The 106,728-nt window shown below is 35.2% G+C and overlaps 10 protein-coding genes and 1 non-coding gene across 16 annotated transcripts; 7 read left to right on the top strand and 4 right to left on the bottom strand.

The window, feature by feature from the left end:
• Positions 1–2,988: 2,988 nt before the first annotated feature.
• LOC110783322 (protein CLT1, chloroplastic) lies at positions 2,989–10,166 on the top strand. The gene is made up of 10 exons (XM_021987648.2): positions 2,989–3,669; positions 5,881–6,026; positions 6,130–6,167; positions 6,637–6,752; positions 7,521–7,620; positions 7,734–7,769; positions 8,216–8,266; positions 8,362–8,485; positions 8,852–8,977; positions 9,749–10,166. The coding sequence occupies exons 1-10, from the start codon at positions 3,260–3,262 to the stop codon at positions 9,910–9,912; spliced, it is 1,311 nt and encodes a 436-aa protein (XP_021843340.1). The 5' UTR covers positions 2,989–3,259; the 3' UTR covers positions 9,913–10,166.
• Positions 10,167–10,786: 620 nt separating this feature from the next.
• Positions 10,787–14,971, top strand: LOC110783320 (putative pentatricopeptide repeat-containing protein At5g06400, mitochondrial). Its single transcript, XM_021987645.2, has one exon. The coding sequence runs from the start codon at positions 10,972–10,974 to the stop codon at positions 14,074–14,076; it is 3,105 nt and encodes a 1,034-aa protein (XP_021843337.2). The 5' UTR covers positions 10,787–10,971; the 3' UTR covers positions 14,077–14,971.
• A 138-nt stretch (positions 14,972–15,109) lies between these two features.
• LOC110783325 (rhodanese-like/PpiC domain-containing protein 12, chloroplastic) lies at positions 15,110–20,262 on the top strand. The gene is made up of 8 exons (XM_021987652.2): positions 15,110–15,543; positions 16,454–16,567; positions 16,658–16,749; positions 17,313–17,413; positions 17,511–17,621; positions 19,032–19,140; positions 19,234–19,284; positions 19,996–20,262. Exons 1-8 carry the CDS (start codon positions 15,228–15,230, stop codon positions 20,074–20,076), a joined length of 975 nt encoding a protein of 324 aa, XP_021843344.1. The 5' UTR covers positions 15,110–15,227; the 3' UTR covers positions 20,077–20,262.
• A 218-nt stretch (positions 20,263–20,480) lies between these two features.
• Positions 20,481–24,578, top strand: LOC110783236 (calcium-dependent protein kinase 17). The gene is made up of 8 exons (XM_021987547.2): positions 20,481–21,422; positions 21,905–22,048; positions 22,591–22,743; positions 22,994–23,109; positions 23,328–23,495; positions 23,702–23,829; positions 23,927–24,026; positions 24,135–24,578. Exons 1-8 carry the CDS (start codon positions 20,735–20,737, stop codon positions 24,228–24,230), a joined length of 1,593 nt encoding a protein of 530 aa, XP_021843239.1. The 5' UTR covers positions 20,481–20,734; the 3' UTR covers positions 24,231–24,578.
• Positions 24,579–24,756: 178 nt separating this feature from the next.
• Positions 24,757–36,979, bottom strand: LOC110783326 (endoglucanase 8). The gene is made up of 7 exons (XM_021987653.2): positions 36,699–36,979; positions 34,905–35,315; positions 33,268–33,360; positions 31,910–32,071; positions 28,107–28,218; positions 27,184–27,347; positions 24,757–25,315 (listed from the first exon to the last, which is right to left on the bottom strand). The coding sequence occupies exons 1-7, from the start codon at positions 36,912–36,914 to the stop codon at positions 24,992–24,994; spliced, it is 1,482 nt and encodes a 493-aa protein (XP_021843345.1). The 5' UTR covers positions 36,915–36,979; the 3' UTR covers positions 24,757–24,991.
• Positions 36,980–40,258: 3,279 nt separating this feature from the next.
• LOC130472283 (uncharacterized) lies at positions 40,259–42,645 on the top strand. The gene is made up of 3 exons (XM_056842859.1): positions 40,259–40,289; positions 41,246–41,503; positions 42,397–42,645. Exons 1-3 carry the CDS (start codon positions 40,272–40,274, stop codon positions 42,439–42,441), a joined length of 321 nt encoding a protein of 106 aa, XP_056698837.1. The 5' UTR covers positions 40,259–40,271; the 3' UTR covers positions 42,442–42,645.
• Positions 42,646–42,656: 11 nt separating this feature from the next.
• LOC110783328 (dihydropyrimidinase) lies at positions 42,657–48,112 on the bottom strand. Its single transcript, XM_021987654.2, has 13 exons — positions 47,829–48,112; positions 47,505–47,681; positions 46,861–46,912; positions 46,244–46,513; positions 45,643–45,854; positions 44,946–45,066; positions 44,737–44,824; positions 44,569–44,647; positions 44,095–44,182; positions 43,964–44,004; positions 43,817–43,869; positions 43,577–43,733; positions 42,657–43,013 (listed from the first exon to the last, which is right to left on the bottom strand). The coding sequence occupies exons 1-13, from the start codon at positions 47,928–47,930 to the stop codon at positions 42,822–42,824; spliced, it is 1,632 nt and encodes a 543-aa protein (XP_021843346.1). The 5' UTR covers positions 47,931–48,112; the 3' UTR covers positions 42,657–42,821.
• Positions 48,113–48,827: 715 nt separating this feature from the next.
• Positions 48,828–58,852, bottom strand: LOC110783329 (uncharacterized). 2 transcript variants are annotated; one of them, XM_021987656.2, is made up of 6 exons: positions 58,502–58,768; positions 56,561–56,719; positions 56,417–56,465; positions 53,377–53,996; positions 50,440–50,615; positions 48,828–49,614 (listed from the first exon to the last, which is right to left on the bottom strand). In XM_021987656.2, exons 4-6 carry the CDS (start codon positions 53,989–53,991, stop codon positions 49,095–49,097), a joined length of 1,311 nt encoding a protein of 436 aa, XP_021843348.2. In that variant the 5' UTR covers positions 53,992–53,996; positions 56,417–56,465; positions 56,561–56,719; positions 58,502–58,768; the 3' UTR covers positions 48,828–49,094. The 2 variants fall into 2 exon arrangements, with proteins under 2 accessions (XP_021843348.2, XP_021843347.2); XM_021987655.2 differs by lacking the exons at positions 56,417–56,465; positions 56,561–56,719 and having other exon boundaries at positions 58,502–58,589; positions 58,764–58,852.
• Positions 58,502–70,060, bottom strand: LOC110783330 (pre-rRNA-processing protein las1). Of its 4 annotated transcripts, none has more exons than XM_056842857.1 (10): positions 69,824–70,060; positions 69,644–69,735; positions 69,480–69,551; positions 68,542–68,648; positions 68,026–68,081; positions 67,342–67,516; positions 65,353–65,451; positions 64,257–64,556; positions 62,518–63,417; positions 58,502–60,680 (listed from the first exon to the last, which is right to left on the bottom strand). In XM_056842857.1, the coding sequence occupies exons 1-9, from the start codon at positions 69,971–69,973 to the stop codon at positions 62,555–62,557; spliced, it is 1,914 nt and encodes a 637-aa protein (XP_056698835.1). In that variant the 5' UTR covers positions 69,974–70,060; the 3' UTR covers positions 58,502–60,680; positions 62,518–62,554. The 4 variants fall into 4 exon arrangements, with proteins under 4 accessions (XP_056698835.1, XP_021843351.1, XP_056698836.1 ...); XM_021987659.2 differs by lacking the exon at positions 58,502–60,680 and adding an exon at positions 61,171–61,307; XM_056842858.1 differs by lacking the exon at positions 58,502–60,680 and adding an exon at positions 61,336–61,848.
• Positions 70,061–73,973: 3,913 nt separating this feature from the next.
• LOC110783237 (heat stress transcription factor B-4b-like) lies at positions 73,974–91,644 on the top strand. 2 transcript variants are annotated; one of them, XM_056826885.1, is made up of 6 exons: positions 73,974–74,173; positions 75,879–76,006; positions 78,874–78,961; positions 83,034–83,183; positions 88,543–88,896; positions 90,819–91,644. In XM_056826885.1, the coding sequence occupies exons 5-6, from the start codon at positions 88,549–88,551 to the stop codon at positions 91,464–91,466; spliced, it is 996 nt and encodes a 331-aa protein (XP_056682863.1). In that variant the 5' UTR covers positions 73,974–74,173; positions 75,879–76,006; positions 78,874–78,961; positions 83,034–83,183; positions 88,543–88,548; the 3' UTR covers positions 91,467–91,644. The 2 variants fall into 2 exon arrangements, with proteins under 2 accessions (XP_056682863.1, XP_056682864.1); XM_056826886.1 differs by lacking the exons at positions 73,974–74,173; positions 75,879–76,006; positions 78,874–78,961; positions 83,034–83,183 and adding an exon at positions 88,152–88,433.
• Positions 77,507–77,578, top strand: TRNAP-UGG (transfer RNA proline (anticodon UGG)). Its single transcript has one exon. It is a non-coding gene; the product is annotated as a tRNA-Pro (tRNA).
• Positions 91,645–106,728: the final 15,084 nt, after the last annotated feature.

The following is a 106,728-nucleotide window of genomic DNA, read 5'->3' on the forward strand; positions in this document are numbered from 1 at the left end:
GGGTAACCAAATGAATGCATAGGGTATTAGTATTGAAAAGTGCTTATTTGAATAAGGCATTTAACTTACCATTGTTGCATATTAAAATAATAAAGGAATAATGTTGTTATAATATGTAGTTAGAATAGACTTATCTCGATGACGTGAACAATCGGATGAACATAGAATGAACAATAGATAAAAGAGATCCATTAATGGAGAGAGAACTTGGGGGTCTCACACATTGCATGATGAGATAAATCCCACCAACATTACTGCACCAAATTCCCGTTCCAAAGCTTAATGAGACCTGGTGAAATTTTTGTTTTTTTGGGGGAAAGTATTGAATATAAATGTTTTCGTTTTGAATTTTGAAGGATTTGTTTGGTTTTTTTTATAAAAAATAAAATAAAAGAGTAACTGTTTTAGCAGAAATTCGCACAGGTAATAGAGATGTGTTCTCCTAAATTTTCTGAATTTGTTGAGAACAAATATTCTCAACTATGCTGAAGGAGTTATCTAATTTAAGTGAAAATGGGCTTGCGCCTAACCATCGCTACGTTTTGAAGCTTGTGAGCATACGAGTAGCAGGCCGCTAGGCCCAATATATGCGTTGCTTGGTTATGTAGTGTGGCCACATGGGCGCTGGCTTCGTGCCACACCCTCGCTTTGCTATCCAAGCAGCAACGTGCGTGCCGTGGAATACCACTTTCCTAAAAGACGACTATGCACTACCTCCTGGTACAGTAGAACAAAAGCGGTCGCCCTCCAGGATTAACACAACTCCGAATTTGTGTGCACTCACAAACCCGAATGGGGTCAGAATATTTGCCAAAATACCGGAAGAGAGTTTTAGAGAGGAAATTTCGAGATTTTGTGTGGTTTTGAGTTTTATGTGTACGTATTTATGTGTGTCTTTGGATGAAAAGAAACTTGATTAATATAATCCTGTTTTGTGAACTCCAACGGTTAAAGAATTTAAGAAAAGAATAATGCATATTAAGGCTTTACTTAAGCCAATATACTAATGCACATTAAAGGCCTTAGTTAATCAAATAGTTAAAAAATCAATAGATTCCTGTAACAATAACTTAGCCAAAACGATTGGGTTCACAAAAGGAATAGGTAGGCCCACAACCCACCCGAGTATCTCAAGGTCCGAATCCAAACCGGTCAGCCTGCACGTGCGTGTGAGTGTGTCCACCAAGTAACTACTACTTCTTAAACAAGAATTATACTCATACCCCAATATTCAAATAATTGAGTTGTTTGATATCCTACCAATGTGGACACTTCTCACTTTACACTTTACACTTTTCACTCTTTTTCTTTTGTTTTCTCAACAAGAATTTCCAACAACCATGACTCCTACGACTCTCGGTCTTTGCGATTAGAGTCATGACAATCACGTTTATCCAAATTCTAACTCCCATCACCTCTAACCTAACTCTCTTAGAAACGCACATTCACCTCGTTATGTATGGCCACATGTCACTAATAGAGCTGACAATCCCTGATCCAACCTGGTAATCTAACTTAAACCTTACCCAAAGTTATTGAGAGAAACATGAACCAAGCCTTAACCTAGCCTAAATGATATGAATTCGACCCGATTTCTGATGTTTTGCTACAACGCCACAACCCGAAATACCATCCCTATCATTAACCCGTATCACTAACTCTACTATTTTCAAAGACTCTAATTATAATACAATGGTGGATTTAGAAAAAAATATTTAGTACGACAAAAAGATAAATGCTTTTGTTGGTAGTCTATATCTATTACATTATACTAAAACAAACAATAGGAATGACACGTGTCATTTCCCAGTGCAATATTTTCCCGCAAAAATCTTTTTCCTTTTTTTCTCTTTTTTTCTTAAATTTCTTAAAATGAAACTAATAGAATGGTTATGGAAGTTACCAACAATAACATAGGCAAACAAAAGGAATGAAATAAAATTAACCTAGAATTAACCTGGAGATTTGAGTTAAATCAATTGTAATCTTGACTTCTTCATTTACCTAATAAAAATAATTTGGCAAAAAAATATTGACCATCCAAATACGGAGTATATGACAATAATCAATTCCACCTTCACATATTTATAAATGTAATATGTCATGATAGAAACGAGAATATTTTACAAGAATTATAATTAATAGATTGATCTGAATAAATCTATTACTTGTACTAAAACACTTTTCCTATCTAAAAAAAAATTACTTTCTTTTTCCTTTTATATATATTTTGGATATTTTAGTCAAATCGTTATATTGTTCATGGTAAATATATTTACTCAATATTATGGTTAAATTAGCAAATTATATATATAGCATATAAAAGATGAAATACGTATGCAGTATGACAAGAATTGCCTATTATATGATTAAATTAGTATGTTCAAAATTATTAATTAATGAGTACGTAAAAACTTCACGGAGAGAAATGTTCAATATTTATAAAAGAAAATGATCAAATAATAATTTTATAATATCCGTGTGTGCACGAGACCTAATTTAGTTGTCAAATAATCACTAACCGTATCATGAACTCTACTATTTCCAAAGACTCTAATTATAATACAGTGGAAAATCTAGAAAAATAATAATATTTAGGCTCTGTTTTGTTCAACTTATTTTGATTTATTTCAGATAAAATAAGTCCAGTTAAGTTCAGACAAGTTCTGTTAAGTTCAGATAAGTTCAGATAATATAAGTTCAACAAAAATAAGTTTTTTTCAGAATTTTTTACACACAAATAAGTTTACTTCAGATAAAATAAGTTATTTTTTCAGATAAAATAAGTTCAATTAACTTCAGATAAGTCCAGTTAAGTTCAGATAATATAAATTCAGTCAAATAAGTCCAATAGAACGGAGCCTCAATACGACAAAAAAGATAAATGTTTTTTTTTTTTTTTTTTTATAAGTGTAAGTTGTCAATTTTATAAGGGAATAAAAAAAAAAGAAAAATGTGAGCTTCTATTTGCCGCAAAATATTTTCCCTCGGTCGTGTCAATGTCAAAATGTATAACAAGCCGCCAAATATCTCAAATCATTCTTCTCTTCTTCATTTGTTTCTTTACCAATAAAATAAACAACACTTTTTCTATACAAGTGATTTCGATCTGTTTTCTTCATCTCCATTCAAAATTTCTACTACTTTCTTCCCATTTCTCTCTCCATAATCAAATACCCAATTCATTTTTCCATCAATTTATCAAATACCCAATTCATTTCCCATCAATTTGCCAAAAGAACCCAAGATTTAAAGAACCATGTCGGCGATTTCCCGGCGAATTTCCGCCGGCGCCGGAATTACATTACCGGAAATACGGCGTCTGAACATAAAATCCCTACCACCAGTAACCGTCCGATTCTCAAGAAATTCGCCGACTTCTTTTGTCAACCAGTGTCAGAGGTTTAACAAAATCAACCGTTGGATTGAGGTTAGATCGGACGGTGGAGAGGAGGAGTGGAAGGGGAAGAGGAGAACGACGTCGTATAAGTGTAGTAGTGTTGGGGTTGGAGAAGTTGATGAAAAGGTGGAGAGAGATCGGACGGTGGAGGTGATGGTTGCAGCAGGTGCTACTGTAGTACTGGGTGTAGGGAATCGAGTTTTGTATAAGTTGGCTTTGGTTCCTTTGAAACATTACCCCTTTTTTCTCGCTCAACTCGCCACTTTTGGGTAATTCTTTTTAATTTTTTAATTAATTATTAATTCATTGTCAAATTATTAATTAGTTTATTCGTGGTAATTTAGAAATGCACGACAAAATCACGTGTCAATCTGTATAGTCAATCTTTGTTTGTTTGATAATTTTGGGCATTTCTGTATTAGTTAGTTTATCCGAGTTAATTAGAAATGCATGATAAAATCACTTGTCAATCGGTATAATAAATCTTTGTTTGTTTGATAGTTTTGGGCAATGCTGTGTTTATTAGTTGATCTCTTGTTAATTTAGAAACGCATGACAAAACCACGTGGTCAATCGGTATAGTCAACCTTTGTTTGTTGGATAGTTTTGGGTATTGTTGTCTTAATCAGTTTATATGTGTTAATTTAGAAATGCACGACAAAATCACGTGTCAAATCGGTATAAATCAATCTTTGTCATGGGTCAATCTTGGTCAATCTTTGTTTGTTTGATAATTTTGGGTGTTGCTGTCTTAATTAGTTTAATGTTGTGAATCTAGAAATGCATGACAAAATCACGTGTTAATCGGTATTATATCAATCTTTGATACTACTTTGATGTCTATTTTTAGCATTTTTTAGATTACCAATAATATAGGATGCATGCACCAGATGAAGTTATTTTTAGATACCCTAATAACCTGATTTGTTCCTGTGTTGATCAAATTATATGCTGAGAAGTGAGAAGTGTAGATTTATTAGTTGAGTATACTTTTGTTCCATTCTCAATTTGTATGGCGCGGGGATCATGCTAATCTTCTCTGTATCTTCTTGCACAAGATCATGCTAATCTTATATTTGTGTTGTGCGAGATCATGCTAATCTTAGATTTGTGTTGCGCGAGATCATGCTAATTAAGTGGTCCGTTCTCGATTTGTCTTGCGCGGGGATCATGCTAATCTTCTCTCTATCTTCTTGCACGAGATCATGCTAATCTTAGATTCGTGTTGGGGTCGAAGGAATCGATGTCATCATAGAAAAATAGTGAGAATAAACTATGTTGAAAAGATGGTTTGAGGATGGCTTAGTGGGGTATTTAGTGGGTTTAATCAACCACAATTCTGTTAACTCAAAAGATTTTCAAAAGCAAAACATTTAATCACAATAAACGACGTGTGATCTTGTCATGAATTCCCACGTAACCTTTGGAGAATGCATTTAGACGCTTATACACAACAGATTCGAAAATGCTGTTAGCATGTACATTGTACTCCATATGTGTGTGGGGGACTGGGGAAAGAGTGTAGGGGCATTGTTGATTCTTTTTGACCAGTTAAGATCGCTTTTACCCCAAAAGCAATAGTGGGAATTGTTTTTGATAGTGGAAAAGGTAGGCTTTTTTTTGAAAAGAAGTTAAAGTTGAAGTGTTGTTATAATGACATACAAGGCCTTTGATAAGAAGTGAACCTTTTTTTTTTGGGGGACGATTTGATTGTGGAGGCGGCTGTTTGCTACAAATGTTGTGTTTTATTTGTGTGTTAGTTGAAATCTTTTTTGGTAATTAACAAATGGTGGAAATAAGTGCTCGAGTGAGCGGCTCAAAATGAATTTGAGTGTGGTCCAAATAGGACTATTTGAACTCTCAACAACTTGCCAAAATAAGTTTTTTTTTTTTTTGTCAAAATGGGAATAAAGTGAGAATGGAAGTTGCAAGATGTACATTTTTATCATCTCTTTAGTTTGAAGACTCTGTAAGAAGTGTGTGCAAGGTTAAATACAAAAGGTTGTGTATTTAGTTATTTACTATTAGTCTGAACTCTTTTTTTGATTCCCGGGAATTTGTTTACAGTAGATAACTACCACAGTAAAGGGTTGAAACTTGAAAGTGGCAGGTAATTTTCCGTGGGAGCTTTAAGGACTGCTAAATCAATTAGAACCCGTGCCAATTACCCTGGCTCCAGTTTCCTAGATTTGGTATTTTGGTAACCAATATTATATGATGCATGATGTTCTTTTCAGCTTATCTGAACTTATTTGAACGTATTTGATTTTACATGATTCTGAACTTAGTTGAGACGTGATCTAAACTAGCTGAACTTGTTATACGTTTATCCTTTTCTAAGTTTATCAGACGTGAAACTTTGTTGTTGATGACGTACAGGACCTAAGTTTGCACGGAGTAGTATCTATGAAGATCTTAAGCTGTTGCTTTCTAAAGTTATACAACATAGTATTTATTTCTGGCTGTCTTCCTTCGTGCAGATACGTAATCGTATATTTCTCAATCTTGTATCTTCGGCATCGTGCGGGCTTTGTCACAAATGAGATGCTATCGTTGCCTCAAGCCCCTTTTCTCGCTGTTGGGCTTTTCGAGGCTCTAGCAGCCGCATCTGGAATGGCAGCGGCAAGTAAGGTTAATGTGTTACTCTATTTGAATCATAGCAGTTGCATTAGAACTTGAATGTTCAGGTTTAATACTGACAACTTTCACTTTTATGTGGTTTGTAACAGCAATGCTTTCTGGTGCATCAATTCCAATTTTGTCTCAGGTAAACCCTTTAAAAAGTTGAAAAGATCTTTTGTTTCTAATTTTTAACCATAAGGGAATGAGCAGATCAAGATGCATTAGTGCAGATCTGAATTTTCAGATTCAACTATAAGGAAGTCATCATATTGTGTATTTCATGACTAAATTAAAGATGGCCTCGTGCCGGGCCGGGCCCATACAAAACCCACTCTGCATCGTGCCAGGCCGGTCCAAAAAGTGTAAAACAGGGCCCATGTCCACGGGCTGTCGTGTCGGGCCGGGCTGGACCGGGCTGTCATGCCTTGCCGTACTTTTTCCTATAAAATGCGGCCCACGGCCCATGACTCCGTGCTCGTGCCGGGCCGTGCTTTTTTTTGTGCCGGCCCACGGCCATTTTTAGCATGCTTTTGACATAGATCAGCAGTCATGGTTGATCAATCTACTTTGCAGTGGTGAAACAACAACTAACTTGGCCTTCATCTTATCTGCAGACATTTCTTGTATGGCAACTTCTCCTGTCTGTTATTTTTCTTGGAAGGAGATATAATGTCAATCAGATAGTGGGTTGCTTATTGGTCTCTATGGGCGTTATAATAACTGTAACTAGGTGAGCCGTGTTCCTTCTGAATTCTACATTATTGTTCTGATTTTTTCTTTTGAACTGTAAATGTTGTCATTTTGGAAGTTTTAGTGTAGAATTCTGATGCCAAACACATGTTGTATTAAGAATCAAGCAGCTTTAATTGATAGTTTAATTGATAGTTTTCGGAAAACTGTTGCCTGAAAGTAGAGATTCTGAGGTTCACCACTCTGGTTTAAACTTCAACATAATTTTCCTGTATATTTCCGACCTACCAGTAGTATAATTTTAGAACTGTCTCCTTTTACGCAGTTCTGTAGAGCTGGCATTAAAATGCCGATTCAGTTTTGAGAAATGGAAAATTTGAGACATGGAAGTAAGATAAGAGAAGGGGGGAGAATCTTGGTGTTCACCCAAGTTGGGTTATATGTATTGTGCATCTTAAGTTCAACTATGTAAAACCGAATAACTTTTCCCAAGAGTGTCTGCTTTTGATTGTACTAGTTCTGATGAATAATTACTCAGCATTCTGATGCCACGAAATAGCTCCATTTGAAAATTCCATTTCCATTTCCATTTCCATTTCGATTATTGATTATTCATTTGAATCCTTGTTTCACATTTTTCAAAATATAGAAGAAGATAGACTAAGACGAACAACAACCAGTATGGCGCTATAATGGAATCCCCTTACACTATTCTTTTAGTAGAGATAGAATGCAGCTGATGCCATTTGGTGGGTTCAGGCTAATATTAATTTTCATCGTAACTAGATATTGAATGTGGAATTTGCAGTGGGTCTGGTGCGGGTCCCTCCTTGAATAACACCGGTCTATTCTGGAGTATGTTGATGATTTTTTCGTTCTTTTTACAAGCAGCAGATACAATTTTGAAGGTAATTACAAATGGGTATGCTAAACTTAAGCTGTTTTCTGTTTTTGTTGGATGCTTGGATCTATGATCTTGTAGTCTTGCGCCATCTGATGGACATATTGCATTATTTTGTAGGAAGTAATTTTCTTGGATGCTGCTGAGCGATTAAAGGTATATATTTTGTACCATTTATATGTTCTTTCCTCACTGTAAGATTCTGAGTTTCTGATTGCTTCATGGTTGTATTGTAAAAGTCGGAAAATTTAAAGAACGGGAGAGTAACCCAATTTATTGCCATATTTAAACAACTCTAGGCATTGTGGCCAACTATGTTACTCAGACAGGTACCCATGTCGGACACGGGTACATGTCCAAGTGTCTGACTCGGCTATTCTGCGAAAAAAGTTCATGATTTTTGGCCCAAAATGAAGTGTCTAGTATGCATACTCATGTCCGAGTGTCGAAAATCTGACACGGGTATTTGATGTAAAACGAAGCGTCCAAGTAACATTAAAAATTGAATACTGTATTTTATTTCCTTATCCATATGTTATGCACTTATTCTATCTGGTACCTTGTGATACATTCTAAAAAGAGAGTTTTGGTCCTTGTTACAGGGAGGTTCAGTTGATCTATTTGTTGTAAATTCGTTTGGGTCTGCCTATCAAGTAAGTATCTGATACTCCGTTACATCAAAACAACGTCTTCTAAAACCTTATGCCGTAATTTCCAATCCTGAAACTTTTTTCCTCACTTTATGCAGGCACTCTTTATATGCCTTCTTCTGCCTTTCCTGTCAAAGTTGTGGGGCGTACCATTTATCCAACTCCCATCTTACCTTAGAGACGGAGCAGCATGCTTTCTCAATATCAATACTCTCTCGACTGGTACAACTAATATTACAATATACTTCCTCCGTTCTTATTTACATGACACGATTTCCTTTTAGGGAAATTTCTTTTTAGTTAGACACAATTCTATTATGGGAAAGTTTTATATGGTGAATTGTCAGCTTTTCCCTCACTTTTAAAGAGATGAAAGTGATGGTTGGTTGTTGTTGTTAAGGGGTAATTTTGTCCTTTATCTTTCTCTTTTACATCTCCTTAATATGTGTCCCAAAATCAATTGTGTCATGTAAATAAGAACGGGGGAAGTATTCTACTTCCCTTGCTCTTACTAGTCCTGTCTTGTTGCGGAGTGTTTTCCGAATCATCTAACATTATATCACTATACTCTTTTTTGGGTTTCTGCAGGATGCAACGGTGCTCCCTTATTGCCTGTTCTCTTTATTATCGTGAACATGTGTTACAATATATCGTTGTTGCATCTTCTTAAGATTTCCTCAGCGGTGGTATCTTGCCTTGCGTCTACAGTTTCAGGTATACATTACTGATTAGAGATTACCTTTTTAATTAGTTCGAGCTTTAGATGAAAAGAAAACACAGCATAGCAGCAAGAACAGACTTACTTTGACAAACCATGGTAGCCTTTTATGACTAAACAACTCAATCCCTTAAAAGGGGTGGCAAGTGGGTATAGTTTTGCGGATTCCGCACCGTACCCACCCCAGTTAGAGCGTATATGGGTATGATTTTGGCGGGTATGGATATTTAGAGTCATACCCGCCATGTTTAGTGCCTAGGTGGTGGATATGAATTCAAACCCGCCCCATATCCGCTTACCTGCTCCATATCCACATGTCCGTCCGTTCCTTACTTTATACCCATAACTATTTTATAACTTTGTAAACACAAAAATACTTTCGTGCTGATATAGGAGAGTATACGTGGGTAGTAGGTGGGTATAAGCGGGTAATATGCGGGTAATGAATATCCACTTGGGTGTTGGAGTGGATGTGGATTTAGGTTTATACCCACTTGGGCGGGTATGGATATTGATTTTGTACCCGCGATGGGTAGTGATAGGTGGTGGAAATGAAAAACTTAGGTAGGTTTGGGTATGGGTATGGGTATGGGGGAGGGGGTATCCGCACCCACGCCACCCCGCCCCGCCCCGCCCGGTTGCCATCCCGGAGTGGAATTATTATTATTTCATTTAGAGTAAGATTTCGTGTGGAATTATGTTTTGTTTATTTCAATATTTTTTCTACAAGATTTTGACATTGACATGCTGATAATCTGTTTTTGCAGTGCCCTTATCCGTGTTTGTATTCACCTTGCCGCTGCCATATCTTGGTGCCGGTACTGCTCTTCCACCGGGCTTTGTAGCAGGTGCTGTCGTACTTGTTTTGGGCTTGTTTTTCTACTCATGGAGGCCCGCGATGGTGCCCGCCAGTGCAACCACCACTTCGTGATTTAGGTTTAGCGTGTAAAATTGTCGAATAATATGTTATAATTGTAGCAATTTGTTGTTGGTTTAGTGATTAGGGGGGTTACTGATTATTTTTGAATAAGTATGCTGCTGCAATTACAGTGACATTTTCCGGAAGGGCAAAGTCGGCAAATCCAGTGATAAACTGACAGTTTACGAAGGGATTTAGTCACTTTGCATCAAGTAAATGTTGATTTTTGGTTGATGTTAATTTCAAGTGCTAGTTTTCTTTCTTAATGAAGGGATTGTTACTTTGCATCCAATGATCTATACAGGGTCTTTGCAAGTACTTTGTCAAAATTGATTAGTTAAAATTTGAACTAAATGGTTGTCACAAACTCACAATACTTGATAGTTGATACACTATGAAGTTGAAATTTGAACCAGGTTTTTAGGTACTGCGTAAAATTTATGTTCGCGTGTGTTACATGAAATTTATTTGAATTATGAGTATTTTAGTATTCTATAATAGGGAAGATTCAAATAACGTGACGACAATTTTAGAGGAAAAAACGATGTGATTAGAGGTGGACACGCGTCAGGCTGTGTAGGTCCATCTGTCGGTCCGATTCTACGTGCCTCGTGCCTTAACGGGCCTTGTCTAGATTGAGGCCAATGCACGACCTGTCCCATATGCCTGCGAGTCTGCGACGTATCATGTCATGCAAATGGGTTGCCTTACTAATTTTAAGATTTTTTCGTTAATTGCTTAAAAAAATCAGTGTACCGATGTGCGAGTGGGGTCGTGTTGTGCTCGTGCCAAAATTTTAAAATGTTGTCCATGCACCCATGAATGACCAATGACCCATCATCGTGCCTCACGTGATGCGTCGGGTATACAACGGGCTTGTGTCATGCAGGATCAAACGTGTTGGGCTCGGACAAACCACGTGCTAGTCCGGCCCATGCCCAGCTCTATATGTGATCGAAATTCAAATTTTCATGTGTTGAGCCCCTTTTATTTTGTTGCCATGTTACCGTAAGAGTTATGGACAGTACCAATCCTTAACAAACCTTCACACTCTGTTTTTTTGCGCAAGAGATGTCAATTTCCCGCGTATTTCAATTCAACAAATTGGGGACCTTCAGAAACTCTCAAATTCAGCTCAGTTTTTCAACAATTTCAAGGAGAAAACCCCAATCAAAACCTCAAAATACCCAGAAACCTCGTCTTAAGAAACAGACAATTTCGAAAAAAGATGATAATGGTTCTCTTTTCAGGGAGATCACTGAGATTCTGGGGGCTGGAAATCTTGCTCTTAGTAAAATCCCATCTGGGGTTTCAATCCCTGATGAAAAGGCTGTAGATTTTGCTGGAGTTGGGGGTTGCACACTAGGTGTTTGTGAAAATGCTCAGGAGAAAATTGAGGGTGAAAAAAGTGAAGAGGTTTTTGTTAGGAGAGATGATAAAGTGGGAGACTTGACTGGAAATAATGATAACAGTGCTGTTGTACAGAAGATAACAGAGATTGTAAGGCAGAGCAATGCAGGGTTTTCAATGGAGCAACGGTTGGAGGATTCGAGCTGTGAAATTAGTCCTGACATTGTTGTAAAGGTGTTAAAGAGGTGCTTTAAAGTGCCACATTTAGCTAACAGGTTTTTCAGTTGGGTAAAGTTGAAGAATGGGAGTTGTCTTACCACTGAAAGTTACAACACCATGTTGTATTTGGCAGGGGAAACGAAAGAGTTTGAATTGGTTGAGAGGTTGGTGGAGGAAATGGAGAATTTTAGTTGTGAGAAAGACATTAAAACTTGGACCATTCAACTCATGCATTATGGAAATGCAAAGTTGGTTGGTAAAGCTTTGATGATCTTCGAAAAGATGAAAAGATTAGGTTTTGAACCCGATGAAGAAGCTTACGTATGCTTAATTCGTGTACTCTGTCAATCTAGGAAAGGAGAAGTTGCATTGGAGTTTTACAAAGAAATGGTTCAAAAGGGTTTCAACCCTGATATTAGACTGTACACAATGCTACTCAATAGTCTTGCTGGTTATGGAGATATTGATGGAGTTTACCTAATTGCAAATGACATGATTAGTATCTCTCAAAATCCTGAACATGATGTTTATTCCTGTGTTTTAAAGAGCTTTTGTATGTCAGAACGAATTACAGAAGCTTTGGAGTTGATTCGTGATCTTAAGACTAAGAACATGACTTTAAACTCTGAGTACTTTGAAATCCTGGTGAGGGGACTTTGTAAGGCGCGTAGGATGGAAGATGCTTTGGAGATTGTTGAAATTATGAAGAAAAGAAATGTTGTTAATGAGGTGGTTTATGGAGCTTTGATAAACGGATACTTGAGAAAAAACGATTTTTCTAGGGCTTTGGATTTGTTCAATGAGATAAAGGAAGCTGGTATTACACCCTTAACTTCAACATACACAGTGTTGATGCAGCATTTCTTTATCTTGAATGAGTATGAGAAGGGTTGTGCTCTTTATGATGAGATGCTTGATCGAGGGGTGAAGCTTGATTCCGTGGCTTACACAGCAATTATTGCAGGTCATGCACACCATAACTCTATTTCTTCTGCTTGGAAAGTATTCAAAAGAATGGAAGATGATGGAATTAGAGCCACACAAAAATGTTACTTAGTTTTCATCAAGGAACTTTGTAGGAGTTCAAATACTGATGAAATAATCAAGGTTTTGTACCGAATGCAGGATAAGAAGACTAAAATTGGGAAGGAAATTGGCAACTGTGTTTTATCTTATTTGGAGAGGAAAAGGGAAACTAAAAAAGTGGAAGAGGTGAAGAAGATACTGAATTGTTATGGGAATTACTGTGAAGAAGTTGAAGAATCTGTAAATGATTCTTCAGAGAATGAGGTGCATAATCTAGAGAAGAACAATGTTGAACCAAATGAGGACTATTTGTTGTCAGATCTGCACAAAATCTGTGCTATTTTGTCATCATCAACAAATGGTTGGTATGATATGCAGAAAGCTTTAGAGGAGTTCCAAATTCGTTATACACCAAATCTCGTGATTGAGATCCTACGCATTAGCAGTTATTATGGTTATGCTGCACTACAATTCTTCTCATGGGTTCGAAACCAGCCTGGTTACAGACACACAACAGAATCTTACAACATGGCAATGAAAGTAGCTGGTAAAGGTAAAGATTTCAAACACATGAGAAATCTGTTTTTTGAAATGCAAAGAAACGGTTGTTTAGTAACACCTGATACATGGACAATCATGATATTGCTGTATGGTCGAGTCGGATTGACTGATATCGCGTTGAAAAACTTCAATGAAATGAAAGTTACTGGTTTAAAACCAACAGTAAGTACTTACAAGTACTTAATCATGTCTTTTTGTGGGAGAAAAGGTAGAAAGTTAGATGAAGCTATCAACCTTTTTACTGAGATGATTAGCTCTGGATTAATCCCAGACAAAGAGTTAATTGAAGTTTGTTTTGATTGTTTCTGTCAAGCTGGTAAATTAGAAGATGCAAAAAACTGTTTGGAATATCTGCAAAAAGTTGGTTATACTAAGCCTTTGAGCTATTCCCTACTTATTAGGGCTCTTTTTAAGAGAGGAAAAGTAGAAGAAGCTTTATCTTTAGCAAATGAGGTTAAAGAAGAGCGGTCTATACTTGACCGTTACATCTATGGAAGCCTAATTCACGGTCTGTTACAGACCGGACAATTAGAACAGGCGGTTTCTAAAATAGAATCCATGAAACAATCAGGTGTTCTTCCTACTGTTCATGTTTATACATCACTAATCTCTCATTTCTGTAGGGAAAAACAGATGTGTAAAGCACTTGACATGTTTAACACAATGTGGAAAGATGGGTGTTACCCTAATGTGGTTACATATACAGCATTATTACACGGGTTTATAACCGTGCAGAAGTTTGAGGATGCTCGGAAATTGTTCATGAGGATGAGACTGAAAGGGCCATTCCCGGATTTCAAGGCTTACTCGATGATGCTCACGAGTTTTTGTGAGACGGGAAGGTCTGAAGTTGGGATGCAGTTGTTATCTGAAATGTTGGATGATGCTATTGTACCTAGTACTGTTAATTTTCGAACTGTTTTTTTCGGGTTGAATAGAGAAGGTAAGCAACAATTAGCTCAAAGAGTTATGCAACTAAAGCATTCTGTTGCAAGTAAAAGGAAATTCTCAACATCATAGTGACCAAATGATGAAATGAAGGCATGAAGCTTTGTTGATATTTGTCAATTGGAATTGTACTACATGGATATTGAATGTAGGCCCTGTTCGGCAAAACTAGCGGTTAGCTGTAAATGGATGGAATCTACTTCCATGCTAATCAACAAGCTATTCATATTTTCTACTCCATTGTGTATCCTGTTGCTCATTTTTGGAATTTTTGGTATCATATTGACTTACATTCTGATGGACCTAGATCATTGTTGAGTGTTGACCTAGTTTTAAAATTCGAATTCTTAGTCGACTTTTTTAGGGTCACAATTTCTAGAGTACTCTGCGTATATTTGTAGTATCATAAAACTTTATTTGTATCCTTTTACTGATACAAGTTTTCACTTGTGTTGTGAAAGTATTTGTAGAAAAATCACAAGAATATGTAATGAAATTATATTCAAATTTGAGCTCATCGTGGATATGATATTCGAGGTAAAATTGGGCCTTTGCTTGCTCCAGAGGGGTAGGATTTCCTCCATCAAGTGATAGCAAGTTCAAGACTTTATGCTTTTAGGTAAGCTTTTGCATCCACCCACCATTCAAGGTACCTTTGACCGGATGTGTCGAGTATTTCAAAATCTCGGTTTGGTAGTGAGAGCAAGCTCGTGTCGATAACGTGTTGTGCTATAAAAGATCCAGAGAGAATATTAGGTTACTTGAGTATTAAGTTGTGGAGTGAAGTTATGCATATTTAATCACCGGAAAACACGAATCTATAGTGTCGGGTGAATTGTTGCTCAGTGATACATTTTATCAGTGCGAGAGGGCATGCCATAAGCCGTACAAAGCTCGAGTGCAATGTCTAATCGAGTGTATAGGTTGGGTCGATTATGTTTCCTAATTTACTTATCATATTTAACACAGAGCTCCAGTATGATGTCTAATTACTTATGCTTTCTGACGCGTATACATCATCTTGAATTATTATTAAGCACTGTTTCAAAAAAATTCTTTTTTTTTCAAATCACATTTGGTAATAACTCCATGAAATTCAAGTCTCAATTTGATTTTTGACATCATCAAAATCAATCTATCACAAAACCTCCCAAAAATCTCTCCTTTTCTTCTATTCCTCTCCATTCTTGTTCTTCCCCTTCAACAAAAATTGAGCAGACAAAATGTTGAGCAGGGCATCTTACTCTCATCACCATCTACCCTCCATCACATTTGCATCATCATCTTCATCACTTCCCTTTTCTGCATTTAGACTCTCTTTCAATTTATCCACATTTTCTCTCTCCTCTAAACACCCTCAAAAGCTTCAATTTGAAAACTTCCGATTTTACAATTCTTCTTCAACTTTCACCAATAAATTCAATCCTGCAAGGTGTTTTGATCGAAATTCTAGCATACCCAGTTCGATTTTGAGTGTTTCACCACTTTCTGGCTGCTTCAGCTCATCCCCAACTATGATGGGTCGTCCTTCTTTCAAAGGTATAATCCTTGTTCTTCGCTTTTCTTGAATTTTGATTTTTTTATGCACCCAGTTAATTATTGTCGTATTTATTTGTGTAATTAAATTATTTGCTATAGTGGTTATACTGTTAAATTAATTAATTCGCAATTTTGTATTCTCAGTTTTCGAAATGGGTTAGTAGATTTGTTGTTGTTGACATTTTAGGGTTTTTGAGCCATCCAAGGTTTACATTTGATCACCCCAAACACAAATTGAAAAAAAAAAGTTGTAGATTTTAGCAATTGGGTTCATTGTAAGGAAACACTGATTATGCTTTATCCCTAAATGTCCACATTTAATCTTCTTGTTCTTGGTTTTATCTGGTGAATTACATCAGACTTGCCTGAGTTGAGTGAGGTCTCATTGGTGTATCGGTATTGCGATGCCAGAATTACAGAAACCTTTGTGTATTGTATCAATGTTACTAAGAATTGGCTACAAGAATCAAACAATAATTTGTATACAGGAGTCGGTGTCTCGGCCATTGTTATATAAATTTGCATGTTTATGGTTTGAATTGAAGTGTAAATGACTATATGTCCATTTCCATACCCACAGTATTGAGGTGATACGAGTAAGGATAAAGATGATGTTAGCGAGGAGTTGAGGAAGATAAATGTCATTATTTGGCTACATAGTCTAGCTTTTGTGATGTAATCTGGAATTGAAGTGTAAATGTCCATTTTTATGTACATTCGCATGTGTTATGGTTTGAAATGAAGTGTAAACGTTCAATTTCATACCATAAGGCCATATTGGAGTATTGAGTTGATACAAATATATATGTGTTTGTTTGGCTCCTACTTTTGCTATATAGTCTATCTTTTGTGGTGTAATCTGAGTTGATTCCGAGTTGATGGTTTTCGAATGCAATTGATTTCAATACAGCGTTTTCAACCGGAAGTAGCTCTGGTGGCAATAGGGAAATACTGGTGCAACACTTGCTTGTCAAAGAAAATGACCTTAACCTTTTAGTGGAACTTCAGAAAAGGATTGCAGGAGGTATTCTTCAGTTGAAAGTAGTTGTCCAAGTGATTGTTGATGTTGACGTGATTGATGAGTTTATGCTAAGATCTTGTTGTTGTATTCCAGGTGAGGATTTAAGTGATCTTGCTGTGGAACACTCTATTTGCCCGTCAAAACAAGAGGGCGGGTCACTTGGTTGGGTCAACAAAGGACAAATGGTATGCTAATTTGTTTAATCACTTGTTTGTTGGAAAGTATTCAGATTAGTTGTTGTAATACGATATATTTCTCAAAGAATTGGAGCCTTCAATTATGAGTTTTTAATTGGTTCCTCACGGCTAAAGATGGATGTGGCCCGACCCGGCACATGCATGAAAAAACACGGCCCGACACGAGCACGAAGTCGTGGGCCGCATTTTTTTTGGAAAAAGCACGACAAGGCACGACACGACTTCACTCAACCCGGCACGACAAAGCACGCTAAATTAAGTAAAATTAGGCTTAGGCATGACGGTCCGTCACGACATCCTGTGGGCTTAGGCCAGGCCTGGGCCACATTTTGAACTTTTCGGCCCGGTACGATATAGAATGGGTTTGGTGTGGGCCCGGTCCAGCCCACCGCCATCTTTACTCACGATTCACACCCTTTTTATCCAATGTTTGAAAGCTATTAACACTTTTCTGTTTGGAGAAATATTTTCATGTATCTGAATGTTTCTTTTGGAGAAAGCTTATTATGTTTCTGAATATAAGCTGATTTAAATCTTCCTTCTCAAACCAGGTACCAGAGTTTGAAGAAGCTGCATTTTCTGCACCATTAGACAAAGTTGTAAGATGTAAAACAAAGTTTGGATGGCACTTGCTGCAAGTCGTATCCGAGAGGTTAATCACATCTAAATATTTACTTAATTAAAGCTCTAAAAAGTTGCTGATTTACTCTCTTGACTTAGTTACCTTTTGATTGTCAACATTGCTTTAGGGAAGGGTCGTTGCTTGGTGAAGTTCAAGTAAGTGAGCTGCAGGAGAAAATGCAGGATCCCGATTTCACAGAAAAGGCACAGTTGATCGATGTTCGAGAGCCAGAAGAAATGTACGTGTTTTTCCTGCTGCTCTTTTTGATGAATTTATGTTTTACAGATTGATTATTCCTCCTGCTCTCCGTGTTCTTTTTCATTTTTACAATGCCCATAAAACTTCATTATAGATTTATGATGTTAGTTATACACAAAGGTGTCAACATGTCACAGAAAAATGTGAGGCAGTGATGTGCTGAAATTTAGAAATGAAGTTTGTGTCTTGAACTTCTTTCCACAATTAAGGGGGTAATGTGAAGTTTGAATTGAGCTTGTAAGTTCAGAAGATATATCTGCTCACAAGATAATGTATTTTGAAGTCTCTTTATCAAGGCAACTTGTTTGAGCTGTTTTTGTGATGAATGGTTTGTGCCGTTTGTCTATGAGGTTGGCATGTAGTTTATAGTCTAGGCCGTTTAGGACCCTAGGCTAAAGCACCTTCCTGAAATGCCAATCTCCTCTACTGTCATTAAGGGGAAATGAGGAAGATAACCTGTTGACATGGAACAACGTTTTTGTTTTGGCATCTTATTGGAATCCCATCACACTCGTCTTTTCCGTATTTGTAAAGAACTAAGGCTCCGTTTGGTTTGCTGTAAAACGTTTTCGGTGTAAAATGATTTTCCATGGAAAACATTTTCCAACGAAAAACACAATTCCAAACTAGTTTTCCTTTGTTTGGTTCCTTAAAAGAAAATGGGAGAAGATGGTGAAGATTGAGGGGAAGAAAGGAGAGGGATGTAAGGAGGAAAGGTGGAAAATTGTTTTCCATCCCTTACCATACCAAACAACGTAAAATGATTGAAAATGAGAAAATCGTTTTCCATGAAAACGTTTTACACCCTACCAAACAGAGCTTAAAGATGCTTAGGTTTGTATATTCCCTGTTAATTGTTGTGTTGAAAACTGGAGAGAGCAATGACCTGCAACTGTTGAAACAAAACTTTATTTCACATTTACTTGTAAAACCAATGAATAATATTACCTTGGTACCTTCAATTTTCAGTCTTTCACTTCTCTTCGGTGCTTATAGCTGTCCCGCACATGGTTATTAAAATCGCGATTCAAATCGTAGAATCGTAAAATAGTCAGCGATTCGATTTACGATTCTACACAATTCTACACTTTTTTCTTGACTAGCGAAAACCTCGTAAATTTAAATCACGTTGAGAAAGTTATTAATAGATAAATATGGTTAATTATTGCTAATTTAGATATTAAACAACTATATATTTCAATTATTAATTTTTTTACCTATAATATAAGCATTTTAAATGAATTTTGAAAATAAAATCTTGATTATCTTGTTCTACGATTCGATTCTAAGTGTTCCTTCCGATTCAAAGTAGAATCGCGATTTTGATAACCTTGGTCCCGCATACTTCGAATTTTTGGGTTAATTGACAACTTCGATATATTATCTGCAGTGCCAAAGCATCTTTACCAGGTTTTCAAGTTCTTCCTCTTCAGCAATTTGGAACATGGGGACCCGAGATTACGACCAAGTTCGATCCACAACAAGACACTTATGTTATGGTTAGTATTAGTACTCCATTTTCATACACAAGTACACTTCATAATTTTTTTTTCTTTTTCTGTCTACTGTTCTAATATTGCTACTGGATTCAGTGTCACCATGGAATGCGATCAATGCAGGTTGCCAGATGGTTACAGACACAAGTAAACTCCTCTTTTTTATACTCCGATACTCGCTTACATTTCTTTATTACTTATCTGTTTAAAATACCGATGCAAATAGTTTCAACTTTCAAACACCGTGCAGATAATTATGTGCATTGCTTTATTGATATTAGACATTCATTTTTGGAATTGAGGGATTGGGCTATTTTGGTGTGATTCTCAATTGATAATGAAGTCACAATTTGATTTTGACAACCAATGAAGTCTTGACCTAGATGTGATCAAAATTCGGGCCGAGCCGGGCTTCCACACAAAAAAACGTGCCTAAACCCATTAATTTGGTGCGGGATTTACGGGCCAAAACGGGTTTTCTTGGGTCGGGCTGGGTTTTGGTGTAAAAAATGCATATTTTATGCTACCCAACACTTTTCGGGTTGGGTCGGACTGGGCTATAGATGATCAGGTCAAGACTCTTGACCTAGTGGTTAAGATTGAGGGTCTGTGTAGGTCACAGCCTCACATGTTCTAAACCCCCTACCCCATTTGTAATTTGTATTGTCCTTTTAGCTCAGTTTGATTGTCTATATGGCTTATAGTTATACAGTCTCAGCCATTATATGCTTATTTTCCACTTAAACCATCATCTTTTTGGCTGCTGGTATTTAAGTTGTTTTTTTTTCTTCCTTTTTTCGTGCTATTAATTTTGGAGTTGTATTAATCGAGTTTCTGATCTGGGTATTTCTTGTTCAGGGCTTCAAGAAAGTGTTCAATATAACCGGAGGAATTCACGCGTATGCTGTGAACGTCGATCCTTCTGTTCCAACCTATTAAAAAACTCAGTATCAGTATCACCACCAATATAGCAGCAGCATTTTGTTATGGACCTCCATTTTTGCTTCCCATTACCTTGATATGCTGATAAGTGCCATTTTTTTTTATAGAGTTGTAATGTCAGATGGTTTTTCGATCGATTTTCATGAATGGTTTGGAAAATTATAAGGTGCAAGTTTTGTGTTATCAGGAGAAAAATATTTATCATTCCCAAAATAGAAAAAACAGAGAAAATATATTAAATAAAAACCTATAAAATTAAATAATTGTTTGATATTTGACAAAACAAACAGGTAAAAAAAAAAAAATGGTAGATTTCCCGCGAAATTCTCCCTTTACTAAAATTTAATCTCAAAAATAAAATTGTCATCTTTTTTCTCCTACAATTTCTCTGCATCAACCTCTTGTTTTTTTCCCTTGCAAATTCTGTTTGAATCCAACCTGTATCTTCCTTTTACTTTCAATACGCTTTCTCTCTCCTCTAATCTTTCGTTTTCCCCCTTCAAAAAACCCATTTCCCCTTATCATTCCCTCACCCCCCACCCTCGAAAAAAAAAGATAAAGAAATAAAAACACACCTCCATTTTTGTTTTCTCCCAAATCTGAACCCTGTTTCTAAAAACATCCATTATTCTCTCTTTTTTCTTGTTTTTCTCCCATGGGCAATTGTTGCCCTCGAGGCAACACCGCCCCTAACGAACCCCTCGACAATCAAAAGGGTGCCACCACAACCTCCGGCAACAACAATGCTGCTGGTGCTAGCCCTCACAAACCGGATGCTTCCCCTAAGCCCATCGCTTCCCCCTCCGCCACCAAAAACTCCAAGTCGACCCAAGTTGGGACTGTCTTAGGCCGACCTATGGAGGATGTCAAGGCGACATATAACTTCGGGAAGGAGCTAGGTCGGGGCCAGTTTGGGGTGACCCATTTGATTACAAACAAGGCAACGGGGGAGCTATTCGCTTGTAAGACCATTGCAAAACGAAAACTGGTGAATAAGGAAGATATCGAAGATGTTAGGAGAGAAGTTCAGATTATGCATCATTTAACAGGACAACCAAACATTGTTGAGCTTAAGGGCGCCTATGAAGACAAGCATTCTGTACATTTGATCATGGAGCTTTGCGCCGGTGGGGAACTCTTTGATCGAATCATTGCGAAGGGTCACTTTACTGAACGCGCTGCTGCTTCCTTGCTTCGGACCATTGTTCAAATCGTTCATACTTGCCATTCTATGGGTGTTATTCACCGTGATCTGAAGCCTGAAAATTTCCTCCTTCTGAATAAGGATGAGAATTCTCCACTTAAGGCTACTGATTTTGGTCTTTCTGTCTTTTACAAGTCAGGTAAATATATCTTAAGGGTCATGTTTGCTCCATCTAGAATAGGGATGGATATGGTTCGGGTTCGGATAAGGTGGAGCATCAACCCGCATCCATCCGCTCCACCCACATTCCGTCCATACATCCCGCGAGTGAATAAGGTGATATTTGGATGAAAAATATTAACAATTAAAAAATTACCACATAATAATATGCATAATAATTAACCCCAAAAAAAAAAAGCTTATATATCAACATTTTTTTTCCAGACACATAATTATTTCTCATTACGCACATTTATAACCAAAAAAATTCAACAGATGTTAACCTTAACAAATAATGGGTTTACCAACACCTTTTATTTACAAAAATGAATATACTTCATATATGGGTGACGGATAGGGTGATGGATAACAAAAAAATCACATTTATCCATTACTTGTTTCTCATCCATTTAATTATAGTTTTCATGCGTTTAATTATAACGGGTGACCGGATTATTGCAGGTGATACATTCAAGGACATTGTAGGGAGTGCATATTACATTGCACCAGAAGTCTTGAAGAGAAAATATGGTCCAGAAGTTGATATTTGGAGTGTTGGGGTCATGTTATACATTCTTTTATGTGGTGTTCCTCCTTTCTGGGCTGGTAATTTTTTACCAATATATTTCCTTTTCCCCTCTCATTTACCCTATGTTACTCTTACTCTTTATTTTATCTCAAATATTCGTTTCGGATCCTAAACACTCAGACATGAGTACGAACATTGAACACTGCATTTTAGACCAAAATCATGAAGCTTTTTCCACAAAATAACGAGTCGGACACTTGAACACGTACTAGGCCCGACCCAAGTTAATAAGAAGCCCTGTGCCAAATTTGTTAATATTACAAAAATGGGCCCCTATAATTTTTCATATTTGGTCTATTTCACTTAAAAAGTTACAGACTTCTTGTTGTAGCTAGGCTGTTGTAGGACCCGTACTTTGTTGTACGACTATTCATAGAAAATTATTACTCAGGCCTTTTGAACTTGGGGCCCTCTTCTGCGTCCCACTTTGAACATGTATACGACCTGCCCTGACACGTACCCTGTTCAACATGGATAACCGAGTCCGAGAACCCTAGCTTTTATGTGCCATTTAGATGCACAGATTGTAATATCAATTTTCTGTTTTTATTTTTACCAGAAACCGAACATGGTATATTCAATGCTATCTTAAGAGCTCATATTGACTTCACAAGCGATCCATGGCCATCAATTTCACCTCAGGCAAAAGATCTTGTTAGGAGGATGTTGAACTCTGATCCTAAACAAAGGCTTACTGCTTATCAAGTTCTTAGTAAGTTACTAGGAAATCATTACGTATACTATCTCCCATCTCACATTACTCGTTACACTTACTTCTGCAACACAACGTTTTTAGGTAATAATTAGTTGTGGGGCCGTTCCTAATTTGAAAGTGTAACGGGTAATGTGAGACGATGAAAAAAGGAAAGTGTAACAAGTAATTAGGGTTTTGCGCTGATCGGTTTATCCGTAGACCATTTTACCTTGAATCCTAACGAATTTTCGGGTTTTTTCTATGTTAGATCATCCATGGATTAAGGAGGATGGAGAGGCTCCTGATACTCCTCTTGACAATGCTGTCCTTGATAGGTTGAAACAGTTTAAGGCAATGAACAATTTCAAAAAAGTTGCTCTAAGGGTTAGTACATTCTTCCCCTAAACGTAGTTTTCAGTTTTCTGTTGACGATTTCAGAATTAAGCGGAACTTGTATAAGGAAGAAAATTTTCGAGTTAATTACTCCATCTGTTTCTGAATACTTGCAACAGTTTGACTTTTGCGCTATTCATACATATATTTTCACCATATTTTCTTACTAATATATAAAAATCAAATGTTATTGTGTAATACGTTGTTAGGTTATTGCTGGATGTCTATCGGAGGAAGAAATCATGGGACTAAAAGAGATGTTTAAGAGCATGGATGCGGACAATAGTGGGAGTATAACTCTTGAAGAGCTAAAGCAAGGCATGCAAAAGCAAGGGACTAAGTTATCTGAGTTTGAGGTGAAGCAGTTGATGGAAGCTGTGAGTATTCTTTTGTGTCTAAACTCGTGCATCTATGAAATCCTTACACGAAAATGAGAAGAATGAACTTTGAATCACTTAAAACGGTTAAGAAATGAAAGAGATATCATATTTCTTTTGCATGTCCTAAACTCGTGAATATATACACATATACATGCTAAACTTCCCCAAAAAATCGAATCTAAATGTTCATTGAACAACAACAGGCGGATGCAGATGGAAACGGAACTATAGACTATGAGGAGTTTATCACAGCAACAATGCACATGAACAGAATGGACAGAGAAGAGCACTTGTATACCGCGTTCCAGTACTTTGACAAAGACAAGAGCGGGTAATTTATAATTTTCTACTAAAACAGACACCAGGAATGACACATGTTACTTCCTGACGCAAAATTTTCACATCTTAAACTTTGTTTGTTATCTCAGGTACATCACAATGGAAGAGCTAGAACAAGCTCTACAACAGTATGGTATGTATGATGGAAGGGACATTAAGGAAATCGTTTCTGAAGTGGATAATGATAATGTAAGTTAAATTACACAAATTCACAACAGCAACAAAAAAATATCATTGATCATGTTTACTTCTTGAGAATTCAATACATAACTCGACCAAAATATGTTTTTTTTGTAGGATGGTCGAATAAACTACGATGAATTTGTGGCTATGATGAGGAAAGGGATTCCGGAGACAGGAAATCTGAAGAAAAGACGTAGTATGGTATTATAAGAGATGCGTGTTATCAGTGATTGAGCTCGCTCTTCATTCTTTCGTTAAAAAAACCTTCGGAGAAGTCGTTGATTGTATAAAATCTCTAGCGTATATTGAATGTTTGAGCCAAAGAAATTGGGGGTGGGGGGGCTAAGAACAAGAAGAAGAAAAGCTCGTGGGCGGTCTTGTAGCCCGCCCATGGGGGGTGTTGTTCGGGTGCTGCTTTCGTTTCTTTGGTCCTTTTTTATATATGTCCTGTGCAAAGTGTATACTAGTGTTGCATCTAACTCTTTTGTAAGTAATGCTTAGGACTTGGCTTCCTCTATTCTTTGTTGTCATTATCATATATTCATTTTCTTCCAAGTACTTAGGATCTTTATTCATTATTTCATGCTTCATCTTTACATTACGAAGGATTTTTTTTCATTCCCAAAGGTTGGATTCGAACCCCCAACTAATTGGTTAAGAGATAAAATGAACAATCACTACAGCAAGATCAGCTTGCAGCCTATTTGTTGTCGAAGTATCAATGAGAAAGCACCAATTTTAAGGAATCGAAATATCGCCTTTTTTCCATTAATGTTTTAGCAAGAATGTGATACAAACATTACAATACATTTTTTTTTTTTCTAGGGTGGCAATATGCTCACCTCCATGCCTTGCCCTACATTCCTTAGGGTGGCAATTTTTTTTACCCTTAACATAATTTTTACCTTGGTGGAGGAGGGTGATATAAACCATACTTAAGAAAATAACTAAATAATTAATTAACTTAGATATCAAGGATGGGCCGAAAAGTAGGCCAAGAGGCCCACAAGAGGAGCATTAATGTATGTTGTGGGCTCAGACTCTTGAAAGTAAGGCCTAGAATCCGGGAATGCATCCGTGACGTTAGGCCCGCCAACAACCGCACCAACGAGCTTATTCGGGTTAGGATTAGGGCTAAGGAAATATCGAGAGCCCGCTTTACAACCAATATGGGCCGGATGAACATGGACCGATGGTAGTGAGCTTCCCCTGTGGTGTATCCTTTGTGGATATCGTGGTCCATAGCCCACCATGTATGACATCCTTATTGGATTATCCCCTAGTATGTAATTCACCTGCCATAAACATCCCAAAAGAAGAAAAATAAGTTAAAACAATGTAAAGAAAATTATTTCATGCCCTAGATAATATTAGTATTTATGTACCGATAACGATTTTAACGATTAAAAGACGCTGATAAACATAAAAGTAGAAAGTTACATCCAAAAAAAAAAAAACAGAGGAAGTATGATTCAATAGAACACCGATGAGTACGTTAAGGAATATCTAACCACGTTACATTTTCCAAGATTGGTGTTGCTATATTAAAATTCGCAAGAGGTTGACGAAGCTAAAAAAGGGTATCCTGAGCAATTATATTGGATGGTGTATCTTCCTATATATACTTCCTCCGTTCTTTTTAGTTGACACATTTTGAGTTTCAATTATGTTGAGGATCTGATACAGAAAACACCTCCTCCCATGCGAAAAAAAATTGATTTCATGTGTTTCTAAAATAGCAATGGTTGTGCAATCTACATATGTACTCGACTACTCGTTCTTATGATGAGAAGTTGGGCTAATGTGACGAACAGTTGTTGAGGATCTCAATGGCCAGGGTGGGCCAGGAACCCCCGAACGAAAAATTTATTATTGTACTTTTAGTTCCATCCCTCTAAAACTGTATATCTCATACTATGTTGCTTAATTTTTCTATTAACATAAATACTTTAAACTGTTCAAGATCCTACACTGGCTCACAATAAATTTATGAACTAGTGGGTGTAGTGATGCAAACAAAGTTCCAAATTTGAAGGGCAATATATAAAAAAAGTCAAAAAAGAAATCCGTTGTGATGTGATAAAAGTGTCCTTAAAAATCAAAGTGGGTGTACACATACATTTGGGGCAGATAGTACATTATTAGTACACTGTACACCCCTACACCATAAGGGAAGAAGATAGATGCCTTGACTTTGCAAGATTATCATTGGATTTATTGTTCTGTCTACCATTTTCCACTCCCAAAATTATTCTCCCATGTGGGACCAACTATAATTATTGTAAGTGAAACATGTGATACTATTTATTATTCATGTAAATTTTTTCTATGGTACTAATTATTTTTACGATTTTACATAAGTTTGACTCGACCTATAATTTTAGTGATGGACTGGATTCACTAACTTAACTTTGTAGGGATGGTAGCTAGTCTCTTTTAAAAGTACTTCGTACGGGAAAATTTGTCACATGTATAGTAGTTCATTGTCGTTAGTCGATCCTTAATCTAACTGGTTTTAAAAGGATTAATTAGTTCGTGTTGGCCCTGAACTCAAATATTTTGTGTCATGCCAATTACAAGTTTATAATGGTTCTCCGGCCTTACCTCTTTAATTGATTACAATGCGTCTTGTATAAGTAAAAACTACATCTATATGTTATGTTAGCTGGACTATTCATTTTATCTCAAATACCCGTGCCAGATCCTTAACACTCGAACGTGAGAACCGACACTTCGACATTTCAATTTAGACCAAAATCAAGCAATTTTTTTACAAAATTTTCATTTCGAATACTTAAACATACATCCCCTGACCAATATGAATAACCGAGTCCAGATAACATAATTTATAATAATTCACTCCGTATACGCTACAGTTGAACTCATCATTTTATCTCAAATACTCGTGTTAGATCCTCAACACTCGAACATAAGTATCGACACTTGCACACTTCATTTTTTACCAGAATCATGCAATTTTTTTCACAAAATAGTCATTTTTAAACATACGTACATCCATATCCAATATGAATATGCATAAAATGTAACGGTAATGTTATTGTATGGTTTATATCATTGGTCCCCCAAAATTAGATTATGGTACTCCATATAAATATATGATGATATATGATGGTGACAATATAATGGGAAGAAAAAAATTTACCTGACGTTTGGCAAATTGTTTTAAGAGGGCAGAAGAAGCTACAATTCCGCCACATGGCACTTGGTGATTGGAGTGGCTTAGATAGTTAGAGTATGCTAGAAGTAGGAAAGACAAAGACGTTACATGCTGCATGTTACTCCCTCCTGCCTTGAAGATCAGTCCTCCTACCAATTTCAATTTCAATTTCAATTTCAATTTCAATTTCGATCAGTTTTGTATTTCGTAAATGGTTTTATTTTTAATATACGTATGTTTTAACTCTATTTTATAAAGATCTTTACAGTTACTATTTAAATAAATACTCTCTCCGTCCCTTAATACTCGCACCGGTTTGACAGGTGCGGACTTTAAGATACTTGAATTGACTTATTAATTTAATGGGTGGTACTGTAGATGATAGTGTGGTATTTTTTTTAATATAGTTAGTCGAAAATGTGTAAGGGGTGGGGAGTGGTGAGTGGGGGGTGTGAATTTTTAAATGTTTTTTTGTAGGGAGTATGGGTGTAGGTGGGTTAGTAGGTAAGTGCGAGAAATAATATAATATTGGTAAAAAAATTCATTTATAGAAGCGGTGCAAGTATTAAAGGACGGCCCGAAAAGGAAAGCGGTGCGAGTATTAAGGGACGGAGGGAGTATTAAGATAAAAGTAGAAAAATTGGTTAAATATAATAATATATGGATAAAGTAAGAGAAATGTGTAAAAATATGAGTGGTTGGAAGAAGAAAAAATGAATAAATTAAGAGAAAGTGAGTGGAAAATTGTAAATATTGTGGGGGTAAGAAGGGTAAGGTAGTAAATTTTCATGTCAAACTGTAGAATAAAGCAAAGTGTAAAGAAAATTATGAAACAGACTAAAACGGAAAGTGTAAAGATCATTTTAAAACGGAGATAGTACAACTTAATTACGGGTTACGATCATTACCTGGAGAGTATTGGACTTGTGGATGAGCAACTCCGGGAATTACAGAGCATATGAAGTCGTCCGCGTTGTTCTTAAAACTTCTCAAGTCCTCAGCTCTGCCCATCAACACTTCCTATAATCAACCATCACACAACCGCGCTCTCATGTTAATTAAACTTTTTTTTTTATCGTGATTAAATTAATAACTATAAAAAGTACTACCTCCGTTTCAATAAGAGATGACGATAATAATTAACTTTACATTTATTATTTTTATTTAATATGGAGAATTGATAACACAATGTTAAATGAATTAGGTCAAACATAGCTATAAGTATATGAAAGCAGAAGGTAATGGCCAGAATGGGAAGTTCTGCAATTTTCTCACTGTGTTTTTCAGCCTTATGGCACATGCATCTGCCCACTTATATTTCACTACTATTTCCACATATTTTACAAATAATATTTAATAAAATAATTTTCAAATAAGAAAAATAAAAAATTTGGATTTTGGATATAATAAAAAAAAATTGCAGCAAATGCATGTATCACAAATTCACACACATATAATAGTGTATTGGTTCAATCAAGCAAGGATAACTCACGTTAGTCCTTTTTATTTTCTTATCGAAAACAAAACTGAGCACTTTCTTTTCTTTTCTTTTTAATATAAATTACTGGCTTTTTTTAGGAATTTTTTGAGCCATAAAATACTCCCTCCGTCCCGGAATATTTGACATGTTTTCCTTATCGGGCCGTCCCTTAATACTTGACCTGTTTCTAAAAATGGAAATATTCTAACAATATTATATTATGTCTCCACAAATTCTTATTTACAATAGGTGTACAATAAATATTGTACACCGGAGTAAAAGTTAATTCAAAAGGCTTAAAAGTTAAGCCTATATAAGTAAAAGTTATCTATTTTTCGGTTATAATTTTTTTCATTTTAGTAAAACTTATTTCTTCAAAATAACTAATAATGTATAAAATTAATCATTTAACCCTTTAAAATATTTATCTATCAAATTTTTTTTTACTAATATAAAAGTTAATCAAAACTAGGTTAAAGTTACAAAAAAAGGTTAAAGTTAGCTTGGTGTACAATAAATTTATTGTACACCTTGTGCGCACAAGACCTTTTGTTATTTCTTACTCCACCCCTATTAACCCACCTACTCCCTACTCCATACAAAAAATAATTAAAAATTCAACCCCTACTCTCCCCCAACCCCACCTCTTAACCCACCTCCCACTAACTACATTAAAATAATACCCCACTATCAACTACTACCTATTAAATTAAATAAGTCAATTCAAATCCCTTAAACTCTGTACCGGTCAAACCGGGTCGAGTATTCCGGGGCGGAGGAAGTATTAAATTCTATGAAAATCGACCTTATTATAATATAATACGTTTAAAGTTAAGCAGATCGAGCAAAGTTACAAGAACCGGGAATAAAAATAAACGAATCGTATAAGCTTTTGTGTTGCAAGTGAGTAATCATATACAGAATATCGATCTTTACTATTGTGACAAATCCTATTGTGACAAATCTTTCGCATGCTTAAAGAAAGAGGAAATCAATTATGTACATTTGTGGATCATTATCTAAGCCTTCACATGTTTAAAGAATCAAAAACTTTTTTTGGGAAAACTATAAAAAATAACATTTCAGAAGAAAACACCAAAATAATGTGAAAACTTCAAAATCCAGCCTGTACATAACAAGTCATTATTCTTTGCCAAGTAAGATTTTATACACTAAGATCTAAAATCAATATTTAATTACTCTTTCGGTTCCTTATTGTTTGTCCCGTATATCAGAAACACTCTGTTAAAAATTGGGCTGAATATAATTGAGAAAGGCAAAGTAGTGGGATCATAATCATTTTTAGTAATGAGACAATATTTAGAGAACGACCAAAATAATGAATGGGGTAAATTAACGAAAAGATACATATATTCTTCTCCTCCGACATGACTATAATAATCTAAGGTTCGCGGTAATTGGATAAACAAATGGGTCGGACCCCACAAAGTAGTGGGAATTATGATCATTTTTTAGTAACTGTTCACTTTTTCGGGAACGAATCAAAACGACAAATGGAGCAAATAAAAAGAGACGAGAGAATATGTTCATATATTCTTCTGCTCCGACATGATTATAATAATCTAAGATTAGTAGTAATTGGATAACATATGGGTCGGAGTGTCGGACCCACAAAAGAATTGTAGCCCATAAAATTCCCAAACCCCAAGGCCCAAATCCAACATGATCAGATATTCCACAAGCACGTGATTGGCTAAGAGTGGGACCCACTCACTCATATAATGTGGACCCCACTAAATTTAGTCACAGGACAAGAAGAATAATGTCTCATTGCATTAGGACAAACAATTCCGTAGGTCCAGCTAAGATTTTTTGGATTATCATAATTTAATCCCGTTTTAATTTACTGTTTATTAACGTGATTTTAACATTTTAATCATTGTACGGAGTATTTAGGTACAAAGTACGGAGACCAATTATTTGTTGGTTCAGTGGTGATTGGGGCAGAACTTGGTAGGAAGGACCTGCGTTCGATCCTCCATAACAATAATTGGGAGGGGACTGGAACTTATCCATCCAGAACTCGCCCCGAATCCGGATTAGCCCTAAGGGTGGGTGCTAACACCAAAAAAAATGTATAAAGTACGGAGTATTAGATATTTTGTGGCTAAGGTGCGTTTTATTTACCTGATCGATATGTTGTATTTAGATTGAATAGTCATTTATCTTTGGGATAGTTCTTATGCTAATAATGCCATTTTTACCGTGTTTAATTATAGTATTAATGGGATTACAGAGTACAAAATATCGTGTGTGTGAAAAGTCTTAGATATTTCGTAGTGTGTTTTATAATTAATTTACCTGAACGATATTTCGTACTTGGCAAGTTCTCATGTCAAACTTGTCTTATCTGAATTTAACTGAACTTGTAAGAACTTATTTTCTGTGAAATATGTGAAAATAATATGAACAGAGCCGAATTTAAATCATTTTACCAAATTTTAAAGGTACAGAAATAATGGTGTGTACGGAATTCGATTCATTAATACGGAATAATATTTTTTAAAAAGGATAATTGAGGTCGAATGTCTTTAATCAAGTAGGTGTCGGCTGATTAAAATACTGAATTAGCAGAGTGGGGAAGAGAACGTACAAGAAGTACCATTTGCACCATGAATTATTGACAGATTTTTTGAACTTTATAGAAAAAATAAAGTTAAATAAACTTTTTTATGTTGTTTGATTAGCTTAATATTAGGAAATTAAAGACCAATGATTTGTAGCTCTTAATTTAATGTATTTTCTAATGTCGATTTAAATTAACATGCATGATAAATCACATATCGATTGATAGATAGTACATTATTTATGTTGTTTGATTAGCTTAATATTAGGAAATTAAAGACTAATGATTTATAACTCTTAACTTAATACATTTTTTAAATTGATAACACATGACAAATCACATGTCGATTGAAATTAACAAGCATGTCAAATCACATGTCGACAGATTGATGGAGTACTCCGTATTATTTATGGTGTTTGGTTTATCTTATTATTTTTTTACTTTTATCTCTTTATATACGACTCGATCAATTAAAAAGACAAAAACCGGTTAATCCCATGTTGAAAGATTGATGGAGTACTCCGTATTATTTATATTGTTTGATTTATCTTAGTAATTTTTTTATTTTTATCTCTTTATATACGACTCGATCAATTAAAAAGACGAAAAAGGGTTATAATAAATTAAGTAAAAAGAATAAATACCTTGGAAATGAGGACATTAATCCCAGCATGCTTATTATCCCATCCAAATTCATTAATGGTATCTCCAGCTCTTAATATCACCTCGTTCCTCACTATGTATTCTCTGTATCTGCGCCTCCTTGTGGCCTTGTGCAACCATGCTGCCCCCCATAACAACTCGTCCTATTAATCAAATACGTAGAATCAGTTGCGGATTTTGAACAGTTTTGTGAAAAGTCAGTAGAAAAAGAATTAACAAATATAATACGGAGTATGAGATTTATACAATTATACTCAAAATTGTAGCTAATTTTAAACAATTACACTCAAATTTCAGGGACGAAACTAAATCAGTTGCGGATCTTGAACAGTTTTGTGAAGGGTCAGTAAAAGAATTAACAATATAATACTTCGTATGAGATTATACAATTATACTCAAAATTATAGCTAGATGCCTAGATTTAAGCTTCGTTCTATTCGATTTATTTTGACTGAACTTATATTATCTGAAAAAAAAACTAATTTTGTATGAAATAAACTTATTTGTGTGTGAAAATGTCTGGAAAAAAAACTTATTTTCTCTGAACTTAACTAAACCTATCTGAACTTATCTGAACTTAACTGAAGTTATCTGAAATTATTTTGTATGAAATAAGTCAAATAAGTCGGACATAACAGAACCTTATACAATTACACTCAAATTTCAGGGACGAAACTAAAAATACACTATAAATTTTTTTTGCCTGAAGGAGCTTGTTGTAAGAAAGATCCGCCATCACGGGAAATATTTCCGTCTTAGTTTAATCGTCACATTTTTAGTTTGAATTATTCTATCAAGGTGATTACATGACAATTAACATTGAATTTCATCAAGAAAAACAACAATTTTTTTTAAAAAAAAGTCAAGAAAAACAGGATTTTTATCAACACTTTGTTCTATGCAACGTTATAATGTTTTAACTTGGGAAGTCCAAAAAACAAACAGAAAAAACGGGAAAAAGAGTTATTCACATGTACTCCCTCCGTTCCGGAATACTTGATCTGTTTTCCTTATCGGGCCGTCCCTTAATACTTGACCTGTTTCTAAAAATGGAAATATTCTAACAATATTATATTATTTCTCACTCCACCCCTATTATCCCACCCACCTCCTACTCCATACAAAAACTAATTAAAAATTCAACCCCTACTCTCCCCCAACCCCACCCCTTTACACATTTCCCACTAACTACATTAAAATAATACCCCACTATCAACTACTACCTATTAAATTAAATAAGTCAATTCAAGTCTCTTAAACTCTGTGCCGATCAAACCGGGTCGAGTATTCCGGAATGGAGGGAGTATGAAAAACAAAGGGCATGGGACAACAAAGTTACCTGGTATCCGTTATTATCACAGTAAAACGGGCAAACTGCTCTTTTTAGGCTCGAACTATATGCTCCTCGGTATTTGTCTGCAAACTCGAACACCTATTTTAAACATCAAATCCAACCATTGTTATTAAGTATTACATTAAGCATACAGGTTTATTATATACTCGGGTGTACTATACAGGTAAAAAAGTCAAACATTCTAACATGCACGTAGCTATAGATAGCACGTGTCAATGTGTCATGCATTTGCCACCGTGACAATTGTATAGATACGCGTTCGGGTGTTACAAATAGAAACCATTATTATTACGGAGTATTACATCTAATACAGTTTTACTATATACACTCGGGTATACTGTGCACGTAAAGGAAAACAAACACACTAACATGTACGTAGCTAGAGATAACACGTGTCACTGTGTCATGCACTTGCCACTTTGACAATTGTATAGATACGTGTTTGGGTGTATAGTAAAATGCAATTTAGTTTAGCTACATATATATAGAAACCTTTGTTATTACGACGTACTCCCTCTGTCCCGAAATACTTGACCTGTTTTCCTTATCGGGCCGTCCCTTAATACTTGACCTGTTTCTAAAAATGGAAATATTCTAACAATATTATATTGTTTCTCACTCCACCCCTATTAACCCACCTACCCCTATTCCATACAAAAAATAATTAAAAATTCAACCCCTACTCTCATTTCTCACTAACTACATTAAAATAATACCCCACTATCAACTACTACCTATTAAATTAAGTAATTCAATTCAAGTCCCTTAAACTCTGTGCCGGTCAAACCGGGTCGAGTATTCCGGGACGGAGGGAGTATTATATCTAACACACAGTTATACTATACAATCGGAATTACTGTACACGTAAAGGAAATAACACGTGTCAATATGTCATGCACTCGCCAGTACGCCACCGTGACAATTGTTTAGATACGTGTTCGGGTGCATAATAATTATGCTTTTTAGTTTACCTACATATAGAAACAATTGTATTTTTCCTCCTTAATTAACGGCCATGACAAAAAAAAATTAAAAAATCCCAAAAACAAAACAAAAAAAAAAGAGAAAACAAGCCGTTGATTACGCGCCAAAGTAATTCCTATTCTCCTGGCTCTGTTTTTTTCTTTAACTTGTCCTTTTTTTTTTTTGTCTGTTTTATGTTCAACTAATTTTATGCAACGTATCTTTACGCGCAAATGAGCCACTAGGTCAACGTACATTACAAACGGGAAGAGAAATTTAAATCTGTAATATATCGTACTTTTATACAGATGGAAGGAAAATTCGAACCTGTAATATATCGTACTTGTATACAGACTCTGAATCTTAATCAGTAGGCGAAGAAATTATTGGTACTTTTATGTATTGGTGAGTTTATGGTAGTAGGCATGTAGCATTGAGTAAGCTTTACTCAAATGGAAAAAAGTTATTATGACACTATTTATGTGCACTCCTAATTAATTTCTGACACTAATTAATTTGATTGATTATTGCGTATGATTATATGATTATCATGTTGTCCTTTTAACTAATTACTCAGTATCATTTTGCTACATATGAAAAACAAGTTATTTAAAGACGACAATTATTTAGGAACAAAAAAGTAACAAGAATATACTTACTTTGACGGCCCGACTAAGGAGCAAACGAGAATAAGCACGATCACGAGACCGGAACACAATCGATGCCGCCGCCAACGCCGCGGCGGTCTCCCCGGCAACGTCGGACCCGGGGTGGTTACGATCAATCGCGTAGACGCTACGCGAGGTGTCCATATCCTCGGGCCGTTCCCAACAATTGTGGTCGGAGTACGGGTCACCGACCTGTACGTACATGACATTCGGCACCTCGGCCGTGGCTTTTAAGAGGTAGTCGGTTCCCCAACGCACCGTCTTCAGCGCGTGGGAGAGCTCACCCCTCATGTTTCGACCGAAATCGATCACGCTCCATGATAGGAGCGTGACACTAAACGCCATTGGGAATCCGAACTTTATATTGTCCCCCGCATCATAGTATCCTCCTGTCAAATCTCTCTGTAATTGGAAAAAAAGTCCGTTAATTTCCGTTACAAGCAAGTGAACCTCACGCTCTTATACCGCGAGTCAGAAATACAATACAAGTACAAATTACAAATAGATAATGGGAGATTCGGACATGTGACACATCGTACACAAAACCTCAATACTTCGTACGTAGCATTAGATTTTATTACAAAATGTTTCTCTTATTCCATTTTGACTTTTTCATTATTGGTCATACTATCCTGCTGACTCAGATATAACATAACTCTAGCACATACGATATTTTTCATCTAGGATAACGTAAACATATCCCCTATTTGTTTCTTAAAAGATTAAGTTAATTACTCCGTATGATTTAACATTGATAATTATAATTAATCCAACATTCTATGAAGCTTTATTGGTCAATTACTTTCAAACAAAATTAAAATCATTGGTTAATTAACAAAACAATATTTAATTTCCTCTTTATATATATATATTTTCTGTGATAACAACAAGAAAAACAAAAGGTCATGTGCGCACAAGGTGTACAATAAATTTATTGTACACCAAGATAACTTTAACTCTTTTTTTGTAACTTTAACCTAGTTTTGATTAACTTTTATGTTAGTAAAAAAAATTGATAGATAAATATTTTAAAGGGTTAAATGATTAATTTTATACATTATTAGTTATTTTGAAGGAATAAGTTTTACTAAAATGAAAAAATTTATCAGTGAAAAATAGATAACTTTTACATATATATGCTTAACTTTTAAGCATTTTGAGTTAACTTTTACTCTATTGTAAATAAGAATTTGTGCAAGAAAAATTACACAATCACCCATTATTAACAAAACAATATTTAATCTCATATTTTAATGTGGCTAGATGGGATACTCGTGGTAGTACCTAATACGGTCATACTTTGATTAAACTCATTTTCACAAAATATAACTCTCCCTTATATATTATTTTGGTGAAACTTGATTTGCAATAATTTTTTTCTAAAATAAAAATAAATAATGAAAACTAAACCACTCCGTATGTATTTTACATATTACTCCGTAGCACATAATGTTTTTTTATTTTAATTTTTGGGTTTATTTTGGCGCGAATAAGCCACGAGGACGACGGGGATGAAATCGATCACAGAATCACGTGAAATCGAGATAAAAACTCTAACCAACTGAACTATATTCACTTATTTTTGGTAAACTAATATCGAGAAAAATTAATGATTTTTCAAAAGAGAAATTATTCCTTACAAAAATCACATTCTTAATTTCTTATAGCACAACATATTACATGCATTGTTATAAATTCAGTTCTTTGAATAAAATATTTCGCATTAATAATATAATTTGAACTAGTAACGTAACAACTAAGAGCGAGTAAGAAAGATGAACATACACCGACAGAGTGACCGTCGCGTAGGGCGGAGTCACGGCGCCAACGAAGGCGTTGATCGGCGGGGAGTTTACCGGAGCGTTGGCCTTCGAAGAATAGGAGACTCTTCCTAAGAGCATCCATGTAATTATGTTGCTGCGCAAAACAGAGGGAGGAGAGAGACAGTAGAGAGAAGAAGAATAACACAACGAGGAGAGAGAAAGTAGAATTCTTCGCCATTTTTGTTGAATTGGAGGAGAGAGAAAGAGATAGAGAGAGAGAAGTGAAATGAAGAAGAAGAAGTGGTGGTGTTTATATAGTGGTGAGGAAAAACAGAGGAGTTATGGTGTAAGTGTATAAAGGTAGTGGTGTTTCATTGGATTCTTGTAAGAAAAAGTATGGTTTTTTTTTTCCTGCGGTGGACACGTGGTTTAACGTGAGTGGATATGGTTCAACATTACTGTTTTGGTTGACTGTTACTATTGTTTCTTTGACTTTTTTTTTTGGTTGGGTTTTGAGTTGGGGTTTATTTGGGTTTAAGTTGGGTAATTCTTGATACGATTCGATAATTTAACTCGAAACTGATATGAAGGTTTGAAGTTGTTAAGAGAAATTTGAACACGTTCTGAAAGGTTGAAGTTACTGAGAGAAGTTTAAACCTAGACCTAAACCGAGTGACCTGAATTCGATTCGATTTGATCCATTAATCATATTTTTGTAATAATGACATGTTTTTACATTATTTCCGGTAATTTTTTTGGCACAAACGAAACAAAACTCGAACCTGGATAATTGACCCGAATTGACTGTTACTATTGTTTCTTTGACTTTTTTGTTGGGTTTTGAGTTGGGTTCATTTGTGTTTAAGTTGGGCAATCCTTGATACGATCCGATAACCCAACTCGAAACTGATATGAAAGTTGAAGTCGTTGAGAGAAATTTGAATCCGAGCCTGAATCGGATGACCTGAATTCGACTCGGTTTGGCCCATTTATCATTTTTGTGTTGTAATGTCAAGTCTTTACATATTTTTATAGGCACAATCGAAATCAAACCCGAACTTGACCAATTGACCAGAATTGTCACCCTTATGAGTACTCTGTTTTTTTGGTTAATCAATTAGTTGCCATTGCGTATACGAGCATGTTCGTCCGGTTGTCTAGTACATACTACGTATACAATTATGTGAGTAAGGCGCATTACAAGTTGTTCGTTCTGTTGTCTAGCTAGTACATACTACGTATAAAATTATGTGAGTAAGGCGCATTACAAGTTGTTCGTTCTGTTGTCTAGTACATACTACGTATAATCAAGGTTGTTTTTGTTGCTCTTTTTGCCATTTTGGGCTATACTACCTTCGTCCCTTAATACTCGACCTGTTTTGACCGGACACGCTTGCCAATGCACAACTTTGACCACCAATTTATTTAACTACATATTATAAAAATTTATAAAAATATTAATATTTTAAAAATATATATTAAGATGAAACCAACAATATATTATATACTAACATTTGTTTTCATATATTAGAAATAAAATATGGTCAAAGTGAATTATGTGAATCATGCAAAAATTCAAAACAGGTCGAGTATTAGAAATAAAATATGGTCAAAGTGAATTATGTGAATAGTGCAAAAAAGTCAAACTGGGTTGAGCATTAAGGGACGGAGGGAGTCCGTCCCGGAATACTTGACCTGTTTTCCTTATCGGGCCGTCCCTTAATACTTGACCTGTTTCTAAAAATGGAAATATTCTAACAATATTATATTATTTCTCACTCCACCCCTATTAACCCATCTACCCCTTACTCCATACAAAAAATAATTAAAAATTCAACCCATACTCTCCCCCAACCCCACCTCTTAACCCACCTCTCACTAACTACATTAAAATAATACCCCACTATCAACTACTACCTATTAAATTAAATAAGTCAGTTCAAGTTCCTTAAACTCTGTGCTGGTCAAACCGGGTCGAGTATTCCGGGACGGAGGGAGTACTTTTCTTCTATATACATTACATAATATGTCACAGTTTCGTTCCCCTCATCGCCCGTTTGTAATTTACATTATTCTTGTGGCTCATTAGCGCAAACAAAATATATAATTTTTTTTATTTTTTTTATTTTGTTAATTGTTTTTTTTTCGAGGGTTTGTAAATTGTAATTACTTAACTAATGAACAATTCTTTTTGCCCTTTTTATGAATAATAAAGAAGGAAGTCCGTGAGAGAACATGGGCACCGTCTATGAATTGCAATGCCAACTCACTCAAAATGTATTGTAAAGTGAATATCCAGATCATTTATTCCAAATTTCCAACCTTATTTCTTCACTTTTAGGAGGCCTTTCACACCCCAAAACGGAAATTAAAAAGAAAGAATTTCGATGTGAATGTATTGCAAATTTGCAAGTTGTCTTGGCTTTTAATGTTTGAGTTGATAACTTATGTTACTAAAAAATTCTTCGTTTCACCTCACTTATTCGTTTTAGATCTCAACATGTATTCGCAGTGACGGATCTTGCACAATTTCACGAGGGGGACAGGTAGAAGAAAAAATTAAGCAATATACTATGTAATTATGTAATTATACACAGATTTTAGGGGGAGCCGTAACAAAAAATACACTATAAAATTACGGCTTTCACGTCACCCGTTGCTTGTTTAATAGCTAAAGCGAAGCTTTTGAAGTCGCTTATGCGAAGCTTTAGGGAGTCAACAAAAGCTTCGCTTTATTCATACCAACTTCGCTTTAGCGACTTCATACCTTACTCGTTAGAGTAAGCAAATAGGAATTATTTCTGGCCGCGGGGGCCAGGCCCACCCCTAGCACAACTAAGATCACAGGGATAAGACGATTGAAACGATGAAAAATCTCACGTAATAGTTGAGTCGGATTCTTGGATATGTACTCGTGTCGGACATGAAGGTCCAAATAGCATAGCTAGTTATCAGAAAATATTCAAACTTTAGTTATCATTAAATATTACGTAGTAAAACTTTTTACACTCGGTAATTCTACATGATGTCCATTATACAACCGAGAATGCTCTTGGGCCATGTTATGTTCACCTTATTTCAAGAAATATAGGTTCAAATAAATTTAGATTCGATCCAAATAAGTGGAAAATAAAGGTTGTTCAAATACAATTTATAACTAAAATAAATTCAGAAAAAATAAGTAAAAACATGTGAATAAAACGACCCTTAATATTGCTGAGTACAATTATTTTTTTGGCTCATTTGTACTCACAAGGAAACAAACATGCAAACAAAACAAAATTGATCACCGTACGCCTAATAATGGAATTGGCTCAATTTTAACTATACATATATATGCTAAATAATTTGCACATGAAAAGACAATAATAAAATTTAATTAGTAATTAGTAATAAATAATCTGCTAAAATTGATGGTCAATGAAATGGCACACCAGTCATTTTAAAACAATAATAGAAAGGCTCAAAATAAGAAAATAAACCCGTTTGTCAAGCAATAAACAGATAATCAACCCTAAATTTAGACAAAGGTTTCCTGATATTATTTGATAAACATGAAACAAATGTACAACTTCTTCTTCTTCGCCGCAATGCCATGGAAGGCCGTGGCAAAGTAAGTCGAATTCCATCTAACGTATTTCGATTCTCCCTCTTTGAAAAACGGTTTCGTTTCGTTTCTTGTTCTCGTGTTAAAAGGGTCGGGAATGTAGCTATAGAGCGCGTGTAGTTGCTAGATTAACCGGGGTAGAACAAGTGTTTGTGTGTTCCTCGGTCTGGTTGGGCCGTGCGGCCCGTGTCTTACTTGGTCATCTCGGTCGTCAAGAACCGAGATATATCATCCATGTCTGTCGACTTTTATGCATGATGGCTTACGAGTCCAATGAGCAAGGGATGCTTGTTTTGTATGTAGTAGTTAACTCGTGGACACATTTTACATAGACCTGATCAAAAGGCGGGCCGTGCCAGGTTCAAGCTGGGCTGCAATAAAATATTAAGCCCATCATGCCGGACCAGACTCCGGGTTTTTTTTGTGCTCCAAACCCGCTAATTCAAGCCCATAATAGCAGGCTTTTCAAGCCGTGTCATTTTATAACTATGATTGCAATTTCGAGTTGCCCAAAACCATCTAAAAAAGTTATAATCGGTCCGGGCCTGAAAACGGGTCAAAATTCTGCACAAACCTACTGTTTCGGCCCGGGCCTGAAAACGGGTCTGAATTCTGTACAAACCTACTATTTTCAGGCTGAGTCGGGTTCAAGATGATCGAGTCTAATTTTATGAGAATTATGATATAATTGCATTGCAATAAATTCCCTGATCACATATATTTACATGATCTTCATTTGTGTTGGGCCATGCTAATTGTATAACTAGAGTTGCCCAAAACCAGTCTAAATTTGCATCGGGTCAGGCCCAAAACAGGCCTAAAATCCGTACAAAACCCGTAAATTTCAGGTCGGCGGGCCATCGGGCCTGTCTCAAGATGATCGGGTCTAATATTACGAGAATTAATATATTTACATGATTGCCATTTTCTTTACCTGTCTAATAAAATGAAACCTGATGCAGGATAAGAAGTGGAAGTCAGTCCCTCAATTCGGAGGCTGGGATCAGAAAGGAGCAGCAAGTCCTAACTATTCCATGGTCTTCGGACAAGCTCGAGCTCACCGGAAACAAGCCAAGACGGGTGTTAGGCATATGGCCCTAAGAAACGAACCGGTTTTTACTGCTCCGCCAAATCTTCATGTTCATCGTCACCACCATGATCACCACCACGATCACCGCCCAGATCGGCAAGAAGATCACGAAGATGATTCTACTGTAATGGTAAGGATTTTTTTTTACTCCGTTACCAAAAAGTATAATCTGTGCAAGGTCACAGAAATGTTAATGCTGCAGATGCTACAGGCCTGCAGCAGCATTAACATTATTGACATAGGGTTGGCTGGCCCGGTTGGGCAACGCTTAAGTAAAGCTGATAGAGTGAGCTGACCAAGCCCGGTTATAGAGGGTTTGGGTACTGTTTTCCAGCTCAAATCTGGCCGAGCCAAAAAATAAAAACCAGCTAGCCATTATGGCAGTGTAAAGATGGATGTGGGTCGGGCCGTGCCGTGCTTCGGGTCGAGCCCGTGGATCTGAAAAGACATGGCCCATGCCAAACCCACTTGTAACGTTTGTCGGGTTGGAAAGGGACGAAAATTTCAAAAATACAGCCTACAAACTGCCCTGGCCCACGTCAAGCCCCCGTGTAACGTGTCGGGCCGGAAGGGCCGGAAATTTCAAAAATACAGCCCAGACCCACTTCCTCTCGGTCGGGTCGAACCGTGCCTTGTCGTGCTTTTTCCAAAAAATACGGCCCAGGCCCAACCCAATAACCATGACTTCAAGCTCGTGCCAGACTGTGTTTTTCCCGTGCCCGTGCTTTTTTTTGTGCCAGCTCGGCCCACTGCCATCTTTATGGTAGTGCACCCTTGTCCGGCCATTTTGTATTTTTTTTTTGTTAAGGAAATAAAACCAGGCGGACTATCTAGCTCAACCTTTCAGGTGATAACGAATTTATATTTGATCTTTGTATTGTTCAATATCCCCTGGCTCGGGGGCGTACGTGGATCAATACAAAGATCAAGTACAATTGTAGCAAAAGAATGGATAAACACATTTTATGATCAGAGCAAAAATTTCATTTCCCTTTCTGATACTTAGAATACAATTTTCTGCAGAAGAAAAACAAGTTTATGGCGTACTGTTGCATAATGCCTTACTAAGAACAAGAATTCATTCATACTGCCAAAAAGAGAAGAAAAGACGCGAATTCCTACTGCAATTTTTGTCAAATACTTGTAAATTTATACTATGAGGTGATCAATCAGAAAAAATAAATCTAAACTTCTTGGAGCATATGTTTTGTTGAACTTAATTTTATTTATTTTAGACACAAATACAAATCAATACATAAAGTTTTGAATTCAGACACAGATAGTTTTGCACCACAGGAAATTTTCTTTTCTTTTCTTTTTTGTTTTATTTCAGTATGATCCGTAAAAAAAGATCAGCATTCGTGTGTAATGGTAATAATGTTTCATTTAGTTCATGTCAAGTAAAATGAAGGCAGAATTTTCTGTACAAAGTAATGCAGTATTAAGTTTTAAGTTGAGGATCTGAACCGTTTTACCGGAGCTTTGAGAGAAGAGAGGTAACTGCTATCTGCCTTTTCAATACCGTCGAAAACGTAACTGAAAGGAGGCATCTCTACGTATTTTCCAGAACCCGGAAAGGCTTTTAGTTCTCCGTTTTGCCAAACAATCTTTCCTCCCGCAATAGTTACTTCAACCTTTCCCTGGAAAAATAAGCAAAAAAAATAACATCTTAAGAAAAAAGGCTCAGCAAAATGCAAGGTTTTGAATATAATACTCCCTCCATCGGTTCATAGTCTAATAATAGGCCATGTTTTTTCGGGGTTCACGTTCAAGGAATTCGCCAAATATACCATCATTAATTCATTATCCTTCACTAGTCAGATTTTTACTTCTCCAAATGTAAAATTAAGTGTGATAGAGGAAGTTCAAATTTTAACTTAATGAAACTAAATGTGGCACTGGGCTGGCCCGGCCCGGCACGATAAAAGCACGGTCCGACACAGACACGAACAAAGCACGGTCCGGCACGGGCGCATCTAGACCCCGCCCGTTAGAAGTGGAATAGGTGTGTACCGGGCCCGTTCATGCAAACGAGACATGGGCTCGGCCCAAAGCATGGCCCGACCCACAGACATCTTTAAACCAGAGCAATAAAAAAGATAAAACTTTTGCTAGTTCCGAATTGATTATCACTATCCATAAAAACTAGTTCAGAAACCATAAAACATAAAAATAGAAAGACAAAAGTTTAACAAGTAATCACCTTTCCTGTCACCCCCTCGTAGACATTTGTGTCTGTCCTATAATGATGCAGTTCTGCTGAAATTGTGAAACTTGCATTAGGATTGAGTATTATGATGTCTGCATCAGATCCGGGGAGTATTGCTCCTTTTTTCGGGTATATGTTGAAGATTTTCGCACTGCATAAAGAAACTTTATCAACAACAACAGATTATACCAGATAAAAATTAAGGACTGTATGTTTAAGTATCAGAAACTATACCATTCTGTGCTTGTTATCCTCACATAATCACTGACTGACATCTGCCCAGATTCCTACATCAAAAAGATAGAACCACGAAAAATGAGAAAATTCTGAGTTTTCTAGAAAAAATATTAATCGTGGATGCTACAATCTTCGGAAGCTTACCACCATCGTGTCCCAGACTAGATGCATCCTCTCCTCAAGCCCTAATAATGAGACAACAGCAAGAAATTCATGTTTTGAATTATTCAATCAAATACCATGATCGAGTCATAAAATTTCAAAATTAAGCTTACCATTAACACCATTTGGGATTTTTCGGAAATCATCAATTCCAAAAGCCTTTTGTGCTGAATTAAACGTACAGTGATCAGTCCCGACTAGCTGCAACATAGTGAAGTGTAATGTTCATTGTCCTCTATTTGTACGTGAATGTCTAGAATGAAAAGAAGTCGTATAGGTATTTATCATTTTCTCGGTGTCAGAGTTCAACTGTCAAATAACAGGTGTTTATTCCATAATCCATTTGAGCACGACCATGCATTTTACAGTTTCTAGCTCTCTGAGTGGCCACTTTTTACTAGGATGGGAATCATCCTTATACTTTATCACCAGGAAAATAGTCTAGATCTATCTATGTACAAGAAACCTAACTTTTTTTTTTTACATAGACAAAAGTTGCATAAATTTCGGGTCAATCTGTTCCTATACTGCGGAAAATTATTCAAGGAATTTATCAATATAAAGTTTTATCTATCAGTGTAAGAAACCTGAAGAACTCCTGAAGAAAGAGCACCCTGTAGCGCTTTACCATGGCCAGCTTCTCTGATTGGTGGACTCATCACATATCTGATTCCCGAAAAAAGAGAAGGGAAAAAAGTGAATATAATAGGCGGTTTGATGGAAGGAAAACAAAGTAGAGTAACAAGAGGACTTACTTTGCTGCAATGGAGAAGTCAGGATCCCAAAGCACGGAATCATTCAGGATTAATCCCGAAACTACGGCCTCGCCTATGACTCTCTGTCCTGTATTAAGGAGAGGAAGACAATAAAAAGTTGTGAGAAGAAGTTTATAAAAGATTGGCTAATCATTCAGGATTAAAGGATTGACGACACCTAATCTTAAAATAAAAGATTAGCTAAGAACCTGATTTTCGAGCTTTGGCTACTTCTTCCATGGCATCAATGCTCATCACGTGAACCACATACAAAGGCGTGTTTACAAAACGTGCTAGTCGGATAGCTCGAGATGTTGCCTCTCCTTCGAGCTGAAAGGCCGTGAAAGACAAGACAAAGTAAGAAACAATATTCAATTTACATCAGATACAGAAGTAACCTAACTGGTATAAGTAAACAGTAGCTAAAATGTGCTGCTTGTGCTTTGTATTCACCAATAAGATCAGACCAGATCAGATAAGGAGAAATAAGGTGAACTAAACGGGGCCTAAATCAACCTATGCCTCATGGAGAAGTAGAGAATATTCTAGGAAAAATAAGGAAAATGTGACACAAACTCCCGACTCTATAAAAGATGTGAATGTAAGATGTTAAACAATTTAACTTGACGCCTCAGATATACTTAACGATCTGAACCCATGCATGAAGATGGTCAGCAATTGAAGAACTGATAATATTAACCAGAGAAACACAGAAAGCAATTCAACAGAAATCTGAATTCCAAAAGAAGGCTTCATCGATGTATCATAGACCCGACCTAATGGGCAGACTTTTCAAGGTATGGCCCAGCCCGGCCCACAATTTGATCAGGTCTAATGTATCATATTCAAATTATGCGAAACCATCAACAGCCTGTATATATCTTAACAGATGCTAGGGGAAATTACCAGAGGAGGTCTTGAAAGAGCATGCCCCTCAGGACCAGTGATACCAAGTTCTATCATCCGCTTCTGCCCTTCAAAAACAGCATCACCGTTTTCTGCATGAACCATAGGCAAGGCACCCAAAGACTTGCATTTCTTGAACCCCTCTATCAAAAGCTCATCGTTTATCATGAAAGAGCCCTTGTACGCCATGAAGAATTTGAAAGAATTTATACCTGAAATTTGCTAAGCATTTTAAATCTGATTATTGACTTTGACGGCCCGTTTGGTAGCTGGTAATAAACGGTGGGAATGAGAATAAATCTAAGTGTAATTTGGCAAGAAATAACATCATGATGTCCATGGTAATGAAACTTTGTCTCAAACTTGGTGTTTTTCTTCGTAAATTTGCATTCCCACCTAATACCACTCCCCTGATGGTAATGGATGGTAATGGAAACTTATAAAGAAAAAGAGATAGTTTTGAGTGGACTAGCATTACCATGGGAATGTATATTGATTTTCTTTACAAATTTACATACAAATTCATTCCTATTGACACCGTTTGTGGCCGGCTACCAAACGAGCGGTAAAGGGAATGAGACTAAGAAACTGAGACACTAACCTTCCTCCTTAACCATCAAATCCATTTCCCTTGAAACAACCTCATCCCATTTTGTAACCGCCATATGAAAACCATAATCCATACAAGATTTCTGAGCCTTTTGTTTGTATAACTCCAAACCGGCCGTCAAGCTTCCATTAACAGGTATGACAAAGTCGATATGCATTGTTGTACCACCAGCTAATGCAGCAGCTTGACCGCTAAAGAAGTCATCGATGGTCTGCGTGCCCATGAACTCCATATCCAGGTGAGTATGTGGATCAATTCCTCCTATTAAATTTCACATGTACGAAGGTTAAACTGACAGTACACATTTTTTCCTGTATCATACAGTTTTACTACCTCCGTTCTCAAATGGTAGGTCACTTTTATGTTTTAGTCCGTCTCAAAATAGTAGGCCACTTTCTAAATAAAGCAAGTAAAAGTTCAAGCTTCCGTATTATCGTTAATGATACTCTTATAAGAACTTTCAAAGAAAGACAACATTGGTATACTTCGTATTTGATAGTGGAGGAAAGTTGTGGTACTTTAGCTAATTTTTTTTTAATTAATCTCAAATTTGGCTTGTTATTTAGGAACGGAGGGAGTATTTTAGGTTAAAAGACAGACGACTCTACCTGGCATGACATATTTTCCAGTCGCGTCAAGCACAACTACGTCATCACCCACCTGTTTAAAGCATCACAATCCCATTTACAATTTAGTTCTAGGTCTACATTTCAAGGCAAGACAATATAAGATCACAAAGTTTGCAAATTGTACTTTGTATAACACAGTTTCACTATACCACATAAGCAAGTGGCACGGGAAAATACATATACATATATACTCGGATACTCCCTTATCCGAATCAATCATAATTAAGGACACCAATTATCACACACGTTTTGTTATAGTTGTATTAATCAAACTCTCATTATAGGTGAGGATATCATGAGACATACATCCAGTCACTTCCAGAAAAAATGACAACTTTTTCCGAACATCTCAAATTGTATGTATATAAATGGAGGGAGTATTTAACTGTATTAACAATCTAACATTAGTAATCAGAGACCAAGAAGCATAATCTCATGATTTCTGGGAAATTTTAACACCAAGTGTCCCACCAATCCACCATTAGATTGACAGACAACAAAAACAATCACAAGAACAAAATCCAGGTTAATAATTGGTAAATCTTACAAAATAATTACAGAAATTCACAAACCGCACAACCCCAGAAATCAGGATTAAAAAGTAGATTAATGATAATAATTACCTTAAGATTTGATTGAACAGCAACAATAATACCATCTTCCACATAAACATCAGCAATTTCTTGATGATGGGCATTCACTACTGTTCCTCCTTTAATCAATATCTTTGATGATGATGATGATGATGATGATGGAATTCCACACCCACTTTCTCCATATTCAATCCCAGCTTCACAAAACTATCCAACAATCAAAACCCCCGAAAAATTGTTGAAAATAGTTAGCAAATTGGTGATTTTTCGAAACCCCATATGAATTAACAATCATATTAACAACTAATGAGTGATTAAGCAGATGGGTAAGTACAAATTTAAGGAAAAACTTACAAGATTAGTAGCTATTGTTGTTGTTGCAGGTAGGAGAGAGAAAGCAGCAAAGAGAATCACCAAGGTTAGCAGCAACTGAGTGATCATCTTACTAAAAATCATAATTTTAAAAAAATTGGGATTAAAGAGTGAAAATTTAGAGTTCCATTTGAGAAAAGTTCAAAGCTTTTTCAGCAATTTTCGCGGATTAATTCGATTTGATGCAAGATTGTGACTTTGGGGAAAGAGGATTTTTTTATTGACTTTTTTTTTCTGGAGTTTTAATGAATTGACCAATCCCATGATTGATTCTTGGAATCTGCTGGAGTTTTTATTTTATCTTTTTTTTGGATAGAATTGGCCACCCGGATCGAGATTCTGAAATTTTATTGTACACCGAATACGCCTCGAGTTAAATGTGCGTAAAATGAGCGAAGTTAATTCTATTCAAAGTATTTCTCGGTGTAATCGGATGTATTAACAAAAAAATTACACTGAAAATTAAAGCGGGCTATGTAACTATGTACCCCTTTGTTCAAAGGAATACCTAAAATATCATAATGTTAAAGAAATCCCCGTGAAAAATGCAAATTCGCTAAATATTGGATATTTTCGCAATTTCTCTATAGATCAAAGATGTAATGAATCAAATTCTCAACTATGCAATTGCCAACAATTGCAAAAAAAAAAAAATGTACATTGAGAGTTATACAGAAGTGTTAAAAACATTTGAAATAGGGCTACTCTTCGCTCGAGGGTAACACCTAAAACTATCTGATTTAAAACCGTACTAAACAATTAACCTAGTACTTTCTATAGAGAGTTAAATTGAAGTGTCAACACATTTGTAATTGGGTTAATTAGCAGAACATTTTGATTAATTACCCTAAAGTCTATTTTTGCACACAAAAAAATTGAATGCAGAAATCACAACCCAGAATGCTAAACTGTATGGTACAAAGAGGCAGACTTCAAGCACAGTCTACAACTCACAAACACAAATACTTGCCCTAACTACAATTCCTTGAAAAAATCATCAACAATATATAGGTAAAAAATGCGCATAAATAGTCGCTATTTTCATACTTCAAATTATTTAGAAACCAACTGAAATTCATGTCAATTTGCATGATCTGCACATAAAGAACCTGTATAAACCCCAATTGTCCTTTACTAACGAAGGCGTTAAACAGAATCTAATTCACCATTATGAGATGCTAATCTTTCTCCTCTTTACCAGCAAATTGCACATGATTTCAGCATTTTTTTTCCAGCAGCAAATCAGTTTTACACAGGTTTTCCAGAATCAGAAGCAGAAACCACCCACTTGAAAAACTGACAACAAGGTCCTCCGTTAGAAGTCCAGTTTCCACACCCGAAGAAGACACACCCATGTTTAGGTCCCGGGTTTTGGTTCACCCGTTTGGTACTTGTCAACCCACAATAGCAGTAAACATACGGTTCTTTCAAAAGATTTGCAGGTTGGAACGGAATGGCAGTGACCGAAGGGGCAGTCTTGTAATTTTGAGGTTGATAAGTTAGGTTGCTTTCAGGAGTAGTAGTAACGGTCTGTTGAACTTGAACAGCACTAGGATGATCAGCAGTTTGCCATTTAAGAGAATTTGTTATGGATAATTTGAATCCCAGCTGCATAAGGTGGGAGAGCAGATTAGCTGTGTTCTTTGCATCGTCCAGCCCGCAATGGGCCCGACCCTCCCAAGTGAGCCCGGCAAGTTCCACCGCTTGTTTCAAGTTGCGCCTACCACTTCCGAATATTTTGTTGAACGGGATTTTCAAATTAATCCACCTGAGAACATTCAAGCCAAAATGTAAACACAAAGAGAGTTCTACCGGAAGTCCAAACATTAAACCAATAATTTCATCTAATCATCTGATTACAGAACTTATCCATCAGTGTTCATACATGTAACACGGACTTGGCTACAAATACTCCCATCTTAATCTGGGTATTCAACAGGGTAGCCCAATATGTATAGGGTTCGGGTCAACTTTGGGTAGGGCTCTTATTGGACAGGGTCAATGTAGGGCCAAACTTATAACACAATAATTTTCAAAACTAAAATAGTTATGATATACAAAAATTATATGGATAGCTTCGTATTCACTTGTATTCACATACCACTCTCTTTTTTTCATTTTTCCTTGTTCGTTTATTGACCTGCCCATTATCAGCCCGCTATTGACATGCGACCCGCTTTGACCCACCCAATTTGACCCGCTGAAATTGACTCTTTCATTACTTGACCCGCTTTTGACCGACATCGACCCTGACCCGACCCGCTCAATAACCAGGTCTACTCCCATCTAACAAGGATACGTTAAGAAGTTTAGACACGACCAGTTTCTGAAAACTTGGGGTGTTCATGATGTAAATTGAAACTCTCCAAGTGTCCAAATGAAAACATAGTGTTTCTCATTGTAAGAGTATATAAAGATAAACTACGTTACTGACAGAAGAGACCGGATATTCTGGAAGCTTTTCAACCAAATAGGTAGTATATTCAGCAAGTTAAAACTATAACATGAAATTCTGTTTCATCCTTTAACAGTGAATGAAGAACGTAACAAAATATTAATTTCATTATACAACTTCTTTTAGTTTTTGGCTTACCGATTGAAATATAGTGGCTTTCTTATCCTCTTGAATCTGCACTCTGATTCCAACATTACTCTACAGTCCCAGTCGGACCATGTCACTACAGCAAAGTTTGTGTTCTTTATGCCCTTGTCTTCAAGCCATTTGTCATGCATAAGGAGCGCATCACTCAAAAGAACACCTTTGTCCACCTGAAACAGTATACAGAAATTCAGTCATGCAAGGCATTAAAATATTGGTGCATCGTTTAACAATTAATATTGCATGGCATGTTAGCCAATAACTAGCAATCAATGATAATTTTTTTTTTTTTTTGGTTCTACTCCTCCGGCGGTGGGCCCTTCGGCGAGTGGACTAATCTCCGGCCTGTTAGAGCTCTCTTCAACCTGCTCATGGCTAGGTCGATCGGTTTCGGGACGCAGGAGTTTGCATGGGTACCTCGAACCCAAGACCTTGGTTAAAGAGCAAGAGACCCTTAACCACTCACGCCAACCCCAATTAGTATAATCATGATGATTTTAGAAAGCAAGCCCAATATTCATAAAATAGGCCTAAAGGAAACTCAACCAAAGATAACCTTCAAAAGTTGAACGAAGATAAAGAACATCACAAAGATTTACTTTCCAGACGATCCTCACAACAGGGGTTTTCGAACTCTTTCCTTAAAATTCAAGAATAAACAGGATACCAGCATTGTCAATATTGGTTAATAAGTAACAACCTTCAAATACGAGTAATGACCTAATTTCTATCTGTTAAAAAGGTTGACCATGTTCTTAGACAAATAACTTGTTCAAGAAAAAACCACTTAAAGACAAATTTGACTTTTTAAAGCTTCAAAATAAATATATCTTGAGGGAATGGATCTCTTCAAATAAATAACTAACTTGATTCCTCTACGGAATGATTTTTTCAAGAAGAAAATAAAACAACCTAATAGAGGAAACAAAGAGGGAATATAGATTGTAGGTGAAAAAAAAGTTACCCTGGAGTATCCTTGTTCTTTCCCGTCTCCCCGATAATACAGCAATCAACTCCTCAGTAGTTTATAATAAAATATGGTAAAATAAAATGGAAGCCTAGTAGAAATTAGATCTGCATGAGTTTCCTTTGGACCTCAAAAGAGGAACAAAACCAACAAGGGCCTGCAGCCCTGCACACACAAACACAAATAGTAACTGACACACTCAACTCCCTGGTAGTTATATCATTGTTTCTATTTTTTTGACGGAAATATCATTGTTTCTAATTAATTCATGAATAAGGTCAGGCTATTGGGAACTATTTCATGCCTACAAGAGTACTTTTTCCAGAACAAGTTTAGCTCCCAAGGCAATGGACCATTCACGGTTACTAATTGGAGCCCAAAATGGATGATGTATTTCAGATTTGGAATTTTAAGCCAAGAGATGCCCGTAAAATCTTTTGACCAAATTTGAAATTCTTTTAAAAAGTTTGTGCACAAAGGCTATGTTAGTCACACTTATCATCTCACCTCAGGTACCCGTGTCAATACTGAACACTCAGATGTTGGTATGTCCACCTAGATACTTCATTTCTAACCACAATCATTCAGAAATTGCAATAAATGGTCATGTGCCTTAGTGCCTTTAGAAATAGTTGGGGTGGAGAGTTTCCCTTTTGAAAATTACATTTATTACCCTGAAGTCTAAACAAATCCTTGGTGAAGCGTGAAGCAACTTCTTTTGATAGTCCTAAGACACGTCAACTTGTGTTGCAACAATACAGTTCTAAAAACTGTATTGTGAACTGTTTCACTTATTTTTCTAGAACCTTGTAAATCACCAACATTGAATTTTCCATGGCAAGAGTTCTAACATGGACAGAATCACAGAACACAATAAAAAAAATAACTAAAATTCAGCCAGATGTGCGTAATACGAAGCTGGAAAGATAGCCACAATGTTCATCTTCTTGGCCTCCATTTACTAAGCAACATTAAATACTAAATTTATTTCTAAGTGAAGTAACTCGAATTACTCAAGTATAACATATTACTTTCCAGCATAATGCAGGTCCTAGTACACATCAAACCCAAATATCTTATCCTACATTTCTACTTGGAAGACCACCAGGAGTGCCAGAGGTGAAGGCAGACAAAGATCCAAGACCCGTGTTCACGTATTTCAAAGGTGAAAACATGAGAAGTCCTGGGAGGTTAATCAACGAAAGGGTCAATCCTTTAAGCATGTCATGCTATTAGAATTTCGTGCAGACTAACTGAATCGAAATGGTCGAAATAAAATACTGATCTTTGAGTATATGGACTTCAGAACAGGCATTCTTTTCTATTCCCTATTCTTGCCGTTTTTATCCTACTTTTCGTTCTCCAAATTACTTGCGACTTTATGAAACAAATAGTACTACTCCAAACTTGTTAATTTTTATCAAGAAATACATACTTCTCTTCTTTTTGGATAGGAATAACCAACAAATCTGCTACGTACAATAACCTTAAACAAGGTAGTGTAAAGACAATCCATGGCCTACCATAACCCAACAAGTAACAACAATAACAACAATCGTATAATCATGCATGTATATGTGAGTGTGTGCGCACATGTGTGTGACATTTTCATAAATTTATCCTGAATTTTATGAAATTGCCTTCAGGCAAGTAGGCAACTGTTAACTGCTGTTATATCAACGAACAACGATATGGTTTTGTTTCTTGAACAGGCAAGTGATATGGCCAAAATAACTCTTAATTTACAGATTCATTAACATTATTTTTACATAACACAGAAGGAAGATGTTCATTGCCAAAAAAAAATTAACATTGAAGTTAGATGAGAACAGCATCAAGCCATCAATATAGCTGATGTACAGAAAGATACTAACTAGAGGATTCGTAAAGGTATTCAAGTGGTAAGAACTGAAATATTGTATAAACTAAAAACAAAAGGTAACTAGAAGTGAATTGAAACAAACCTGAGACTGCTGAATGCCTGTAAGTGATTTGCAGAAGTCAGACAGTAGATTATGATGTGTAGGCCGCACATACATCTGAAAACAGCCCTCCAATTGGCCAGTTCTACTGTTCACAAGCACAGATGGGAACTCAATTATTTCCTGTGGGTGAGGATTCCTTTCTTTATCACAAGTTGCCTCAAAATCGATCACCACAAAATACTGAAAATCTTGGAACACATAGTCGGGTGAGTAGCTCTGAGGAACCATCTGCATAGGAACTTGAGGAAGCCAATGTGTTGTTTGGAAGTAGTTTCCCATGTTTGCTGGATAAAAGCAGCCATCATTTAGATGGGATTGGCTATTATGCACATCTTTCTGACTATTAGGGGTTAATGCTGACCAAAGATAATAGCTTTCTTGCCGTACTGGTCTGCCACAATATTCACTTTGGACAGCTAATTTATCATGAGTTACTACTGCTCCATTATTGGAGTCAACATTTGCTTGTTTTTCACCATTAGTATACTTGAGTTCCATGGTCTGTTGTCCACTGAAACTCCTCGGATAAGTAGGGCCATATAAATAGCTTTTAGATTGGACGCATCCAAGGGATGCCTCAAGGCCCTTTTGCATTGTTTCTGCAAGGAAAAACAGAAGTCAGCCATGCAACAAAAAGTAATACTTCCTCTGTTTTTATTTAAATGACGCAATTATTTAGTCGCGTTTGCCAATGCACGAATACAAACATTAATATCTTCAATTATGGATAAGAAAAAAATTATAAAAAGTTGATATTTATAAAATATTTATTGAAACGAATCTAACAAGACCCCCATATGACTAGTTTTTTCTTAAGTATAAATCACAAAAGGAAGTCAAATGAGCTTGTGACCTTGTGTGAATAGTGTCCAAAACCCAATTGTGTCATGTAAATAAGAATGAGGAAGTACAACATATACAAGTAAGGGGGAAAGTGCATGTCCTTATTAACCGTCTTTGAACAAGTAAAAAACAAGATTTAATACTAAGTCAACCTAAGCAAGATTTATTACAGGGTAGTAGCAAGCCAGGATCCAAAGCAGATATCTCCTATACTAGAAACATTTAAATTTTCTTCATATCTATTCAATTTGGCATCATCTAATGAAGACAGCCCAAAACAGGGTAGGCATCACAGGTAGACTCATAAACCAGTGCAAACATTCAGGGGACAGCTAACATCAACCAATGCAGAAAATCTATGAGAAAAGGGAAGAATGAAACAAGAATAGACCCACAACAACCAACGAGAAAAGGTTATTGGACTTAATACAATCTACTGTAGATCCTTGACAATAAATTTTGGGCTAATCAGATAAATAGATGAATATCATAACTCCAATCGAGGTTACACATAACAGAAAAGGAAAAGTCATTACTCTGTGAACAAAGGCCAACAGGACATGCAGAAACGTTATGACTTAACCCCAAACACAATAAAAATGACATAGGATTCATGAATTAAACTTTAAGGCTCAGTTTTCTCTGACGGAAAAGGTTTTTCATGGAAATTCCTTACAAGAAAGGGAAAACACAATTGTGAAATAGTTTTCCTTTATTTGGTTCCTTACAAGAAAGGTCATGGAGAAAAAGGGAAATGGAAGTGGAAGGGAGAGGATGGGTGGGAGGAGAGAAAAAGAGGTTTTAGAAGTAGGGAGCAAATTGTGGCATAATGTTTTCCACCCTTGAATAACTATTTTCAGTGGAAAACATTTTCCACCTTTGGAAAAATTGTTTTTCACCCCTTAACAAAACAAAGGAAAATGGAAAAATGAAGATTTATCCATTGAAAAAAAAGATCTTGAGGAATAGATATGTTCTTTGATGATCAAAGAAGATAACATAAACAGGTGACAAATAAAAGGGGCAAGATAGAGGGGAAGAGAAACCAGCAGAGACGATCAAATGCACCTGAAGATTCACCACGCAAGCGGCCAACAGATTTAAGCTTCAAGTCTGCTTGGGGTTTAGAACGTCGCAGAATCGAGGATTGACATTTCTTCATCTTCAACAGATTATGATAGATCTTGAGAGAGAAAGAGGATATGGAACAGGATGAAGTGACGCGGCACTTATACTGGGTATAAATAAATTAGGTTGAAGACTCCAAATTACAATTGAGGACTCAACAGAAAGAAGTGCAATTTTTGTAACGTCAAAATACGGGTTGGCAATTGACGTGCAAGAAAGTAAGTTATTTAATACCAAAAATAAATTTTTAAAATTTAGTAATGGGTACATAAAACGAGCCATTTTTTTCTTCTAATGTTAAAAGTATACAATGATGTTTAGGACAACCTTCTCTGAACAAAACCAATCTAATACTTCTAACTAATGAACTTCGAATATATGAAGTGCTGATTTTGCCCATACAACCTAAGACTTAAACACATGAATTTTGGACGAAAATGACAAACATAGTATATCACAAATGCATAATGAACCATCAAAATTGAGATAATTGAAGACCATAACGCCAGATGCACCTAACCCGCCTCAAAGAACGGGAAAAAAGAAAGAAAAAAAACCTGGACTGATTTTTGAAGATATATTTCCTTTGGAGGTTTTTGATAAAATTGTTGGATCTTATCCTAATTTAGTAGATACATATATAATGCTGACGGATATAGAAGTAGATCTATATCATGTTAGTTTCTTTTTTGCATCCTTGACTACGTTTTCCTCATGGCTCATACTGAGACCAAGACTTGGGAAAGAAAGAAGTACTCCCAACCCTTTGCTTTCCCAATTTCTCCCAAAACAGATATACTTCATAACTACAAAAAGAAAAATAGTACACTAGGTACACTCCCATGTTCATACTTCATAGTTATAAATGATGATTATAGTGCAGTTGTTGTTGCTGATTGGTTATAATTATTATGCCTTGAGGACAGCTGACCATCTTTTGACAAAAAATTAGCTGTATACGTAGTATAAGTTTATTTTATAAAATGATTTTGGCATGATGGTAAAGTCGGTAATTGCAAACACAAAGTCAAGGGTTCAAAGTTCTAACCTCAGCCCCCATTTTGTTTCCCTAGCTTGCGCGTTGCGCCATGTGGATCCTAAGTGCATTAGACAGGTATGGTTATTTTCCTCTTTGAAATAGAGCAAGGGTGGATGAAGAGAAAGAGAGTTAAAATGGAGAAAAGCTGCTCACCCCATATCAAAACTCTGGTGCTTCTGACAAGGCTCTTGCCTAAGTCATGGTGGAGAAAACAACTCATCAAATCTAAAAGATTTGGTGTCACCAATTCATCAAAGAAAGGTATTGGATGATAAAAACAGTCCCTGTTTCAGCTTCCTAGCGCTTCGTTCCCTTCATTTTCAAAGATAGCCAACAAATCCTACATTAGCAATGTGTCTACAACACTTATTCTAGTCTTTGGTTACAGTGTCAATTAATCTTTCAGAAATAACTTTGAATCTTCACTCTGCTTATCTTTTTGTTACTAAAAATGAAGCTCTACCTATTATTGCCTCTCTATTGATTAAACCAAAACCTGATCATAGATCTTTGTATCAAACAGCAAAATTGATTGAAGCAAAACCAGACATCAGCTGCACTATTTTGGTGTTGCAATTAAAATGATACCATAAACAGGACTATTGGTCAGTGGACAAACTAGAGTTCACCTATGTCTACTTCAGCTATCAGATCTTGGCACCACTGTCAGTCTGTCAGATACAAAACTTCACTAAAAGCCATTGTTTTAATAGCTTAAATAACTCCATCAATTAAGAATATCCATGAGAGTTGTCTACACGCATAAATTGTACCCAAGTCATCACAAAATCAAAGTTTTAGTTTCCAATGCCTTCAACAGGAAATGAATGGTATGTTTCCACGGTGCCCTATTTCCAATTAAGAAGCTTACAAAAAAAAGTAGACAGCTCTTTAGACACTTTGGACACCCCCAAAAATTACAAACGTTAAAGGAATTTAGGATAGAAAGGCTAACACAGAAAATAATACTGTCTGGATGTGAGAATACTAGATGTAACGAGATAGAATATTGTATAATAAAGTCTCGAATCTATAAATAGCTAATCACTGATGAACAATGTGTGGCTAGCTTATTAAATACCTAAAACTAGCCAACTATACATGTCAAACTCAAACAAGTTACCCCATGAATTACAAATAGCTCGAATCTATAAATAGCTAATCACTGATGAACGATGTGTTGCTAGCCTATTAAATACCTAAAACTAGCCAACTTACTTGACAAACTCAAACAAGTTACCCATCATTCCGACCACAATGGTAGCTCAACTATTAAACTTACATCTTACACGAAAAATATGTAATCCTCCTCTCATTGCTAAACTTCAATGACTAGCCTATAATACGCACGAACCTGGGAATCTATAGAACCCCCGTCCAGTCTCTGCAATTCATGATTACATAAACTCATCACTCCTGCAACTAACACTATAGCTTCAAACTCCTCTCTTATAGTAAGAACTCATCATTAAATAGAATAGTTTATTTCTAATAACTAATTCAACTACCTTCGACTTGTTTCATGACTCCATCAAAACTCCAGCTATTCAACTCTGGCTAACAATCTCAAACTCCCTTCCCCACAAAAAAAAAAGAGGTAATTCTTCACTTTCAATTAGTGGATAAAGATACAGAATTAGCCAATTCTAAAAACCCCAAAAAGAGGTAAAGAAAGGGAACTTTTTTCCTTGAACAAGTGAACAGAACCCATGTCACTTGAATCAGACACAAAAAAGCTATGTCACTCTGCCTAAGTGTTCGATTCCACTGTTTTATGAAAAAGTTTCCATGATATTGGCCAAGAAAGAAGTGTCGAAGAGTCCATAGCCAAGTCGGAGTGTCAAGATCAAGTGAAATCCGACTTAACATAGAAAAAATTGCTTGATCACTAAGACCCAGATAGTAATTACAACTCCAAACTCAAATAAATCAAAAACCCATGTAATTAAAACGCAAAAACACTGACATTGTCACAATCACAACTGTAAAGATCCCAAATTTCAGTCAAGTATTCAAATAAATTTTTTTTAAAAAAACATACAATCACTAATTTTCAATTTATAATAATTGGAGAACAAAAGAGCAATTCCTAACCTCGATTATCTAGGGCCATCATGATCTTGTGAGTCGAAACTATTAATTAGCGCGAACATCAGATCTCCCACCAAAAAAATTTCTAAACCTGAAAAATTACCAACCATCAAACAAAAACCCTTTGTTTATAATTTAACCCACTAAACGATCAACCAAATTGCACCAAGAAATCAATTGAAAATACGCTCAAATTTCTGGGTTTTGTGTTATAATTTGATAGTAATCGAAAGACAATTAGTAAATTGGGTGAAATTTTGCTCACCAGTTACGATTGTGGGGGGAGAAGGGTTAGACCACAGAGGAAGAAGAAAGCTTTTATTTGTGTCATGGGATTTTTGGATTTATACCATTTATTAAATATTTATTTTATTTTATTATTTCATTTACTTGGGAGTTTATTTTATTTTATTTAATTTAATTTAATTTAATTTAATTTAATTTAATTTAATTTAATTTAATTTTGTATTGGTTATTTATTTTATTTTTATTTGCTTGGGATTTTGGGAGTTTTTTTGTTTTTTTTTTTTTAAAAAATTTAATTGGGACTTTTGGAGTTTATTTTATTTGTATTTATTTTCATTGGTTATATTATTTACTTGGGAGTCTATTAAATTTTTTTATACTGGTTATTTATTTATCTTTTGAGGGAAATGCTGGTTATTTATTTAATTTATTATGGAGTAATTTTTTTATTTTTTTATTTTTATTTTAGTTATGGAGGTTGAATTAATTTGGAGCCAGATTTTGAAGAAAAGAATCACGTAAGAGTGGGCCCCAAGGAACTTGGGTCAATTTCTTAATTTAAAGAATTATAAATATTTAAAATAAATAAAATAAATTGGGGTTGTTTGCGTGTAAATTAAAGTGTATTCATTATTATTTGAGTTACTTTCGCTTCACTCTTATACTTTCCTATTTTTCTTTTTGGAAACTTGCTTAAATTGACCAACACCTTTGATCTTCATAAATCATAGTAATGGCTATAATTAATTAAAGTTTAATAAAAAAAACATCACTTTTTTGGTTTTTATCTAAATATGCACCTTAGTCAAGATGGTAAATCATATCATTGGCTCATGGAGGCTATGACAGTCTACAATAAAATTATAGATATCGTAAAAGCGTTTAATAATTCGGAACTCGTATAGTTAGTGGTCCAAACGTTTCACATATACCTTATGGGACCCCGAGAGGTATATCTGATGGTTAAAGCCATCTAATTCGACTTTAAATGATATATTAGTCAATTTTTCTCATAAAAAGTATGTTGTTGAATCAATGTCATTCCGAGCATTTAAATGACCATCTAACCAGTTTTGTTGGTTTCAAACTGCTTATGTGACTGTCGGAAATTTTCGGAACTTTCGAGACCAGGTGCCGGAATCTCCAGATGAGAATCAAAGTTAAAGAACAGAGCAAATTATAATATTAGGTTGCATATTACTACTTAATTGTGGGTAGTGCTGAATTCTATTTAGGGTGCTTATTAATGGCAATGGAAAACAATATACAACATATTTTCATTGAGGGAGATAATTTACTTATAATTCAGATTTTGCAACAAATAGCTCGTTGTCCATGGAAAATACAGCTGCTTATGGACGACATGAAACAACTGCTCTTTAGTTTCAACAACCATAATTCAAGACATGTATATCGAGAAGCTAATCGTGTTGTTGATTACGTAGCACCCATTGGTCATCACATTACAAGTCACCTAGATATTGGTTTTTTTTTTCATAGACAATACATTTTCTTATTTTATTTCCTTAGATAAGTTGAGATATAGTCTTGAGAGAATACTAACTTCTGTATACCTTTCCTTTTCAAAAAAAAAAAAAAAAAAATGTACAACTTTTTCCATGTTGTACAAATTAATCTTTGAACAAAGGGGTTTCGCTCCAAACGTAAAGATTAAAATAGGACACCCAAAAACGAAAAAACGTAAAGAACAAAAAGAAACAGATGGAGTATAAGATACAGACAGGGACATAAGTAGTAGTACAAACTAAAAGATCAGTTGTACAACTTTCCCAAGTTAGTACAAAATCATCATTTGATAGTACAACAAACTGAGAGATGACTCTGTACAACTCCTTGAACTTTTGTACCATATCATACTATCATGCAGTACAGTGCAGTTCTGCAGTACTGCTGTACTAGATTTCCATGGCTGCCACTATAAAATCAACACCAAGATTTAATAAAATCTACAATCACCAGAAACCAACCATTCATCACATTTGTCACAGACGACTCGTAAGTCGCAACAACAGGTGGCGAAATCCTACAGGAGCGACATGAGACCACATGAACAAGGCATTCTGCATTTCTGCACCTTCCCAAAACAAATCACCATTTTTATGGGTGATTTGATTTGGGTTCGGGTTTTCTGGGTAGGTTGCTATCAAGTGCTGCTCATGTGTTCTCAGGTCGCCCCTGCCGGGCTTCATCCACTACAGGATTATTATAGAGCTTATCAACATGAACCCGGCCCGCTGCCGGTCTGGCCCGAAAATAGAAGGTTTTGAGAAGAATATGTAGGCCCAATTTCCAGGCTCAGTCGAATTTTAAAAAAAATTGACGGGTTTTTGGGCAACAAAAGAATACACTTTAAGTTATAACTTTGACCCAGCCCAAATGGCCCGAAATAGCGGGTTTCGGGCACACAAAAGCAGCCCGATGTTTGGCCCGGCCAGACATAATGTGCTGATTTATAATGATGTGGCCCAGCCCAGACCCGCCTTTTGATCAAGTCTATTGTTACATCCATTCAGACCAGACTTCAGAGGTACTGGTGAAAGTACTGCAAGGATAACAGGTAAAATTCCTTCAGAAGTATAAGTAATTAGGGTAATCTAACAGGTGCGCGCGCACAGACCAGCGCACATATATTACCAAAGATTTTCAAAAGAACTGCAGCCATATAGGAAACTAGTACCCAGAAAAACATCACAGCAAATGACCTAAAAAATAAAAAATAAAACTAACACTAAGATTATAATCTAATATCACCTGCAACCAACCATTCATCACATTGTTACAGACTCCAAGTTCGCAACAACAGGTGGCGAATTCCTACTGGAGCGACATGAGACCACATGAAATGAATGAGGCATTCTGCATTTCTGCACCTTTCCCAAACCAGATCACCATTTTTATGGGTGAGTTTGGATTCATGTTTTCTGGGGAGGTTGCTATGCAGTGTTGCTGCTCATGGGTTCTCAGGTCGCCCCTGCCAGGCTTCCTCCACCACACGATTGTTACATCTATCAGAAATCAAGATCCCGATTACTTCACATGAGTCCAGACTTCACAGGTGCTGTACTGGTGAAAGCACTGAAGTGCTGCAAGGATAACAGGTAAAATTTAGACCTGATAAAACTGTAAGTCGGGCCAGGCTCGGGCCGGATCACAACTTAAAATTCTGTCCACGATGTCAGGCCAGGTCACAACTTAAAAATTCTGTCCACAATGTCAGGCCAGGCCGAGCCCTGTTCCGAAAGATTCTGCCCAAACCCCGTTATTACAGGCCAAAAATAGCGGGGTTTTTGGGCGAGTTGCTGGGCCAGGTCAAATTTATAACTAGAAATGCAAATTTGATTTGCCCAAAACCCACTAAAAAATAAAAAATTCAGGCCTAAAGATTCTGCAAAAAACTGCTATTCTTCGAGCCGGGCCAAATTTATAACTAAAAATGCAAATTTGAGTTGCCCAAAACCCACCAAAAAGTTAAAAAAAAAATGGGTCAGGCCCGAAAACCGGGCCTAAAATTCTACCCAAACCGCGTTATTTTCGGGTCAGTGCGGGCTCATGATGGTCAGGTCTAGTACAATTCCTTCAGAAGCATAAGTAATTAGGGTAATCTAAAGGTGCGCACGCACAGGCCAGCACACATATATTAAGATTTTCAAAAAAAATTGCAGCCATATAGGAAACTAGTACCCAGAAAAACATCATAGCAAATGACCTAAAAATGTAAAATCAAAACTAATCTGAAGTAAATGATGACATACAGCAAGATTGGATATGAATGATTGGGTAGTCCATTCTTCAACTCTTTCTATTAGTCACCAAAATACCAATGTGGGATTTGATCTCTTGAATATCTTGATATCCCACTCTTTGCCAATCCCCGCCAATTAAAAGGAAACCTTCAATCCCATCAAATGATGGAACAGTTTTTGAATTGTCAATCCCATGAAATACCAATTCAGAATTCTGTAACTCTTTGCCAACCCTGAATTCTTTTGTTGTCTCCAAATCACAGGCAGCTTCTGTTTTACTACTAGATTGCCTTAATTCAAGATGTTTCTCAGTATCACAATCAGTGGCCCGGTCAAGAACGGGTAGACAACCCGATGATCCCACGGCCCGAGGTAACATCCCTATAGGGCACGGGTTCCATGATTTAGCAACGGTCCAAATACTTGAACCTTCCATAACACCATCATCATCCTGAGTGGTTGAAACATCTGAATTGCTGATTTTACGGCGTTTAACTAATTCCAACTTCTCTGCAGCTTGACGGATATACCCCTCTTGAGTAATAACATCAATGGTGTTGACACCTGAAGCAACATCTGCAACAAGTCTTGGGTGAAGTTTTTTAGTGAGGGAAGATAATTTGCCGAGCTTCTCACTCAGACATCGATCACGAACCATTTCTGCTAGCAGCATGGCTGAATCTAGAATGTCTTGATTTTCAGGATCAGAGATGTGGAAACATCTCCTCACAAGTTCAATCAGGGTTGTTTTAGGAACACAGACTGTGGTATCTGTTGTGTTTTCTTGAGGTTCATGTTGAGTTAGTTTTAGACCTTTGAGAACTAGCACCAGCCACTTAAAAAGTGAAGAAAGAACTCCCATTTGTTGCATCTCTGGGTCATATTGCAATATGCTGAAATGTTTATGGCCTAAAAGAGCATAAAATCCATGTTCAGACAAACAGCACTTAAAAAAGAAGAAACCCAACTTGATAATACGCAATTTATTGAACAAACAAGAAAATGATCAAATATAGACTGGACTATGATAAAACTAAGACGCCCAATTCATTATTTATTGGAAAATTTGCCAATTACTACCTAGGTCTTTAGTAACTTTGCGAATTACTACCTAGCATGTTAAAAATTGCAAATTACAACAATAACTAAACACCTAGGTAGTAATTGACAACTTTTAACAAGCTAGGTAGTAATTCGCAAAGTCGCTAAATACCTAGGTAGTAATTGGCAAATTTTCCTTATTTATTAACTGTATAAGGGCATATCAGCCTCGCAAGGGTAAGGCTTGCTTATAATGATTTCGTAGCTGATGGTTTTAAGTTTTTAACAGCAAATGATAAAGAATTTACCACACTAGACTTGAGAAAATTAAAATAAAGAGTACAAACATCAAAGAAGTTCCAGCTACTAGAAAACTTCGATTACAAGGACCTAATTGCATACAGGTTGTGTGACAGTGCAAAAACAATTGTATTATAGTATCAGACACACAGTACTACGATTAAAGATGGTGGTCAAATCATTTCTAGATGCAAGATAACTCATTGAAGTGATGTGGTGGTGTCATGCGAAATGTGATGAGGATATTTTAGATGAAATCGATCATAATGGCACATAAGAAATGGTATAAATCTAATACTTGTTTAAAAGCATCAACTAATTTAGTAGCCGAGATCTCTTATATCACTAAACAAACAAACAAACAAACAAAAGACATCAGAGTAGAAGCAACAGAACAAAGCAATTACCGGAATCTTCTCTAATGATTTTTCGAGACTCAATCATGTCAAGAACTGCTTTTAATAAGCTCAGAAGTAGTTCTGGTTCCTTTTTGCAGACCTTACTTATCACAGGCTTCCATTCATCAAATACAGCCTGTGCAACATCTAAGCTCAAATTTATCTGAATGTTTTCAGGAGAATTCACCAAGTCTAATGAGTACGATGAATCGAGTAAGAATTCCAGCAACACAGAGACCACATCTGACGAGAAGAAAGAATATAATCGAACAAGGTTTTTCATAGTCCTCGTTATCTGTTTCTTAGATCCTGCATATCATCAAGAAAAGACAATTGTCACACTAAGCCATGGTGTAGCAATTGTTATTGTTTAAACAATTGATGAATGCAATGAAACCCAAATAGCAGGTAAACATATTGAATAACAATATCAATTCAACCAAATTGGTGCAGTATTTGATTGTATTGTGAAATAACAAAAAAAAAATCTTATTTTATGTACAAAAGATGGTATACACCACTGACAAAAAAGAAATTATAGTTGGAAATTTTATGTGATGAATATCAATGTAAAATTGGGTTTTAAAAAAAATGTATACAATCTCGAAATAAAAATGTGTATGTGTGTGGGGTGGGGGGGGTGGGGGGTGGGGGGGTTCCCCAAGCAGTTGGGATATATCTTCCATTCTGTGTCTGGCACATCACCTGTTTAACAATAGCATGTAACGATGCCTTAAAATGATTTGATTTTCTTAACCATGAAAAAATTGTTAACGTCAAATGAAACAATGAAGCGTTAAAATCACAAAATATGATTATTTAATGGTATATATAGTCCCAGGTCTCCAAGAACCAGTGAAACCGTAAATAAAAATCTACGGCGTTAACATTAGAGGTATTCTGAAATTTTCCAAGGGGGCATGGAAAAGGAGTTGGACAAATATTTTCAGATAATGGGAGAATCAAAGAACATCAACGTACCAGACTCGTAATGTCATACAGACATAAATCATAATAACTTTGTTTTTATCACGTCATTGCAACAAAATATATTAAAAAAAGTGAGGAGCTCCTTCGAGTTTAAAGCAATCTGAAAATGTCTTACCTACATATTTAGAAGATTGGGCTTTGCTAGCCACAACAGACAAAAACTTATTGCGCCCATGAATAATAGCACCTACCATTTGTTCATGATGTTTAACACCTATATAAGAGAGGCTATACCATATCAAGCCCTAGCCAATATAAAATAGAGGGAGTCAACTAGTCAAGTAAGAAAATAGATCACACTAATATAAAGAATATACAGCAATGCAAATGTGCTTAAAAGGAAGAAATACAGCATAAAGGCCACAATATCATATCTACTAAGACAAACTACACAAATCGCATATCTCATATAGTCATATAGTCATATGTCATACAGCATCCAGAAGAGGTATACTAAAGGACAGTATTCATAGCTGTGTTGATGGAGACATGAAGGTTACCTAAGACGGAAAGTAAGGTTAAATAAGACAATTCTTCACAATTACAGGACAGAAAAAGCAAAACAAATAAGCTGGAATTGTGAGGAAAACTACCTATATGTCCTAGCCCATAAAAGACAGAAAAGTTCTTGTTCTCCCCTTAAACTGCCTCTATCACCCTCTTTCACCTGTCCTATGAAGGCTATGATCCTATCTACACATTACAATAAAATAGAAAACATTTCTAAAATAATGCAGCATCCATGATTTTACCCAAAAAAAACAGTGAAAATACTCGGTGTACACAAACTATGCAGTTTAGAGTTAATGAACTGGTGGTTTACTGTAAAGCTGAATAAGGCTTCTTTTAGCTGCAACTTCAACTCCCCCCCCCCCCCCCCCCCCTCCCAAAAAAAAAAAAATTACTCCGATAATCACTACAGTCATTAACTCTTCCCTTGCAGCTCAAAAGTCAAAACAGAAGAAAATTCAGTCTCAAGAAGCACATACTTGTAAGAAATCCCACAACTCAACTTTTGAATCCAAACCCAGAAACCCAAGAATCTTTTAATTGACTTCTTATTTCCCTGTTTCCGAATACAGTTAACAAGGTTTGATGGGTACTAAACAGCAAGTATACCCATCTATCAACACATTGCCAACTTGTCTTTCAGCTTTCTACCAGGCTAAACTTATAGGACCTGAAATGGAACTAAAAAGTCAACAATATTAAACCAAAAAAACTACTGCACTCCCATTGAAACAAATGCCATACTGATCCTACCATTCCTACATGTATAATTGAAATAACCACTCATCAGTATATATTGGCCTCAGTTTGTTGTCATGTTGAACAATATGTGTTTGGCAGAGTGAATCTATGTTCCTACTATCCCTCCCGTGTTGCTGCATATACTGATATGTTACATAACTCACCAGCTTGAGAGATGTCAGATGCTCGCAGAAGTTAATTCTGGAAACCAGTATCATGATTCAAGACCCTTAGAGTCTGTTGATTCAGAAACATTTCCTTTCAGATGCGATCTAAGACCAAGAAAGAAAACCCAAAAGTATTAATTTTATACTTTCCGTATGCAAGAGGTTTGTTCCTATCCCCTGGGCATGCCTCGGGCACTTTTGCACTCCTGTAGCTATGGGTTGGACTTCTCAAGCTGTAACTCTTGACTCGCTTTTGTGCTTTGAATTTATGACCCCCTCCCCCCCTCACACAAAAACAGAAATAAAAGAAAATAAATGCATGCTCCTATATAGCTGATGGAATTGAACATCATTAAACCCCCTGCTACCTAGTATTTAACTTGCAATTAATCAATTGACCTACCATAATGCTGAGAATCTCAAAGATCCCTCAAAAGGTTAGCAGTGATTTTAAGAAAAACCTAAGCTCTTTTAAGGATGCATTCAGCTAAGTAATGACTCAAGAGAAGACAAGGTGAGCACATATAGAACATAGACTCATAGAGTATCCGGATCAAGCAAGGAAAAACAGCTTGGCAACAATATGACAAACAATCCTGATAATATAGTAAATGAAACTAAATAAACAAGAGGGGAGTCATGGATACACAAGACTTCTTTAAAAGAAATTATAGTGGATGACTTACGGTTCCCCTTGACTCGTAAAGAACTTGACTCAGGGTTTTGCTTGACTTTCAAACTGAATGCCAGTTCACGTAATTTAGACCTGATTTCCTTCCTGACATTAACACTTTCGCCACTTTGGTAAGGAATTGCGTTCTTCTGAGAATCCCAATAGTAAGATTTTAACCAATTCAGTGCCTGGATATGTGAATACAAGCAAGACATCAATTCGTACTCAAAATAAATGATTATGCTACAGAACATATTCCAACCATTATGAGTATGTGTATGCATCTGGTAACAATGCCGGCTAATTATAAGTAACTAAAATATGCTAGTTAGTTTATCTTGTAAGGTTTAACAGAAGAACACATGAAATATAAATCCTACACCACTACAAGAGAGGTAGAATAAGACGTACTTCCTATATATAGCTTTAGAAGTGTCAGATTCAGAAGGCTGAACAGTGAACACAAAAAGGACAGAAACTCACTCCAAGAATACAGATAAGTGAATAGATAAAAACCTTAAAACAACCGGTAAAGAGAACTTAGACAACTTCATGGGGACTGAACTAATTACCAAAGATATCCTTATGAAACATAAGTTTTTTTATCGTCAACAAACAAAGAGAAGTGCATGTATCTAAATCATTCAAATACAGAGTTACTCATTGAGGCATACAGTAAGTAAAGGGAGGGTCATACCTTAATAGAGGCTGAACGAAGCAGCCGAAGAGAAGGAAGCTCCCGGTGTGAACCCTCTACATAATAAGCAAAAACCAACTAATAAAGTTAGCTTTCAGTACAATAGACGTTACAAGCAACAGAATAACAGCATAAGCCCAACAAACAATGGAGCCTAGAAGACAACAAATACGAGGTTTCAGAATTAAGTCATAATAACATATGGGTGGTCGCATCCTTATTACATCATACTCCCTCTGTCCCTTAAGGATTGCCCCATAGAAGAAATGTTACTTTTAAAGTTTTGGTTGGGTTGAGTTAGTGAGAAAGAAAATTGGTGGAACCAAAAGTAGTGTGTGTGAGAGTAAAAGTGTGGTTCCTAATGGCCATCTATTGTATGGGGCTAACTTAAGGCGACAAACCAAAAAGAAAAATGGGCAATATTTAAGGGATGGGAGGGAGTACATATTAACCTGACAACGGAAAAAAATGTGATGATGAATCGTTCCCAATTTGAACTTGTCTCGGGTTTCTTACCATGACGAATATCAATCAGCATGTGCGGCATGTTGATTTTTGCAGCTGCTTCAGCTATTGACATCTCTTCTTTCTTACGTGTCTTTTCAATAACAGCATTCACAAGCCTTATGATAACAAATTTAGAGTAGGTAAGCCAACTATAATACTGAATATCCACTGGAAAGGATAGTGGTTTGCAAGTTCAGATAGATAAGTAAGATCAGAAACAAAAGGCCTAAGCAAAGACCATGAAATCCATGTACCATCAAACAAACGAACATCATGCAACATATGCAAAGTACAAAGTATGAAAGTAGTAATCAAGTGTTGCAACGACTAACAAAATCTCTCTAATTACATCATTATCATGCATGCTTCAGCAACCCATCAAGATCAAAACCTATATCACTATTTCATCTCTAGCGTACAGAAAACAATTCTTCCTTAAACAGAAGTACCAAATTAAATAAAGCATTTTCCTTTCTTTAAGCATTTGGCAGTCCGCATACAACAAGTTTCTCTTCTCTTAATGCCTGCTATTCTTACACTTTTCATGTTGATAGAGTAAACCAAAAACAATTCAACATTCACGTTGCATTTGGAAATACGTAAATCTATTGATATTTTATCTTACGATGTATGAAAACTACGGAAATCTAGTATTTGGTTAAGTATTTGCACTTGATTTCCTCTATCACAAACAACCAATGGAGAATTCAGGATTGTGGATATCACTAAGTTTCAATTCTTTTCTACATTGAAGAACCAAACAAGCGAAAACAACAGAGTACTTATTCGACCACATAACTTTTCTAGAGTTCTCACGGGCTTTACTTTCCATAAATTTTCAAGTTCGCAAACCATTAGCATTGCCAACCAAACGTTCAAGCAATCACAAATACGAAAAACTTATCTGCAAAGGGTACAACTCCACTTGATTAGATAGTGAAGCTCACCTCATAATAGCCATAGTGTAAAGCATAGCCAACACTTCCTCTGATTCAGAAGCTCCATTACTAAACCCCTCACTACAATCCAATCAACAATGATCAATTATAACAACCACTAACCTAAACAATCAAAAATTCAAATCACCAAATTCTCAGAATCAGATAAACACCTGAAGTGATGATCTTTTTGCTGAATTTCAACAATCGAAGCCGAAACTTCAATCACAACTGGTAAACACCCTCGGCATCGCCAAGCCGCAATCTGTTCCCCCAAAAAAACAGATATTCAATTCAAATATTTGATGATAAAATTAGAAAACTAGAAAATGAGGAATTAGGGTTTTACATACTCTACGAAGAGCTTTGGCGATGGATTGAGGTGAAGAGGAAAATAGAGAGAGTCTGACGAAATCCCATTCTTCCCAATTCAACCATGGAACCAGCTTCTGGTTTTCGGCGAGGTTTGAATTCGTCTCCTGCAGCTCAAGTAGTGACTCCATTGACGACGAGGTTCTGAAGTGGTGGTTCAATTTGGTGGAGCAATTTTAGTTAGACCTTAAACCCCAAACCCTTCATTTCCCCCAATTTACATTTTCCATTTTATGTTTGTTTTTTGGCAAATTTGCCAAAAAGGACCTTTTATAACTCAAATTTTGCGAGAAAGGACCTTATATAATTTTTTTTGTGAAAACACACCTTAAAGTAATTTTTTTTGCGAGAAAGGACCTAAGGAATGTTTCCGGCATTGACTGAGCTTTTCCGGCCATTAACTTGCACGTGAGCAGCACGTGTGGCTTACGTTGGCTAAAGACAATGATTTTCCTGACTCTTGAATTTTCAAACTTGATTTTATTTCGGTTTTTCTTTTCAACTTTAGGTTTTAAAGCTTAGAATTTTGGAGGAAAATTGGGTGTGATTAGCAAAATAATGCCACGCGTGCTTCTCACGTGCAAGTCAATGGCCGGAAAAAACTCAGTCAATGCCGGAAATTTACTCTTGGTTGTCTTTCGCAAAAAAAATTACATTAATGTGTGATTTCACAAAAAAAAATTTATATAAGGTCCTTTCTCGCAAAAAAATTTACATTAAGGTGTTATTTCACAAAAAAAAATATATAAGGTCCTTTCTCGCAAAATTTGGATTATAAAAGGTCTTTTTTAACAAATTTGCCTTGTTTTTTCACAAATTATATTTTAGACCAATGATGTCTTGGTCTAATGGCTAAGACTGAGGGCATGTGTATAATAGGTCTCAGGTTCGAATCTTTTTGCCCCCATTTGTAATTTATATTGTACTTGTGACTCATTCGTACCAAAAAAAAAAAAAATTAGTGCAATAACAATTTCATACTAGCCGTGATTAATCAATTCGTGCCTATGAAACAAGGATGCACAATGAGCATAGACGCATAGTGTATATAGACAATAAATGTGTATGTGTAAAACAATATGATGAGCTTTCTCGTTGCCTCGTGTTGTCGAGTTTTGTATTTATAATTGGTCGGAGTAATTGAAAAAATGTAGCTCGATATTAGTATGACAAAAGGTCTTACGCGCATAAGGTGTACAATAAATTTATTGTACGTCAAGATAACTTTTATGAAGTTTTTTGTAACTTTAATATGTTTTGATTACCATTTATATTATTAAAAAAAGGTGGATAGATAAACATATTAAAGAGGTTAAATGATTAATTTTATACATTATTAGTGATGTTGAAAAAATAATTTTTATTAAATGAAATTTTTTATCACTCAAACATAGATAACTTTTACATATATAAATGTAACTTTTAAGTGTTTTGAATCAACCTTTACTCTGTTGTATAGTATTTATTGTACACCACATATAAATAAAAATTTGTGTTAACATGAGGATTGTAAAACATTATGGAGATTGGTCAATGAACAATGAAAAATATATGTTGATTTGTCACTTATTCAATTCCAGTGAACAACTATCTATTACTATCTCCGTTTCATAAAGTTCTTTACAGTTACTATTTGTATGGACTCCAATACAATATTTAACTACGAATATATCTAATTTCGTATGTGAAAAATTATAAAAAGTTGATATTCTGAAAATGCATATTGAGACCAATCTAACAAGTTCTTACATGTAACGTTTTGATGTATATAATAGTGGTAATTTATGGTCAAAGTTTTCATACTTTTGACACATTTTCCAAAGCGTAAAGAACTTTCAGAAACGGAGGTAATACTACCTTTGTTCCTGAAAGTAATTCTTTACGCTTTCCGTTTAAGTCCGTTCCTGAAAGTTATTTACACCTGTGCTTTATTCTATTTTTTGACATTAAACTTTACTATCTTACCCATCTTTCCCCACAACATTTATCACTTTCCACTCTCTATCTTTTATTTTATTCAATTTTCCTTACATCCACCCACATTTTTACACTCCCCCACTTACTTTATCCATATTTTATTACACTCACCCACTTTTTTACACACACTTCCCTTTATTTCTTAATATTTGTGCAAATAGTAATTGTAAAGAACATTAAGAAACGGAGGTAGTACAATATTTGATTGCTTTAGCCTGGTCCTCTCATGTAGGAACAATCAGTCATTTAAATCGTTTTGTTCAATTTATACAAAATGGCTTCGACTATTTTGTTCAACTAAGTTAGGCCCCTTGTACGCACAGATATTCGGAAATTATTATTTTACCATCTTTTTTTATAAAATACTACTCCGTAGATTTTAGCCCGTGCAATGTACATATTCTATTAAATTGTTAAGTTAAAATAAAACTCCTATATATACAACTTCCATATTTAATACATTAAATTAGATTAGTTTTTTTTTTATGTTGGATTAAATTTCATTTTAGATTTATTTTTAATTATTAGAGTGTATGATTTTGGATGAAGTTGTATAGCGTAATATTAGTAATTAATTAATAAAAAAAAAATCTATGTGGCACATAATTATTTATCTATGTGGCACTCGACCTTTTATATTCATTTTTAATTTGAAATCTTATTTTTCATTGGCCGAAACCATTAGATTTTCTACGTGACGCTCTAATATTGGATTATTATTTGATTTTGGATTGGAATTTATTTTAGATTAGTGTTTGAGTTTTGATGAATTTTATTTTAGATTTATTTTTTAATTATTAGAACGTTTGAAGTATATTAGTAATTAATTAATTAAAATATCTACGTGGCACCTAATTAATTGTCTACGTGACATTTGATTTTTTTAATTCAAAAATAAATTTAAAATCTTACTTTTCATTGGCCGAAAGCATTAGATTTCGTACATAACGCTCTAATAATTCAGCAAATATGTCTCCTTTATATTGTATCAATCCCCTACCGTATAAACAAACGTGTTAAGTAAAGTGAGGTTGCTTCAAGCACTCCCCTAACCTGTTTTTTTTTTTTTTTGACGGCCCTAACTTGTTTAAATGCATTAAGTACAGTGAATCAATGATGATAAAAGTAAGTAAATGCGTGAAATAAAATGATGATAAAAACATGTAATTCCTCCGATTTTTAATGCTTGCAACATTGGTAACTTTCATGCATGCCTATGCAAAACTTTGATCATTAATATCTTTAAAATATTATGAAAATACAAATTGAGACGAATCTAACAAGATCCCACGTGATTATGTTTTATCTTACGTATAAATCACCAACAATAGTCAAAATAGAATATATGAATAGTGTAAAATACACAAACATTGCGAGTATTAAAAATCGGAGGAAGTATTACAAACTTTTAGGCGGTCTTACACAAAAGACCACATTAGTGTCATATAAGTGAACGACTGGAACTAATTAGTTAAATACTGAAACTAATTAGTTAAATAATGAAATTAATTAGTTAAGCAATGAAACTAATTAGTTAAAACTAGAACTAGCTAGTTAGTTAACCAATAAACAAATTAGTTAAGCATTGGAACCAATAAGTTAACCAATCGAAGTGATCTTTCCAGTAAGACGGTCTTATACAAAAATTGCCGAACACGCATTAAATAAAGTGATAATAAAAACACGTGTTAAATAAAGTATCAAAAGGTCTTGCGCGCACAAGGTGTATAATAAATTTATTGTACACCAAGATAACTTTAACCCTTTTTTTTTGTAACTTTAACCTAGTTTTGATTAGCTTTTATATTAGTAAAAAAAAAATTGATAGATTAATATTTTAAAGGGTTAAATGATTAATTTTATATATTATTAGTGATTTTGAAGAAATAAGTTTTACTAAAATGAAAAAATTTATCACTTAAAAATAGATAACTTTTACATATATATAAGCTTAACTTTTAAGCATTTTGAGTTAACTTTTACTCCGATGTACAATATTTATTGTACACCCATTGTAAATAAGAATTTGTGATAACGTATTTAAACACGTTAGGTAAGTGAGATTACTTCTAGCTTCTTATATGCAACCCTTTCGCTTTTAGGTTATTTTAATCATCTATTCCAAAACCAAAAGGTACAAATTGATCCTTTCGAATAAAATTGCGCGCCACTGTAGTGTCAACCTTGTTGCGGAAAGAGGAGAGATAAACCGCCGTTCTCGTCGTCTCCGGCAACGGCGCCGTTCACTGCGAATTCCGATCGACGAATTATCGGTTAACGTAAACCAATTCTACTAAAAATTTCCGTTTAAGAAAATGTTGATTCAGTTCATTTGAAGTATTTTCAATTTATAGGTACATTTGAAATTATGGCTTTGATTAGCACATTTTTATGTCGGATTATAGTTTGTGATGTTCATGTGGAGTTTGTTAGTAATTGTGATTGCATTGAACTAGTTTTTAAAGTATTTAGGGTTTTGTATGCTAGTGATTTTGCGATTGAACATTTAGGGTACTGATAATTACCCCTAAAAAAATACGTTACTTGAATTTTCCATATATACTGTATTAACCTTCAATAAGTTTGCAAATAATCCAATTGAAACATTTGTTCGAGATTGTTGTAATATATATTTTCTAAATTGAAGATCTAAAGTTCATAATGTGTGTGTGAAAGTAATCAATCGAGCCGTGGAAGCGTTTATAACTATTGTTATGTGCTTGTGGTTGTGAATTATGTATTTATAGCATGTAAAATTGTACATGTATGGTTTGTTTGGCTTTATACTTGTCTGTTGAGTTCAGTAATATCTTCTGATGGTGTGCTGTTCTGTTGGATTACTAGATGTGTAATTTTCGTTCTTGATTCGCTATTTGATCATATTTATGTATGAATCTTTAAACTTGAGTAATGATAGATTACATTTGTTTATGCAAAACCCTTTAGCGTGCTATGATATACTCTTAAGAAGTATGATGCTTTTCTCTCGAACCAAATTCCAATTGCTTGCATAAACGTGTGTGGTTGCGTTTTGCCTGAATTAAGCTCTAATTTTTATTTGAGTGATGTGTATAACAAATTAATGACTGTAGTTAGTGGGATAACTTCAGAAAGATTCTATATTTTGTCATTCTTTGCAAATCTGTTTGAGCTGTCTTGTGTTATGTCTCATTTTGTGCCATTTAGTCTGAGCGTTCTGTTTTTACCGAGTCACATGATGTTTTAGCTACTGGTTAGCAGTCTAACAGATTTACCTGGGTTATCCTGGTTTTTGATGATCAGAGATGCAGACTTACAGTGTATGAATTGTATTAGTCCATTATCAGATTCCAATTCCATATACATATGTTGGAATTGAACTGTTACATCCATAATTAATCATAACTTTGTCTGCTTAATTGATCTTTCATGAACTACAAACATTATTAGGCACTAGGCAGAGTAGTTTTAGTTATGCTGAAAGCCTGAAAGGAAGTAATAATGTTAACTACTACTTCCACTTTACCCTTGCTTGAGTACATCCTACTTTTGCTCTTTTGGTTTAGTTTCTTTCTACTATCTGTCATCTTTTATGTTTCCTCATACATTTTTCCGCCAGCGTTAGCCAATTTAATTGGAAGTGATTGGTTTACCATCTCATTTGACACAATACAACTCTATTTGGGCATTGGCACATTATGTCTACATGCATGCATAAACTTGTAGTTTTGAACATTTAGTTGTTCCTAGCATGTTGTATAATCGGATTCATTTTAGCTCAATGGATCAATTGTTTATCACTTCTTTGCAGGATTTCACGTTTTTTATTTATCAAACCATGTTCTGCATTTACCATGAATGTCTCAAAGACTCAAACTCTCTCTGTCCTTGCTACTTTATACTGATGTAAGCCTGTAACTGTTAGAACTTGTTTATGGTCCTCTTTATTGAAAGTTGTTTAAGGTCTATGTTCCATGGCATATTTTTCTTATCTTTTATTTTTACTTTAAACTGACGTAACGTTCCATATTAGCCGGTAAGATCTATTTCTCATGTTGCTTTGTAACTGCTTGTTCATAGAGTTGAGATCGAGGAACCAGCTGGGACTTTGTGGTCAAGTAATTGACATTTGCCACAAACACTGATGGGTATGAAGCTTTATGACTCGTAGATAATACATTGCAAGGTCGGTTTGGAGAAAAAATCAGGTATCCCTTTTTCTCAGCTCCATCAGACATCAGTTTCCATTAATCTTGTTAATGTTGTGTTATACTGTTATGTTATTTCTTGAATAAGGAATTCTTGGGTTTCTATCATCCTCATCAAAAGGATCAAGGGGTTTAGCATTGGCCTAAAGGCCGGATAGATAAAGACAATTATGTTTAAAAAGATGCTTCCTGTCCCTTTGCTGCAGTTCATTCAGTCTAGATGCCTGATATTATATTATCCTTTAGCCTAATCTGTTTTTATTTTGCACTTAAAATTGCTGAGAATTAGCTACATTTGTGATGTTGAGAATTATATTACATTTCTGTTAATATAAACTAGGAAGCGCATCAATCAAACAAGAGAGAATTCGAGTTCTCGATGAGTGGACTGTGGCTCACTAATCCTCTTCATAGTCATTCATTGATTCGAAACTCTGTTCCATTATTGTATGATAGTTTTCATCTAGTCTATACATTATGGGCTTTCCTGTTTCCCATAAGCTGCCTTTTCTGTCCTAATAGTTTTTTGGATTAGTTAATAAAGATCTAAGTTAGGTGTCAGCTATATACAAAAGAAGGGCTTTTGAATAATTGTCTTGTTGATGATGGTGACTCGGTTTTCGAAACATGGTTTCTTTGTGGCCACCTCTTTTGTTTTTCTAGCTTGCTTGGATGATTGGTCTTCTTGCTTCGAGAAAGTGTAATACAATTTAATACTCTCTCTGTTTTTTTTAAAGGGTTACACTTTGACTGGCACATAGTTTTATGAGGTTTGAGTTGAATTTGTTAAAATAATACTCCCTCTGTATTTATTTAAGGGATACACTTGCCTTTTCCGGCCGTATTTATTTAAGAGATACACTTGCCATTTTTAGTAACCTTATCAACCCCACCATCTAATTAAATAATATATCTACACCCCACCCCCACCCCCCACTCCCTAAAATGACATGGTCCCCACTTGTTTTTCTTATTAAAATATCTACTCAACCCCACTTGTTTTATTACTTTATTTCATTCAATTCTTTTTCTTAATACCCGTGCCCGGCCAAGTGTATCTCTTAAATAAATACGGAGGGAGTACGAGGTATGCAAGTTGGGTAAGTAGTTATTTCTTTATTGTAAAAATTTGATTGTAGGTGAATTATTAATAGTGAGAAAATATGGTGCGAGTATGCATGAGGATCATGTGAGAGAAGGATAAAATAATACAATTGGGAGTGGGCACCATGAGAAGGAAAAGATATGATTAAGTAGTGTAGTAAGTTTCCATTTGTGGAACTGTAACACTTAAACAAAAACGGCCAATTTACGTAAGTGTAACACTTATTCAAAGAATTGGAGGGAGTAGTATATGGTACCCCGTAGAATCGTAGATACTCGTGAAAAACAATGAAAAAGGGCCAAAAGTCCCATGAGTATATACGAAGTACGGAGTATGTGAATATGTGATAGACTTATTGTATTAGGATTAAAATCCCTAGGACCAATCAAAAGTGTGGGCATTTGGTCTAGTGGTATGATTCTCGCTTTGGGTGCGAGAGGTCCCGAGTTCGATTCTCGGAATGCCCCAACTTACCACATCTTTTTGGGGGATGTCACTTTTTATGCCTTTAAAAAGTTAGCAGTTTTGTTCTAGAGGCAGTGAGGGCGTGAGGCACTACTTTGTCAGTGGGTTGTCACTCCATTTCCTAATGGTACAGAGCTGGGATATACTTAATCTATAAGGGCCCAAAAAAGCATTCAAAGCAATCCCTTTTCTGGAATTTTTCCAGGTTCTGGAAAATATGTTGATTAACAAGCTATGGAGTTTTGTGGTTCATCAACATGCCACAAATGGAGAATCAGACCAATGAATAATATAGTGACTTCAGTAGTGCATAGAAAACTTTATCTGCACAGGCAGGGAGTGAGATGGTAATGCAAATATTTAGCTTGGCTCCTCCTGTGTTAATTCAATTATATGGTTCAAAATTTTGATTTGGAAATATTAATTATAAATTCATCACGTCGAATTTCAAGCTACGTCTGATAACCATTGAAATAGCCTGAAGTTATCTTCTTTTTGTCTGTAAACTGATAAGCTCCTATCAGTGGATGGTAGATGATGCATCTTAGTTATCCCAGGCCTAATATCAAAGTGTTTGAATATCAAAGTGTTTAACATTTTTTGGTTTGTTTAATCTTTAGCAATTTGATGATGGGCAGGTAGCATTAACAAATAGCAGATTTGATCAGTAAATAACAGAATCTGTAGAACTTGTAGAAGTGTGTGAAAATCAGTAGCTATGAAGCATGAGCTAGTTTTTTTGGATCAACACAAAAACGCTTCAATATGCTTCCTCCCATAATCTTATTGAACCCTAATTTAATCTTACATTTTACTATTTCCAAACATCATCAAATAGATGATTTACTGAACTACTGATTAAATCTATCATTTTGGTTTCAATCAATCTACACTTTTGGCTCCAATCTGTTTAAGGAAGGTGAGTTGATTTTCTAAAGCGAGGGTATATGTCAACTGGATTTAAGTTTACTTTTATTATTTTACTATGAAGGTATCTATTGTTAAGGCTGCCAAATTGTTGTGTGTGTGTGTGTGGGGGGGAGGGGGGGGGGGGGGGGGTATATTTGGCTCACTTAGTGCAAGTATGGATTTGTAGTCCTACCACTCAAAGTTTGTCAAGTCTATGTCATGTTTTGCTCAATTGTAATTTTTTTTAAATAATTTCTTTAATTGTCATTGAGGTGTGAATAGGATATAGCATTCTGAAAGTGAATCTTCTACTTGAATAATATTGCTGACATGGTGTTAAGAACTGGAAAATTTGTTTTAAAGTCGCTAATTCAATCTCGCTTTGCAGTTTGTAGGGTAAGACATACGCGGTTGGCTATGTTGATGTTTGAGAGATTAGATGAACACAGGCGTGATTATCAAGTTTACGATACACGGTATGCTGATTTTTGCTTCTTGTTATGGTAATTTAGCAAAATTCACCCCTGATATAAAAACAGCATAGTAAATGTTATTTTTTCTCCTTGATAATCACATCTATAGTCTATTGAACGAGACGAAGACATGAAGTGCTATATTCTAGTATAGTCGAGTGATGTCGTAGCTAGTGTAACGTACTATTCAAGATGAACTAGAAACTCACCAAAATCGACGTTTAATATTGTAAAGTGCTGAATTTTGTTTTAACCCATAGTATTTTCTAGTGGATTCATCCATGGAGTAACAAACAACCATGCCATGACACCCCTTCCCTTATGTCTCTATATCTTGTCTTCATCCATCATTTTAAATCTAGTGAACCATGACTTCCTCTTCTCCCATTTCTATATCTTGTCTTTATTCCACATTCCACATTGTTCAATCTAGTCCAGATTATCTTCCTCTCTATGGAGATAAGAAGTTACTACAAGTACAGTAATTTACCCCAAGCTTTGATTAGTTGGTTTTCGGTTGATATTTAAAAGTTTTTAGGAAGGGATTTCTCAAGAAGTGGGAGTTGTTTGATTGGCAAAAATTAACTCCCTACAGTTAGTCATGCAGTTAATCCTAACTTTTTATGGAATGTAACTTCCTACATCTAAAGATGGTTTGGGGTCGGGCCCTGTTGTACTTCGGGCCGAGCCCATGTGCTTGATCAACGCCCATCCCACTTGTTACGTGTCGGGTTAGACCGGGCTGATTCTTTTTTTTAAAAAATTTGTGACCCAGACTCGGCGCAAAGTCTAATTTCACTGAATTTAATGTACCTTGTCGTGATTTTTCCAAAAATATACGGCCCGAGCACGGCCCACTGCCCAGGACTTTGTGCTCGTGCCAAGCAATACTTTTTCCGTGCCCGTACCGGGCCGGGCCTTAACCCGATCCAGCCCAGCCTAGATCAGTGACATCTTTACCTACATCCAGCCAATGCCTAGTAATTAACTTCCTACAGTTAGTCATGCAGTTAATCTTGACTTTTTCCGGAATGTAACTTCCTACATCTAAAGATGGTTGTGGGTCGGGTCGTGTAGTACTTCAGGCTGAGCCCATGTGCCTGACCGAGTGACCCATTCCATCCCACTTGTTACATGTCAGGTTGGACTGGGCTGAATTTTTTTAAAATGCGACCCAGACTCGGCCCGAAGCCTGATTTCACTCAATTTAATGCACCTTGTCGTGATTTTTCCAAAAATATACGGCCCGGGCTCATCCTACTTCCCACGACTTTGTGACTTTGTGCTCGTGCCAAGCAATACTTTTTCCTTGCACGTACCGGGCCGTGCCTCCCCCCGATCCAGCCCAGCCTAGCCTAGCCTATTCCAGTGACACTCTTTACCTACATCCAACATTCTAACCAATGTCTAGTCTTTGTATTGAATATTCTACTAATTCTAGTACTCATCCTTGAATAAAAAAAAAGGAGTAGCTCAGAGACATTCTTACCGTAGCTAAAAGATGGGAATTAACACTATACCCTATTAAAAACATACCATCATCCCTAGATGCTTTCCAAAGTGAATGATATTGCTTGCACGTGCTAGGCTGTATAGAATATACATGCATACAAAAACAAAAACTGAAGGCTGCCACTGCTTATTATTATCCACAGATCTCTAGAAAAAAGGGGTTGGAGAAGATGATGAAGAAGAAGAGAGTAGACTTATAAAAAATCATATGAAAATATTTCTCTCTTTCCATCTGTTTTTTATTTTTTTCCAAGTTACACAACAATCCATGAAATTTTCTAATGCCCTTGTTAGTAGCTACTGACTGACCCATATGCTTTGTCTTTCTTACTAGTGAAAAAGAAGAAATGTTCTTCTCTAAAGCATATTTTGTTTTTGTCCTTTGAAACTCACATCACCACAAGAGTATCTTTTTCTTAGCCCTTTTATCTTCTTCCTTTCAAAATCATATTTGAAAATCATATTATATACAAGTATTTAGGAAAGGTGTACAAGTAAAGGTCGTACCAAGTGCACAAGACTCCCGTTATTTAGCGTAGTGTCAGTTTGAAGAAGGTTCACATATACGCACTCTTACCCTTATTTTGCTAAAGAGTTGTTTTCAGGGATCGAACCCGTGACATAGCAGATAGTAACTAGACATTTGACCATGGCGCCAAGGCACGATTAGGAAAGGTGTACAAGTAAAGGTCGTACCCAGTGTACAAGACTTCCCCTGTTTAGCGTAGGGCCAGTTTGGAGAAAGTTCACATATACGCGACCCTTATTTTCATAAAGAGTTGTTTTCAGGGATCGAACCCGTGATATAGCAGGTAGTAAGTAGACATTTGACCATTGCACGATTAGGAAAGGTGTAAAAGTAAAAAGAAAAGTTAATAAAAAAATACATATAGTCTGTTTCTTTCTTCTGACCTTCTCTTTGATATTCTCAACTCTCAAGCATCTCTATGCTTACTTTCAGAAGCGGGGAAAAGACTAAAGATATCTTTGAATATACTAACAGATAAATTTAGTGGGCCTCACAAATCCACACTTGTTAGAAAGATTTTTTTTTTTTACTATTATAAATTATAGTCTTTCGTCTCATTATTCTAGATTTGAAGAGTATGTATGATATGGACATTGATTATGTTATATGTACTATTTTTAAAAGTTAGGCTTAATCAGATCCTTAGCATGTGAGATTTCATGATTTCTCTGGAATCAACGATAGTTAATTTGTATATTGCTTGCTTCATGGAGCTTTTAAAATTGAACCTTACTTAAGTATTAAACTAGGGTTTGCTTCTTAGGTGGATTTGATAGATTGATCTTGAGAATTGGCAAACTTTGTTTAATTAATCCCAATCACCATATATAAGCCTCAGAATCATCACCCAAGTAATTTGAAATAATACCTCAAGAACACACCACAACAACCATATAAATTACCACAAATAAGTCTCAGAATGTCATCTATTTTACCCCAAAACAATGGATTTGGCATGTTATGGTAATATGAACTGTTATTATTATGCTATATGTGATATTTAATGTATCCTTTTATTGATATTCTTAACTCCTAACTGATAAAGGACAAAGGGAAAATTAAGCAATAGGTTAAATCTCTGATCAACAACTTTCCTTCAGGAACTTAAATAATGTTCTCTTGTATTTCTGTGCTTATTGTCTGATTACTAGCCTTCTCTGTTCTTAGACCACAATATTGGTTTAATCCGACTGTTGATGTTTGCTGTAATCTGTCTTTTAACCCTTCTTGATACTCTTGATGTTTAAACTTTTAAATATTCTTGTACAGCTAGTCATTTTGATTCCCAGGAATGAACTAGACCAGTAAATGCATCATATATTCATATTGTACATTTACTTGAAAGGTCATGCCTAAATCTTTATTCTTGACTGCTTCACAACCTTTCCAAGTACTCATTGGATATGTGTGTGCCAGGGAATCAAAACTCCCTAGCAACTGAGTTAGCTATATGAGTGCTAGTAATGCAAGGTTGTTGTTTGAACTTAAGCCTTGTTTGGCAATTAGCGGTTAGGTAGTTTGACTAGCTGTTAGTTGCTTGTATTAGTTGGTTTGACTTGGTAGTTGAGGTGGTTGTTTGTGAAAAATGTTTGGTAAATTAGTTGTTAGCTTTTTGATGTGCAAAATGATCATGAAATGGCGTAGGTTGGTAAGGGTTGTAGTTTTAGACGATATTAGGACAAACTTATCAATTTATCACCACTTATTCAAACATCTAATGCAAAAAACTCATATATTGAGCTTTTCAAAATCAGTTTTTTCACCTCAAAACTCTCGTCTAAACCTCTCATAACCAAACACTCCCTAATCCCTATATGATTGCTTTGTAATGCGAGACTGTTGTTTGAACTTATACTTCGTTCTTTTCAGCCTTTTCTGAACTTATTTAAACACCATGATTCACATCCGAAGTTTTATTAGTTACATCTTACAGGAACAAACAGGTTTCTAATTATAGGTATGCTTCTTTTGTTCCACTGACTTAAATATAAGTTGAGATTTGTATTGACTTCTAGTTGGTGTAAATGCATACAGGTTTAAGAATTAAGATAGTAGTGACAGTGGGGTGCAATAATTGTGGAGAAAATGCTATGAACGTAAAGCAACAAACAGAAAGAAAAAAAAAAAAAAAAAACTCTGTGCACTCAGGTCCACGTCCGTGTCCAAATCCATGCACATATTGAGGTAACTCTTTCTCTCACTCTATGGCCCACACTCTGGTAAAATGAGTATGAGTGTGTGTGTGTGTGTCTTTGTCTGTGGTATATGGAAGTAGTGCAGTTGATCACATGGAGAGAGATTGGTCATGTGATGTAATGCATAATTTAACACTGCACAAAACAAAGAATCAGTCAAATCTAGAATAGAATCTTCCTTATTTTTCTAGATGTGAAAATTATTTTAAAGACAAGATGAAACAAAACAAAAACTTTCTCAACGGGAAATTTACAACCTTTGAATAGAAGAAGAAGAAGAAGAAGAACATCTAGGGTCTTCTTGATCTTCTTTTAGTTGTGTTGGATTTTTTGAGTTAAATGAGACAGTCTATGATAAGATCATTCATAGTAGGAGATAATGACAAAAGAAATTTAAGACATGTTATAAGTTAGAACCTTCAACCTAGTAATATAAGATCATGACATAGACATTATTAGTAGTGCTAGTTATGGCCTAGTAGTGAGATTGGTTCTAGGATAAGGTGACCAAAGAACATAGACAACTTAGTGATGATATATGTGCTTTTGATTCAGATAAGTTAGCGTGTACGTATACCTAAAAATTATGGACGTTGAGCGTGTCTTAATTAAAATTTACTTTGTTTTGTTTTAATAATAAATGAGTTCGGGATCTTTACGTGATTATTATCCTTCCATTCATTAACAATGGCCTTGTGGTGAGATTGAGACAACTAGTGATGATGTGCTTTTGATTCAGAGAAGTTAGCGTGTATGTATACCTAAAATTATGGATGTTCGAACGTGTCTTAATTAAAATTTACTTAGTTTTGTTTTAATAACAAATGAGTTCGAGATCTTACTTGATTATTATCCTTCCATCCATTAACAATGGCCTTGTGGTGAGATTGGCTCTAGGATAAGGTGACCAAAGAACATAGACACCTAGTGATTATGTGCTTTTGATTCAGACTAGTTAGCGTGTATGAATTCCTAAAATTCATGGACGTTGAATGTGTCTTAATTAAAATTTACTTTGTTTTGTTTTAGTAACAAATGAGTTCAAGATCTTACTTGATTATTATCCTTCCATCCAATTTACAATGGCCTTGTGGTGAGATTGACTCTAGGATAAGGTGACCAAGGAACATAGACAACTAGTGATGTGGTTTTGATTTAGACAAGTTAGCGTGTATGTATACTTAAAAACTATGGATGTTTGAATGTGTCTTAATTAAAATTTCCTTTGTTTTGTTTTAATAACAAATGAGTTCAAGATCTTACTTGATTATTATCGTTCCATCCATTAGCAATGGCCTTGTGGTGAGATTGGCTCTAGGATAAGGTGATCAAGGAACATAGACAACTTAGTGATGATGTGCTTTTGGTTCAGACAAGTTAGCGTGTATGTATACCTAAAATTTATGTATGTTTGAACGTTTCTTAATTAAAATTTACTTTGTTTTGTTTTAATAACAAATGAGTTCAAGATCTTACTTCTTGATTATTACATAACTTGTTTTGCTTGCTTTTGAGTATGCCCCAAAGATCAGATGTACTGTGTTTTTTAGTTGGTTATGCATTTAGCCAGTAAGGAGATAGTTAGATATTGTCTTACTTTTACCAAAAGAAGAAAAAGAGGAAATAATTACATGTGAGGTAATCAGTTGCTTCTATTTCTTCATACTTGAGGGTTTTTGGAAGCTCGTTTATTGGAGAAAAAAGGGGAAATTGGTAACTATAGCCTACCATTTTCCATTATATGATGATGTTAATAATTATGTAATTCATCATACTGTTTTTTTCCTTCACTACCTTTTTCATAATCAAATTAAGAAAATAATGTTATAGTTCATAATCACTATATATGTTTTGTAGTCTTTGCCTAATTGTAATACTACGCGTTGAAATATTTGGGTTCTTGTGTCACAATTAACCTTCTATTATGCACCAACTAGTCGATAAATCATTGTTTTTTTTTTCTTTCTGATCGACTTTTATGAAGTACTTCCTCCGCTCCATAAATATTGTAACCTTTGGAGTTGACTATTACGTTATTCGCACACTTCTCTTTGACCATGTGAGATAGCTAGTGTTAGATTTATTTCGATATATACTTATTGTGATCGACTTTTGAATAGGATGGTGGGGTGGTTTTGAAGTGATTTTCATACTAAGTACTTCCTCCACTCCATAAATATTGTAACCTTTGGACTTTTATGTTATTCACACAATCCTCTTTAACCATGTCAGGCCGTGTTAGATTTTCTTCGATATAAACTTATTGTGATTGGCTTTTGGATAGGGTTAATGTTAGTCACACACTCCTCTTTGACCATGTTAGATAGCTAGTGTTAGTGCTTGTTTGGTTCACTTGGGTACTAACTTCCCATGGGACGTTTTATTTCATAGGAAGTTAATTCCTTTATTAAGTACTTAGTAAATAGCTTGATGATGTTTGGTTGAACTTAGACATTTAGTAATACATGGGCATTGACATGGGAATTGACATGGGAATTATGACTAACCAAGGGGAGGGTAGGTAAGTCACTTCCCATGTTTCATAGGAATTTCAACTTCCCAAAGAAGTTATAATTCCCCCTTACGTACTCTCATTTCATGACAACCAAACAACTTAAAGTATATGCACTTCCTAGGAATTCATACTTCCCCTTCATTTACTTGCAATCAAACAAGCCCTTATATTTGCTTCGATATATACTTATTCTGATCGACTTTTGAATAGGGCTTGTGTGGTGGTTTTGAATTGGTTTTCATACGAAGTACTTCATCCGCTCCATAAATATTATAACCTTTGTACTATTATGTCATCCGAATAACTCCTCCTCTGACTATGTGATATCGTATTAGATTTGTTTCAATATATACTTTTTTGTGATCGACTTTTGAATAGGTTTTTTTTGGTTAGAAGTAATTTTGAATATTAATTAGTGTTGAAAATAGTAATGTGGGCCCTATTTAAGAGAATCTAGATGAGTTGATATCCTACTACAGTAGAACTGTTTTACTCCCCACATAGGGAAGCAACTGTTGGGGGGGAGTCCCACGCCCCTTCAGTCCCACTAGACTTGTGGCCGAAAGAGAGAAGTTGTAAAAAGTGATTTTTTAAGGGCAAAGGGATGAGTGAGAGAAAGAAAGGAACACGTTCCAACCCTTTCTCTTTCTCTTTGGTAGAGTCACGGGTGTACCTTGAACAACGATATTAACTATTCAATTTTAAAAGATTATTGGAATATCTACTATTCTACTGTACTGTAAAACTTCATATGGTAGGAGATAGGAATGTTCCTTACAACTTTTCATATTAAAATGTTAAGTTATGTTTAATTAATTACTCTCTGTTTCTGAATACTCGTAATACTTGTGTTTGTAAGTAGTTTTAGGAATGTTTGTGGATAATTCATCTGTTTCTGAATACTTGCTACACTTGTATTTGCAAGTAGTTTTAATAATGTTTGTGGATAAACGGAGGGAGTATTCTACTAAGCTGTAAAGCTCCGCATGGTAGGAGATAGGAATGTTCCTTACCACTTTTCATATTAAAATCTTAAGTTATGTATAACTAATTACTCCCTCTGTTTCTGAATATTCGTAATATTTATGTTTGCAAATAGTTTTAGGAGTGTTTGTGGATAATCCCCTGTTTCTGAATACTCGCAACATTTGTGTTTGCAAGTAGTTTTAGGAATGTTTGTGGATAATACATGAAAATGAATAAAGTAATACGAAGTATGTAAGTGGGATTAATTTGTGATATTTTAATTGTTTATGCGATAGAGAAATAAATAAAGAATTGATGCAATTGGGGTAAAAAAGTAAAGAGAAACAATTAAAAAAAGTTAGTGGTATCATGTCAAAAGGAAAAGCGTTGTAAGTATTAAAAAACAGAGTGAGTATTCTGTATTCTAACTATACTGTAAAACTCCATAGGGTAGAAGATAGGAATGTTCCTTACAACTTTTCATATTAAATTTAAGCTTATATGCTAATTAATTAGTTAAAATAAAGCTTAGAATAACGTTGTCCCTATCTCTCTCTCTCTCATGCATTGTCCTTTGCTTCTGTTTTGAATAAAGGATGACCCAAAGAATATTTAAGAATGTACGTACCTTAGCTTGTTTCTTAATTCTAATGCTACTTGTTATACCTAGTGTGTATTCAATTTTAGTGTGTATTCAATTTTAGTGTGTATATGCACATTCCAATGATTCATTATAGTCTCCAATGTTACATGATTGAACTGCGTGCGAGTCTTGCGCTAACAAGAAACTACGCATATTGGAGAATTATTAGTAGAAGAAGAAGAAAGGAGAATTAGAAAGATAGACTTTAAAAAGGGGTAGTGATGGTAAAAGCATAAAAGGTGACTTATATAAAGAATGAAGAAAATGTTTTTTTTTTCCTTACCGTGGTAAAATCTATCTATTTACCGTTCAGTAACTATCGAATATCGATAGACTTTAAAAAGGGGTGATGGTAAAAGTATAAAAGGTGTCTTATATAAAGAAGGAAGGAAATGTCAAATGTGTTTTATTTTTTCTTACTGTGGTAAAATCTATCTATTTACCGTTGAATAACTAACGGAGTATCAGATTTTTGTAAGCATAAATCTTTTACCCTAGGCTTAAAATGTAAGGTTACGGTCCTTACGGATGGTATGAATCGAATCTGGATCTCGATATAGGCTAGTGTAAGTGTAACTCAAATAAATTGAGGTCACCATAGGCTTCAAAATGTAAGGTTACGGTCCTTGCGGATGGTATGAATCGAACCTGAATCTCGATCTAGGCTAGTCACTAGTGTAAGTGTAATTCAAATAAATTGAGCCTCTCTTTAGGTTTCCAAAGGGTAGTGTTAGTGAGTTCTATATATTTTTACTTAACAGTAAAACAAATTTCACACTATTATTTACAGCTTCCAATGGGGAACAATCAATAGATTAATAACTTTGATTGGATCTCATTATAGCCAAATTAAAAATACCCTAGACTTTTCTGACATGGTCATATGCTCCTTAAAGTTAGAAAGCCATTGAGAAAGAAAGAGAGATAGATTAGCTCTATAGAAAGGAAGGAAAGGAGAGGAAGAGAGAGAAAGAGTATCCCTTGCTTTTATTTTAGTGATTTTTGTCATATGTTTCTGCTTCTTAAAGTTAGAAAATTATGATGACAGAAAGATAGAGAATAGGGGTATATATGTATATCAGTATATAGCACTAGCTAAGCTGCAGTAATATTAAGTGAGTGCAATATTTCTGCTTCAAATACTGCACCTTCTTTTACCATATCATATCATATCATATCAAATCATATCATCTTCTTCATTCTCTTATTCAAAGAATTTTACAGAATAAAATGGCATTTTTAGTAGAAAGAAGTGATCCTCTTCTTCATCTTCATCATCAACATCATCAACATCAAAGCATTCATCAACATCATCATCATCTTAATCCAGAACAGCAACAACAACAGCAACAGGAAATGGTGTTTTCAGTATCAGAATCACAAAAGTCAGTTCCTGCACCTTTCTTAACAAAGACATACCAGCTTGTTGATGATCCTCGTACAGACCACATTGTTTCTTGGGGTGAAGATGAGACTAGTTTTGTTGTTTGGAGGCCTCCTGAGTTTGCTAGAGATCTTCTTCCTAACTACTTCAAACACAACAACTTCTCCAGTTTTGTTAGACAGCTTAACACCTATGTAAGTTTTTTTTCAACTACTAAACACAATTTATTCACATGCATATGTAAATATAATGCTGTATGTGTTACTCGAACTCGAGTTGGTGCATGTGTCGGTTACAGGCTATGTTACTCGGACTCGGGTACCCATGTCGGACACGGGTACGTGTCCGACTCGGCAAAAAATTTATGATTTTGGTTCAAAGTGAAGTGTCCAGTGTCTGTAATCATGTTCGAGTGTCGAGAATCTGACACGGGTACTTGAGGTAAAAATGAAGAGTCCTAGTAATTACCTAGTAACATAGGTTACCGGTACATGTTCATTGTTCAAGTGTCGGACTTGGCTATATTGTGAAATGTGTTCATGCTTTTGGTCCAATGAAGTGTTAAGTAGTGTCCGTGTCCATATTTATGTCGGTGTGTCAAGATTTTTGACACGGGTATTTGAGGTGAAATGAGGTGAACGAGTAACAAGCATATGTTATGAGATCATATTGGATTTAATCACTTTATTGGTTGTTTGACTTGTTAAGAAGAATTCCTAGTTCATGCAGTGTTTCAAGAGAAACAAAAAGGCTGTGAAATGTGAATTACCATGTTTCTTGAACTCTGATGGAATCTTTGAAACATATATCAAAGCATTTGATCAAACTTTCAAGGATTTAGATTCAGTTTCTTTTAGGGTTTTGTCTTTTTTCATCTGTTTTTTATCTCAGTCTAATTTGGAGTCTCCATTTGTCTTGTTGCATCCTAATTATATATTAAGATAAACGGTAAAGTAAAATGAAGAGTCTGAGTAATATCGGAAATTAAAAAGATCAATAAAACTAGTAAAATAAGTCTTGCATATGCTTTTACACCAACATTTTATTTAGAAAGGCCTTAAATTTAAGACTTTAGGTTCATTTCAAAGTGTGAAAAGTGGTGATCATAGTTTGAAAACCTTAAATTTTAGGCATAGTGCATTTTTTTTTTAAGATTTTAATTCTCTTTTCAACCAAACTCAACTTGGTTAATTTATTTCCCAAGGGAATAATTGTTCTATGATTTTGCTCGAATCGATACACGAACGAGCTTGGGGAGAAGGGAGACTTTTGATTCTCTAGGCATTTGGTAAGAAATGTTTGTTGTACATATAGATTTGTGCAACTTAATTAATAACTAATGAGATTTTAATTAAATGTTAATTAATATATATAAACATATACATTCATTATAATTTGAAGCACCATGTGAGTACTGTTAGTAAGATCTCAAGATTCTCTTGCTTCTTTGTCTTGGTGACTGTCCTTTTATGCATCTGTATCTTATCCCCTCTTAATATTATTCTACGTACTATAACTTTCTGTTATTAGTATATGCACATTTTTATTCTTTATTTTTCTCTTGACTCTTCAATGAAGTATATCCATGTTCAACTTTAATACACCACAATGTGATAATCTATGTGAAGGACTTCAGGGTTACATTTAGACTCAGGCCGTTCTCTTAGCCTGTTATGGTCTGGTTTGGTTTGATCTGATTCTTCTTGGTCTGGTCTTGTGTGGTATGAATTTTCTGGTCTTGTCTAGTGTGATTTGGTGTGGTATGATTTTTCTAGTTTTTGGTCTGATCTGATTCTTCTTGGTTTGGTCTAGTGTAGTTTGGATTTTTCTAGTCTTGTCTGGGTTAATTTGAATGTTTATGTGGGTGTTTTTTTACTTTTCTGGTCTGTTTGATCTGGTCTGGTCTGGTCTAGTCTGGTCTGATTTTCACAAAAATAATCACTAATGAGCGATAAGAATAAGGCAAAGAAAACATAGCCTCACTTGTCACATTTGTGAATTAAATTCCACAATCATGATAGTATAACATTATTTTGCATCATAATTTCTCCTTTTTTCTTTCTTTTACATCAAGTAATTAACATATTTTCCTTCTTTTTTTTTTTTAATCTTTTAGGGTTTCAAGAAGGTAGTTGCAGATAGGTGGGAGTTTGCAAATGAGTACTTCAAAAAAGGGGAGAAACACCTATTATGTGACATCCATAGAAGAAAAACTCCACAACACCACCACCAAATTCACTACCAAGATCAAGTACTAATCCCACCACATTACCTCCCTTCTTCACCGCCGCCCGACGAAAGCGGTGGTTCTTGGATAAACATTGATCACCACCACCACCACCATCAGTCGTCTTCTCCGTTACCGTCACCCAAACCCACCACCACCGGCGGAGGCGGTCCTAACACCGACATCCTAACGGCGTTAACGGAAGACAACCAAAGGCTAAGGAAGAGGAACTTCATGCTAGTATCTGAACTCAACCACATGAAAACCCTATACAATGACATTATCTACTTTATCCAAAACCATGTTAAACCAGCTGCTCCTAATAGTAGTAATGGAAATGACCAAAATCGCCCTCCTAATAATAATAATAATAACTACAATGCCATGGCTGCAGCTCAACCTAAGCTCATAGAGTTGGATAATGATGATCGAGATAATCACGGCGGCGGCGGTGGCGATTCGAGTAATAATAGAGAGACTATTAAGCTGTTTGGAGTCCCTCTTCATAGCAAGAAGAGATTGCACTTAGCTAGCTGATTAAGGAAACTAATTAGTAATTAATTAGTACTATGTTAATTAAGCACTGTTATTTTAGCTAGATTGGCTAGGTTTTTAACTTAGTAGAGTTTTTTCTCATTTTTAATTTTGTAAGATCCATCAGATGTGAAGTTTTGGTTAATTACATAAAAGAAGTGCTTAATTAAGTTCATCATCATTTTCATGGATTAGTTAGTACTCCTATGTTACTCAAACTCGACACACGCAAGTTTCTTATTCATGTCTGGGTGTCGAGGATATGACTTGGGAAATGTGTATCTGATAAAATACGTACGATTCTAGTGACATGGAAGTTTTGGTTAATCACGTAAAGAAAGGTGTTTAGTTAATTAGTTCATCATCATTTTCATGGATTAGTACCTACGTAGATTGTTACTATGTTACTCAGATTCGACCCACAGTATGTGTCCAAGTTTTCTACTGATGCCCCAATGTCGAGATTTCGAGACGGATATATGTGTATCTGACAAAGTATGATTCCGGTGGCAAGGAAGTTTTGGTTAATTATGTAAAAAAAAAAAGGTGCTCAATTAATTAGTTCATCTTCATTGTCATGGATTAGTACCTGCATTATATGCTACGTTACTCAGATAGTCATATTCCGCGCATGTACATAACCAAGTTTTCTACTGATGTCCGACTATTGAGGATACGAGACGGATATTTGAGTATCTGATAAGTATGATTCGAATGGCATGGAAGTTTTGGTTAATTACTTAAAAAGGGTGCTTAATTAATTAAGTAATTAGGTTCATCGTCACTTCATGGATTAGTACGTACCTACGTAGGCTATGTTATTCAGACTCGGCACATGTACATGTCCAAAAAAGTTATTCGTGTCCGAGTGTTAAGAATCCGAGACGGATACATATTTATCAGATAAGTACGATTTTAGTGGCATGCATGTGTCTGAAAACTTAGGAAGTAAATCAGTAATTATGTTGTTGGAAGAATATAATTAATTGCTCTGTAACAGGAAGGTCCTTTTTTTGAATGTTCTATGACTTTAATCAATGGACTTTGATGTATAAATGCAGGTATATCTTCTTGTTGGTCCAAAAATATTCTACTGCATCTTCTTAATTCTCCAATTGGGATTTTACAGAATTTATGCATGGCAATAATTACATAAGGTATATGTTAAAATTTGATACTGCCTGTATATTTCCATGATTCTCTCTCCTCAAAAGCTGGACCCACTTATAAAAGATCTTTAATGGCCCAGTATCTGGAAAAGTTTTCATGGGGGGTGAAAGCTGAAATTTACAAAATCAAAAGCATATTTTTTATTCTTTTAATTTTCTAAAATTAATTTTTAGGGTCAATATTATTTCTTTTCTTTGATAATTAAGGAAAGAAAACTCATAGTTTCTACGTTTTTTTATACTCGCAACGTTTATATTTTTGACACTATTCACATATTCGACTTTGATTATTGTTGGTGTTTTATATGTAAGATAAAACATATTTATGTTGGATCTTGTTAAATTCGTCTCAATGTGTATTTCTAAAATATCAAATTTTAATAATTTTCGCTTAAAGGATATTGAATATATTAATGATCAAAATTTTACATTGACATGCGTGAAAGTGACCAACGTAACGTTGCGAGTAAAAACGAACAGAGGAAGTATGAAATACCTAATCATCTTTTCTAAATTTTAAGATTCCGAGCTAATGCTGAGTACAACGAAACCTACGATCTAACCTCACACTATCCCTACCCCCTTCCAAGTAAACTTGCTGAATAGACTTCAAACATAGACTATTACCCGAACGATATATGATCGTTCAAAAGAAAGCAAACCCGAAACCCGACACTAAAACGCTACATCTTCTTTAATTTTTAGGGTCAATATTGTTTCTTTTCTTGATAAATTTTTTTGACAGTTCTTTTCTTGATAATTAAGGAAAGAAAACTCATCTGAAATACCTAATCATCTATTTTAAATTTTAAGTTTTCGAGCTAATGTTGAGTACAACGAATTAGAAACCTGCGATTTAACCTCACACTATCCCAACCCCATTTTTAGGTAAACTTATTGAACAAACTTCAAACATAAACTATTATCCGAACGATGTATGATCGTTTAAAAGAAAGCAAACTTGAAATCCGACACTAAAACGCTACATCTTCTTTAATTTTTAGCTAGGGTCAATATTGTTTCTTTTCTTGATAATTTTTTTTTGACAGTTCTTTTCTTGATAATTAAGGAAAGAAAACTCATCTGAAATACCTAATCATCTATTTTAAATTTTAAGATCCCGAGCTAATGTTGAGTACAAAGAATTAGAAACCTATGATTTAACCTTACACTACCGCTACCACGGTTTTAAGTAAACTTACTGAACAAACTTCAAACATAAACTATTACCCGAACGATATATGAACGTTCAAAAGAAAGCAAACTCGAAGCCCGACACTAAATACTACATCTTCTTTTAATTTTAGGGTCAATATGTCCTAGAAAGAAGGCTTTCATTTTATTTTTAGTCATCTTTATACATAAATCCAAAACAAAGCTCATTGATTTTTATCCATATATCATGGCCATAATTAATAAAGTTGCTTTAAAAAAAGGGATGCTTTTTTTCTTCTTTTTTTTTTCGTTTCTTTTGCTATTGATTTGAAGTTTCTTTGTTGGCTGACTATTAAAAGTGCATTATGAGTTTTCAAACGTACCCTAGATCTAGTTGTTAATGAGTGAATCATTTGCTTTTTGATAAATTCTATCTGAAAATCCATGCAAGTTTGCTTTAATCCCTCTACGACGAGACTCTACTACGGTGCAATATACTTTTAAAGGGCACACTTCTCTTTGTTGATTAACAGCCTGTTTGATAATCAGATGTTGGTTGTTGGTCGGTAGTTGTTTCACTTGTCTTGATTGATCGGCTTTTTGTATTAGCTTTTTATGTTGATTGTTTGACCGTAGGTTTTCTAAAAATGTGTTTGGCAGAATTAGATGTTGGCCGTTGTTGCATACAAAATAGAGATTAAAATGTAATTACTAAAATGATAGGCCAACATGCATGAATTTAGAGGGGGGGGGGGGTGAGCCGGCTTTTTAGCCAATGAAAAAGTCATTTACCAAACATTAATATTGGATGTTTGACCACATAAAAAGGCCAAAATCCACTGAAAAAGCCAACAAAATGCCATTTACCAAACATACCCTATTTGCATAACTTGTCTTTGTTGGTCGTTCAAAATTATGTGGTAGTGAACTTGTTTTTTTTTTATAGGGAAGGTAGTGAACTTGTTTTAAAAGTACGTGAACATTCTATTACGGAGCACCTTTTTTTTTCTTATGTTGTTAGGTCATGTTAAGCTTTCGTTTAGGTCCAAAACATAGTCAAATGAATCATGGCATAACCAGTAATTATACATAGGGGGGTAAAAGACAAGATTCGATACCCACAAAAATTTCAAACTTTCAACGCAAAATTGCCACTTGTGTTACATTGGACATATATTTTTACAATGCATATTTAATTTTTAACCATATCACGAGGAGGTCATGACCTTCACCAACCCCCCTAATTTCTCCCCTGGGGTAAACCAAAATGTAATACAATAGTACTTTGTATTATATATTTAGACTCTGTTCTTTTGAATTGAATAAATCTGAACTAAACTTATTTTATATAAAAGTACTAAACTAAACTTCTACTGAAATAATCGAAAAGAATAAGACCTTATTGACAATTACAAAGCACAACCATACTGGTTAATCACAGCTCACAACAACCATAAATGTTGCACACTTGCACCTAAAAAAAACAATTAATAATTACAATTGCAATCATAATCAATCGACTGCAATCTTGAAGTCATTAGCTCCAATAAACATCTTGAACTCATGATTATTGTTTTTTAACCTTTTTCTTTAATGGTGATAATAAGAAGAAAAAAAAAGTAGGAAAATCATGAAAGTATTTTCTTTCACCTTTATCCTACCAATGTAGATTCCTAATGTGAGGTAAAGTGGAATTCCTCTACATTTGAATCCACAAATTGTGCCTAAAAGTTGGAAATATGATTATAGGAGTTAGGAGGGACTATAAATTTTGGAAGATAGATTATTTTGAGAAGGTAACCCCTAAAGTTTAGATTATTCTAAAATAATACAAAGTTTAGATTATTTTTAGAAGATGTGTGAAAGTTGGGATTATTTATGTCAATTTTTCCTAAAATAAAAAACTAATTTCATAATATTAACGTAAATAGAATGTTAACACGAGATATTTATAGAAGAAAATTAAAGTTTAAAATTGGAAGATTTTGCTCAGTTTTATGTAAAAAAAAGATATTATAACTCACTAGTTTTAATATTGGACAATTTTGCTCATTTGTACGTAAAAATGAGGATATTATAACTCGCTATAGCTTTGGGAGGGACAATAGGAAAAAAAATCTCAGTATATTAACATATATAGGATGTTTCGAAACTCCCAGACGAAACACGGGATATGTTTAGAAGAAAGGTTCTAAAAGTAGACGATTTTTATTTCTTAATTGTGCATGAAAATGAGGATATTATGACTCTTTAGTTCTAATATTCGGTGGTTTTGCTCATTCGTTAGTTCCAATTAAGATTCGATGATACCAATTGACTGTTGGTTCAGTGGTGATTGAGGCTGAACTTGGTAGGGAGGACCCGTGTTCGATCCCCCGCAACAACAATTGGGAGGGGAATGGAACCTATCCACTCAGAACTCGCCCCGAATCTGGATTAGCCCTAAGGGTGAACCGGATGGTACACCAAAAAAAAATTAAGATTCGATGATTTTGTTAAATTGTGCGTAAAAATGAGGATATTATGATTTGTTGGTTCTAAGATTGGATGATTTTGCTCAAACATATACAAGAACATGATGACAACAATTATGCAAACATTAGTTGTCCTTTTCAATGGAATAAGCAACTCAAGTACCCAAATCGTGGGATATCCAAAGCTTCAAAGAAGTTATAATTGTTACCTAAATTGTTCCACTAGATTGCAAATTCTATGCTTCAAGAATCAAATTAAGATGTTTTAATCATTGAATTTTGCACTTTTATGGAAGAGAATCATTGCATCTCATATGCTCTTCAAATTAAATTCCATCATGCAAAATCATTTTCATATTTCTCTTTATCTTTATTTTCATTCCTACCTTTTCTTTTCTTTTTCTTTTCATAAATGTTTTAAATTTTTGTTTTAAATTTTGAAATTTTGTCAAGAAAAAAGGTAGAAAAGGGATTGGATGCATGAAAGATGGTGGGGAAAAAAGTCATTTTTATTTCCCAAAAAAAAAAGGTAATTTTTATGCTATATAGTAAAATATTAAAGTAATTTTTTCAAAAGAAAAAAGAGTAGAAAAGAGCAAATACTTCCTTTAGGATTGTTTTTGTCATTGGTATGTCGCCTTCCATTATCCTTTTATCCCTTTGACCTTTGTACTCGTGGGAATACATTGACATTTTTAATTTCTTTTATGTAAAAATTTACTAAAATTTACTTATGGTCTTCTTAAATAATTGTTGCTTTTACTTTTCAAAAATTGACTTTATTTTAATGGTAGTATATGTATATTTAGACAAAAAATACTAAAACTATTTTATCAGAACTAATATTAATGTGAATTTGCCGATATATAAAATACAAATGATTTTTTTGTAAATGTACATTAGAATTAATCAAAGGTCGACATTGGTTCTCAAAAACGGATATTATAATTATTTTCCCTAATATTTGAAGGGGAAAGGAGCAAATAATTGTTTTTTTTCTTTTTTCCCTTAAGATTGGCAAGGTATAAAAAAATTATTTACTCCATATCTCAAGAAAGACTAAAACCTATAACCTTACCCAAAACAAAAAGGATTAATGAAATTAACGCAAAAATCATTATCTGTTATCGGATTAAAAAAAAGTATTATATCCCTAATAACCTAATTTAGTTACTACAACAATTAGTAAACTATTAGACCAATGTCATGTCACTTGTATCATAACCTGCTATTATACTACTGAGCATGGTTTAATACTCTTATACGGAGTAGTTAATTACAGTAAGTAACAATCAGACGGGTAAGAGACTAGATGTGCCTTTAAAGTTCGAAAAAAAAGAGAAAAAAACCTTAATGATATTTCTTGAGACCCTACATGAAAATATAAACATGTAAAACCGTCGCACATCGAAGAAGAAGAAGATAATAACCAAATTCTCCCATTGCAAACGGTTACAACCTTTATGCAATGACACCTCCTCTTAGGTTCAAAGTGGATACCTCGTCTCATTATTGTTAGGCTGTCAAATCGCGTCATTGGCTGGTTACGTGCCGGGTATAGTCGGATAATGTATTTGTGTGGGGTCATTGTGCTTATGCGAATTGAATGTGTGAATATCTTTTTACGGGTCACTTCGATTTTTGTCAGAAATCGGTTGGATCGCGTCAGCTTTTGACAGCCCTACTTATTGTGCTGGTCCAGGCCCATGACACAAAGTCATCAGTAACGGGCCTATATGATCTTGCTACTTAAAAATCTGAAATCTGAAGCCTTCATGTTATTAAAGAAAAGGCCCATTAACAAGTAAATCTGAAATCTTACCTTCAGAAGCCCAATTCTTAAGCATGAAATATATTGGGCTGGGAGCCTGGGAGGCATAATGGTCCATAAGTTTGATTGGTTCAAACATCTATGTCCTTTTCACTATACAAGTACCATAACTATACAAGTACCATAATTTGGTTGCTTTCTTTAATCTTTACCACCCACAAGGCCATAACTTGTAAGTTTTTTTTTTAATTATTTTTTATATTTTTAGTTACAAGGGAAAATAAATTAAAAGTGCGAGCTGGAAGATTCGAATCAAGACCTCTTATACACAAGCCCTTAATCTTAACGGTTAGGTGAATATCTCATTGGTATAGCTTGTAAGTTTGTGACATAGAGTTCCTTAGATTTACATAGATGTATAAGTAGAGAATGGGTAACTAATGGCTAAAAAGACATCATTTGTATAGGAAGTTGATTTTGGAAGTCGGTTTTATTTTGGCACTCCTACTTGTGAGTAGAGCATAAAAAATTGTGCTCTCACAATAGGGGTGCCAAAATCAACCAGCTCTCGTTTGTACATGGTCAATCACTTCTTCAATACGAGCAATTGCAATTGGTGGCGGAACCATGATTGTTAAATCGGGGTGTTAATACGGGCAAGAGCCGCGAGAAAACAACCTATATGATGGGTAAGGCGGTTTATTTAGGGTATCAGTGGACATCCCTTGCACATACATGGCACCGCCACTAGTGCAACTTCATTAATAGAATCATTTGGTACTAGGGTTGATGATCGAATGCCATGTTTCATTATTAGTAGGGACGAATCGGTAGGAAGTCTAGTCGATCTTATCGAGAAAATTGTACTCGTGTACAATTATACAAGGGAAATAAGAGAAACCATAAACTCTTTAAGTAACCCTTTCATTATCTTTTATCGACCTTTAAAGCGATCAATTATTTGAAAATCTTAGATACATATTTAATATCGTAGATAAAGTAACGCGACAAGCACACTCTAAAAGACATCAAATTAAAGTATGTTTGGCAAAGAGAACAATTTAATTAATTTTAGCATAAATAGGCCCTAACACAAAATGGTCCTAACTCTCACTAGTGAAGTATAATTTGACATATTACCAACAAGGAATTATTCAAAAGACAAAATGGCGGGACCTATGCCTTTAGAGAAAGAGGGCAAATTTATTGTTGTGATAGTAAGGGATGCTCAAACTTTAGGGGGCAAACATTAAAATGGATAATTAATTTAATGCTTTCCATAAACTCGGTTAACAATACACTAATGGAATGAAGAATATGCTTTCTTAATAGCTTTCTCTTTCTAGATCCGAAAAATAAATTGTTAATGAAGAGCTAGGTGTACCCGAGAGTATATATTTATTGCCGTTTGATAGTTTTTACTGTTGTGAAGATCTATGACGGTTAAAATTTATTCAATGGGTAACAGAATCCCCCGTGATTAATCAGTCTTGTTGATGCTAAAAGCAAACAGACACACTAGTATCTTATCATTTAGGATGGAAAAAAAAGGTGTCTATGGTCATGCCCTAAAATATGGCCGGTGTATTTCTGATTGAAAACCTTAATCATGTCCGAGTAATTTTAAGATAAATTACCAAATAAACCAGTAATATAAAAAGCGAAATTGATACACTTAGATTAAAAACAAACGGGTAACATTACTTTCCGACGCCAACCTCAATGGTAAGGTTTGAGTTTCCTTCTTTTAGGCTTATGTTATGGGCCCCCGTACCCCTTTTAGGGCTATGGTCCTTTGATCATGGATTGAAGAACTTTTCAAGTACGGATTAACCCTTAAGGGCAAAAATTAAAATATGTCTCACAAGTAAAGAGGGGTGTGTATTGGGTCGGGTTGGATTTGGGGTTGATCCCATGGGTCGTGGGCCAGAACAGGTACCGAGCCAAACTGAACCGAAAGATTCGGAAACACGACCCAGGTCAGGCCCAAGCCAACATGACGTCGTGTTAAGCCGGACTATTATGCCTAAGCCTGATTTTACTAAATTCGCCATGCTTTTGTCGTGCCGTGGCTTGTTGTGATTTTTCCATAAGATGCGGATCAGGCCCAACCCACGACCACGACTTCATGCGCGTGTTGGGCCGTGCTTTTCTCGTGTCCATGCTAGGCCGGGCTTTTTATGCGGGCCTCGGGTTGGGTCGACCCACTACAAACTTTAATCACAGGTCTCTTATGACATGGTGACACCTACTCTTTTTTTCTTAGAAGTCAACCACTTCTCCACGGATATTATAAACAAAAAATTCTTTGTGTACAGAAGTTTCGATCCTTAATCTTGCCATAGTTCATCCCACCAAAGAAAACAATCTTTTAGATTGAGAATCAAAAAAAGCTTTTTTTGGAGCCAAGAATAAATGTAACTTATACTATCTCATAAATAAATAAATAAATAAATAAATAAAATTGGGGCTCACGATTAAATACCGTGCGACACGTTAGTTTGGCACTTAAATGTGCAAAATCGATATCCATTGACCCAAAAAAGATTAGGTTTTCTTATTCTTTTTAATATTCAATTAACATGAATAATAATTTATTCATTTTAGACATGTATAACATATTTTATTATTTTAGCACCTCCCCCACTAACAAAATTCAAGAACAAATCTCATTATATATATGTGTGTTTGAATATATATACTTTGACATTGCTAAGTTTGGTAATGATCCTTTATTTAATGTGGAAAGTAAGGATTATATAATTGTCACTTTTCTTTCTTATGACAAATGTCTAGTTTCTCTTTTATTGTTTTTTTATTCACATTGTACCAGAGTCGGCAGGAGAATGATGTAGACGAGATTTGATTAATGTCTTGAATAACACTCTCAAAACTTTAACAACTAATCTAATTGATATCCAAGTCCCTCTCTTACTAGTTACCACCGACAATAATAAAACTAATTTTGAGATGCGTTTATTGGCGAGGTCAATCCCTAAAGATATACTACCTCCGTTTCATAAAGTTCTTTACGATTTGGAAAATGTGTTCAAAGTTTAAAAACTTTGACCGTAAATGATCACCATTATATACATCAAAACGTCACATGTGAGATCTTGTTAGATTGGTCTCGGGATGTATTTTCAGAATATCAAATTTTTATAATTTTTTCACATACGAAATTGGATATATTAGTAGTTAACTATTGCATTGGAGTCCGTGCAAATAGTAACGGTAAAGATCTTTTTGAAACGGAGCTAATAGTTCACTAATAGACTTAAGGATAAGTTATTCAATTCATTCACGAACGAAGAGTCGTTGCGCCTGATTTTTTCGATCGACCGACCCTTAACACTTTTATCCCTCTCTGGTTGGTTGAGGAAGAGAGTCTCAATAACTGCAGGGTGGGGTGGAAAAGGGTAAAAGAGGGCTTGACTTTTGTTGTACCAAAATATTACTCTCTCCGTCCCGGAATACTTGACCTGTTTTCCTTATTGGGCCGTCCCTTAATACTTGACCTGTTTCTAAAAATGGAAATATTCTAACAATATTATATTATTTCTCACTCCACCCCTATTAACCCACCTACCCCCTACTCCATACAAAAAATAATTAAAAATTCAACCCTTACTCTCCCCCAATCCCACCTCTTAACCCACCTCCCACTAACTACATTAAAATAATACCCCACTATCAACTACTACCTATTAAATTAAATAAGTCAATTCAAATCCCTTAAACTTTGTGCCGGTCAAACCGGGTCGAGTATTCCGTTACGGAGGGAGTAAAACTGATGATCCTTATTACACTGAAATTTTGCAACAAGATTACACGTAACATGAACGTGTGTCCACTGGTGATTGTTCCAACTCAAATGTGTTATAATTATCTTATCGTACGGATTACATGAATATAAGATGACATAATGGAACTCATTTGGAAGAAAATAATACTTTATTTTTATTTTTTAGGTTATGACAACAAATCTTTTGTGATGGGGTAGTGATAACAACCTAATTTAATCATGGAAGCAAAACTAGCAAGTTAATGTGATATTAGGGGTGGTCCATGGGAGGAAGTCATTTCGGCATGCTGTGATGTGTTTCAAAATATATCACATGGGCATTTTTGTAAATAAATTAAATTTCAATGGTACATGTTTTAATCGTAATGGTACATGTTTTTATCGTAATGGTACTCCGTTTAACGAAATGGTACTTTCTTTTTAATGAATGGTACACAAAATGCCCCTGTGATGTATATCACAGCATGCCGAAATTCCGCTCCCGGTCCATGGCTTGAAAATGAGTCAAAATTCTCATACTACTAATACTTACTCATTAAATAAGTGCCCACATCCTCACAAGAGATATTGACAAATCTTTAAGTAGGGACCTTGAATTTGGCTTTGCTCTATGATTTCGTCTCAATTTTTCTAATTTATTCGCCAATTAACGTATCACACCTAAAAACTAGTACTCCATCGTGTGTGTGATCTCAATAATTGAGTTTTCCTTTAAAAAAAAAAATCGAATATATGTAGGACGAGGAAGTATAAATCAATATCAGAATGTTTTTACTAAAACATATCGTACCACTAAACGACAAAATAGGCTAAAGACAAACGCTAAAGGACAAAATCAAATTTATTGGAAAATGGCATCCATTTTTTAAAAATGGCATCGATTTTTTAAAAATGACATATGTTCTTTGAAAAATGGCACCTGTTTTAATGCTTGTCTTATACCTATTTTGTCGTTTAGTGGGGTGATATATTTTTGTAAAACATATCTGATATGAGGCACGCCGCCCTCAATGTAGGACCGAGCAAAACTATCTAAAGTAACAAAAATCCGATACTCGAAATCGATTCAGAGCACTGACCGAACGTAATGTGCCCATATGATTATCGGTATGGTTTCATGTACGGAGTATTAATTTATAATTAAGAACGTATTAGTACTCAATAATGACCCAATAAGTATTTTCTTCTTATTTTCCGATTTAAATATTTATGTGGAAGTCTAAGCACGGAGTATATATACTTCCTCCGTCTTTTAATACTCGCAACGTTTGGACTTTTGCCACTATTCATATAATCTACTTTGACTATTCGTAGTATTTTTTATATAAGATAAAACATAGTCATGTGGGATCTTGTTAGATTCGTCTCAATGTGTATTTTCAAAATATCAACTTTTTATAATTTTTGCATAAAGAGAATTTAAGATATAAATGATCAAAGTTGTGCATTGGCATGCGTGAAACTAACAAACGTTGCGAGTATTAAAAGACGGAGGAAGTATAAAATTGTTTGCTTACCACTTTATAGTTTGAGTAAGTAGTAATTTAGTTTTATTATTAATTTAGTCGAGATCATGTGGTAATATTGATAATTAGTCATAAACAATATTATACTACGAAGTAATTTGGTTTGAAAATGTAACTTTTTGAATATTTGACATTACAAAATATCCAATATGAACAATATTATAATACGAAGTAATTTAATTTCAAAATGTAACTTTTTTAATATTTGACATTATATAAAATATCCGAATCCCAAAATTTAAGTACCTATACTATAATCTTTAATACTTCCTCTGATCCACAAATATTGCACCATGTTAACATTTACACTATTTACGTTGTGTCTTTGACCATTTTTTGTAAAACATACGTAAAAAATATAATCATTTAAGATCTTATTAGATTCCTATCGATATATACTTTTTAAATATCAACTTTTTTATATAATTTTTACTTATAAATAATTCGATAGATAACGAGTTAAAGTCATGTATTGGAAAGCGTGAAATCAACATGGTACGATATTTCCGAAACAGAAGTAGTAAGATTATAGTATGGAGTAAACTCAAATAAACCAATCACAATCTCCGAGGAACCAAAGCACAAATAATAGAATGACTCCATGTTGATTATTCACATGCCATCAACTGCCGCCCATAATCCAATCCAAAGTTCCAAACCATTGGTGGATCCTATGTTTAATTTCCCAACTTCACATTCACATCCAATTGGTTGTCAATTATTATAAATTTTAGGAAATAAACTATATCCATGTCAATTATTATAAATTTTAGGAAATAAACTATATCCACTCATCGGATAAACTACCTATCATTAATAGAGAGTATGGAGTACTCGAGTAGTGATGGTAGAATCCACATAAGCTTTATTAATTAACTTTTAATGTTCTATTGAATAGTGTCCGTGATAATTTACGGGATTTATATAAAATTAGAAAGCTAATAAAAAAGAACATTGATTTTAGTTTCCTTCTCTATTCATATTATCATTTAGATTGACTAAAGTTTTTAAAATTTCCTTTTTTGTTATTTTTTTTCCCCTCTTGTTGATATTTTAATTTCATGTTCTGGTAGTTTTCTATTTGACTCAGCTTAATTTGAGGGAATTAAGAGTGATTATGTACGTGGAGTAGTTGTGGTTTGAGAATTGAGATTTTGGAGGCTTCTTATTACTTTACCGCTCTACTTTAATAATATAGATTACTGGTGGGTTATCCTCCTACTGGATAGATATAGCCATGTCGAATAAATTTTGCCGGTCAAATACAAGTGACCCAAGAAGAACCCACTAGCAATGACCGATCATTCTTATGGCCTGGGTAGGCCTCCTCCCCCTCCCCCACGACGGAAAATCTTTAGTTCCGCGCCACCTAACATATAAATCTCATACTTTATTGGTTAATTTTCTACTGCCTGTTCTAACATAGCTGTCTAAGATTCGCCAATCTCACAAATTTTATAAATTATATGTCTATTTGTTCAATACCGGACAACTAATTTCAGTATACATGTGGGTTATTTTTCTAACACGTATGACGTAGAAATGTAAAATCCCCACAAGCCCCTCACTAAGGTTTCGCAGCCTTGAGCATCATCTAAGCCATAGACAACCAATATATTTCCATGGGTGATGATTTTCTATTAAAAGGCCAAAATTAATAATAAAAATAATGTCTAAGATGGTCCATATCCATACGTGATTGGGTTGATTACTTGGATCCTATTCAATTGGCTCTTTATGTGGAACACTCAATCAAATGTATTTTTTGTTATAATATTCCAATTGACTTGCTTTTCTTAGTGGTAAGAATTAAAAGGTATAATGGACTTTTAGGTTTTAATTCTCTAATTATGTGTCTAATTTTGAAACACTCATATATATTTAGGTTGAAATATATATATATATATATATATATATATATATATATATATATATATATATATATATATATATATATATATATATATATATATATATATATATATATATTTTACGGATTTTTCATGAAATACCCCCGAGTTTTGGCGAAATTCACCAAATGCCCCTCGACTTTCAGAAATTCATAAAATACCCCTATTTCAATACTTAATGTACCAAATACCCTTATTTCAAAACTTAATACAACAAATACCTTTAATGACGTCATCATACCTATAATCCACCAATTAACGCCTAATTAACTCAACTAATCCCTAATTAACACCCATAATCAACCCACCCATTAACAAACCTAATTAACCCACCCATTAACAAACCTAATTAACCCACCCATTAACCCACTAACCAACCCATTTTTCTTTTCTTTTCTCTCTCTCCTTCTTCCTTCCTCCTTCCTCCTTCCATCATCTCACCAGCAAATCATGACTACTTTTTTTTCATTGAACCCAAACCAAATTCCATCATATTTAATCACACAAAAAAGTCAAATCAATTGAATGAATTTAACAAATTTCATCAATTTAACAAAGCCCAGAGATTCGAAGATAAATTCGAAGATAAATTTGAAGAATTTTGAAGAAAATTCGAAGAATTGAAACAGAAATTTGAAGAGAAATTCGAAGAGATTCAGAGAAAATTGAAGAACGAAGAATATCAAACAGAACAAGGTTATTTCTCCCTTGAAATTCTCCCCCAAATTGAGCCTCTCTTGTATTGAAGAACGAAAATTGACAAGAAAATTGACAGGAAAATTGAAGAACAAAGAACATCAAACGAACAAGGTTGTTTGATCGATTTTTTTCCAGATTTACAAAATTTTGCTTTGATTTCCCTAACTGTGTTTTGGTGTTTTGGTGTTTGTTGTTTTCCCGATCAAACGAACATTGTTTTGGTGTTTGTTGTAGAATTTGAACCACTTACAATGTCGTGGCTTATGCGGCAAGTAGTCAACAATGGCCGCCTTCAATCTTCTTCGGCAACTCCATCATTCTCTGTAACGAGATTTCACCATGGGGTTGATGGAGTTGGACTTGTCGCAACAGAAGGAGAGAAAATGAGTTGGTGGTGCAGCCGAATACCAAAGAAAATCAGTCGCCGGCCTGCTTCCACCGTCGCTACTGATGTTGTTATTGTTGCTTGGCGGCGATGGTGGCGGCTGGAAAGTCGACCATCCTGGTAGAGGTGGGAGATCCATGGAAGAAACAGGAAGAAAAGGTGGGGGAGAGAGAAAAGAAAAATATGGGTTAATTAGGAGTTTAGTTGATTAATTGGGAAAAAATGGGTTAATGGGTGAGTTAAATGGGTTAATTAGGATTGATGACGTCATAAGGGTACTTGGTGTATTATGTTTTGGAACAGGGGTATTTTATGAATTTCTGAAAGTCGAGGGGCATTTGGTGAATTTCGCCAAAATTCAGGGGTATTTC

Source organism: Spinacia oleracea, chromosome 4 (assembly GCF_020520425.1).
Source record: "Spinacia oleracea cultivar Varoflay chromosome 4, BTI_SOV_V1, whole genome shotgun sequence".
Classification (NCBI taxonomy): domain Eukaryota; kingdom Viridiplantae; phylum Streptophyta; class Magnoliopsida; order Caryophyllales; family Amaranthaceae; genus Spinacia; species Spinacia oleracea.

Coding starts and splice junctions, on each gene's coding strand:
- LOC110783322 (XM_021987648.2), top strand. CDS start 3,260: ATGTCGGCGATTTCCCGGCGAATTTCCGCCGGCGCCGGAATTACATTA. Junction 3,670..5,880: donor GCTCAACTCGCCACTTTTGG/GTAATTCTTTTT, acceptor TCCTTCGTGCAG/ATACGTAATCGTATATTTCT. Junction 8,267..8,361: donor CGTTTGGGTCTGCCTATCAA/GTAAGTATCTGA, acceptor CACTTTATGCAG/GCACTCTTTATATGCCTTCT.
- LOC110783320 (XM_021987645.2), top strand. CDS start 10,972: ATGTCAATTTCCCGCGTATTTCAATTCAACAAATTGGGGACCTTCAGA.
- LOC110783325 (XM_021987652.2), top strand. CDS start 15,228: ATGTTGAGCAGGGCATCTTACTCTCATCACCATCTACCCTCCATCACA. Junction 16,568..16,657: donor TCAGAAAAGGATTGCAGGAG/GTATTCTTCAGT, acceptor GTTGTATTCCAG/GTGAGGATTTAAGTGATCTT. Junction 19,141..19,233: donor AACAAGACACTTATGTTATG/GTTAGTATTAGT, acceptor TACTGGATTCAG/TGTCACCATGGAATGCGATC.
- LOC110783236 (XM_021987547.2), top strand. CDS start 20,735: ATGGGCAATTGTTGCCCTCGAGGCAACACCGCCCCTAACGAACCCCTC. Junction 22,744..22,993: donor TACTGCTTATCAAGTTCTTA/GTAAGTTACTAG, acceptor TTTCTATGTTAG/ATCATCCATGGATTAAGGAG. Junction 23,830..23,926: donor TTTGACAAAGACAAGAGCGG/GTAATTTATAAT, acceptor TTGTTATCTCAG/GTACATCACAATGGAAGAGC.
- LOC110783326 (XM_021987653.2), bottom strand. CDS start 36,914: ATGGCGAAGAATTCTACTTTCTCTCTCCTCGTTGTGTTATTCTTCTTC. Junction 33,361..34,904: donor TCCTTAGTCGGGCCGTCAAA/GTAAGTATATTC, acceptor TGTTTAAAATAG/GTGTTCGAGTTTGCAGACAA. Junction 25,316..27,183: donor AACAATTTGCCAAACGTCAG/GTAAATTTTTTT, acceptor TGTTTATGGCAG/GTGAATTACATACTAGGGGA.
- LOC130472283 (XM_056842859.1), top strand. Junction 41,504..42,396: donor AAGATGATTCTACTGTAATG/GTAAGGATTTTT, acceptor AATTTTCTGCAG/AAGAAAAACAAGTTTATGGC.
- LOC110783328 (XM_021987654.2), bottom strand. CDS start 47,930: ATGATTTTTAGTAAGATGATCACTCAGTTGCTGCTAACCTTGGTGATT. Junction 45,067..45,642: donor CTCTTTCAAGACCTCCTCTG/GTAATTTCCCCT, acceptor ACGGCCTTTCAG/CTCGAAGGAGAGGCAACATC. Junction 43,014..43,576: donor ACGAGGGGGTGACAGGAAAG/GTGATTACTTGT, acceptor TTATTTTTCCAG/GGAAAGGTTGAAGTAACTAT.
- LOC110783329 (XM_021987655.2), bottom strand. CDS start 58,523: ATGATGGCCCTAGATAATCGAG. Junction 53,997..58,501: donor GATGGCCCTAGATAATCGAG/GTTAGGAATTGC, acceptor TTTTCCTTGCAG/AAACAATGCAAAAGGGCCTT. Junction 50,616..53,376: donor CAGGCATTCAGCAGTCTCAG/GTTTGTTTCAAT, acceptor ATACTGTTTCAG/GTGGACAAAGGTGTTCTTTT.
- LOC110783330 (XM_056842857.1), bottom strand. CDS start 69,973: ATGGAGTCACTACTTGAGCTGCAGGAGACGAATTCAAACCTCGCCGAA. Junction 68,082..68,541: donor GCTGATTGATATTCGTCATG/GTAAGAAACCCG, acceptor CTTATTATGTAG/AGGGTTCACACCGGGAGCTT. Junction 64,557..65,352: donor CCAATCTTCTAAATATGTAG/GTAAGACATTTT, acceptor GATGATATGCAG/GATCTAAGAAACAGATAACG.
- LOC110783237 (XM_056826885.1), top strand. CDS start 88,549: ATGGCATTTTTAGTAGAAAGAAGTGATCCTCTTCTTCATCTTCATCAT. Junction 88,897..90,818: donor TTAGACAGCTTAACACCTAT/GTAAGTTTTTTT, acceptor TTAATCTTTTAG/GGTTTCAAGAAGGTAGTTGC.